The sequence below is a fragment of the Apus apus genome, chromosome 1, assembly GCF_020740795.1.
Source record: "Apus apus isolate bApuApu2 chromosome 1, bApuApu2.pri.cur, whole genome shotgun sequence".
NCBI lineage: Eukaryota > Metazoa > Chordata > Aves > Apodiformes > Apodidae > Apus > Apus apus.
This window is the reverse complement of record NC_067282.1, coordinates 166,921,966-167,066,144: the sequence shown is the minus strand read 5'-3', so window position 1 is coordinate 167,066,144 and position 144,179 is coordinate 166,921,966. Positions and strand designations below refer to the sequence as shown.

At 39.5% G+C, this 144,179-nt stretch overlaps 1 protein-coding gene across 5 annotated transcripts; it reads right to left on the bottom strand.

Annotated features, from left to right (window-relative positions):
* Nucleotides 1-33,898: 33,898 nt before the first annotated feature.
* On the bottom strand, nt 33,899-136,136 carry KCNC2 (potassium voltage-gated channel subfamily C member 2). 5 transcript variants are annotated; one of them, XM_051607976.1, is made up of 4 exons: nt 135,398-136,132; nt 43,473-44,403; nt 40,922-41,089; nt 33,899-35,022 (listed from the first exon to the last, which is right to left on the bottom strand). In XM_051607976.1, exons 1-4 carry the CDS (start codon nt 136,040-136,042, stop codon nt 34,913-34,915), a joined length of 1,854 nt encoding a protein of 617 aa, XP_051463936.1. In that variant the 5' UTR covers nt 136,043-136,132; the 3' UTR covers nt 33,899-34,912. The 5 variants fall into 5 exon arrangements, with proteins under 5 accessions (XP_051463936.1, XP_051463938.1, XP_051463937.1 ...); XM_051607977.1 differs by lacking the exon at nt 33,899-35,022 and adding an exon at nt 36,087-36,181 and having other exon boundaries at nt 135,398-136,134; XM_051607975.1 differs by lacking the exon at nt 33,899-35,022 and adding an exon at nt 36,139-37,030 and having other exon boundaries at nt 135,398-136,135.
* Nucleotides 136,137-144,179: the final 8,043 nt, after the last annotated feature.

The window sequence follows — 144,179 nt, the reverse complement described above, 5'->3', positions numbered from 1 at the left end:
TTTTCAGCGGTGCCCAGTGACACCAGAAGCAATGAGTCCAAACTAAAGCACAGGAGGTTCCATCTGAACATCAGAACTACTTTTGTACTGTGAGTGACTAAGCACTGGCACAAGTTGCCCAGAGAAGCTGTGGTGTCTCCATCCTTGGAGATATTCAAAAGTTGTCTGGAGATAATCCTAGGCAACCAGCTCTAGGTGGCCCTGCTTGAGCAGAGAGTTTGACCAGCTGCCTTTCAGATATCCCTTCCAAACTCAATCACTGATTACTTCATTTTGTAGAAGAGGAAAGTTTTCCATCCAGCACTGAAAATTAAATCTTGATTTTTTCTATCTGTACATCATCTCCACAGGACTGCAGCATGGCATAACTACTTCCTCCTTTCAGTTGCACAAGCACCTTCTGTTGAAAAAAAAAACATAAAGCAACACCTAACCCTGGAACAACAAACAACTGACAGCTAAAGAGCTTCACTCAAAACTCATATACTTCCTAATACTAGCAATTGCAATTTTAGGGAGAATGAAAAATATTCTTATGCAGAAAAAGATTGAATTGTCTAACTGAAAAGCTTCCACATTTCCATGGAAAGACACAGGGAATTAAAGAAAGCAAGTCTGGCCATCTATAGGAGTTAATCAATTTGGTGAGGGTATAAAACATTATGGGGAAATTTTGAAACACAAAGGAGGAGTGGGCCCCCAGTTTGCATGAGGGCTGCAGTTCAGCATGCCAGTCTGGGCACTGGTACACTGACTTCCTGGTGCTCCTACCTAAGCTCAAGTTCTCAAGGAAAAAAAGGCATACATGATTTTCCAAGTTCCTTGTAGAAGTACAGACACATCAAAAAGAATCTTCTAATCTGTTCTGATGTTTGCTACTCCTGGGAGAAAAAAAACACTTCATTTAGAGCTAGAAAATATTGGCTGGAACCAAGTGGCTTCCGTCTACAGTTCTCCAGAACAATTATTATTGCTGCTTGTTAGACAGTGACCTTAATGTCCAGGAAAAGGAACAACAGTGTACAAGATTCATGCAGCTCTGTAGTTCTCTGCCTTGCAAATTTAAATTTTCTTTCTCATAATTTCATTTACGTTGCCCATGTCTGCTGGTGCTTTCATTTCGTTAATGCTCCATTACAGTCCTGTCCCTCTTTCAGGAAAACTGACCTGACAGACTGGACTGAATCTATTCAGAGAAGATGGAAAAAAGTAATAAATTCTTCATAGCAGGCTTCTTCCCACACTTCTTATCTATTATACCACTGCAAATAATTAATGCATGCATCAGCTGAAGGATTTTTTATTATTATTATTATTGGATCTTAGTAAGAAACTTGCAATTCAAATAGATTAATGAGCATTTAGAAATATACATGAATCACATACAGAAATTTAACTACCTCTCCTTTGGCAGTCCAGCTTAGGTTTGCAAACTGGTACCAACAACCTGCTTCAAACACTTCAGCAGTACTTAATTGCCTCCTTCCTTTCAGTCAAAGCAATAAACCTAACGTTTTTAATAACAATAACTTCAGCTAGATAGCACATTGTTTTTAGTTTGCATTTTATCCTTCCTGAAATCACTTTAAATTAACCAACCAAAGATTTCTGGCAGTAGAATTTTAAACAGCAATATCAACTCAAGTACCATTAAACTTACAGGTTATTTTCTTTGGTTTTTAAATCTTGGTAAGGTGGCAAGTTAATTTAACAGCATTTCAAATCAAAGCACTTTATTTCAGTTTGAATTAATTACACTCAAGACAATGTATCTGAGATTATAAAGGGAAAAAGCCCAGACACAGCAATTAAACGATATTTCTTCATGAAATCAAAATAATTCCATTCTCTGTCAAAAGGAAATATTTTCCGTGTTTACTCTAGTGTGCTTTCATCTGGTATAGTTAAAGAAATAAAATGAGTTCGTATCTTGCTGCTACTACCTGAAGCAATGTAATACTTGATATGGTCTGCCTGGGAAGAGGCTATTTAATTTTGTGCAAGGTTCTCTTTTTCGAAAGAAAATAGATGTTTAACAGTGCTGCAAAGTATCACAAGACACATGCCCAATCTCTTTTAATGATACAGCTCCATATTGTCACTGACCAGGCTGTTGAAATTCAGTGCAAACTGTATCAGTGTTCTGATTGTAGTGCCTTATTCTGTCATGAGAAATGCTTTATTTTTTGAAGCATTTATCTTCACCATAGTTAGAGTCTGACAACACTGATGGTTACAGTAAGTATAACCCTCCACTGAGTAAAACACCTACTGTTCTGAAGCAGCAGTATGGAGTTAGGCAGGCTTTTCTTTGGTTAAAACTTTTCAGACAAGAGAATCATGCAGACCAATCTGAAGGATCTCCAGCCAACACCATGACCCCTCCACCAGCACCAGACCAGACATGCATTTGTGGGCTGGCTGAGCATGGATATCAGTCATTGCACAGCCAGAGGATTGTTGGTTTGAATAGGGCAAAAAGAACACAAATCAGAAAACAAAAACAAAACAAAGCATATAAACCAAACCCAAACAAAATTAAAAAAGAACAAAACAAAATCAAAACAAAACACAAAAAAACTAGAAATTACCTGTTCATTTTTACTGCTTGTTTAAATGACCAAGCATCCTGAGGGTCTGCTTTCTTGATCTGTGTAGGGTTTGGGAATTTCCAAGAATTTCTGTAGCGAACTTCAAAACTGAAACCAGGGACAAGACTGTCAACATTGTCCAGCATAAAAGTTTCGGTACCTCAAGAGGTTCAAGGTTCAAAAAGCTGTTCAGCAACACAAGTACTCAAGCAGTTGGATGACATTTCAAACCTGTTTACTGTCTCCTCCTACCATATCAGCTGTGTTGAATAATCATCAGTGTCTGCTACAGGGATTTTTTTTGGCCAATTTAACCATATTTGCAGGTAGCAGAAATCAGTAACCTCCTGGAAGGAAGCTATCTGGCTCTGGGAATTGGTGGGAAGGTTTGACAACAACCTACTCTAACAATTTGATTGATTAGGTGAATGAAATAAACTCACTGTAGATTATAAAATTCCATAAATTTTGGTACAGAGAAAAGTCACAGAGTAAATAAAATACACTTTTTTTTTATTATTATTATTATTATTATTATTATTATTATTATTATTATTATTATTATTATTATTATTATTATTATTATTATTATTATTATTTCTGACTTGGGCATTGCCATTCAACCTGACATTAAAATTCACTCTGCATAAACTCTTCCATGGAAGTCATATTTTAATTACTGCAAAGCATTTGATACCCATAGAGGTAACCATATAATTGTGTTTTATTAGCTGACATGCAACAGTAAATTCCACAGCAGAATCAATTCTGTATAAGAATAGGGCACAATGACAAAATATGCAAGGTCTGACAAATCTCGTGCCTATAGCAATGTGTTCCTTATGCTACACTGCAGCAAGTGATTTCTTAATTAATGTACAGAAATGCTACATCTGCTACAGATCATCTTTATTATCCTTCAGTTTCTACAAATGATGCCCTATGGAGATTGCAGAATCAACCACTCCTATATCTATACTATTAAGAATAATAATTGTTATTATTATCGCTAAAACATTCTACATGTCTTTCAGGTCATTTTAATTTCCTTTTACACAGGAACAGAAATATCACAAGAGCTGACAACAGTGAAAAACAATAAAACAAAGGGCATTTTCTCAATGTTTTCCCTTTAATTTTACTGCTAAAATATGAAGTCGTAATCAAGAACTCTCAAGCCATCAGGCATAAGAATGCCACTTGTTTGGTAGCATTGAGAAGACACTTTCTTTTTAGCTTTGAAAACACAGGCACTTGCATCTGAACACTAGATCTCAGTAGAAAGCCGATTATTTCCTGACACTGTCTTGTTCTTTTGCTTGCAAAGTCTTTATTTCTTTTAATTTACTCTGTCTTTTTGATTTAATTTATTTTGAAGGAATTGTCTTTTCATCTTCAAGACCACTGTTCTCCATGTGTCTCTGGGAAAACCCATCTACTCTCATCAAAATCCACAAGAACTTTACCACACTCCTATATAACTCTGAGTTTTCCTTGTTGCTTTATTCTCCTTTTGTTTTTGTCTTACATTATTTCTTTTCCTCTCCCCATGGCTTGTTTACTCTGCAGGAAAGTCTTCCCGACAGCTTGTCATTCTGTAGCAAAAGCTACATTGATGCACTTTATTTTTGACATTACTGATTCTCTAGGTTTTGTTTCCCCCCTGCAGTTGTGGATAATTGTGAAGGAGACATCTGTAAAAAGGGCTCTCTCTGATCCACTTTCTGAGATGATAACTATACCACTCTTGTGCAGCTTAGGGTTTGCTCTTGAGAAAGAGACCTGAAAATACAGTATCATCAAGGGAATTAAGTTGCTGTTCTGGTTTGGTTTGGTGGGTTTTTTGGTAGCAGGGGAAGGGCCACAGAAGTGTCTCCGGTAAGAAGCTGAGAAGCTCCCCCTGCTCCAAACCCAGCCAAGGAGCCATTAGAGGGACAGTAGATGCACCTCTGTGATTAACAGATGAAAGAACTGAGATAACACCTGAGCAGAGAATTACCTGGGGGAGAAGAGTTGTGCTGGAGAGGAGAATGTGCTGGTGTTTGGTGAGGAAGAAGGGGAAGAAGGTGCCCAAGCAGAAGTTTCCCTGCAACCCATAGCGAAATGGCAGCTGTCCCCCTGCACTCATGCAGGAATGTGGTGGAACATACTCTGAAAGCACCAGAAGGGGTGAACTTGACCAGTCGACTTGGATTATGTGGCCAGTGGATTTGCTGGCAGTGGAGTCTGATTGCGCAGCTTTGGAAGACCCTGGAGCCAGGGGAGTTTGCTCCCGAAGCAGCCCGTGACTCTGTGGGAAGCCCAGGCTGGAGCAGCTCCAGACCTCGTGGGAAGGACTCATGAAGGAGAGGTTATTGGAGGACTGTCTCCCATGGGAGGGACCCCGTGGGGAAGCAGGGAAGGACTGTAAGGAATCCTTCCTGAGGAAGATGGCAGGGCAAGAACCATCAGCCTGTGAACTGACTCTAAACCCCAACCCCTGTCCCCCTGTGCTGCTGGGGGGAAGGAGGGAGAGAAACTGGGAACAAAGTGATTTGGGCCCGGGAAGAAGGAAAGGGTGGGGTAACATATGCAAGCCCTGCTGTGTGTGTTGTCTGTGTCCTGTGTGTGTTTGATTAGTGTGAAAGTATTATTTTTTCCCCAAGTTGAGTCTGTTTTGCCCGGGACCTTAATCGGTGAAGAACTCTCCTTGTCCTTTGTCTCAACCCATGAGCTTTGTCCTCCTCATCCCAGAGTGTGTGTGTGGGGAGGGGAGTTGAGTGAGCGGCCATGGGGCTGTTCCTTTGTTGTCATGTTGGGTCCAACAACGACAGTTGCTCCTTTCTCAGTTAGACTGATCTAGGATCCAAAATAAGCATTTGCATTTAGAAACCCTACAGTTTGTGGCTATACTTTAACCAAATAAGAACTGCTCCAGTCATATTTTCCACACTAGAAGGTGCTTTACTCCTGAAAAATAAGCAGGGGTATTAATCTGGGCCATTCTGCAAGGGTGGCCTGCAGTCACTTTCCATTCATAGGTTAACACAAGTTCTGCCATTCACTGGGGAATGCACATTTCCAGCCTGTCAAACAAATTAGCCAAAGGTGAAAAGAAAATAGTAGAAAAATTATAGTGCCATAACAGAAAATGATGATGCATGACCCAAAGAGATCAAAAAGTATAGACTAAAATTGAAAAATCCTTTCAAATAGTTGCAATTAACTGAACATAATTGCCGCATGTGAACGCCAGTATTAGTAATAATGGCTTTCAGTTAATATCAGGAAGGGCATTTTAGCCGATTATTTTCATCACGTGGATGACTGGTGCAGATTAACCCTTTACATTTTGTTTTATGATATTAATTTTAGTATTAAAATAACATCTGTGTTAGCTTTTTATGTTATCGGTCCCTCTGCTTGAATACTGCTAAAACTGGAGCATTATGTGAATTCAAGGTTCTTCAGAATGAAGGGAAAACCACCCCTTTTGTTCTCAGTTTCACCAGTCCTTATTTCACTCAGGAAAAACAAAAAATATTTAAATACCTCGGGCTAGCCCCAGTTTTAAAAACTGTGTGCCTGAAGTCTGAGTTTTCTACACCACTCCTAAGATCTACACTATCAAGATGCCAAACAATCCAATGGCAATCTTCTTTCATGTGGTGGTACTTCCAGCACAGAAGTGTTTTGATTTAAAGGAGTAAGAAAGGAATTGGTATTTATGAGAAAGAGGCTTTGATTATGAACACAGGAAAAAATAGTAACTTAAATATCATGGATCGACACTTAATGAATATGTATGCTAGAGCTAAAAACAGATTCAATGATGGCTTTTAGAGCTGTTCCTCTAGAGACTGCTGCTGTGGTTGTCACTCATCTTGTTTCTGACAGAGAAGGCATACCAGAGACCTCTTGAATTGTTGGAAATCATTTTGATGATGGCAGTGAAGACAGCTAGGTTGGTGAAGTGCACTCTGGTAGGCTGCTTTTCTTCCAGAAGAGAGAAAGAAGATGGAAGCTGAACTCTAGGGTCATGACACTCTTGAACCTTGGACAAATACATGAGACAAACTGTTCAAATAACATTTAGAGAAAGATGGACTTACCTAGAAATGTTCTTCCACTATCTCAAGATTTTAGATACCCTTAAAGAAAAGAGAAATTTCACCAAAGCATTTCAGAAGTATCTTCAATAAAAGACCAGGCAACCATTAGTTAAATATTTGCAGATCATCTTGGAATTTCATGAACTTCCGGAATACTACACACATCCCTGCTGAGTTTTCCTGATTGGCATATAAAAGGTGAGAGAAAATGACAAATTTCAGGAATCCAAATTTAAAATACTATCTTGTAAGAAAACACACTTCAGCTCACAATATTAAAAAAATCTAGTATGTCATTAATTACTATTCATTAACATAAACATATAGGTAAATATACAGATTGTCTGTCTTTGTTGCAGTATAATATTGCTTCTTAATATTTCGGATGTGTTCTGGTAACTCCTGCTTCTGAAATAATGCAAATAACCACAATAGCCATATTATCACCTAGCCTTCCTAGTTGTAAAAAAACCTCGGAAAATCCAGAAGTGCTTAAATTAGAAATTACTGTATTTATTATTTTAAGTCCTTATTTTTAAGACGTCCTTAAAATTGTTAGGAATCTGATCAATGAATTCTGAATGTCTGGCTTAGACATACCTTCACATAGCAATACACAACAATGATTTAAGATGTTATTGCTCCTCTCTGCAAATATTTTATTCCAGTAGGACAGTAGACAGTAGAAAAGATATCACTCCTTAAGTGAAGTCAAAGCCTTCAGAGGACAGCTCAGGCCACCAATTTGCACAGAAATGATAGACAAGTGCTCAGATTGCCACAGAATGTGTTGCAGGCGCAATAAGCATCATCAGAGGGAGAGGAACAAGCAGCTGCAGGGTACAAGTGTCAGAAAGCACCTCTTCCCTTTGCTGTGTTGGTGCGGTCATAAGCCCAAAGAGAAGCATGAAAGCAGGCACAAAAATAAAAGCAGGCTACCAGAATTGCAGGAGGTTTGTTTATCCTGGTGCTGACCTGCTCATCATTAGCTTGCTTAAGGGTATAGAAAACAATACTCAGAAGGTGGTTCATTTCTGCAAATAATGTGGTTTTACATGTTCCTCCAGCTAATGAGATTCCTGTTTAATGTTAGGTACTGCACCAATATAGCTGTGTGATGGTAAACAAGTCTGCATCTCTGAATGCTGAGAAAGGAAGCAGTGGAAATTTTAGCATCTGAACCTGTGCTGAGCAATTTCACTGCTTCATCCTGCATTTCAGTGTTGGACAGCAAAGCTGCTTCTACTCCCACAAAGACATCTCTCTCTTTTTGTTCTGAAAAACCATTTACTGCATGATTTGAAAAAGTGTATTAGAAAACGCTCAATACCTTCTTAGCTATTTGCTTGGTCATTTTCAGTCAGCTTGGCAAGACCGATTTCCCAGTGCAGCAGGACAAGACACATTTTCCTCCAATAAGTTCTCTGTAGGAACTGAGAACAAGACACTGAAAAGTGTGAAGCACTCATCAGTACAGACAGGTTGACATCCATGAGAGGATCAAACACTTGCCTATCATAGCTATGGAAAACTCTTTACCAATATCTGTATGTCTTCAGCATCAGTGCTGGAAGCAGTCACTGTCTGACTGTTTTGAAAGGTTTCCCACTAATGTAACGAACTGTAATGATGGCTGATAAGGTTGGACACCTAACTGACACTGCCTAAAAGCCAGGAATCTGGTCAAAGGTACACATTTCTGCTCTCTAAATTCAATAAAATGACATCTGAAAGCAGGTCATCCTATTTAGCTTAGATTCTTAGTGATGGCATGAACTGCCCACAGGAAGGGCATATCCCCCTCCATTTAGTCTAAGGAAAGTCTTGATAAGTGGGCTAGACATTACACTTTCTCATTCATCTTTTCTTATTCAAAATATTTTAGGGATTGGTTTTGCATACTTGTTTTTAAAAGTTCAAGCTTGGGTTGTTTTTTGTTTTGTTTTGTGCTTTTTTAAAAAAGAACACATTAATGGTGGCCTTTAGAAATTCACAATTATGTTTTTCTGAAATTTGATGTAATGGTGCCTTTAAATACTGGGAAACACTTTCTCTAATAGATAGCAATGAAATGTACCTTAAGTGGCTGCTGAAAATACAGGGACTGAAAAATAGCTGCAATTAGTTGAACTTCATTGCTGTGTGAACACTATTATTATCCATGTATTATTATTATTTGATTGTAGATCAAGGTTGAATAAAAATTACTAAGGGAATGAGGAAGCAGGTGAAAGGAATGCTTAACTATAACAACCAGCTTAACAGTGAGATGAAAAGTAATGCAAAAAATAGGGTTAGAAAGTCCAAAATAAGAACTGCAAACTCACAAATTCTGTCCTACAGAACTGTTCCGCGCCACTACCACGTTTCAAGAACCACAAATCAGCCACGAGAAACCTTCCCAATTCTGACAGGTTTAAAATGCAGGGGCATTATTTTACAGCATGACTTGAAATCTGGTAAACTGCAGAATCAATTTTTCATCTTCCTTCTTGTCATAGAAATTTTTCTGGGAGTTCATAAGGATGATGAATAATTGAAGAGTAATGACAGGGAAGATTTAATTTGCAGACACTCCAATTTAGACTTGACTTAGTACGTTCTCAAAACCAGTGTATTTTCAGTAGGTTGCAAGTATAAGATATACAACTTATACTTCCCTCAACTCCCTCTCCACTTTCTCTTCAGCTCTCACAAATGCTTCTTTTCACCCTAGCAAACTTGTGACTTCCTCTCCCAGACAAATTGCTACAGCTTATATATGTGTTTAGTAAAGTTGTCAAAAAAAGTCAGCAGCTGGATAACAGCCTGGCATCAATCTATGATATGCAGAAGGGGCTATGCAGAAGGGAGTGCAAGTACAGAAGCATAAATGGATATTTTTGTCTGTTCCCTCTCTACAATAAGAATGAGGCTGTGAGACAGGGGCCCTGCAGATCCCAAGAGGAGAGTAGCCTTCTGGCCAGGACATTTGGCCAGCACAGTGACCAGCACAGTGACAACAGATCTGCTTGCCCACACATAATAGGTGCTCCATCCTACAAACCTTAGCCCAGACAGGCTGTGGATAATGCTACCTAGCTGAAAACTAGGCCCACAGGTGGAGTTTATTGCAACAGAATACATTCTCCCTATTGCAATTTCACTTGACAGATAAGTTTGATGGAAAAATAACCTCCTGAAATGCAAATGTATGAATTACATCTCCCTGTTCCCTAAATAGTGTAACTGAAATGTATAGAAATCAGCTATGACTCTTCATATGGTTTGTGACCTCTCCAACAACATTGTCAAATGTGTGCGTGGAAGCCAATAGTTGTTGTCAGCTATAAAATAAAATTTGTTGAGTTTTTCAGAAGTTATATGTAATCAGTTTTAATAAGCCTAGTTTTACCTTTTTTGTTTTATTGTTATGATTCCATCTTGAAAGATATAACCTTTGAAAAGTTCAGCTACTTTGTTTTCAGCCAGATACCATATTTTTTCTTCTGAAACCCCATGGCTTGATGTGACTTGCCAGTGAAATAATGTGTGATATTCCTTTTTCACAACATAAAATTTTAACATGGACTGTTTCTCATTACAGTCTGTCTTCTGCCTAATGGCACCCAGATGAGTGAGGTTTCCCCATCTAGATGTGAAAAAAAATATTTTTTCTGTGACTTTGCTTCTTTAAGTGGTCTCAATAGTCTTGCTGTGAAATTAGAAACTATAGATCTAGTAAGACGCTCAATTTTAAGTCCAACTTCTTTCACTTGTAAAGAAAATCAAATAACATTTAGTTTATGGTTTCCTAAATCAAATGGCTGCAGAAGTTATGCCATTATCTCAGGTGTCCTCATGCTGATATCTGGTAGGGAGTGAAGCTGAGGCAGTTCTCTTACAAGGTAGTAGTTCTTTGCTCACCATTTTGGTTTATTTGTGTGTAAGTTTGAATTTGACCTAGAACTGTTTATTTTTTCCTGAATTTTACATACAAGTTTTCCTCATGACACCTTAAAGGTGACATAAAGGAGACCAGGATTAGTATCTCTAGAGATGTGGAAAATTAGGGCATAAATTACCTGGGCTGTCTAATCGAGCAGCCCAGCTGAGCAGATTTCCTGAGCATTTGAGACCTAGTTAGCCAAACCTGAAAATCAGAGTGACCAATCTTACTAATCCTCTTAGCTGGAAATCCACACCTCTCATCTGAGGCCCTGTATCTTCCCATACCTTTTCTGCAGCCTGTTGTCATGCCTGATGAAGTAGCTTAACCAGCTGGCACTGAGGGTGGCTGGGGCTGGGAGAGTCATAACTTCCAGCTGAGGAGGCAGCAGCTTGATAAAAAGCAATAACTCCATGACCTGAGGCTTCTTGGTCTTCCCATAACCCAGATGCCCCATGGCTTCAGCATGCACACATAGTACCACCTGCCCAAATGCTCTGTCCCCAGTTCTGCCCTAGCATGAACAGCACAACACTCCTCCTGGCATTTTTCTTCCACTAACACTGCCATTTCTGGTGCCTATTTTAAGTTGTAGGTGGCCTCCTGGTTAAGGACCAAGCCTGTCCCTTTCCTAGCCAGGCTTTTCTGGCAAGATTCAGCTCCAGGCACATAAATGCAGTTGTCTACATGTAAGCTCCCAATCTAGCCAGTGAAAAAGAGACAATCAGAGGACCTAGGCTGCAGGTCACCTTTTCAGATAGATTTATCTGCTTTAAGTCAGCCTTCTGGTGCCATCTGATATGCTTGCCTCCAGCAGTCACTGCAGGAGATTCAAGGTCCCCTGTAGATCCTGTGACACATCTGATAGCTTCATGGAGATGTCTAAGTGCCCCATAGGCATTGCAAATGACATCTGAATCATGCCCTGGGTTTCCTTTGGAGTAAGAACTGAATCACTCTCTAGGCTCCACTAATTGCTGATGATCTCTCAAACAACCAGAGTGGGAGTCCCAGCACCCCACTCATATGCAAATGCCATGCAAAGCCCAGCTTTCTTCTGCCTTGTCTGACTCTCACTGCTCTTTTATCTTTACTTCACTACTCTTTATCTTTACTATCTTGGACTTTAATTTATTCTCCTACTCTGCTCGTTAACAGTCAAATATGGCTGCTTTATCTTGAAAGAAATTTCCAGCTCCTTGCAAATACTTCTTGCAAAGGTTAATAGGACCGTTAGAAGCTATTAGATGCTGTGCTAATAGCTTGCTAAGACTTTGCTTACAAAGTCTCTATATTTTCTTCTCAGATAAAGGCTCTCTCTCCTGGTCTGTTGGTTCAAGAGCCTACATCTTCTGCTGACCTATAGAAGTCTGCTTTCTAAAGCTAATGCTTTTAACTCCCACATTTTCTTTTTCAAATGAAAAGGTAAAAAACTTCATACTGTCTGTAGGAGGTTGGGTGTTTTTCTGTTCCACATTCAGTAAGTTTATGTAGCTCTTTTCCATTTCTTGTTCCTGGGTTAGGACACTACTGACTACACAGTGCCCAAATCTTTGTTTGAAGTACTGAAGGAAATGTCACATGGGACTCATATCACTATTTTTGTCCATCCTGGCATGAAGGCTTAGCACCATGGCAGAGTATTGAACACAAGAACTGAGTCTGTTTCACTGCAGTTGGACAACCAGAGCTGAGGCAGAGCCAAGACATGTTGATGTTGATGGCCTCTCCCATCTCTTTCTTCCCCTTCATATCCTGGGCTGCATCAAAATAAGTGTGACCAGCAGGTCGAGGCAGATGGTTCTCTTTCTCTACTCAGCTCTTGTGAGACCCTACCTGTGTTCAGTTCTGGAGCCTCCAACACAAGAAAGACACTGAGCTCTTGGAGCAAGTCCAGAGGAGAGCCACAGAGATGATCAGAGGACTAGAGCACCTCTCCTATGCAGAAAGACTGATAGAGTTGGGGCTGTTCAGCCTGGAGAAGAGAAGAGTCCAAGGAGACCTTATGGTGTCCTTCCAGTACATGAAGGGGCCCTACAGGAAAGTCGGGGAGGGATTTTTTACAAGAGTGTGTAGTGATAGGATGAGGGGTAATGGTTTGAAGCTGGAAGAGGGTAGATTGTTAGACTGTCCTAACTGTCTGTTAGCAGTAGAAAACCTGGAAATGGATGACCATGGAAGCAAGATGTGCTACTTGCATGGTGTTGTGTTCCAGACCTCCTAAGAATTTATGCGCCTAAGCACATCTGAGAATCCAGGACTTATGCTCAACCCTTGATCTTTGATTCTGAATCCTGAGACTACATTAGGAACACAGCTTTCATTTTTAAAAACCTGTAAGTAAATACACCAAAAGTCTTTCATTCATCTCAGGTTCAAGGGAAAGAATTTAGACATGTAATCCCCATATAATCAGTGCAGGAATTCAAGCGAGGGCAAAGGCAGGTCAAATCTCCAGCTAGAGAGAGCACCAAAAGGAGAGGAGGAGGCATCATCCTGCCTCTCCTCCTGCGTCCGGCTCATGCATATGGGGAGCATTTCTGAAAACAAAAAATGACCCTTATAATTGGGAAAGCATTCTCCCTTCTCCACCTTTCCAGCTCCAAAGTGAAAGCCCCAGACTGGAGACAGCCAGCAACATGTAGGCAGGGTTGAAGTGTCCAAGAAAGAGGCAGCAAAATTATTATTGTTGCAAGAGCAGCAGCTGAGGCAAACCCATCGTGGAATGAGGATGACTTGCTAGAGGTTCGTGATGCTCCCCATGCTTGGTACCTCAAGTATGAGGTACCTCTGAATGATGGGGGAACTGCCCTTCTTCCCTTGGCTTTTGCTCCTGTCTTGTCTAAATTTAGGGAAGCAGAAAGGCACTGAACTGTGGGCAGGCATCCCAGTAACTTCTAAAGGCTGAAATCTACCAACATGGTCCAGGCAGGAAGCGCAAACAGGATGTTCTAGTGGCATGAAGTATTCACACATGGCAGGCAGGATGTTCAAGGTCAAATGCAATCATTGGGGGCCGCCAAGCACTCTCTCAACATAAGATTCTGTGTGTGGAAAGAAAAGGACCAGAGTTTGGGTTCAGTACTAAAAGGCACTGCAAAGCTGCTCTTGTCTCTCTGTGGAGATCCACCCGTACTACAATTTTCACAGGGGAAACTGGCACCTTTATCACCAGAAGAAGCAACTCTGCTAACCAGACCCCCTAGGGCCACTTGATTTATGAAGGCACAGTTAGGAGGATCAGCTGGAGGAGCTGGAGTTGCTTAGTCTAGAGAAAAGGAGGTTGAGGGGAGGGAGACCTTATTGCTCTCTACAACTACCTGAAAGGAGGCTGAAGGAAGTTTTGGTTGGCCTCTTCTCCCAAGTTAGGAGTGATAGGACAAGAGGAAATGGCCTGAAGTTGTGTCAGGGGATATTTAGATCGGACATCAGAAAAAATTTCTCCATTGAAAGGGTTGTCAGGCACTGGAACAGGCTGCCCAGGGAAGTGGTGTAGTCACCATCCCTGGGGGTATTTAAAAGATGTGTAGATGTAGCGTTTAGAGACATGATTTAGGGGTGAACTTGGCAGTGTGCTAGATTAACGGATGGGCTTGATGATCTTAAAGGTCTTTTCCACCCAAAACAATTCTATGATTCTATGACATGCTTCTGAGCTCAATTACAAGGTCTGGGGAGGAGCAATGAGATTTTTCACTTAGGAAAAGATTCCAAAGTTAGCAGAGCAGCTTGCTGTGCTTGCCCTCCAGCATAAGCAAATCTCCCCTTTCCCTCTTGAGTACCAGATATCCCCTGCTACCAAGTCTGCTATTTCCAGCAGACAGTCTGTCACTATGTAACAGGAAAAGGGTTGTATGGAGGGTTTTGGACAGAAGGAGATCTGAAGGGTCAGAGGGCATTAGGGCACATGCTGTTGTGTCTATGCTCCTGGTGTGCCTCTCCCTACCTCTTCATGAAGGAGGGAGGGATTTTGAGAAATTCCCCTGAGTACGACTTGCAATCCATCATCTTTAAGCTCATAAATGACTATTCAGAAAGCTTCCACTATTTCATGTATTTTTAATATGGTGAGTGGGTTGGGTTTCTGGGAACAATGTGACTTCAGTTAGAGATCTTTAATTCCAGTATGAACAGATTTTACTTTAAAATGAGGGACATATTCCTTGTGATTTTTGGACCTGTAACCTGCAGTGTATTTTTTATTCTTCCCTCACCAAAGAGATTGGTAAGATCTGACTTTGTGGCCAGAGGTTGGAATGCAGAGCCTAACAGTAGGCTGAGTTTCCTTTGATATATCCTGTGTGAGCCCTGTCATTGTTCATAATTATTGCTCAACACAATTTACAAGAGAAATGACAGTAATCTACATTTCCTCTAAAACTATTATATTTCTGCTATGGCACTAAAATTCAGCTGCCCTCAAGAAATGTTTCAATAGGAATCTCCATATATAATACATGTGTTCAATTTATTATTAATGCACTTCAATATGAATCACAAATTCAACATGATGTCTGAATTTTTTTCATACTCATTCTATTCTGTGTCAGCTCTTATCACATGTTAATCACCATAGCATCTGAGGAACAGACCCATAGTGCTTTAAGCAAGACTTAAAACTTAGCCACACACTTTTTAGCTTCTCAGCTTTGCCCCAGAGGTAGAAGTCTGGACCACGTGGAACATTCAGTTTTGACAGGGATTTTATTTAGTTTGGTCTGATGCAGGTTTTCTTTTAACATATTTGTATTTCAGGCAGCCAAAGCAACGACTCTTACCTTCAGGGTATGTGATGGCAATGGTAAAGATGGTCCTCGGTTTCTGTACAAGTAATTTCACATTTCGGTTCAGCCATTAAGAAAGGTCCTTGCCCACAACAGACAAGACTCACCTCTGTGATACAGAAAGTTCCTATAGTCACTTGGCAGTTATCACTCTGGTTTTGATCCCAACAGGCTAGGATGTCCTGGGCCCAGGTTCAAAATAAAGGTTAAAGTCTAGCAGTTAGCTACAAGTCCTATGACCTCTCTTCATCTGCATGTTATGCTCTGGCAGTGGTACCCTGTGCCTGGCTGCAGTGCCAGGACTGACAGAGCATCGAGTCAACCATGTGTTGCTCACACAGTAGCATTTAGCCTTAGGTTACCCAACAGTCATGACATACTGGGGCAATTCCACAGGTTAGGAATCCTGCAGTGATGAAACAGTGTCCCAAATCTGATCACTCCATACACAGCCCCAGAAGAGATGCAGGGCATTGTTAGCACCTTGCCTGCATCTCTCTTTCAGACACCAGAGCACAATCTCACGAGGGCAGAGCAACTGCCAGACTACACCAGGTTAACACCAGTCCTCAAGAGACTTTCATCTGATGAGCCAGCATTGGACAGTTTTGGATGGAAAGTTAAGCTTTCTCGCTAGGCAAAACTGTTTCTAAATCTCCTTTGTTCCCTTCCCAGCACTATCAATCTTCTCCTTTGTTCCCTTCCCGGCGCTATCAATCTTCATCCATGAAGAGAAGTTTTAATAACCCCATAGCCACCTGCTGAGGGTAACGGCTGTGCCACTGGGCATGCAGAGCCAGTGGGACCATTAAATTCAGATCCACATGCTCATCACTGGGATTTAAAAAAGCCTCTGAAAAACTGAGAAATGGGAATATGAAGGCAGAAGCAACTCAGATGCCACACACTCTCATTTTCCTTTGCAGAAATCTAAACAAGAGAAACAGGGAAGAGCAGATTTTAGAAGCAGTTGGCTCTTTCCAGGAGTACAGGGTATTTTGCTGTTGATATAAATATTACATTTATGACTGTCATCTTGTCATCCAGTTCCTGTATGTTCTTCAAAAGGCACCCCTCAGTATACTTCCTCAGGCAGTCAAATCCCACAAGCTAAGCTATGATTTGTTACAACAGCACAGACACTGTGTGTTATACATCAGCTGGAAGAAGTCCATAAGTACATCAAAGCATCCCTTTTGAAGTTCTTTGAGAATATGAATGGCAAGTTAGTAATGCAATGATACTTCTGAACAGTTTTGCATCCAACCATGGCAAGTGTAAGATTGCTTTACTTTGAAAGAAACAGTCTTGCCAAATTATCTTTCAAACCTCTGAGAAGAAAAAAACTTTCATGTGAGTAAGCATTTCAGAAGAATATGGCTGAGCCAAAAACTAATCACACTGACATTCATAAAACTCACTTTAACAAAGACCTCAGTGCATACTGCAATATTAATGCAGCTATAATAACTGGGGAACAGGCTGAGCCAAACCTCTCCCAGCAAGTCAGAAGCAAACCTGGGAAGACAATGGAAGTACTCCGATTTGCAGGCTTCCTATGTTTTAAGCCACATCTCCCCTTCTAAAGACCTGCTTTGCCATCTCCACAGTGTATCCCTGGGTGTCACAAAGCATGCTGCAAGCCTTGGAAGAGAGAGGAGAGGACAGCAGTGTATCACTTTCTGTGTAGGCAAGCCCACTGAGGGGCAGCCAGCTCGTATCTGCCTGCAGGACAGGAACTTCAGAACCTAGTCCCCATCCATCCATGTATACTGAGCCAAGATCTCACTTGAGGCAAGGCATCATGAACAGAGAAGCTGAGAAGGGAGGAAAGGAGAAATCCTATCAGTAAGATGATATTTACTGCAGTGGAATGAGAAGGGCTAAACAGGAAAGTAGGTCTAGGTCAACAGATATTTGATAAATGGTGGAAAAAGAGTGAATTCCATGAACAGGATTAAATTCAAAAGGGCTCTCTGTATAAGGTGGAGAGAGCACAGCAGAAGCTCTTAGCTGCTGTAAATATGAAGTTTATGAGGAAAGACATGGATCAGTGATCACAGCAGTAAGCCTGAGACCCTATGAGTTTCCCTTATGCCTGTCTGCAAGATACATGTTTTCTATGCCTGTGAATCCCTTGTGCCAGCCAGCCAGACATTCCCTAAAATAGGCCGGCCTGCTGATCACGTCTTTTCTCTGAGCTGAATTTCTGTTCATGAGAGCCAGCTGTCACTCAGGTATTCCTATTAAATTTGTAGCTCAGAGTAGTCTGAGTGTTTTAAAAATTTACCAATGCTCCATTTGTGTGAAATAGCTCTATGATATTCTAAGGAATTATTTTGTAGTTTATATATATTTTATTAATGTGGTTGCTAAAATACTACCTTATCAGCTTTTCTCTATGCTGCACCCATATTGAGGGTTTAAGATCAAAGTATATGGAGGTTGCAAGGCCCTGCTTTAGAGAGCATGATGTGGGGACAAAGAAGACCAGGGAAATCTGAAGTGATGGATGCTCAAGGACATGAGTGATCCACTTCCACATGCACAAAAACATTGTCCTCAAGATTTGGCAACTATACTTCCATCTCCAAATCGGTGTGCATGAAGCCATCATTGCAAAACTGGGGAAGGGCTGCAACCTCCCAGGTGCTGATCCATGCAAGACAAGGAAAGCAGCCGGCATGCCTGAGGCAGCTGTGCCGGCTGCTGTCAGGATTTCCTCCTGGTGCTGGAAAATTAGGCCCCTTGGGATTAGGCACCACTAAGCAGTGTCTTGGAAGCTCTTGGTGTTGGATGTAAACACTAACGGTGGAGGGGGAAAGTTAGGTGAATGCCTGAGTCCTTTAGCACACTGAACTAAAGGTGAGAACAGGAAGGGACATGGAACACCCCAGAACAGTGGGCTGCATAATCCACAGATAAAGGTATGAGATTTCCCAAGGAAAAAAATTGTTGGACAGAACAGTACATACAATTATGTTACTGAGTAATCCAAAGATGTGCAGTCTCCAGTGCCATTAAACATTTAATGGTGCTATTTCCAGAATAATTTTTTCTTGTCATTCCCTCCCCTTCCCCCCCTCGACTCTGATTATTATTAAGCAGAAGAGAGAGTACCCTCAATAAAAGGTATTCAGTTTGAAGCTGACAGAATTTTCCTGAACCAATTAAACATTTCCAACAGATTTTAATGAATGATCAGAAGGAGCTAAGTCAACTTACTGAAGAATTAGAAAAGGAGGCAATCTTTAAGCCGTATTGCACAGGAATACCTTACAAGATCTTTATCTGCTCAAAGGGCATCAATCTGCAGTCTGGATTTTGATCATGATGGTGATTCACTAAAACACATAAAGACATGTTTTAAGTGCATCTAAAGTCAATGGGTCTTGCATAAGTGCATGCATTCAAGGGTATCTAGCTACTCTGCTGGAAAGGGATAATTTCTCAGAATGAAAATTTTAGGTATTAGCCCTGACATTTATCTGGGAGGGGGCTGCAATCATGACCAAGCATTTCTGGCAGAAACTTGCACTGTGTAATGGACTTACACACTCAATATCAGAAACAGTTTTCCTCATGTCAGAGCTAGTTAAATGATGGTCATGCTGAAATTTTAAGTTAAAGGATGAAGCAGAAACTCCAGAGGCTTTGACAGTCAGTAACCGATAGACAACATAGGGTTAGCAGTGCTGTGGACAAAGACAAAATCCTCAGTAGAACCATTAGAGGTTAAAATTGCCCTAAAAGATTTAAATCTCTGGTGCCTTCACTAGAGTGGCTGTTGCCCAGGTGATAAAGGATGTCAAAGACTCTAAAAAGACAGCTGAGTGTTTTGTAGCTGATCTTCTTGCCCTGATCACCAGCATAAAAGCAATTACTAGACAGAGGCTTTCGGTGGACTTGGGATGAAAATCCAAGCAAGAGCTACAGACACTGAAGGAGTTCTCAAGTTCTGTGACAGCAAAAGATAATGTTGATGGCAGAAGAAGAGAAATGTAACCTCATTATGCCAGTTCCCTGAACAAGCTAATCAACCCAAACTGATTGATTTTACTAGATCTTGTGAGTGCCAGATAGACCCTTTACCACCAACACGTGCTTTGTAAATAGCTCTAAGCTCTCTATGAGGAGCCGGACAACATTCACAACAGTAAAACTAGAGACCAGCATCCTCCTGGGTACTTAAACATACAGATAATGAAGGCCTTTGCTCATCCTATTAAAAATGCTGAGGCACTTTCTGGGAGACCAGGGGGTCAGACAAAAAGTTATTGGAACTGAGGATGGGGCCTGGTAGAAGAAAATTAAAGCAATTAGAACACCCACGAAGTACTACCCTGGTTACGGTCTCAGACCTTTGCATCAGTCAGAGCTCACGCTAGTGAATTTTTTAGAATTTTTTTTTTTTAGAAACAGAATAGTGCATCATTCCTAAATGCTTACAGAAAAATGCATTTAAAAAGGCTACATGAAGGTCATTCAGAGATTGAAAAATTTCAGAGGGGAACAGGAACCAAAGACATTTTCTGTTGACCTCAGATAAACTGCGGCATTATGGAAAGTCTAAAGGTTTGTCACATGCCAAAATACAAGAAAAGTCAAGTGAAACAGCACATGTTGGTGGCAGCGAAAAGGGGAAAATCTTGCTGCCTGAAGCAAAGTAGGCATCAGTCTGTTTAAACTGGTGAAAAAAAAAAAATTCTTGTTTAGATATATTTTTTAAAAACTAGTAGAATCTCCTTTTTGGATCAGCCATTTACATGAGTCATCACTTCATTTTTAATGTATTTATTCGAGTTACAGCCATAGGAGTTTTTTGGTTTTGCTTTGAACAAATACTTCTGTGATTGAATCTTACGGGCACCTCAGTTTGAATGTAATCCACCTTTGAGCAGACTATGACATTAATTCAATGCATTATTTCAGTCATCACAATTAGAACAAGTTTTAGGATAGTAATATTTACTGCATGTGTCTTTGAAGCCAAATGTCCAGTTGTGGATGCATGTGGCTGTAGAAAAAAGAAATTTTAATTGACACATAGTAATGTTTATTCCAGAAATGCTAGTCCACTGAGGGTTTGGTTCAATAAAAAGAAAAATACCTTAGAATGTGATTGTTGAAGTTAATCACAGATAACCCCAGACAGCTGAAACATGGATCACTGATAGATTGCATGGACTCCACACTCAAAATAAGCCACATTCTGATCTGTTTTCTTATGTTAGGTAGTATTCCCAGGTGATATAAATATGCGCATTTTTGGACCAGGAGCAACCCTGCAAGAATAAGAATTGGCTTCAGTATATATGCCTAAGATTTCATCCATAGACTTTAAATACATGAAAAAATACATATCTATAATTTTTATCCCCCAGATCCATCCCAGGAAATAATTTTCTATATCAGTTTATATCCCCAAAAGTAGTAAGAAAGGCTAAACTTACAAGTTGCATTTTTAGTCCTGATTTATTAGCTTTTCATTTACTACTTTGCTGTTCTTCATTTTTCAGAGCTGGGCAGGTAATCTAGATTTTCTTTCATAGTTTCATTTCTAGAACATTGATCTTTCCAGGGGCAGACTTTGGATGGGTCATAGTAAAACTCTGAGACTCAGCATGTTATTTTTCTTTGGCATCTTTGTTGTTGTTTTTTTTCCCACTCTGCGCAAAGACACATTCATACTTCAAAGATGCCTTCTCTTGGCACACTGTATTAACTGATGGCTTCTGATGTCTGCACATGACAGCATTCACTAATGTTTTTTCATGCAATTGTATTTTTCTTAATTTTCAGCTCCCATCTTCTATTATAAGTAATAGATATTTACTTCATCCTGTATTAGTTCTCTCCATGTCTTTTCACCTTCAAAAAAATTTTCATTGGGCTACTCTGGTTCGAAAAGGAGAAAGCAGATGTCATTTTGATGTTGTTTTGAGAAAAATAACAAAAATTTGCTTGAGGACAGCCTGCAAGCCAGTGTACACTTCCATGTGAGTTTTCTGGAAAAGTCAGTTTAGTTAGGTTTCTAAACCTACCTTGCTGCTGGTGAGGAATATGTGAAGCAAGGGCAGGAATTCAAGGGCTGTGTATAGATTAATAGACAGCACTTGCAGCCCCTCAATCTGACTGATTCTCTCAAAGCCATTTACACCGTTCTTCTAGTGGCCAAGAAAGCTGTAGTTGTATAAGGTGTCCATGGCAAGAGGCAGAGTGAGACATAAAAACAAATAAACCGATGATGGGCTGTTGTCCTTTTACTTACAACCCTAAGAACAATTACAGGTCGGGAGGAGAATGAATTGAGAACAGCCCTGAGGAGAAGGACTTGGAGATGTTTGTTAATCAAAAACTCAAAAGAAGTCGGCAATATGTGCTTCCAGCCGAGAAAGCCAACCATGTCCTAGGCTTCATCAAAAGAAGCGTGGCCAGCAGGTCAAGGGAGGTGAGTCTCCCTCCATCCTCCACTCTCATGAGACCTCACGTGAAGTGCTCTGTCCAGTTCTGGAGCCCACAACACAAGAAGGAGATGGAGCTCTTGAAGTGAGTCCAGAGGAGGGCCACAAAGACAATCAGAATGCTAGAGCACCTCTCCTATGAAGACAGGCTGAGTTGGAGCTATTCAGCCTGGGCAAGAGAAGGCTCCAGGGAGACCATATAGCAGCCTTCCAGTACCAGAAGGAGGGCTACAGGAAAGCTGGAGAGGGACTTATTAGAAGAGCATGTAGTGACAGGACAAGGGATAACGGCTTTAAACTGAAAGAGGGGAGATTTAGGTTAGACATTAGGAGGAAATTCTTTAGTGTGAGGGTGGTGAGACACTGGCAAAGGTTGCCCAGGGAAGTTGTGGATGCTCCCTCCCTGGAAGTGTTCAAGGCCAGGTTGGATGGGCCTTTGAGCAACCCGGTCCAGTGCGAGGTATCCCTGCACATGCAAGGGTGTTGGAACATGATGATCTTTAAGCTCCCTTTCAGCTATGATTTTATTATTCCCTTCCTTTTTTCCCAGTTGCCCCTCCTGCAATTGAACTTTGCTCTGACCATGGCATCAATAATCTGGATCTTTCTGCATCAGCAGTTAAAGGCCAAAGAGGGAAGTGAACCATGGCCATTCCATGTCAAAGGCGGGAAAACAGTCTGAGTGGACCTTGATCTTACATATGTTACACTAGTCCCCAAGTTTCCTAGTCAATATACCAGTATCAGCCCTCCACACTGACCACGAGCCACCAGGTTTTCTTTTCATCAAACTGTAAACAAACCTTTGTAAACAGAAAATATGCATGGAGTATTGTTCATAAAGTTCTGAGAAGAAGCTGCATAGAGGTTTGGGTAAGGAAAAACAAAGTTTTCTCATCTTTTTCATAGGTGGAGGGCTGGGGGATATTTTTTTTACTTTTATTTTTTATTTTTCACAGTGTACATAGGCAAGTTTGTTGACATTGCTCCATAGTGTCCTGACTGGGGACCTGCCCCACATACAGCTGATATGGGCTTTTTGTCCTGTATTGCGAAGTGCCCCCCTTTAATGAGTGAGCAGTGAGCAAACACCATGTTGTCTCATAGTGCTCATTCCACTTTCATCAGTACATTTCAATTTATTTTGAAACTGTACTCCTATTCCTACACAGCAGGAAGGAATGTGTTCCCTAAAACAAAAAGGATTGGCTATAATGTGAATACAAGAGCATATGAGACATTCCACATTTGTGTCAAGTAGAAGTGCTTGAACAGTGTTTATATCAGTTAGGATTGTTTGAATATTTTAATGACTACTGGAGGTTTTTTTGTGAAAATGTTTTGTGTGCGTCACACATTTGCAGCAGAAGAGCTCATTTCTGCAGCACTCATTGTCTGCTCAGATTCAGCCTGTGCAGAGAGGTGGTGTGACAAGCAGGAGCTTGTTCACCTGTTAAAATAGGTTAAAGTAGGACCAATGTATGGGGCACTGTGCTGCTTCTCTTCAGACGGTGCGTGTGTCCCAACCGGGGGGTCAAAGCTGTCATGTCAGACACAGCTGATCCAGAAGCTAAAGCAGATTCAGCGACTGTTCAGTGATACTCATGAGAGCTGAATGCAATCTCAATGGAAAGCACTAATACATGTGGCATCTGAAAACAACTTTGTGGAAATGGAAGTTCAATGCAGGCTTTTTGTGCAACATACTACTTTCAGCTTGCCATCGCAGCTTGTTAAAAATAGTTCATATTAATACTGCCTTAAAATGGCTTTCACTAAGTGTTTAGTACACAAGGGAGGAAAGCAGAAAGGCTGAGAACCCTTAACTCTGGACACCACCCACACAACACAGTTGCTGCTGTAGCCTCTTTCAGTATTGCCTGGTCATACATTATGTTATCACTTCCTCACGTGCTAGCAGTTAAGAATTAGTATAGGGGAAATCTGTTTCTCTCCAGTCTATAACAATCTCTGGATTCCACAAGAGAAAGACATGCATTTTGATAGTGTCAAATATTAAAAGAAAGTACAGCAAAATATTTTTATTGTTTTTGTTTAGATAGGAAAAACAACGCAGCGCAATCAAAATGACAAAAACCATCACTTCAGACATTTGAGATGATTATTTTGAAATGGGTTAGTTTTGTTATTATTGTAGTTTGGTTATTTATAAAATGTAAATAAGAATCCTCTTGATGAAAGTCTCAGGAGATGAAAACTAAGGAAAAGCACTAATGGATATTCATTAGATTGCATTAATTTTGCTTCCTTAAGGTTTCTTTTCTGGAATCAACCTAATTTTTGGACAACCAGTATATTAAACACTGTTCCAAAGGTGCACAATACTGATTTGCAAGTATAGCTTTTCTTCATCCTTCTTTTCTCTCCAGGAAAAGTGATGGTAAGCTCATTTCGTAACCCAGGTCCACAGAGAGGAGCTTGCACAGGTGGAATGAGTTTGTAAAAATTAAAGCTTGGTGGCAGGTTGTGAAGTGCCCATATGCTGTGGGAATGGATTCTGTGGGGAGGCTGCCCAAGACCCAGTGTGTTGAGAGGCCAAGTACTGATCTACAGACTCCTTTCCCCAGAGGGAGAAGATGTCCCCTGACAAGGCTTTACTGGCTTGGGGTACTGAGCAGCCTAAACTGGTGGTGCCAGCTGCCAGGTAAGGTTGTGACTTCCCTGTGCTTTCCAAGCAGCTGTGTGCAATGTGATTAAAACCTCTGGCACAACACACTAGGCCAGAGAGCTCTAAAGATGCAGTGCTAAGCTCTGCAGTGTGCAGTTCATCTGCACATACACTGCCCACAGCATTTGCGCTTACAAGCACTGTTGCATTGTCTGATGTGATGGACAAAACTTCCATTTTGGGGAGACAAAGTTCTATTTGTTGCATGCTTGTGCAGCGTGGCTGAGGAATTAGCAGTCCTGGAAGCCCTGGTAGTGCCTCAGTGCTCACAGCCGCACTGCAGCCTTTGCATCTGCAGCTGGGTGTGTGGCAGCATCAGAGAGGTTATCAGGTTATCAGCCACCCTCTTGAGCAAGCTGTGACCAAAGAGACTAGCAGCTTTTTCACAGCAGTTTTGTTTGATGTGTGTACAAGGAAAGACTTCTTGCAACTATTTCTTATCCTCTTTTACCCCCAAGGCTGATAGTACCATTTACTCCAGTCCCAGCTTCCCCCTGTAGAGTACCATATATATAAAGCACCTTCTGGAAGTGAATGAGTAATTTTCCCATTTGTTTGGGTAGGGTTTTTGTTTGATTTTGAGGGGTTTTGTGTTTTTTTTTTACTTTTGATTAGTTTAGATTGTATTTAAGAAGGAAACAGACACCCAGTCACTCAGAATTTAAGACAATGCAGAGCTCTGGTTCCCACATCTGGAGCAGATCCATTCAATCTGTCAGGCACAGAAGCATTTAGAAGCCTATATCCCATTGATATCAGTGAATCTCAGGGTCCTAAATGCTAGCGTCTTGGCTTTTATCCATCGGTCCCCGCTGTTTTTTTTTCCCTGGAGAAAGAACAAAACAGCCTGATGTCTTCACCTGACTGAGTTTGTGTGGACCACCAGCAGGGCACAAGCTTGTAGGACCGGAGCACCCACACTCAAAACCCCCAGTATAGCCAGGAAGTACCTTACTCTGGGGAGTGACAACTTCTGAGGAAGAAGAAACATGAAGTCAAACACTGGTAGGAGGGAGAGCTCCTTGGGATCCTTCCTTGCATGTTTGACAATAAGTCAGCTGTCCATAAAACCCACTACTGGAGATCTGCAGAGCTAATGAAAGGAGAGATTTTCTCTCTTGCTTATTTTTTGTTTGAATCCTTTGAGGGGGGAGGTGGTCACCTGTATTATTTTAGTATGCTTTTTAACATAAATTCATTTGAAGCTATTTAAAATTAATTCAGAAACACTGCTGGCCTTGTAATCCTGATGAGGCTAAAGACCACATACAGTTGTGAAACTGTGAGCTAGCACTCATGTTTCAATGACAGCTGCAGTGCTTTTGGTGTCTCCTTGAAACTGCCTCAGGTTGGTCTTGAAAGAGAATATAGTGTTGGAAAAAAAAGGAAAAGAAGGAATCTCCTATGTAAAAGATGAATTGGATATTTAAGCCTGACTAATTGGAGATAAAAACATCCAAGCAAACAAACAAGCCCTGTTATCACCTTAAACACAACCAAAAGCAAGTTTCTGGGAGAATATGTAAAAGCAGAAAAACTCACGGTTTTAGATAAAGACAGTTTAGTAAGTAAAATTAAAACCAAAGCCAAAACAAAACAACAAACAGAACAAAACAAAAAACCCAGCAACAAAACCAAACAAAAAAACCCAGACATCCAACCAAACAAACAAAAAGAAACAACAAAGCCAAGGAAACAAAACGACAACCAAGGAAAACAAGTGGTGCAAAAAAAACCCAAGAAAGTTCTCACCAGCAGCTAAATGATGCCCGGCTGGTCCCCAAGCAACTGCATCCTTGGCAAGCCTCCCCTGCCCCTGCAAGCTTCACTGCTGAGTATTACATCATGTAAGGCCTAGGACATGCCTTTGGTCAGTTGGTGTCAGCTGTCCCAGCTGTGTCCCCTTACAACTTCTTGTGCACCCCCAGCCTGCTTTCTGGTGAGGTAGGGCCAGAAGCAGAAAAGGCCTTGACCCTGTAGCATAACAATAGCTAAAACATGGGTGCATTATCAATATTGTTTTGTTCACAAATAAAAAAATATCCCATTTGAGCTGCTATGAAGAAAACTCTATCCCAGACAAACCCAGTACAATAACTTGTGCAGAATTCATAATGACAGCATCTCTAGGGGTAAGAGTCCACACCTACCCCATGGAACCCTTTAACAAACCTTGCCTTATGCTTGACCACATTGGTTTTGGTTGGGTTGTGGTGAGAAACATACTTGGTGTCACCTTCATGGTAACACTGCCTTACACAGAGCACCAGGGAAGAAACAATCTCATAAGGACCAGAAATGCACAGTGGTTTCTTGTTGTCCAGACACTGGGGATGAACAGGGGGCAAGACAGGGCATGAAGGAGAGCTGCTGGTGGTTGCAGTGATGGCCTGGGAGAGGAGTATCTCCCCATACCCAGACCACCAAAGGAGCAAAGGTTTCTCAGTGCCCCCATCCTGGGGGAAGCTGTGTTTTCTCTTGACCTGTAGAAGTCAAATCAAACCCTAGTAAACACACGGACTGCAGATGAACAAGGCACAACTTTGTGGCAAAAGGCCCATGGTCTCTGGTTATGGGCAGGAGGGGACACGCAGTGGGCAGTGATGTTGCACGTCAGTGGACTGCCCCATACCTGTGCCTAGGCCATGGCAGCAGCTCTCCCTGCTGACCTGCAGTCCCTGGAGCTGCCTACCTCCTTGTGCAGTGCCGCTCACACACCTCCTGCCCAATCCCACAGCCCCATCAGAGGAGGACCAGCAGAATTTGGCCACTGAGACTGGTTTGGGATATACTGTTTCTAGCTCTCACAGCATGGATGACATCCAACAGATCCCTTGGATCATAGGGCAGGCAGGCCACTGCATGGACATGTGCATATTTATCCCCCTCTCAACCCCACCCAGACCTGCCACAATCCTTCAAATCTGTCTACCTACCCAAAGAGCAAAAACATAAACTTTTTATGTCTTGGAAAAAAAGCCCAAACACTTACAGCTGATCTCCCAAAGGTATGTTTGAAGTCCCCTGCCTCCCATTGCCTTGTGCCATGCAGTACAATTTACAGTTTATACTGTTCACACGATATTGTAAAACACCAGGATGTGGCATTATTCGAACACTGTGTGATGATCAGACTATTCTGTAAAGCTGTGGAGGCGAAGGGGAGGAGGCCTCTGTGACTTGTTCAGCCCTCACTTCCCGGCTCCCCATCCCTACCCACAGCTCAGTGACTGAAGCCCCCTGTAGAGGAGGAAACACCCTCTGAAAATCCTCAGGACAAGAGGACTCAGCCCCGTGCTGCAGCAGCATTGTACTGTCATGTAACACTGTTTCTCGGGCAGACAGCACGTTCCAGCTGACTCACTAGTACTTCTGCGAGGGATGGCACAATCCAGCATTTAAGGTCTGAGTGCTGTTATACTTAGGCCCCACACCACCGCTGGGTCCCAAACACAGCTGGCTGCTGCAGGGGTGAAATCAGATCCAGGCTCCAAAAGGGTGTTGGCAATGCTGTTGGCAGTGCAGGTGTAACACCAGAGCCCTGCACACAGTGCTCATGGGCCGACATGGGTTTTTTGGGGAGACAGGAAACTAAATCCCAGTGCCAGCCATAGAAAGATGCTGGCCTCTCAGCTCTGTGTGCTGAAGCCTTCATGGGGAGTCAGACAGCTGCAGTCCCAGCCCCTTCCTCTAGCTTAGACATGGTAGTAACAGCCCCACTGAGGCAAAGCCAGCCCCACAAATCACCCCAAGGACCTGCTGTGAGCTACAGGCCATTAATCTGGAACATCTGTTGCCAAGCACATGTTTGCCTGCCCTGTCAGTCCTTACAAAACATCTAATTTGAAAACATGAAGAAGCATATAGCACAGTTGGTTTAGCATTTTTAATAGACACAGGCAATGCAGGAATGACTGAATAGTTACCAGTTACTGCCGAAAGATTCAAGCTGTTAATAGGGACAGTAGAAGTCTAAAATTATGCTCTATTTGAAGAGGACTGAGGACTATGAAAAAACTTTGTGAACAGCTTCTCTCTAGGACTAGAATATAAAAACCTTTCGTATAGTAAATTCTTATAGTTACCTTTAAGGAGTGTTTGTTCCCCGACATTAATTTAGCTAATGCACCTACTTTAATTGTATTTATCTTTGGGTCTGAAGGAAATTCAGTATTACAGTAAGCCTTAAAAAAAAGGCAGAAAGGATCATGTCAGTATTTGTCATTATTTTTGATAAATTATTACATATTCAGCACTCCAATCTTTCTGCTCAGTACTATTCTATTGATTGGTAAATCAATAATCCAGTGAATGTGTGGTTGGAAAATCTAATTTCTGAATTTGGTTTCTAAGCAATCATCTTTCCTGCCATCTTAACATGTCCCTCTGCGGTGTCGCAGGCACTGGCCATATTCCAGTTGCAAACTGCTCTTCATTGACAGCTGTGCTGGTTTTAGACAGTACTTTGTAGTTACAAAATTTCATGTTCCCAACTGTTGCAGAGTTGCAGAGAATTCCAAATTCATTCCAAGTTGGGCTGGACCCAACTGCACAAGGCAACATCTCCAACAAATTTCAGTCAGATTCACGAGGTGACTCAGTCCTGTACTTCTCTACCCTTGTGACTAAGGTCCACCTTCTTCCTTCCCAGCAGCTGTCATGTAGGCTATGGCTTCACTGTAATAGTCAGGCAAAGGAGGTAAGTGGGTAAGTCCTAAATACAGGAATAACGAAAGAGGTATCTAAGATATGGGTAAAATCACTTTCTGGACATGCTTGATCCACCTTTACCTCTAGAGAAACCCAAGCAGTTTGCCTGGACTAGGCACCAGGCATGCATGGGTCAGTGGTGGTGTCATCCTGTGGGTGAGTTGAGTGTGGAGGTGACAACCTCCTTCTTCTCCTCACCCCTCCACGAGGAGGGGAGGTTGGACCTTCCAGCTGCAGCATGAAGCAGCTGCAGCACCTGGTAGAGGATGGAGAAAAGGGGAGTGAGGCACAGGTAAAAACTGCAGTTGCATATTGTTACAGCTACTTGTACTCAAACCAGAATCAGTGAGCACTGCAAAAAATCCCATTATTACTATTACTAGTACTTATTATTTAAACTGAAATTTGTTTGGATACTAAGACATAAGTGATAAATGTCCTGAAAATTATATAAACCAGTTGCTTCCCAAAATCAAGTCTCTCTTAAGTAACCCAAGGATAGCTTTGCCCTTCATTTCAGTGTGGCCATTTCATGCTGGAAACCTCTTCAGAGAATATCCTGTACTCAGAAAACCCGTCAGTAATTACAGATGAACCTATCCAGTTTGTGCTTAAGTTCTTCTTTGAACCCAGTCCTAGTGCTGTTAAGGTCTAAAACTGCTCCATGATTCACGGATTTAAAGCAAACTTATCAAGGGTTAAGTAGAGGTTATACACAGCAGTAACTAAACAAATTTTGTTGCTGTGATTTCCAACCAAAGCCAGGAGGAGGAATTTCAGAACTTGAGAAGCTACAGTGTCAAGACACTGATATAAGGAATGCTGCATAATTTTGTTTCTGTGCAGTCATAGTAACATGCAGCAGATTCCACAGGAGTTCAAGAAAACCATGTCCTTCATATAACCCATTTTGAGTGTTCCAATTCAGAAGAAACCTGATTTTTCATGCTGGCAATATACAAAAAGTGCTACTAAACAATGGCATCCTTTTAAAACTTTCAGAGTGCAGAACACTGTATCGTACCAACAACATTCATCATCATGAAGAAAATAAGATTTTCATAAACCCCTGATGCTGAATGTAGTCACAAAGCAAGGAAACCCCTGTAAGAAACTGAAAATCCATCCTATATTTAGCATCAGGCTAATAGGATAATGTGGCTACCGTTTAGTGTTCTTCAGGTTGATGGAGTTTTGCATTGTTTCACTGCAAAGGCCAAGCTTCTTAAATAAGTCTGATCTTGCTGCTTTTGCAAATAAGCTGTCTTAAGGTCAAGGGGAAAAAAAACTTCCACTTTCTTCTTTTGGTAGTTCATTATCTTATGCAAGTCTAACACTACTCTGAGGAGGCCAATATGAAATTGTCTGCTTTCTGCATTTTAAAGAAAGGGTGCCTGTGCCATTCTGCAAGTAAAGACTGATTACAGACACCTCTTACAGTCTCAGTATTTCCTAAGCAAAATATTTTTTTCTTATTACAATCCATGTTTATAGTTCTACAGGAGTCGCAATGCTGTTAATGTTAATGTTTCTCTATAGAGAAAACATTTAGCTTAAAATAGTACTCTCTCACTTGCCTTAGCATCTGATCTCCAAATCACATTTGGGGAGAAAACTGAAAGCTTCATGTGATAGCAAAATGCAGTGATGCTGTAACCAAAAGGAGAATATAAAATGAACACATCCTGAAAGTTTCAGTATAGCCTAGCTGCGACCCTGGTTTTAAACTGATCTCCAGTCTTCCATCTGCAAATAACACAGTAGATGTTAGAAGAAATGAACAACATTTTGGTGCCCAATTTTCAAAAACTGTCCACCTCCAATTTTTTGTATTTTTATTATTATTTTTTTTTAATATGCTAGAGTATTGCCACCTGTACATGTGAAGCTGTGAAAGTATGAATCTGAAACCTGTCAGCTGTTCATCAACATGCTCAGGAGGAAAAAATGCAAGCAACAGAAGGCTGGGTTTTGGGAAGGAGGTTGCAGAGGGCTGGGGGAAGCACACGTACTTTACCAGAAAGCAAGGAGAAGCTGCACATAGGCTGGGGCTTGGGGTGCTTCCAGAGGCTGTGTCCCATAGCTGGGAGCTCTGTGCCTCTCACACCTGGCTAGAGCACAGCCCAGTGTTCCCACAGAGCCAGAATGTGACACATCTGCATCTCTGGGGCCAGGAATCAGACACCTCTGCTTTTTCAACATGTCTCAGAGAGATTCCATTAAGCAGGAGGGCAATACTGGTAATGGCACACCAACAAGGTATCCAACATCTAACACTAACATCTCAGTATTTACTCATGAGCCAACTCTTGATTTAAAAAACGATCATATTTTAAAATATATTAAAAAAAATATCAAGTATTTCTAAAGGGAAAATACCACATTATAAAAATATTAATATTTTTGATAACTCTGACCTGATATAAACCGTTGTCTTTTTTTTTTTTTTTTTTTTTTAGTAATTTTTTCTCACTCAGTTAGTATTCAAAGGTTCTCTTACGGAATTGTTCGAGTCACTGCTTGTAATACAGCATATCAATATATTAATTTCTCTTTCTAGTAGCAGTTTCCTTTATTAAATTCTGGATTTTTTATTCTGATGATAAAATGCCCTCTTTCATATAGTTGAATTAATTCATGACTTTTAAAATTCCTATCTTTGCATTAAATACGTTAGCAAGTTTGTTCATGTCAGATTGATCCCTTCCCCCTCTAGTTTTGAGTAACCCATCTGAACAGTCTTCCAAGTAAACATTTCCTTCTCTTTTAACAGTCTTCATTTAATCCAGACCTTTAGTAAGAGAACTTTTAGAACAAGTAATTGTCACTGACATGAAAAAGCCCCTGGCACACAGCATGATATCAATTATCATTAGTTGCATGCTTCTTAGCAATACTGGCAACAGTTTACAGTACACACACTTGTAACACTCGTAGTACAATGTCTCAACATTTGCTGGAACAGCAACATTTTCTCAGTGCTGAGTGAGGCCCAACAACAACAAAAACTGCATTCATTTTTGACATTTTGACTTCACCGTTTTAATAGGCAAACAAGCAACAGCCTTTGTTAAATTGTCTTAATGGATGCATTGCTTCTAAACCCATTGCTTGTTTAACTCTAATTTTGACTTCTAACCCTCAAGTCTTACTTATTCAAGGATTAAATAAGTTTTTTGACTCTTAAAGCAGGCCTAGGAATTCCCACAAGTGCCACTTGGTGAGTATTTGATCCACGGGATACCCATTCTCACACAGCATCTGCCAGCTTGACATAAAACTCTTTTCCTCCAGGAAGAGTTTTGCTTGTGCAGGGCTGAAGGCTTCTCGGGGCTTAGATAGAACTGCTCTGCATAAGTGCATCGCACTGTGGGGACTCCCTCTACAAAAGATCATTGTACCTACTTCTTGAAGGATGGTCAAAAGAGGAAGTGACTGTCAAAGTGTTGCCCATCCTCTATACAGTATCTGAGATATAAGAACTGCATTACCATTAAGAGTGAAGTTTAGATTCAAAGCTTTCCTCAGTCTGAGAAAGTTGAACCCTGGTGACCTGCCTCCCATGAAAAGGCACTTTCACCCCTTCTTGGGCCAATAAGCAGGGGAAGAACAGGAGGGTTTTAGTCTTTGAGGGCTGCTGGTTAAATGAACTCTTCCTCTTAGAACAATCAGATTTGAGTTGTAGTCCCAAGACAAACAGACTCACCATCAGCTTGTCCTCCAGATGGCTTTGAAAAGAAAGCATTTAAACATAAGCTTGGTTCTCTAAGGGAAAACTAAGTAGCTGCAATCAGGATATTCTGGACTCAAGGTCCTGTGTCAGTGGAGGTCCACCCAGGTTTGAGCTTCTTACCATCCAGAGAGGCAGTAGATGTCAGACACCATCTGGCCATCAGTGTTTAGTGTTTTCTACAATCTTGCCCAACACAATGCACCACCTTGTCTGCATCCCATCTGGGGCTCCTCACCATCTCCATGTAGCACTAAGGAAAGCCGGAGTCCCCCTCTCGGTGCTTGGAGGAAGACACCAGACCTGCATGACTGGAGCTGTCTGTGAGCCTTGTCCTGGCTAACCATTATACGTCCTCTTTGTGTGGGTACTGCTCACAGGTCCGGTCAGCTGTTAACCTTTGGGGAAATACAGCACATTGAACTTTCATGGTATGTAACACAGTTTCCCAAACTTGAACACCTCTTGATCCTGTATTCTGGAATCTCTCTTACATTCCAGCACTTTTTCCAAAATACTATGGTAACAGCCTCTCAGGTCATGTGCACAGCTCCACTAGTCCTCTTATCCCTCTCAGAGACTCCACTCCTGTATTTGGGGATTTTGCTGGTTGCTCAAAATTCAATATTGGATTAGGAGTTTAAGAACCATTTATCACCACCTTTTTAGGTTAACTTCACACCAGGATGCAATAAAACTACCTTGAGTCTCATAATATATGGCCCAATTTCTGCATGAGGCATGGGGTCATTAACAAGAAGGAAGATTTTAAATTGTTTTAGAAGACAGCTCATGCTAGTCTTTGAATTAGCTCCTCATGCACCCCAGGAAACTGGTCTGAGAACTGGGATGCCCAGTGGCAGGCAGGGGACCGATACAGCTAAAGAAAGCGCATGAGCCACTTGAGAATATATGTTCCAAGTTCCTCCCCAGGTCTTTTGCCTTTTATTCTCCAATTCAGGTATTACATTTCCACTGGTTTCCACCAGGGTTGTGCATGCACCTTGACATGTTCACAGAAGTTCCACAATACAGAGTTTCACAACTGGGACAGGTCCCTACAATAGGGACACCAGGGTGACAAAACAGATTCTGGAGAATTTCCCACTGAATAGGATGGAGAGAACATAATTACCACATCGTAGCACCACAATGCCTCATAAACATAGAATAGACTAGATCCATTTACCACAAAAATCACAGAAAGTAACTGATCAAAGAATATCTCTTTTATGTAAAATATACATTTGTAGGATATAATTTTAATACAACTTTTATATTTATTGATGTTGGGTTTGCAACACTGAATTTAAAAAAAAAATAAACAAAATAGTCTTGCTGCCAGAATTTTATTTCTCTTAATACTTATAATTTGAGGTAACAATGAAAGAAGACTCTGTGCTGTGAATAAAGTTAGTGATGTTTGTTTGCAGTTACATTTCTGTTATCAAAGTGAAAAGTAAACTTAAGACTTGGCATGTACAGTAGAATTCATACAAATAGAGGTCATGGCAAACTGAGAAAGCAAGGACTTATGCAAACCTACTCTGTTCATATTTGTGACCTTTGCAAAATATATAATTATTATAACAGAAGTCAAGACAGATGTCATTTACATCACTATCGTTATTAAGTGTGTGTCTTTGTATGATCCACAGCACAATTTACTGCAGGAACCAGGAATAATACACACAGGGGTGTGGATCTTTGCATGGAGTCTTAGCAATGATGACTTAAATTCAGCTTTCCTTGATATAGATAAAAACTGATATTCCATGCACACATTTTATTTACAGCTGACTCATAAACAGTGACTAGTCACCCCTTCCTCTGGCAGCAGTAATTACAAGCAGTTGTTAATCTTCTTTAACAAGCTCTACTTCCCATGTAAATCTCAGCGACCTCCTCAAGGCATGAGTTGTTTATCAGGGCCCATTCAGCAGCAGTAGTCTCTTTCCAGTACAGTCCTTGGTATGGCTAAATTCCATTGTCCCTTTTTCAGCAGTCAAAAATCCATGATAAATTCTGTACAACACTGTAGTTAATATAACAGCAGCACCAGATATTATATTAATTCCTTTGCTAAAAGCTGTTTGCAATTATCTGTCTATTGACAATATTTTACCAAAACTAAATCAATGTACAACTCTAAATATCAGAAATGTATACTTTGAGAAATACATTATTGTACAAGAATTCTGACATGCAGGTCATGCTGTTGGGCTAGGGTATATACAGAAGAACATGTTACATGGTCAACAAGAAGTTATATTTCTTTTCCTAACAAAAAATAAAACATTACAATAGGGGATTATTAACAATGTCAAGGATCTCTTTAAGATTTGTGTTGTTATGGTCTTGCCCATGAAGTTCTAAAACTCTACAGCTAAGGGTAATTTTTCCTCACCAGCCCATGACATCAAATCTGCCATTGCATTTGTCCTGTTGCACAAAAAGAGGTTAATATTGAATGAAGAAGCCACTAGAGGAGTTACAGTTTCAAAACTGTAATGAATGCTGGTTGCCAGGAAAGAGACTGATGCAACAAGCAACCAGTCCATACCATAAAGCCACTACTAAATCCCACTTGAAAAATCTTCAGTGCTCATATGAGTTAGTCTAGACAATACTAACTTGCACTTGAAAAAGATGTATATATATGTATCTATACATGTAAGTGCAGCCCATATGAAAAAAAAAAGAAAAAGAAAAAGAAAAAAAAAAAGGAGAAAAATGTCCTTATTTAACCTTAAAAGAGGGGGCATTTTAACAGTATTTCTGTGCTTTATGGAGACAGATGGAGAATACAGTAGACAGGTTGCAAAACAGACAGACAAACAACATATAGGACAAAGCACCTCAAAAAACATTGACTGAATGTAATTTTTGAAGCTTATGAGTCAGAGGTATAAGGCTGGTCGAAAACCCAACTTGAGAATTACTACTCTCTTACAGTGATACAAAAAAGCCCCCAGTAATCTTCTCAATTTTACTTGGTACTCAGCCTCTGAAAATGTTGAAGAACCCTAGAGTAGAGAAATTACTACAGTACCAAGCAGCACTTGCTAGCTTAGAATTGCAAGTCTGGATGGCATTTACCTTTCTTGCATGTTTTGTGCCTTCCCCAAGCCATTAAGAAAGAGATCTGGCTTCTGCTTGCGTGTAACCAGTAATGACAACCTCTTTGCAGTTATCTGTGTGCAAACAACCGGAGACATTCAGAACTCTGATACAGCAATCCAGTACCGAAGTAAGTTATCACAAAATAAAGCCATTTATAAACAAGTAGATCATTAAAAAAAAAAATAAAGGAAAAAAGGTTAAACAAAGAAAAACAATCCCACATGCAGACCAGTTTATCAGTGCTTTCATTTCAGCAGGATGGTACAACGTGAGAACACACATCCAGAGCCCTCTGTGGTCCCCACGATTGGCAACACTGCTTGTCAGGTGATGGAGACAGGATGGTCCATGCAAATGAGCAGACTCAAGTCACATTGTGTGCAACCAAGACACGATTCCAGACATCTTCAGAATGGATTAGAGTCACGAGAAATGAAGGTTCAATGGAGTGACTGATAACTAGTTGGAAGCACAGTATTTTAAGTAAATCTCCCTGAAAATATGCTTATTTATTGAATATACTGGCCAACGGCATCCACTAACTGTCTTTTTATTGCCACAGGGAAGTAGGACAATATAGTAGATGAAAGGAGAAGCGCTACCTTAGGTAATCTTTCGAAGCCAAGATAAAAATCTTCAGCTACCCAAATGGCATTTCTTGCTACTGGCAGATCATGCAGTTTTACCATATTTGTGGAGCCTATGGTTAATGCTACATTTATTTCCAGTATGTGGTAAACAGTATTTGAATTAATACTATGTAGCCGATTGATGCCATCTGGTTTACAAGATGGAAGGGATGGGAGACCGAGAGCGCCTTAGAGGACAAGGTGAGCTGTAGGGTGATGTTACTGGAGACAGTCGCAGAGCATTGCCTGTCAAGCCAGCTATGTTGTTTAAGCTTCGAGATTTTTCATAGCCTTGTATGAGAAAATGCACAGACATCAGTTGAATTCAGCCAAAAAATAGACAAAGACAAACAATACAATGTAATGTAATCCAAGGAGCTATCTGGGACTCAGAGGGAATCTGCCTGTGAAAGAACTCAATGCTGAGACACTGCTAGCAAAAGATATAAATAAATAAAATTATTTACAAATTAATGCAGTTAGTCTTCACCATAAAATTAAACAGACACAGAGGTCTGAACTGCTCTTCCATGTCCCATCCTGCACTCAATGCCTCTCTTCAGCAGGGTTGCATTGAGTGCAAGATAAAAGATCCCAACAGGGTTACTGGGTGAGCTATCTGGCCAAGCGTAATCAAAAAACAATTAAGACAGACTATAGAAACTGTTAGAAATATATAATCTCTGCTAAACTCAGCTCCTAATAAAGGATTATTTTTCTGTAAATAAATAAAAAGAAAACCAGATAAATTGCATACAGTATGGTTAAATCACTTCTGCAGAGGACTGAATTATAATATGGGAAAGAAGCTCCATCTTCAGAAACATTAACCCTAAGACTTTGTGTCTAATATTAAAGTATAATAAGACAGCAGACTTTGCCATATTTGCAAATGCTTCCTGATTGGAAAATTTAAAACACCACATTTGTGCTCCTTCTCCAGCTGACTCAAATAAAATAAATTGTATTAATCCACATTAGCAAGTAGTAAATAATGAATTATTAAATGAGGCAACCACATAATGCTTCACAATTTGGAGGGAACATTGCACTTGCAGACATCTCTGTTCACATTCCCTGTGAGCTCCAGCTACATGCTTTTTGCTACATACAGATTGTTTTCAGATTACAACTCCTCTGTAAAATGACAGAAAAGCACTGCTATTCACTGTATCCCTGTCTTCAAACTCAAGTATTTTTAACGGCACCTGAATAAGCCCACTTATGAAGACAAGGATCAGCCCATCAGTCTGGAGAGAGATATCAGAAAGGTAATATAATGAAGATGAAGCTGGACAGGATCTTGCTCCTGATGTACACAGACACATGCCTCACTGCAAGCATGGGAAGTCCTATTGATTTCAGTGGCATTATCTATTTCCTTGAAGACAAGTTTGTGCCTAAGAATCTGTCGGGCTAAGACATTCAGGTATAAATTGCTTAGAGGGAAATACTAAGATTTTCCCCAAAGAAACTGTAAAACGTCAACGACAATACAGCTAAACATTACACAGGATGTCACCAGACATTTTTTTTCTTATAGAAACAGTTACTGGGTTAAATTCCAGATTTCCAGATAACAGCTGACAGTTGTTAGCATCATCGTAAAAAAATCGTATCTTAGGTTGTTCCCTAACAACAATTAAGATCTTTCTTACCTATTGAGAATTGCATACGGTAAAACTACACTTAAAACAAATTCAGAAGTTCATGTCTGCTAAAACTTTGTACAATGTTACCTCCAGATTGCAGGGGCAGACTAGACTGTGATGCTTCTGATACATTTTAAAAACAGCCTCCAGTTTCTGAATTTCTACCAGTATTTGCACAGATTAGAAAGAACCTTGTTTGAAAGGGGAATAAAAAGGAAGCACAATGCTAGTGTATGTATTTAACCTCCCCTGTAAACGTAAACCTTAGGAAAAAAAATATCAAAATAATCAAGTAGCTTTTTTTTATTTACACAGAAACAAGTAAACTCTTCTAAAAATACTTTTCCTGCTACTTTTCCAATGATGACAACAAAGAACTGATAGAGAAAGATGGTAAAGGTGATAAAGAAAACAGAGACTCCTAAAAAATTAAAACCAGAGATACAAGATTAATGGAGAGACATGATCCAAAACTGGTGCTTTCCAGGTATTTCAGTGGAGCTTGGATCAGCTCTAAATGAATATCATCTTAGAGATGGAGATAAGGTGCTACTGCAAAAAAGCTCAGAATAAATGATCATTGAACACAACCAAGAACCAACCAAGGAATGAACCAAACAAGAAGGATGTACCAAAAGAAAGAAAGGGAAAAAATAAAATTATATAGTAATAGACATGGTGTATGAATTAAATTCAAATATTCAAACTTGAAGATGTTTTTTGCTTGTGAGCTAACTTCGCTACTCTTTAGAAAATAAACTTTAAAGTCAGTGGCTAAAACATTTTAGCCTAGACTACAGCTTCCATCAGAGCCATGTGAAAGAACACATTTCTCATTGAGAAACTGACAGTTCTGAATCCAAGTCTCATTTTTCTACCAAAAACTATGGAGCAATTTTCTCTTGAATCTAGATTTTAAAATGAAAATGTTCACATAGTCTCAGAATAAATTGTTTTATTGTTTATGAACATGTCTGTAGTGGTTAATGGATAACTTATTTTGTTCTTTCTGATCTTTTCTAACTACGGTTACTGACAAGTGAACAGCACTCAAATGTTTATGCTAACATTTCTAAAAGAAGTGATGCCATGGCGATCTGCCTTATTTAGGTGTTCCTGACATCCTCAAAATATTGGATCCTTAGCATTAGAAATATTGTAAATAATCCTACTTGCTGAGAATATAGTGAGAAATACACACTTGGTGGAAAGCACCCTAAATCTGTGCAAAAACATGTTTGCAATGAAGTCCCATTTAATCTAAACATTATATATAGGAGAACATAAAACATGAGAGCATAGAAATAATCATACTCTTTAGAAAGACCATACACGTGGAACTCTGGTTGCATATCTGCTTTCACAGGTTCAACTTACTGAGCTCATGTTTTTGAAATGTAAAAACCATTTGCAGAAAATCACAAGAGAAGTCCTTTAGTGTCTACAGCTGGCTGGGACAGCCATGTTTGCTGTACACAAAGCAAGTTAAAAAAAGAAAAAAAAAAAAAAAGAAAAAAAAAAAAGAAGAAGAAAAAACCAAACCAAACCAAAAAGGAGCAGAAAAATCTCATCCAAAAATGTTTGTCCATTGCCACACGTCTACTGCAGATGAACTCTGAGGTGAACATCAGCACTCAGGAACGTGAAAACTTGGAATGATACACTTTACCCAGAAACCAAAGCAATTCTTATATACATAAATGGCAAGACTACCACTGGCATTGCTGGTTGTAGGTCTATGCACTGAGCTTAGGTTTCCAGCCACAGCCAGCTGTCGCCTGATGGGACAGCCCTACCATCAGTCGCCTGGGTGACAGATCTAACAACAGAAGCTTTTTGCAAACTCTGCCTGAGGAACCCAGTCCTATTGAGCAGTGAGTAATCAGATTTGAAGAGGCTGAATAACTAGAAAGGCATTTTTAGCACTTTGCAAGATCAAACTACCAACTGTAGCCAAATTCTGATTGGGGTAGACAGTCACCTTTTAGCATTAGAGATGTGCTACAAAGAGGAAGCATTTTGTGGCATTATAAAATCACACTTTTATTTGAAAGAAAACTAATCAGCATCTTGTATGATATGTTTTGTTGTGTTCAGAAAAAAATATGTTGCTTACTTCTGACTTTTCAACCTTTTAAGTGTAATTTATTCAGCTATAATTTCTACTAAGCTATTAAGTGCAGACCAAAGTTATTAAATAATTAATTTGTGTTTTAGAATGACAAATGGTATTGAGTCATGGGTGGTTGGATGACCGTGGTCTTAACTGCAGGCTTTTCCATTAAAGGTAACAAACAAATGAAGATACAAGTGAAATGAGGGTCCAACATCAAGCACATTTTGTGAAGACTAAAGGAGATGAGTGTTTCTAAAAGTAAAACAAGAAAAGAATGTCTAGGAATAAAGAAAAAAGATACATTGTGAGTAGTCTTTCCTTTAAGAGCATTGTGCACAACATTTTACTCTAAGCTTGCATTTCACAAGCACATTGCTGAGTAACTTTTTATGATCTAATGAAAGAAGTCCATACCTTTCCTGATCCCTCCATCAGTAGCACACGTGTAATCACCTGTTGTCAGTAGGAAACATGTTCCCCCTCTTCTGTTTTTGTCTCTGGTACTAGAGCGTCTGATGGGAGGGAGCCTTTCACCAGGTGAGAGTGGCTGCTCACTTCCTGCACTGTCTTCACCTGATAACACTGGTTAAAGCACCATGGCCATTTACAGACAATTATGAATGAGGAAATGAGACATCACAAAGAGCTTATGCTGAATGTTGGATATTCCCATCACTCAAAAATACTTACAAGGTAAATCATTAGAAGAAAACAAAATTGCAATTCACCATTAATCAGTGCAAAATGGTAAAATTTTTTTTTTTTCATTCATGAACAAATGATCTTTTGACTTTACTGTTCTTTTAAATCTCATAAAGTTCTACTAAACTAACATGAAATAAGAAGTGATCAATCAAGTCTCAGCTGTCTATTATGGACTTTAACTTTTCATACAGCAGTCAGCCTTGATTCTTTCAAACAAGTTTTTACTATTTTGGCTATCCATTTTGCTAAAAAAATACCAGGTAATGTTAGTAATTTTTTCTTAGAATAAATTGTTTAGCATATTTTATAGAAAAACCTTCCCCCAGAAAGGTTAAATTTTCAATATTTGGTGCTAAAACCTGATTAATAATGTACTTAGTTCTCATTTCTATACCTATCACACTTGCACTGCTGGTTATCGTACGAGCCCAACAGTAAATGTTGCCTTTGGTCTGTGTAGTTTATTTTGTCAAACAGCAAAACTCTTACCTCTCCTGATTTGGCAGTCTCAAAAGACTCTCTTGTAAAACTGTCTACTAGTTCAGATTCAAGCCATGCTTCAAGAAAAAAAATCTCTGCTCAGTACAGCACATAACAGGCAATGGCATGTTGTTGACTTCAGCTTTACCTTTGCATTTAAACCTGAGCATGTGTTTTTCTGTTCTGGTAATGCAAAGGGCTGTATTAAGCCTTGAAGTTTTGCACAGAATTCCTAGTGACTCTAATAGCATTCTCTACCAGAAATAAAGCTACATTGCATGATGTGAGCGGTGGCACAACTGGAAGTTAACACTTCAAGAGTTAACACTTTATCTTTAAGTTCAAGGATTATAATACCTTATAAATAAAGCTGCAGACACAGATAAGTGTCTCTTTGCTCTGATCAGACTGAACCTCCTCCATTCTGGAATACCTTTAGTAGGACTTGGTGGCATGAAAAAGCTGTTTTTAGTAACACTCTAAAGATGTTCAAAAGTGGGCATCAGTCAAAGCACTGTAAAACTAACTATATTCCACCCTCCATGTGAGTCCTTTCATGGGTTTCTATCCTCTGAAATATATTTAGGATGTTAAAAAAGCTGTGATAACTTTATCTGTGAACATTCACTCGGAGGCTGGAACCAAGCTTCTTTGAACATAAATACTATTCAGTAACAGAGCAACAGACCAAAGATGGACTTTGTTCAGAGACAGATTTTCCAGACTCTTCTTTTTAAAAACTAAATTTCAATTACTGAATGACACCAGTTATGGGTGTTTTTTTTCTTACTGTTATTTAGCAGCTTTCCAACCAGTCTAATAACTGGTATATGAGCTTTGTAATCAGACTGTGCTTGGCTTAAGAATAAATACAATCAAGAAACAAACAAAAAAATCCTTGCTGCTAAAAAAGTTGTTTTAATGATACTGAGAGATAAAATTTACTCTTTAATTTGAAGAGATGGAATTTGGGCAGTGGCTTGGAGGGGCAGAAGCCATTTGATATGCATTTTCACAGCAATCAGTACAAAATACTCCTTCTCCATAATTTGGAATTCTAATAAATAAAGTAATATAAATAATAAAAATCAATACTAATAACACTGATGTTACTAGGGGCTGTCATTTGCATTTTTCTTGACAAACTTTACATCAGCTATGCTATTATCATTCAATTAATAGTAAATATCATGCAATGTCTCATCTAACACAGACAAAGGAGGATCTTCTAGCCAAGGAAGCAGAATGCCAAATGGAAAGAAAGCTAGAAAGATAATTTCTTCTTATTTCCTTTGAGTGCTGGGCTTTTGATGTAAAGCACCTGCTCCTTTTAAATGACTGCTTCTTTGTAGGATTTTGCTTAACAGGCCACGATGTGGCACAGGCAAAGCTGACACAAGAGACAGACACTGAGGCAAAACACCATGGAATCCAACAGGGTGGGACACGGTGGCTGCTCAAATAGTCACAGTCATGCAGAAAAACAAGAAACATCCATACGACGCCACAAAACAACAGGCAAAAGAAAAGGTTGATATCATCAGCAGGAAAGCATTCTCAACAAAGCAAGCAAAACTGTATAGACCAGCTACATAGAGGTTTGGGAACATCGCTATACCTATGTTGTCCTCTATGAGACTGACACACGCAAACACTGGAGGGGAGAAGGGTGGGAGCTATGTCTTCTCCTGGCAGAAAGACTGGCTGCTTTCTGACCCCTACCAAGCATACTGGTCTATAAAGTGTTTTCAGAGGACATGCATTTCCAGTGGGGTCCTACCTGATGATCTGTTGTGCTCCATCAGCTGGTTGTCCTTGCCCAGGCAGATGTCCCCCTGTGTGCTATTGCAGCCCATGTTCAAGTCTGTCTTGCAGAAGGTAGGTGAGCTGGCTTGAGGAGCAGGGGGGATGTGCTTCTTCCGCTTCCTTGGCAGTTTCTGCTTTGCCATAGCCAGGGAATAGTACATCCCAAAATTGTTGACAATCACAGGCACAGGCATGGCTATGGTGAGCACCCCCGCCAGAGCACACAGGGCTCCCACTAGCATGCCTGACCAAGTCCGTGGATACATATCCCCATATCCCAGGGTGGTCATGGTGACTACAGCCCACCAGAAGCCAATAGGGATATTTTTGAACTGTGTGTGCTCACTTGCTGATGGGTCATTCGGCTGGGCTCCCACCCGCTCTGCGTAGTAGATCATGGTGGCAAATATCAAAACACCAAGTGCCAGGAATATTATCAGCAGCAAAAATTCATTGGTGCTGGCTCGCAGAGTGTGACCCAGCACCCTGAGTCCCACGAAGTGCCGGGTGAGCTTGAAGATTCGCAGGATCCTCACAAACCTTACCACCCTGAGGAAACCAAGCACATCTTTAGCAGCTTTGGAGGATAGCCCGCTCAGGCCCACTTCTAGGTAAAAGGGCAGTATGGCCACAAAGTCAATTATATTCAAGAGGTTTTTGATGAATTCAAGTTTGTTGGGGGAAAAAATAACACGTACTAAAAATTCAAATGTAAACCACACCACGCAGACCCCTTCCACATATGTCAGGGCAGGATCTGTCTCAATTTCATACTGTAGCACAGTTTCTGTCCCATTCACAACTTGCTCAGTTTTGTTTATAATAGTATTGAAAGCCTCATGTGTTTCCAGGCAAAAGGTTGTGATTGAAACTAGGATGAAGAACAAAGAGGCAAAGGCGATGAACTGAAACAAAAAGAGGGAAAACAGACATCAGAACCACACAGCTCTTCACATTAACACTAATGATGTCAGTGTTCATTATAAATCTTTTCCTAATTCATCCCCAAATGATTCACAAAGCCATATGCATAAAACTTTGTACCTAGGCCAAAGGACAGCAGCAAAGAGCTCTCACACACAGACCAGGAGTCTTGGTGATGGACACCGTGACAGGCTGCAACTCATTCAGAAAGTGGCAACAAGCTCTCTGATCTGTGCTAAATCATCTGAAACCCACTCATTTGTCAAGGTACCTTTGAAACAGTCCCCATATACACACCAACCACAGCAATTTTTAAGGTTGTCCACCTCTCACATACTGGAAAACTGTGTTGACCCTAATGGTCTTGAGATTATGGTTCAGGAATTCACACCTAGCCTGAAGGGCATCTTAGAGGGTCCTGGGAACGGGTCCAAACACCATGTTTCCTTTGGATTTTCATTTCTTTCCAAACACAGGATATTTACTGATAGAAAATGCCTTCCATATTATAGGTAGAGTTGGTTGCAGAGCTTGTTTAGTTTGCAGTCATCCATCACTTATATTCTTAGTCAGGATCAAGAGTAAACCTAGCAGAACTTCTCTCACTGTGGTGGCAGAGCTTTGCCAATGTGTTAGGATACAAAATCCTGCTATCAAAGTTAAAATTGAGGACAAGTGAACAAATAAGAATATATAAATTCAGTTCTAATAGAGGCATATGAAGAGATATAATACAGCTAAATAACATGGAGACAGCCCTCACAGAGGATCATTTTAAAACACATTTACTGCCTGTATCTTCAGTTTAGTTATCACAGTCAAGCACTGAAGAAAAGAGAATGTCCAGGACAGGATTTTAAAAATATAAAACTGAGCCAAAGAGCTGAGAGGGGACATAAAATTTTTTACACCCAGTAAAACACAGCAAATGAAAATGTTTTGACAGCAGATATTCCTTTGCTACAATGGTTAACTTCTTTCAAGTAGCAGTACATTACCACCACATTAGTGATCCAACAGCTGTGTCTGGTACAGGAATAGGCAGTTATCTTTAAATGCCACCCTGAGTCAGGGTTTATAATATGTTATCTATGTTTTTGTTATTCTGGATTTTCAGCTTCATAAAAATGTTATAGCCAGTAGTACCCTGGCAAAAACTTTCTGAAGACTTGACAATTTTCAAAGGTGTTCTCTACAACTAGCCTACTAGAAAAGGCAGCATTGAGTCTAGGTCCTAGCAGTACAGGCAAGAGAAAACATGGCAGCAAGATGCTGGTATGTTACCACACCAAAATCTTCAATCTCATAGTAAAAATCTAGTTATGAAGGAGACAGAAGAGTAGCCATAAGCAAGAATGCCTCCGTTCTGTCATTTTAACCCAGGCTGCAACATTGCTGCAAAACTGATTTTGTGTACTTTGGGTATCAATCACCAGATGTAATATTAGCACACCAATTTATTATTATATGCCACAGCAGTCAATTTCAACTGGTACAAAACTGAATGGCTGCATTTTTCCAACGTGGAATATCAGATAGACAGTAAAATGTTGTCTCTTCAACTGGTAGAGAGAATTGTATTTATTCTGAGAAACAAGTTTAAATTTGCAACTCAGGCCTGGCAAATGTATTATATTCAGACTCCAAAGATATATCTGTCTATCAAAAAAACCCATATCAGAGATTTGCAGCTTGTTTATGGCTTCCTTTCCTCAATCAGTGAAACAAAGTTATTAAACCAAGCCCCTCAATTATAAAAGCTCTAAATCTCTTCTCTTTCAGAAAGCACTGACTCAGGGACTGAACTGAACACTTATCATCCAGTCTGAACTCTAAGTCATGAGCTAAGCAAAACAATCTCACACTGTCTGGATGACTTTTACCAGTGTTTTCTGCCTTGCATTAATCACAAAATTGTTGCATGTTCATAGCTCATTTATTGCTGGCATCTGACACCAACATACACAAAATAACCTCAGTCTTTTATGAGACAATAGAGTCAGCAAATAAAACCAGATTTATATTACCTAAGTGAGTTAACCTCAGCAGACCTTTGCAAAACCTTTCAATAACATGGATAGAGAATTTATCAGACCCTAAAGCCACTAGTGGGCTAGAAATGACCGTCAAAATGCTCCTAGAGCATCCTGCAGCATGTTTCTACACAGTGGAGGATGGAAAAAATAATAATTAAAAAAAATCTGTGGAGATTGAGGATAACTGAAGCTAATTCAGCCCTGAAGTTTTCAATCTGGGTGGGAAATTTTAGGAGATAAAATATTGGGTAACCTCTCTGACAGTGATACTTTGGTGATCTCAGGCAACTGTGAACATTTTTTTGTCTGAAAAGAACAGAAAATTACACTCAACCTAGCCAAACTAAAATTTGCCAACAACTCAAATACAATGAGGATTAAATGTGCATTCAACAGTGCACTGAATCTAATAGTATGTAAATAATTATCTGCTGTTTCTGTGCTATATTTCAGAAAGACAGTCCGTTCTGGTTCAGATCTTTTTTTTTTTTTTTTTTTAAAAAAAAAAATAGCCTCATGCCAAGTGACTACCTACAGGTAGAACTGCCTGACAAGCTATTTATTACTGTTTTGCTCAACATTGACACTGTGGAAGGCCACAGTGCACTTGGTACTCGCCACTTGGCAAAGCAGCTTGAAACTTTTAACTGTGTACCTACATTCAATGGCACTTTATAATCCTTAAAGGAAAACAACACTAAGTCTTTTCCAAAATCCTCTGAATATCCTACTCTGTTATCCTAAAGGCAATCATCTTTGAGGTCAGAACACGCATGACAAGAAGAAAACTATTAAACTGGTGATAGATATTTTTATAAGAACACTGGTAAAGAAGGACACATGGGAGTCACTTCTGAGGGGCAAAGGGGTCCAGGAAGGCTGGATGCTCTTCCAGAAAGAAGTTTTAAAAGTGCAGGAGCAGGCTGTCCCCATGTGCCGTAAAACAACCTGTCGGGGAAGAAGACCAGCCTGCTTGAACAGGGAGCTTTTGCTGGGACTCAGGGAGAAAAAGAGAGTTTACCACCTCTGGAAGGAAGGGCGGGCAACCCAAGGAGAATCTCCATTCCTTGTTGGATGAGAGGGGGAACATGGCAACCAAGGATGAAGAAAAGGCTGAAATACTTAATGCCTTCTTCGCCTCCATCTTTATTAGTCAGTCCAGCTGCCCTCAGTGTTCAACCTCCTGAGAAGGAACATAAGACTGGAGAGCAGGGTCTCTAGGGTTAAGGGTTTAGGGTAAGGGTCTACCGTTATAGGTCTATGGTTAAGTTTCAAAGGTAAATGAACCAGCTGATGTGGTGGTGTTAGGTCATAGGCTGGACTTGATGATCTCAAAGGTCTTTTCCAGCCTTGGTGATTCTGTGATTCTGTGATAATCCCTCAATTTTCATTCATAGCAATGTAAAACAATCAGGCATAACATTTGCCACACACACAATAGCATATGATTCACTAATTTAGGGCAAAGACACACATTCCTTTTATCTCTTGTTGTATTTTGTTTTAAACTGTCAACTTCTTGGATCAGGGCATTCTGGACAGAGTTTGCACAGCACCTGGCACAAGGAAAACTTACACATAAGATGTTATTGCAACAGGTAGAGAGTTCAGAGAACACGCAAGAAGAAAATGCAATGGCCAATGCAAGAAGGGACATTTTGTCAAAAATGATAGAAATACAATTAAATCATATGCTGTCCCTCTGCTTCATCATAATTCCATCTTCTCTCATTTGAAGTCAATGACCTTCTAAAAACACATTCATTTTTGTTTATGTGCGCAAGGACCACATTTCAGACAAAATCAGTGCAGATCCAAACTCCCAGATTCTCTCATGGATGGGACAAACCAAGTTCTCTTCCTCAGTCCTGCTTATTTCCCCAATAATTGGGGTACCATGCATGCAAATCCAAAAGGAGACAGCCTGATCATTGTTTCAGAAATCTCACAGAAAAAGACAATTTTTTGTTTGAATCAACAGCAGCCTCTTACTGTGAGAAGTTCTGAAAACTTTTGACTGGTTGCAAGACAAATCCAGCCTTGGTGTGCAGTAGAAAACCTTCATCAACCCTCTTTTCTAAACCGAATATTGCGGTTCAAGCATATGACTTGAAACATTTTGGGAAAAAAGTTGGAGAAAAATTTTCAAATATGATCCAAATAATCAGGATCCTTTTCTCATGTCTTGAAGTTATGTGGGTTTTTTAAAAGTAGTTGTTTCTTGTTTGTTTCATTTCAATGCATGAGATAAAAATAATCTTTCTTTACTACAGTTTTCTTTTTTCCCCTTGAGAGTCAACACTTTTCTAAGTGAGAGGATGGTTGTACAGACACTGCAGGGCCACCAAACCAGCCTTTTTCAAAATTGAAGTGAATAAAAATTGAATTAATAAAAAGTTCAGTTCATCTTTCCCAGAAAAAAGCAGTTAAAATTTATGAAAATATTTAATATGTAATCTATAGCATGCAGAACATTCCTCATTAAGTAGTTAAAGCTCTCAGTAGACTACTGATTTCCTCTGCTCATGTTTTGAAGGCAGTGCCCCATTTTGTTAGTGTGTCAGCATCACATTTCAGACAATGTTGGTACAGATTCCAGCTTCCACCTTCTCTAGTTGATGGGATCACCAGCCAAGCTGTGTTGCTGAGTCATACTAATGTTCACAGTAAGTGAATTAATCATCTACAATTTGATTTTTGATGAAGCACATAAATCTAAAGTGAGCATCAGGTACCTGCAGATACCTTGTTGGAAGCAGAAAACTTTATGATTCCTGTTTTTAATTCAGTGCCCCATGTGGAACTGAGTTGCTATGGGGTTGCTCAGGCTTTAAAGCCATTTCAAAAATGTCAGCCCATTCCAGGACTGTGGATTATCAGAACTTTTGTGCATCCACTGTCGTGCTTTACCTTGCATATAGCTCCTAAAGTGCCTTGAAGAAAGTAAGATCACATTAAAAATCATGGCAACAAATGACCTGACTTGTAGGCCTTGTCTGGATGGCCCATGGTCTTGTAGGCCATGTCTGGATTTCACAGAAGGAAAAGGCACCTGGCCAGAAGATGTTGCAGCTCACATCTAGCCTGCCTGCTTGAGTTTCCTTTCCAACACGAACCCACACATGGGAGGCTGCACAACCTGACATTGTCCTGTGATGGAGCCTGACCTCAGTCATTCTAAGGTTTATCAGCTTTGACACGGATCAAACAAAACAGCTACAGAGCTAGAAATTTACCCTAACACTTAGGGTTGTTATTAATAGTAATAAAATCAGACTCATTTAACTCTTTATTCAAGATATGCTTTGTCTGTCCATCTCACACCTCTAAGAAAGGCTCTTTCTACACATTATTTAGTATTCTAAAATGGACAGATCATAGTCAGTGAATAGGTCAATGCACAGTTAATTGTTGGTAGTCACAGTCACTCTTATTTTGTGTTTCATAGTTAAGTTTTGAATAAAATCTCTCACAGCATTCCAGTATTTTCCCACAAAGAGTCTGTATCCTGTCTGGATACAATGTGTTCAGGGGTTGGATCTCAATACCTCCTCCTTCAACATCCCCCACCGTGTATCATATATTTTCTAACATGAGTATTCAATAGCAGATGTTAAGGTTTGGTTAGTTTATTTGAGTTTCATTTTGGGACTTAGAAGGCTTGCCCTTGACACACTTGACTACAGAAAAAGAAAACTACTGAATATTTAATAAGCCCTTGGAAATACAACATTTAATATTCTTTAGTGCAGGTACAAAATTGCCTTTAAAGAAAAAAGATGACAATTAAAAAAAAATTAATATATTCACAGGCACATTATGAAACTTGATATGTGCATGTTGCTGGAATTTTCAGCAATTTAAAAAAAAAACTACAATCTCTCCCATCACACTTAGACTAAAAATGCAACTATAGGGAGATGGGCACTGAAAATAGATTGTGTTTTATTTGTTAAACCAGCTTTGAAGGCTTGCCTGCTATTGAAACCAAAAGTCTGCTTTCATTATAAAAGAGTTTACTGAACAGCTGTTAATTTCTCCCGATAAGAACAAAAGTGGAGGAGTTTTCAGAGTCATGAGTTCTTTGTTTCAGCATTCATGTGAAACAGAACCCTCAAAACAGAGTCACTTTTCTGGTGGATAACAAAATCCTTCAGAGGGAATAAGGCTTGTTTGTTTTGGTTCTTTTCTTAATATCATACTCATTTTGAAAAAGCAAAAAAATTTCCATACTTTGGAGATTTAAAAATTATTTCCATTGTCACATGTGCACATCTGTTAGTGTAAAGCTCTTCTTTTCATAGTTCAGAAAACTATAGAAAGTATTTGAAAAAATACCTGGTTGAGTTTCTTTCCCCTACTCACCATCTGACCACATAAGTAAGCTAATCTATGCATTAAATGCATGCAATCTCACTGACTGCAAAAGTTTAGTCAGATACATTGATTACAAAACCGTATTTTACCATTTTTCTTTATAACTATTCTAAGACTCATTGATTAACACTATTTCTTAGAACAAGACAGTTATAAACGGTTATACTAAAATTAACTATTCTCAGCATAAACATTAAATCCTGATATTGACTCTTTTTTCTCTCAAGGTTCAGGAAAGAAAAATCTTTGTTCCTGTAAATCTTCCATATATATGTACCGTAATAGTCTCCGGAAGCTTTTTTTATTCTTCCAAGCATTCAAGCCCTCAGTTCCTTTATGAAACCCTCTAGTTCTGTAGGAATGAAACTCCAGTCAAACAAGGAACAAAGACAACATCAAGTACTGTTTCCAGTCAGTCACAACTACCTTGTGATGCTAATTTAATTTATTTTTATAGCTGCTTAGTTATATAAAAACAAAATCTTAAAAACAAACAAATAAATAAATCCAATAAAATGTATGGATTTGGGTGTTCAGTCAAACTATGATGACTATGGATGTTACTCAAACTGAAAAAGAAACTGTATTTGAAAAGTACATGGCATGCTTCACACTAACATTTATCAACATTGGAATTAAATCACAGAATTAGATTCCAATTCCAGCTTTAAAGAGAGTTGTCACTGGATTTAGATTTGACAGATTGTCCTCATTTCTGGTTTTAATACAATAGATTTTTTCCCTCTCTTTAATTCCATCTGGCTATCAGGAGACTACTAAAATCACAATGTGATTTCAGAGTGAGCTCTTGTGATGACCTTACCTCTCTGTATTGTTTTATGTTCTGTGGGGTGAAATGTAAATACTAACGTTCATTTTTCACGAACCCAAATATCTCACCAAACAGATCATCAGTCTCTTTGTTACTCTATTCCTCAATGTTGGTATTCTACCTTAGCTATAAGTTCCCCTTAGAAAAGTACCATTTCATGGGAAAAAAAACAACAACAACAACCAAAAACACAAACAAGCAAACAAACCAACAAAGAGCAAGTAAAGAAACAAAAAAAAACTCAAAACAAAACAAAACAAACCCTGGAAAAGGCACATACATTTTTATGGTGTGATGCATTTTCAGTGCATTCCATCTAGGTATACTGAATAAGAAATCAAATACCATCAGTAGATACTAACCAAACTACTGACATTTGAGATCCAAATTCAAGGCTAATATACTACCAGTTTGCTTCAACACTCAAAAATCCTAACATCTCACATTATCACTCTCTAAAGATTAAGGAATCGTTAAAGACACAGCACTTCAAATAAATCTTCAAAAGAGAAGCAAAATATGATACACGAAGTATCAGACACTAAAAAAAAAGAGACCAATATCATGTCTAGAATTCTGTAACTCACCCTCTTTTGGGGGGGTAAGGCAGAGTAAGTCAGTATTAAGCTGTTTTTAAATGCATACATAAAGATTTATCATTCCAACCTTAACATCTCAGTTGAGAAACTGTAGCCCTTATAATTTCTCAAACATAAATCCACAGTTTGTAGAGTTCTGGCCAATATTTCAGTTTTCATTCTGTGAAAGACAAGTCTTCTATTTTCAAATCACACGTACAGTTCCTCCTCATTTGTACTCTCTCCTGCTATCATTATTTCACATTCAGCTTAACCATTAACATTCTGCTGCTATGGTTCTATGCATAGTCATATTTGAATTAAAAAGCCATACATCAGTACACTGTTATTGATATACTGTTTAAGAACACCCTATAAGTAATGTGCTACGCATAGATTTACAGTACAGGAGAATTTACAGCTCAGACTGGCTACCATCTGTATGTAGTAGTGGGAATACAAATGTTCTCTTGCTTGCTCATTCTTTTCCCATTTGTCATAGTTTTACAAAGCAATTGTCTCTCATTACCAGCTGGAGCACAAATACAAAGGCCATGAATGCCACTTTTCAGAAATCCAGGTTCACAGTTAAGTCACTCTAACCCAGCTCTCAGGTACATCAGCAGTCTGACACTAGTTTAACTCAGATACACAGCTGACTTAACAAATCTTTGGCACATCTACAGTTTAAAGCAGATCATAAAGAAATCCAGAGTCACAAATTATGCTGTATTTTAATTGTATTTAAGTGACATTTATCTTCCCAATGATTCACAAACCTGTTCTAAGGTGGACACATTCTCCTGCTCAGCATAGAAAACCTTGCCTCTGCTGAGCAACTGGAAATATCATAGAATCATTGAATCATTTAGGTTAGAAAATACCTCTGATATCATCAAGTCACATAATTAACCAAGCATTGCCAAGTCCACCACTAAACCATGTCCCTAAGCCCAACATCTGCAGGTTTTCTTAATGCCTCCAGGGATGGCAACTCCACCACAGGGCATCCTGTTCCAGTGCCTGACAACCTTTTGGTGAATAATTTTTTCCTAATATCCAGTCTAAACCTCCCCTGGCTCAACCTGAGACGATTTCCTCTTGTCCTATTACTTGTTACTTGAGACCAACCCCCACCTCCTACAACCTCCTTTCAGGTAGTTGTAGAGAGCCATTAGGTCTCCCCTCAGCCTCCCTTTCTCCAGGCTAAACAACACCAGTTCCCTCAGACACTCCTCATAAGACTTGTGTTCCAGACCTTCACCAGCTTCATTGCCCTTCTTTGGACACACTCCAGCACCTCAATGTCCTTCTTGTAGTGAGTATAATTCTATTATACTGTAGTTTGCCTACTACATAAACTAAACACGGTACTCGAGGTGCGGCCTCACCAGCACTGAGAACAGGAGGATGATCACCTCCCTAGTCCTGCTGGCCAAACTATTTCTGACACGAGCCAGATGTGACGATGTTTAATTGGTGGAGTCACAATTCATGCAGTGAGGATCCCTGGGACAGGGCTGATTTGCTGCCCAAAACATTCTGTTGTAGTCCACCCGTGGCTGCCTTATGTCCAAGAAAATGATGCACCAGTGAGATTTCCAAATAGGGAAATCAAAATCTTCTGACTTTGTTGTCCCATTGAGTGACTAAGTCAGACGTATCACATTGACACACAACATTCATCCCACCGCCTGTTTTTCACTCCTGAAGACTCAGCAGAACTGCCTGAAAAGCAATTTTCCTGCCTCCAGAAGCTTCCTTTTCCCATCCACTTGAATCTATCAAGCTTGTTTTACTTGTGATCTTTCAGAGCTGTAACTATCCCAGCAATGTTTTAGGTTTTACAGCCAGCTGTGCTGAATTTTTTAATCAGACTTGGCATTTATATTCTAGGAATTATTTTTTAAAAAGGCACCAGCAAGGCTCACTTTGATCTTGTGTTATTGAAAAGAGCTGCACAGTTACACAGCCTGATAAGCAAACCACTACCACTCATTCATTAAACATTGCTATAAATCTATACGCTGAAACAGGAAAAATGTTTCTGTTGGCTGCAAAAATGTAATGGATGTTCTTCTCGGAGTCAAAGCAAAGATGAGAAAATGAGGAATTTTCAGTCCATATTCTGGGTCTGATATCAAACATTTAGAGGCTTCTTTTTACTAAGAGGGTACCTTCCAAAAATATTAAATTCCCTGGAGGGTTGAAGAAGGCAGATTTTGAAGGATCCATTTAAGTCAATCCCAAATTTACATGCTGAGACAAATTAGTCTCTCTATGTTTTGTTTCCCTTCCCTAGGCTACCTGCTGTTCACACCATTACAGCAGAGATGAGGCTCTGGGACCTGGCAACTTGAAATACGACACAGGCAGTATCTTTTCTTCTGCACTTGATTTATCATGAAAAAGTTTCATTTGGTTCAATGGTTCAAAACTCGAAAAAAAAATATTCACTATAATACTATTTATTATTAATAGACTTTCACACTTCTGCAGACAAATGGAGAAAAAAGAGAACTTTTTAAGAAGACAAATTCATGAAAATTCTATTATACTGTAGTTTGCCTAGTACATAAATCTCATGTCCATTAAAATTAAAGAAACACTTTCAGCCTTATAATCTCTGTCTCACTTAAGCACTCAGACTCATTTATGTCTATTTTTTCTCTCACTCAAAACAAGTCTGATGGCCTAACTTAAAATTACACTTGGGTGAATTTAGAAAACGTTAAGATTTTGAGGTTTGACATCCATAAAGATTTGTAATACAGCCTATCTTAGCTTTCACCAGAGAAGCTTTATAACCAAACCATATAAACTTTTTTTGCCATCTCAAATCTGTTCAAAACATCCGGGAATAATTTACAAGTTTTCCAGGCCTGTGTCTCTCCTGTACAACATAGTAAGACTTCTATTGCAAGTGCTGGAATAGAAATTACCAAATGACTTCTTAAAAATTAAAGGGATGGAGCCATCTCCAAGATATTCAAAAGTGCACGTAGAGGCTTCAAACAGCTGACTACCAGGTCTCTTTTTTTATTGGAGGCTCCTTCTTCCTTATGCTAATTAAGCAACATTGGTTTAATGCTCCATATCTATGCCACAGTCATACAGTAAAGTTGACCCTGTTGAATGCCTCAGGGTCAAAATCACAGAGGTTATCTCCAAGGGCAGACCTTACCGTAGGCATATGTTACTGACCCCAAATGATGTCAGCTCACCTGACATCAATCAATTTCCAGGAATGTGTAGAAGACTGCTTCCTCACACAAATGTTGGATGTGCCAGGAATGAGGCACAGCTGGACTTACTACTCACTAACCAAGAAAACCTGCTCTGTAATATCTCAGTTAGTGACAGACTTGGCTGTAGTGACTGTGATATTGTGGACTTTGGGATACTGCTGAGCACAATGAAGGTTAATTCCAGGGCAAAGATTTTAGATTTTAGAAGAGCAAACTTCGGCTTGCTCTTGGGCTCAGTTAGAAGGGATCCCATCGCCTCTTCCCTCTTCTCAACCCCAGCTCTACTCCCCAGGTTTTCAGCTGGATCCTAGACTTTCCTCCTCTCTCTTTCTGAGCAACTTGTTCTTGCCTGATTTGTATACCTATGTCCTGTATCTCCAATCACTCTTTATTTTCACACACAGCTCTCTCAACAGAGCTGATGCACCTCCCCTCTTACAGGGTCCTGCTCCAGCCCCAGCCTTCACTTCACAGGCTGCCCCTGGCTCTTTGCCCCAGGCTGATTGCTCAGCGAACCATGTTTTCCTCCAAGTCTCAATCTCTGCATCTTTCTACCTTCCTCTACATTTCTGGAGGATCTTCAAGTCTTTCTTCTCTAATATAAACCACATCCACCTCCTTTTTTATAATCTCCAAAAGCAACTTTATCTTCCTTCTGCTTGCTAATACTATGCCATGATCTCCTGCTTCAGCCATTCCGAGCTCTCTTTTCTGCTTCCACTCAAAAACTCACCAGGATTGCCCAGAAAGGTTGTGGATTGCCTCTTCAAGGAAGTATTCAAGGCCACAATGGATGGGGCTTTGAGCAGTCTGGTCTAATGGAAAGTGTCCCTGCCCAAGCAGGTACGTTGGAACTAAATTATCACTAAGGTTCTTCTAAGCCAAACCATTCTATGATTCTATTATTTTTATGTCAGTACACTTTCTCTTTGAGGTTTCTCTGACTCTTATATTTGAATTTGAAGGCCACATGTGCCTCATCTGCTTTTTCCAACTGAATGACTGGTCTAATGAAAGATATTATTTCTTCCTCCAAACATGGCTTCATTTTGAGGCTGAAGGCTTCCTCCCCCGCATCAGTAAGACGCCAGGAAAGCAAAAGGGAGCACAGGATAAATGCTGACCTTAATTAAACAAATTTAACATCTAATAAAATTAAAACTCTTCCTCTTCAGAGGAAGATTTACGCCTTTCTATAGTCAAATCACTGGATAGTCCATAAAATGAAAACAGTATTTCAGCTTTAACCTTTTCCTAGGCCAGGCAAGACGCTGTCCTTGGAATTCCTCCAAGACTTCACAGGAGTGCCTGTGAAGTCTTTCAAGCTTTTAAAAAAATCTTTGGGATACCTAAATTGATGAACTGTGCACCCTAACACTCTGGTGCAGCTGAAAGAGTGATGCACTTGGAGAACAGTTTGAGGTCAGAAGGGCATTTTTATGAGAGGGGAAAGGGTAAGGTTGTTAAATCTCCTGTGCATGTTGTATGTGAGTAAGTTTCAAGCTCACAACACAATCACATAGATCAAAGCTAAATTTAGAGACAGTGAATTATTCATTGCAACAGTAGTCAGCTAGGCTTATCCAGGCTCTCAGGAACAGAGCACATCACCCCAGACAACACTAGTTCATACATACACATTTTTTCAGATCTGTATTTTGACTCTATGGTGCAAAAAAAATTGCATTGGTCAAGTAGTTTACCAGAATCTTGTTGAAGTCTTTTCTAAAGTTAGGTAAAAAAAAAAGCACGCAGCTTACTTACAGCTTTTAATACATTATAATTCCACTTACCCATGTCTTTGGGGATGTAGAAGTGACAGTTCAATTGAACTGAGAAAGGGAATGTAAGAAAGAGAAAAGCCAACAGCACAATTATGAAACTCAGACAACTGTGATGTTTGGATTTCATTCCCGTCCTGTTCAAAGCAGACACTTGAACTGAGATATATGATAGTTAAGGTCCCTGCTCTAGATCCTGAGAAACGTGTTTAAGCATATGAAAAAGATTACACAAGTTTATATGACGGATTGTATGACACTGGGCCTGTGATAACAGAGAATTGGACTGAAAGACCCAGGAGGTTTCTCCAGCCCTCTTTACCTCTGAATATTTCCAAATCCAATTTACATATTTATTTAATACATAGATTATGTTTTAAACTATCACCATTGCAAGCATTAGCATTGAAGCTGCGTATAAAGTAATTTCAACTGTATTCCTAATATTTAAAAGCATCTGCACTGACAACATTATTTAGCTTAAACATTTTCTTAGAGGTTTATCATCAGTTTGCCCTGGGGACTGACACTAATCCTTGTACTCAGGGTTGGACTAATTAACACAACGACAAATATCAGCCATGTTGTGCACAGACCATTATCCTGCTGAAGGTATCTTCATCCAAGAGCTTGTTACTGAAGAGAGTGAGCTTGTGAGCAGCAGAGGGAAACCACATGGGACTTGCCTTGGGACCTCGGGAGAACTGAGGAATGAATTCCTGTGTCAAGTCTATTAATCCACCACAGAGCACGTGTCTTCAGAACTGGGTGCTGAGATGGAAAAGAGCGTTCACCTCAGTCTAGCAAGCTTCAGAACCAGCCTTCCCAACTTGCCAGGGAAAGGTACTGTCCAACATCTGTACTTTTGCTTTGTGGAACAACTACACCTCTTTCAGAGGTATAACAGTTATTAAAGAAATTAGTATCTTTATCCTTTTCCTTTTTGTTTCAAATCTCATTTTTATTTTTAACTTCCATTAATAGCTTACTTATAAAAAACCAATAATAGAATATACACAGTGGAACCGTTCCAGAATCTTTTCGATTAAATTCTCCACATAAAGGGGCATGGGAAGAAATATAAACTCAATATAAACATTTGGATGTCTTGGATGGTTAAAATTCATCTGCAGCAATACCAATACTTACCACTTTTGTGTCAGAGTCAGCATGCCATTGAACTGGCTGGGGCAGTTCTTGCTCCATGCAACTAGGAAGGATTTCATGCTATCTGAAGGAAAACTACTGTGGTGTCTTTACAACAATCCTCACAGAAAGGAAAGGCAATGTTTGCAACACGCAGGGGAAACTTGCATTAAGGGAATGCAATTCTTTCAAGAGAGGTGAAGACCAGATTTGGGAAATCACACAGTAAAGGGATTCTTTGACATGACTTGAGACTTAGCTGGTGATTATGCACAGTGTGGGAACTCCGGGGGAACAAACTGCCACTGCTGCCACTACCAGGCAGACTACGCTCATCAGGGACTGTGAATGTAATCTGCGAAAGGGTGGCACGCAATGCTGCAGGGAGGCACTTTTGGCAGCTTCCATTTTCAGTTCAAGGTCTGCATGAGATATTTACTGCTGGCACATTCCTTTCAAGACTGGTTACATCTGTCTGTATACTTCTCTTAAATAAGGAGTGTGTTGCTTGTACATGGATTTATAAGTGTCATTGCTGAAATATACATGTGACATACGAGCAGAGGTGGGTCACTGGTGGTGTTTATGAACTAGCAAAATGGGTTTTTTATTTAGGGCTTGCCAGTACTGATTTGAAGGGCAATAAATTCTCTTTGCTTGTATATCAGTGACAGTCATACAACATCTTGAAAAAATGATGCATGCCAAGAAAAACAACTTTATTTAACACCATTCAAGCAGAGAAATCTAGTGACAGACTCAGCCTTCATTTTCACCTTGTTTCTTCATCACTTTTTCACCCATTCACCAACTTACTCTTCTTCTGCTGTTCTGCAGTTCGAGATGTAGAACATTAAGATAAATCATTTCATCATGAATTTTCCAGATGGTTTCATTCTTCAGGATTTGAATGAAAGCCCACTTCCCTGATGTCTAATGAAACTTGCCCTGATAACTCTTGGGGAAACTGAAACCAAAACCAAAAACTTAGCAGGATGCTCATGGCAACTGTGTTCAACACAGCCTCCTAATTCCTAACAAAAGTACTGTTACTCACAAACAATTCTCAACCATTAGGCCTCTCTGTTCCCTAAACTTTTCAGAATTATAACTGCATTAAAATATCAGCCTTTATTCAAATAGGGGTTGGTGGGTTTTCTGGGGGGTGTTGGATTGACACTACTATGAGAGAGGATGCTCACTAGTCTAATATAAAGTTATCACTTGCAGTGTGCATGATTACTTTGCCAAGCAAGAGCAGAGACTTTTTAAGAGACTTGACAAACCTGGAAGACTGGGGGAAACAGATGCAAACTTAAATGCACCAGAGAGCTCTTGCTGGTTTGCAGCATGTGGCAGAGAGGTGTCTTCATTCTGCTCCATTTTAGGAACAAATGGCTGCTTCTTCCTTTAGTAAAGGATATGCTATGATGAAAATGTTATCCCAGACAGACAGGCATCTCCCCAGCCTTCAATACATGAAAAGCTAAAAAAAAAAAATTAAAAAAAAAAAAAATCATTCATAAGCAGGCTTTACCATGTATGCCATGTTTTCCATATGTGCTGTGGTTATAATATATGCTATTTCCAGTTCAAATACAGATTGCTTATACATAATTGTGTTTGACCTGCAGTCTTCTAGTAGGCACCTTTGGGGGAATTTTGGATCCCAGGTGCCTCCAGTGGTTCCTGATGCTGAATTAAATTCCATACCACTATGGCAAGGGCAGGCAGCTCCCAGGCCACAACACTGCTCCACAGCCAAAAAAAGGACTTTTTTCTAGCTTCCTCGTATACAACGGAGATGAAAATCATTGAAGTTCAAGTAGAAATAACCAGTCTCACACATGTCTCAGGGAGGCTGGTTGCTTCCCAGATCTTCAGACCTCTCAGCTCTCTGTCATTGCTAGATGAAATTAAAAATTTCTAGACAGTGAATAGCATTCAGTTGTAAGTTAAGGTGTCTGGGTAATTCCATTGTGCTTTGATTTGTTTTAATCTCTTGGTCCAAATATGCCCACTTGCAACTGCTTCATTAATGTGAAGTTGAACCCTTGATGTCAGGCCATGCTTTCTGCTCTGGTACCACATACAGGTACACAAAGCTCTCCTCTCAAGCCATATGACAGGTGCCCTCCAAGCCTACACACTTGCATATGAATAACACATTTCTAATAATATCTTTCTTTATGCTGAATGTGGACATTGATATGTTACCCTGTTATCCAAGCTAGTCTTAATACAAGAGCATGGCACATCTTTTAAAACTATTTATAGCAGTGGATCTTCCAAGAACATTGAAAACTGTCAAACTTCTTAATCCCATAAGTCTCAATATATTTTTTGGGTGGGAGGACATAAAGAGGTGTTATACAACCTCTGGAAATGTTCCAGTGTGAAAAACCATCATGTCTGGTCAAGTCATTAGTTCTAGCACATCATTTGCATGCTGCTAATTTATTTTCTAAAATAATGCAATCAAAGAAGTGAAAAGCTGCAGTTATTCATAGAAAAAACTGTGAAATTTTCATTAGGAATTCCAGTCTCTCCAAGGAGAGAATGTCATTTCTGCTTTACTCTGTCTCCCTCTCATAAAAGAGGTTTCCCACCAAAGTAGTCAGTAGCTGGGGGTTAGAATGCTCACAGGTGAGGTGAAAGACCATGTAAAAGTCTCTAAAGAGTCAAACTACAGCCTTGGACTGATGCGGAGTCCATCCTTCCTTGCCTTCCAAAGGGCTATGTGACAGACATCAAAACCCGAAAATTTAATTAAATACAATTTTTGGTTTTCAGTCAGCCATAACCCAGTTCCTAGCAGGTAAGATTTTCTAATTCTAACACCCCAAACATACTTTCTCTCTCTCTTTTCCTCTCCATCTCTTCTTTCTGCATCAAGCACCATCTGAAGTGACAGACAGGCAGACAATGCACCAGCCTTTCCATACCCTACAGGGAAACACACTTGAAAGCAAAGTATCAAAACCATCCAAAATCCCATACAAAATAAATGGCATGCAATTAATTAACCTGTCGAGAGAAGCAGACATTATTGTTCTGATGAGCTTCTTAAATTGTGGGTTGCTTCCTCTTGCCAGGTGCAGCTGCAGTGATAGCAGGGGGGAAGCTTGCAAAAATACTACACTGCCAACCCAGAACAAAAACTGGCCTTCAGACAAATGGCCTGGGCACACACTCATTGAATGCAAGAGTTTCTCGCCAGAAGAAATCAGACACAGAGTGAGACAAAGCAAGGGTGGGTTGTTGGGTGTTTTTCCATTTTGCACAGCTGGCACCAATACTATTTCTATTTATTTATTTTTTATATATATAATAAATAAATAAGAGAGTGGCTGAAGTTCAACTACGGCCAAATATATGGAGTTTTTCAGGCTCAATCCTGTGAAATACTAAGCACCTCCTCCAGTAGGAACTGAGGATACTTGATAGAGGGAAAGATAAGCAGAACAAAGGACTAGCCCAATGAGGTCTGTTTGCCCAGGCTCCCTGTGGGAAACATAAATATGGGAATCTGACAAAGCTCTTTATAGAAAATAAAAACAGTAGAAATTTCAGTTTCTGCACTCTGTTTCATCTGACACTCTTGGGCTTTTATTTCCATTTCTGTGTAGGATTTATAGCAAACTTTCTGTTAGTGCTTCTAGAGCTTATGCTTTGCTGTCATAGCCTTCTGGAAAATTTTGCACTTTGTTTATGTTTCATCTACTGTTTCTTTGATTATATAATGTCCTAGTACATCTCTGACAGTTACCCAGACTGCCAGTTACAGCTTTCTGTAAATTCTCTGTGTCACATGGGATTAAATCACTATCAAAATTAAGAGGACTTGTTGTACAGTTGCCATTATGCATGTCTCCTTACTCTGAGGCCTTTCTTGTTTGTAAGTTCACTGTAGTCTATTTGCAAGGTAAATGAGTACAAACCAGATAATCCTTCAGGTACAGATATTGCAGTGCCAGGGTGTGAGGTTCTCTGACATAAAAAAATGGCTGAATCTCAACAGGCATCCTGGGATACACATTATAGCCTGGGAGCACATTCTAAAAGCTAGCTTCTGAACTTACGGGTAACAAGAAGTTAGGAAGCAAGAAATACTGTTTCTTTTAAAATAATCCAAACATGGAACAGGTTTTGAGACTACTTTTGTAAAAAGCAAGGTTATGGACACTTATGTCTGCAACCGAAGTAGGTGTCAGGCCAGCTGAGATGGGAGTTTTGCTCTCTGGTACATGTCTATGTTTAAAAGATGAAGCAAGTTTTATTACCTAGGTCGCTTGTAGGGATTTCATTACACATTTTGACTACCAGCATGCTATCAAGTGATTTAATGTTTCAGATATGAAGTAATGAGTAACAGTGTGAAAATCTAAGTTTCACAGCTTCATATTCATTAACAGTTTGCTTCATATGTATGAAAAATTATGTTGGATATGACCAGAAAAGGTACTCAAATGTCTATTATTAAATCCCTTTTTATCTACCACTGGTTAATGATCCAAATCCTCAAATGTTAGAAACTGAGGATGAAGAAAGCTGGGAAAGTTTTGAGCATTTGTAGATAGACCTTTGCCCACCCTAGAAGAACTGACTGCTGGTATATTACTTTACTCATTGCCAACAATTCATGACTGCATCAGGTAACCAGTACAGGAAAACAGAAAACCACTACCTGTACTGGTTGTGTTAAAGTATTCTTCACGCTTTATTTTACTTATTTGATGATAGATAAACCTGAAAACAGGACTACATTTGTTTTCTGCAGTTCTGTGTTATTGAAATATGCACACTGTTAGAGGCTAAAAAGGTCACAATGTGACATTGCCATAACTAGTTTGACACAAGAGGTTCTCGCACATAGGATATAGGATATAGGATAGGTGGAAAATTTCCCCATGAAAGGAAAATGAGCCAAAATTCTGTGTAAATACAGCCAAATATTAAAACATTTGGGGTTTTTTTCTGCTGCAGAAATGACAATGCATAAAATTGGCTCAAGCAAGAGATGATCGTGTAAAATTTTCACATATCAATTGATGTACATTGAGAAGCCACCCACCTGAAAAACTGAGGCCCAGGAAAAATAGTAGAAGGCAATGTGGCAAGCCACATACAAGAGCAAAAGTAGTACATTTATCAGTTGCATGGGCATTTACAGGGTGGTCTAGGGAGGCAACAGGCCATTAGATATGTCTTAGTGTGGTACACGTGAACTTATCTGTGTGCTAGAGCAGTAGCAGCCTGCGCAGGCAAAGACATCTTTCCCTCATTTCATTCAGACCCAGGCTGCCTGCAGTGCTAGCTAATATCAGCAAGACTCTTTCAAAAATAAAGGCTGATTCAGGCTTGCACTCCTTCAGTAGCTGATCATCACCATACAAGACCTGACTATGAATGCAGCTACACAGAATAACTAAGTACAAGCAATGGAGTTTCATGATGTTAGAACTGAGACCAGAAACAAACCCAAATGGGGAAATGTGAGACTAAGCCAAAAAAAAAGTAACCTAGCCTGGCAGTGTCAGACCACCTAAAATGGTGACTGTGCAATACTTTTGAAGTCAATGTGACGACACAGAGGTTTCAGTGGGGCACATGCTTAAGCATTTTGCTGACCCAGGAATAAACACATCAATTTTGGCAATGTGATACTGACTCTGTGTCCCCTACATATGTGAAGCTCACCCAATGTGCACAGACTGCTGCTGTAATGTTCCACAGCTACCAGATGCAGTAAATATACAGAGAAGCAATAAAATCCTGAAAACCACTGTTGCATGGTCAAAGATTTGGGTCATGACAGGGACTTTAATATCTTTCTTTTATTCAAAGTAAATCTGTAAAGGCATGGTAATTTAGAAGTGTCCAACAAATGTATTCAGTGCAGACTTATGAGATATGCAGACATGCAGCGAAATGATGGCCTGTGAATCATTTATTAATATTCTCTTACATACTTAGCTCAGAAGTAAGCTTGAAATGAAGTTCAAAATGGTCACAGTATATGTAAGAAACTTCCACTTCTCCCATGCCCCTGCTAAATTTCTCCATGAAGCTATTGGTATGACAAAGTGTTTATTAAACACAATCTGGATGACATATATGCATCAAGTCTTTGGAAACTCTTCATTTATTAAACCAGCCAAACTGAAATTACTCAGTTGTCACTGTAAACCAAGCACATGTGGACAGGTCAGGGTAGCAGAGAAGGTCAGTAAAATAAAGCTTAGCCAGTTTTCCCCAAGGCACTTCTAAGACCGTGACACTGCTGTTTTTAAGATTACCAGCTGGAATGACTTATAGGAAACTGCAAACAATTGTTGCTGTTTCCAAATTTTAGTTTCGTAAAAGGACTCCTAATTTGTAAGAACAGCACTCATAATTATACAAATATGCAGCTTAGTACCAAAAGAAAAAGTAAACACAGCCCTATTCAACCTCTGGTAATATTCTTATCTTAGATGCAACCCAAGTCATTGAAATGTCAGCAGAAATGTTTTGATTAATGGCATTCATCTGATTAGAAGCCTCATTTTGATCTTCAGCATGAATTTGCTCTAAACCTCAGGCTAGATTTGAGAGCTGCGCATTGTATGTGTGCTAACTAGCTCACAGAGGAGACATGAGGAATTCCCAGGTTAGGAAGGAGGAAGGAAAGGAAGGCTCACATACTTGATGCAGAAAAATAAAACATTTTTTCAATTTAGTGTCCCATTATTTTTTTCTAAATAAGTTACCTGCAAATAGGGCAGTTTTATTTACTTCAGAAGCTTGCTGCCACCATGCAGTACTGAAGGAGAAGTTCTTCAGAATTTTCTGTTTCTCTGGTATATTTAATTTGGGCAATTGGTCTAAGTAGCAGATAAAAAACCATGAGGCACAGGTTTAAATTTTCTGGAGTTCTTCCCATCCTGGGTGTGTCAGTGTTTTGTGTGTGGTTTTTTGCATATTCTGTGCAGTCTTCCATTTTTCACATTTTCAGGCCACATTGTTAATAAGGAGAAAACTCAGGCAAAATATAATAACCTATTCCATGTTTTGACTGCTGTAACAGAGATTACTTAAAATCACTGAAAGAGGAAATAAACCCCCGGCTTCAAGACTTTATTTTCCTCAACTTGGTAGACTGAGAAAGAAGAAGAAGGAAGAACCCATCAGGACCTGCAAAAGGAACACGAGATATTTGGAAAGAAACAGAAAAATAGGATTCAGTCTATCTAAGGAAACATATCTACAAGTGGGAGCTGCAGTGCACCTTTAAATGAGCTGTTCTCAGCACAGCAGTGTAGAAACACACCGCAAATCCATTTCCTTAGAGCTGACCTGCAGTCAGGCGGTTATTTACAGGGCTTCCCCTGGGAGAAGAAGGCAGCCTGGTTGGGAAAAAAATGGGGCATGAGCAGAATATTTGCTCTGAGCATCAGTACCTATTCAAAAAATAGCCATTCACACAAGTTTTGACAGTCACTCATGCCACAGTTAAAAACAAGTTTTCCATAATCATCTACCGCCTCCCACAGATAGACTGAGATGGGACATGTAGTTTAGACTCAGCCCACCAACTGCACACACATCAGATCAGAGACTTTAACCGTTGCAGAGTCATGTCCACAGGTGGTGAGTTAATACGGACAATCCGTGAGGAAAGGAGCTTATCACCATTGCCATAGCTGGAAAACATGAAATTAAACAAGCGCTTCCTTCTGTCAGTGCAACAGCTCTGGGAATTGCTCTTGTACACTCGGCAACAAAGGATGGAGAGAAAGAGCTGCTGTTTAGAATATAGGATCCTCCCTGGGAAATATACATAGCTGAAAATATGCCATGGCTACTGACTCCTCTGCAACTTGCACACCATGTTAGTTCCTCTATTTAGCATATTTTAAGAATACATCTAAAGAGAGACCATATTTTCACTAGGAACAATAAAAAAATACATCATCTTAGCATTCACCTGACTGTGCCATAGGCAATTAATTTGTTTGCTTTCCTAACAAAAAGGTAAATAAAATGACATAAATATTTAATCTGCGATCTTTCCCTCTTGCCAATATGTGGCTGGTTTCTCATAGCAACAACAGCCGTACCATTGTCAACAACAGGCCACTTGAGCTCCTATGAGCCTGGACTAATGCCACTGAATGTAACAGTCCTACATCTGTCCTTCATTGTAATTGTAGTTGTTCCCCTGGTGCCAGCTGGAAAGACCTGCTCATGTGGTTCTGCGAGCCAAGGGTCAGCAAACAGCCCTAGTGACAATCCTCCTCACCTCCCCTGGCTCATCTCCTTTGGATGCTTCTGCTGCAAGGATGCAGGAACAAGTGGTGATAAACCGAGAGAGCTTTGTGCTACAGCAATAGAAATAGCTCTGCAACAGTGAAAAACAGGGGGAACATAAACCCAAGCTGGTTCAGCAGTTGCAGAAGTTATTCCAGGTTCAAAGTGGTGTGTCAGGAGCAGCATCTGTCCCACCATCATCTCACTGTGGTGATATTAAATCTTTTAACTTGTAGACCCTACTGCATCCTTCCCTTTGGTAATCAGTCATGCAAAGTCCCTGATTTCATTCCACAGATGGTCATGCCATTTATCACTGAATCAATTTTCTGCACGTGATCATGTCCTTAATATCTATTTGGCCTTGGTCAAACTCCCAATTTAAGACTCTTCTTTCATCAGTAAACAGTTTATATATCACTTTTTTAGCACAACAGCAGATCAGTTAAGACACCAGCATTCACTAAAAGCAGGTTTCACACCCAGTACTAGGTAGCTGTTTGTTTCTCAAACTGCCTATAAATTACCAACTAATAATGTGTGGGAGCAGCTAAATGTGAGGAAAATTGTAACAAACTAAACTATAATAGCTTTTTATTGCAATTTATGTTGCCAGAGTCTGGAATCCTGGAAATATTACTGATCAAATCATTATTATTGCAAATAATTGCACATAACAGTGAATTATTCTCTCTTAATATTTGACTGCAAAAGAAACTGTCTATATAAATTATCTGGAGTGTTCCAGAAGACAAGGATTTAATCAGAAATCAATCCATATATATGCATTTTGAATTTAGTAATAAGAAACTACCAGCAGAGGTAGAAAATTTTCCAACTTAGATTTCACCACAGCTAATAGCCTGTTAGAGTAATATGAAATATTATCTTTAAAATCCCTGTGACCAATTGACTACATGTGTCAACTTGCCTTGAAAGATTAACTTAATTATGTAGAAAGGAGGAAACAGAGCTGGTAGGATTGGTAGGATTTAAAACTCTTTGATGTATATTTCTTAAGTGCTGAGACAGGGCAGTTGAAACCACATATAATACTATGAAAATGTGCTGTTTAATGTGAATGTCATACACACATCATCTTTGAATGGGAAGCGTTATGAAAGCCTTGACCAGGCTGGAAGCTATCTCAAAGAGGTCTTATTAAAAGATGTTTTCTTACATCTTCTTATTGTAGGACTAAAATTCTCATCAAAGTTGGTGGAAAATAAGCTTTTGGTGAAAACCTAGCACTTGCACATTTTTGTGAATTGTCACCTACATGTTTTCTACTTTTTCTTATCTAATAAACTCCACTTTTCTTGGGTTACCAGGGTAAGGTACCAGGTGAGGCCAAATTCAGAGGTCTTAGACACCATCTGTGACTTAAAGTCCCCAAACATAACAAAACTGGTTTAATAGAGCCTCCTCATCTGTCACCAAAGCTTGGAGGTGCCCAAAATTGCCAGCTGACTCCCTAGTGTGTGTTCATAATTTTCTGGCCATCAGGAGATGTGCATATCCTCCCTACCCATAGTCAATGGAGGGAGTCAGGCAATTTTGACCAGTAAAGATGTCTCTTTCACAACTGAACCACAGGACACAAAAGTGGCCATTTGCCTCAGCCGATTATGAAAGGAGATCAGCATCACAGAAATTCTGTGTGGACACCAACATTTGAGCAAATGCCTCTCATCTTCATATCTAATGCACTCAAGATACTAGAAACTACTTGTAGATACTTTACACACTGAAAGATTTCTTAAGGCAGTAGATTTGATAGTGATGGCAATACTGGTTAAATCTTTCAGGCTTAATTTACCCTAATTTTGAGGAGAGGAAAAGTATAGATATAAAGTTCATATCACGTGAAGGAAGACCAAAATGTTGAATATGAGATTTTACATAGGAGAGAAAATTCAGAATTTTAAAATATTTACAGCATTCTAAAATGTCACTTCCATTATGGCTAGACTAGTCACATTTTTAAGATGTCTTTCAATGCCCATTAATTTTTTTTTTTTTTTTTACTTTGAAATCAAAATGTTTGTCTCAAACCCTGAAGCACAACAGGATAATTTCTGGTCGTTGAGTCTCAGGCAATTTGTAGCTGTAAAATTATGTCAAAAGAAATAATTTTACTAAGTCAGGCATTTAAGGGAACTATAATATAAGGGCAGGATTTAAAATATTTTTCCAACATATTCTTGAATCCAGATCAGAAGATATTCTTGAAGCCAGACCAGAAGATGTATTTATCAAAAGAATAAAATTTCATTTTTATCAGGTCATCAAACAGATCTGCAGTCTTAATTTGACCTTCAGATACACTCTATTTGGTTGAATGACTGGCTGCTTACTCCCTTCTATTTAAAACACAGATATACAATCTGAGGTAGAAAAACAGTCAGTAGAAGGCCTACAGATGAACTTCTATACTAGAGTGACAAAGAACCGTAATGAACAAACCCTCTTACTTTAAATAAAGGTAAGAAATATTTTGCTGCAGAGAAGCAGTGCAAAGGAGACTTTTTCTCTTAAACACCTTTTATATAGTTTGATTTTAAAAGCGTCTAAACCCCAGGGCCAAGTGTTATTTCCTGTAACACTAGCACAATTCTATTTAACAGAAGCAAATTTGGATTTGCTGGCTACTGTTCAAACTAGATGCCATGATTCAGAGAACATGAGTTTTTAAGGCCTCCCCAGAGAATTAGCAACAAGACTGACTTTTCAGGCAACAATCCCTTCATCGGAAACTCAGAAGGTGTCTTAATGCACACACTCACATGTGGAGGCTTTCAGAAGACTTCAGGGTTGAGAGCAGGATCTTCAGAGGGACAACAAAGGGTAACTGCAACACAACAAACCTTCTTTCTTGGGGCACAGTGCATTTTTTACAAACATTAGCAAATCATCACAGCATACTTCTTCACCTTTGCATGTTTTAAAAATTAAGAAACTGACACAATGCAGTCAAATTAGTTTACTGAAAGGAAGATGTGGTGATAGATTCCCTCACATCCTATGCCATGGCTCCACATCTACATGGTGTGTCCTCGCTAGTAATTTAAATAACTTAATAATACTGACATCATGTTTTCTGGTTTACCCAAACCCAGTTTAATCTGGTATTGGGCTATTAACAAAGCCTAATCCTACCATTAGTTCTCCAGGCAAAATGTCACCGAATTCAAAGATAAGAAAAGGAACTACAGAACATACAATTACTTTTATGAGGGAAAAAATATCCGAAAACCACTCTCTTCTTAAAACAGCATCATGTTTTCTCCATCACATCAATGCTTTGAAAATATATGTTACATAGCTGCTATTACAATTACTGTATGTAAAACCAAAGTATTGAGGTTATCACAGAAAAACTTCAGAACATAAAGCACAACATACTAGTCCTATAAAAAACACATTCTTGGTTGGCTTTATGAACTTGTTTCCCAAAATACATACACATACCTGTGATACACAGAGGCTAACTAAGGCAGAACATTAATATTGCCCTCCATAATATTTGATAAGTGAGTCAATAATAATATTCACAATCAACCTACTATTCCCTAGATGTGCTACCATAGCTACATTTTTCTAAGCTAGACATATTTTACTTTGATGTATTTTGCATTCCTTGTTTCAGTGAAGTAGATCTATGCAGATCTAACAATGGCAAAACCAAACAGGTGCATGGAAATATGCCATCTCTTCAATATAGCCCAAATGGACAGATGATTATTGTGCTGCTTGGTGAACTCTTCCTATGTGAGAAATAGCAGACCAGTATAAACTAACATGAGCAGATTTATAACATTTGGGTGTAGGCATTAGGTGAAATATTGTCCCTGTGGAATGGAAAAATTATTTTTTCAAATTTCTGACCTTCAGAATTGCTGATAATTGCATCTATTTATAAGTCAGGGTTTACAGCATATGAAAGACAACTTCAACTTGTTGCCTGGCCTGGATTTTTGCCTATTATATACAAAGACAATAGTTAGCTTCATTCTCTAAGATTTATATATGTTTTTCATATAAATAAAAAGGATCTGTGATAAATTCTCTTTTAGGTTTACATCCCCAGTCTACACATACCGTGTCTTCCTGTGGAGTTATCAATGCAAGACAACGCAAAGCAAAGCAAAACAAAAATACAATAAATTCTGCTTGTCTTAAAAGAGGAAAATCAAAGCAAAATTCAGTCCATGATTAACTCTTTTCCAGTTGCTTCATAAGTAAGAGTACATAATGGAAGAAAGCACTCTGTTTTTTCATTTAATTCAGTCAGTTACCATCCCAAGGGGAAAGGATATCTGACATATGAACTAATGCCTTGGGACTTCTCAGAATTCTTTAAGTATTTAGTTGCTCTACTCTCTTTGTCCTTCATACCTGAATGACATGTAATCAGGTTAAAAAAAACAGCCTGAGTCTTGACAGGCAGGTTTATGTGTGAATGAAACTGCTCTGGCTTTCACTTCTCACTTTTCACATGGAAAACGGGGATTAATTATCTACATCTTTAATGGTGATAAAACGTGCTTAGTAATAGTATCTGAAAAAATCAGGCTGAAGATAACAAGAATGCTTCTGTTCTGTGCTTTTTACAATGTATAAAGGATTGCTGTAGAGACCTATAAACTACTTCATTTTGGGAGCATGTTCTTATTGTGGGGTGGTGCAACATTGATATGAGTTTTAAATTTGCTTTCAGATATTGAAAATTTCTTCAATTCAGTGGCATTAATTTTCATATTAACTGTAAAGTAAAAATCCCATACATTTATTGACATTTCTTGCTCTTTCTAGGGAGGCTTTTCTTTATTTCCCTTGTATAAATTGTCTCTATCTCCTTAAAAATATGTTCCCTCCTTTCTTCAAAAGAGAAAATATGCAAAACATGTTCTTGCCCTTTGAGACACTATACAGCAAGAAGGCTTTTTGAGCATGCTAAATGAACTAAGATCAGAAATGTTCAGCTCAAATTTCCCATGAAGATCTACTACATTTGCAACACCCTTCATTACTCTACTCTCACTTCTCTTAAGGTTTGTGGAAATTAAGGTGTCATTTCTGACTGACCACTGAAACCTGCAGAGAGTCAATGGAAAGGGAGGAATCCATTAAACCTCTTATACTCATCATATAATGCTAAAAAAGCATTCCTTCCCTTGTTCTGTCTGCCACAAATGAGAGGGCTGAGGAGTCTCTGTACTTCACTATTCAAAGCTAAGAAGATGATAAAGAGAAAGCCCTCCCTGAAGCTTTTCAGTCCTTTTCACCTCTAAAAGGCAAAAAGGGCATATTCATTTATTTATTTATGTTGACAGGCTATATCTCCCTACCTTCAGGCACCTCCTTCTTAAAATATGGGGGTAAAAATAAAACCAAACAAAAAATGGAAGAAGTAACTGTTCACCTCAAATTCAACAAATCCCTATTTTTTACACATTCCTCTCAAGAACGATGCTTTTCTTGCAGGTTGTCTTAATGAAACAGGACAGTTGGTAGGTCAAGGAGCTGGAAAGAGTAGGTCAGAGAAGGCAGAAACAAAGAATGTTGCAGCAAAATGTGTACTGTCACAGAACAGCAGGGTCTAAATAACAGTACAAGCCATCTAAGAGTTACCGTCATTTAGTAAGCTGAAGCAATGAGCAGTTCAGAGGCATGAGGACTGAAAAGAAAGTCCCAGGAAACAAGTACACAGGATAAAGGGCACACTTCAGCTCATAAAATGCCTACACAAATGCCCATGACATGCTACCATCTGGCCCTCAGAGTACTTTTACTAGAGATGAATAAGACAATTCAGCAGTGAGGTTTATACTCCACAGCAGGTGCTTCACAGCATGGACATGACATGGGTGCGATACTATGACAGCAACAGGAATCCCTTACACAGGAGACCATGGAGGTAGCTAGATCACCATTCTGGGAACACAGGTTTCATTATGGGGCTGAAACTTAAGAAGTTAGATGGACAACATAAATGAAAAAAATATATATATATTAAAGAAGGCTGGGAAATTTTTCTGCCATTGACTATGAAGGACATAGAAGATATCATTTAGAGAGAGCTTCAAATGATAACAGATGGTGTTTACACGATTTCAACTCCACTTGACTCTTTTACAGATATATCACTTATCTATTGCTCCATTTGCTATATAAACAAGAAATAAAGGAAGAAGTTTAAATACTTGCTTTGATTGCGCATTTTCTTTTTGGTATTGCAATGGTTGCTTTTCATAATTTCATACTTCAGTTGACTCACTATGATACTCATTATGAAATAATAAAGCTATGAAATAATGAGTTACACAAAACATACATTTCTGTAAGGTCCCTTAACACACATGCTTGAGGCTAGACATAAAATAAAGCACCTTTCTGTTAAGATGATTTGAGCAGAATTATATTTCAGTTGAATTTTTTCTTCTAAATTGTTTGTTAATGCATTGATACACACAAAAACACAACAGTTAAAACAGGAATACAGCATACCACTGTGAACATTTGAAGTACTACGTCTCTACTCCTTCCCTATATCCCCTCTACAGAAAATTCTCTAACACTTATTTGAAGTGACAGCATGTGCACCATCATATGCTAAATAATTTCAAATTACCATATGTATGCATACATGCATATTTCACACTTCCAAAAAAACCTGTTATAAGTGTTCTGTTATAATAGTATTTGTAATCCTAAACCAGCTGCCTTTTCTTTGTTCTCTGACCTTACTATACTAGGGCAAATCCCATGGTAAAGAGAAAGCAAAGACTGGAGAAGAAATGCTACTGGCTGGCTCGAAGTTGCTGATGAACTTGGATGGACTCACCATTTCACCTACTAGGGAGATCCTATGTACCCTTCACAATGTATACAGTCAAAAGTAGTCTTCCCTCCTAGAAACTGATGTCTTAACACATCAGAGTCTGATAACTGATTAGGGTGAGGAAGAGAGACAGGAAACAGCAGAACTTTCTTCACTTCATTCCAAGAACATGGGAAGTGCTGAATCTGCGGGCTCTCTACTGTGATTCCAGCAGGGAAGCGCAGTCGCCACCCCCTCACCTTGGACAGTGGCTCAACGCCACAGTTTATTTTTAAACACATTTTAATAATAGAAGACTGAAATAACCTTCTGAGGTCTGAGTGGGTCAGATCTAGTGTGATAACAGCATAATGAACAACATGGCCTGCACAGCTACTTACAGTCAGGGATACTTTGAAGTAAACTTGATTGAATTACACCAGCCAAGTGCTACGTGCATTTTGAAGGCAACCCCTCAGCCTGCAGCTTCTCACTCCTCCACTGCCCAGAACTCTGGCTCAGTGAGCAGGATCTGAAGCTACTGCAGCTCAAGCACAGTGACTATTAATTGTGGATGGAAAAAGCCATTACAAGTGCCAGGTGAAGAGGAAAATCTCCAAAGCCTCAGACCTGGGGAACTGCTAAAGGAGGAACGCAAAGTAGCTTTAAGCCACATTAGTTCTTCACATAAAGCACAAAGAGAACAGGCAGACGTGAATGTAAAATGGGTAACTGCAAGAAAAAAAATCCAGTTTGCACTCACACCATTGATAACAACTTGGTTTGCACAACATGTATGACCCTACATATTCCAAGAGCATTGGAAGGCTTGTTAAAACAAAATCCATATTTAAATCCACAAAGGAGATCAATTCAGAGTTAGGGTTCATCCAAAAGTGTCATTTTTATAAGGCACTTTCACACCAGTCAATTTCCAACCAGTTCCCTCTAGTGACAGGAGCACTATCAAGGAACCACTCTCTCTCTCCACTTACTACACAAAGTTCCTCAGAAGACTATCCTTGGAACTTGCTCATGAGAAACACCTCCATTCTGACTTCAAAAGTACGTGAACTGGGAAAATTTAAGTCATCCACTTCCAAGTCCAATTCACAGCAGAGCTGCACAAAGCTTTATGGCAAATGAGCAAAGGGAGCAATGCAGGAGGGGAAATAAGGGGCTGGTGACAAAGCATGACTACTACAGGCCAATACTGCACATACGGCTTTGTCTGATAAAATCTTGGCTGTGGTTGGTTAATGAAATGCCCAAATTTGGGTGATGAAATCACCTCCCTTCTCCCACCCCACACCTTACTGGTTAGGGGAGGTAAATAACAAAGCAAGCCTCAGGGCAACCAGGACTCACTGCATTAGGCATTTGCCCCTTTCTCAGTGCAGCCAAACTGTACAATCCCTGTGGCCTTCCACAAAAACACACATCCTGCACCAGTCAGTGAACAACAAAAAACTGAATAGTCGTATTTCAGTAAATTTACTGAAATAATCAATCTGACACAGAATTATTAGCACCCCCTCTGCAAAAAAATTGAGCATCCCTGACAGGGATGGTAAATACTGTGGTTGCTCCTACAACAAGCCCATACCTTACATAGAGTTAAGCCCCCTCTGCTTCTCACATCACCCCACCAGCAAGCAGGCTTGGGGGGCACAACAAGTTGGGGGGGGCACAACTGGGACAGCTGACCCCAGCTGACCAAAGGAATATTCCATATCATATTACATTATGCTGAGGTTATAAAGCTGGAGGAAGAAGGAGGAAGAAGAATGAAGGGGTGGACATTCAGAGTGATGGCATTTGTCTTCCCAAGTAACCGTTAACATGATGGAGCCCTGCTGTGCTGGAGATGGCTAAACACCTGCCTGCCAATGAGGAGTACTGAAAAAATTCCTTGCTTTGCTTTGCTTGTGCATGTGGCTTTTACGTTATCTATTGAACCCATGAGTTTTCTCACTTTTACCCTGATGGTTCTCTTCCCCCATCTCAACCAGAAGGAGTCAGTGAATGGCTGTGTGGGGCATAGCTACCAGCGGGGCTTCAAACACAACATACAGACAGTGAGAAAGAAAAATTGTCAAATGGATAGGATGCAGGAGGTAGCAGGAACAAAGAAAAAACATTATCAGATTTTTCTTCCCTCCAGGATAACTACATATGACTGAGATTGGGAGTCACAGAGGTCTTAGTACAGTAAAAGCAGCATTATCATGCTGCCAGGCCCTAAGCAGAAGAAATGGAAGGTCAGAAAGCCATAAACAAAATCTCTTTGAAAATCACACAGGGCATCACATGCCAATTTATAAAAAACAATTATCTTTCTCACTGCTTCATGAAAGGCATCTTTCCTTAGGTCTGGATGTGGGGACATAATGAACACACAATTCCTTTGGGTTTCAGTGCTAGCTGCCAACACTCAGCACATTCAAACTGGGGGCTTTCAAGTTGAAAATGGATAACTAAAGCTGCACCTTTTTCACTTCACACCACTTCCAGTATTGAAGGTATCACCTTAACAGTTGTTGACTTCCCTTAGCTGTACAACTGGACTTTGAACAGTCAAATGAAATTTGCTAATCAAATTCAGTACGGCCTCAATTCACATCAAAACAACTTTTCATTGATTAGTAAAAAGGGAAGATTTAAACATAGAAACAATCTATCTGAAACAGCTTATTCCAGCAATGGAAAGTGACAGCATATGCACACATATAATCACACAGGAAATAATAACAGTACGTCCCACTGCACTGCATAGCATAAGAAAGCCAGTGGCCCAAGGGATATGTCAAGAATGATTTATTTGTATACAGGGCTCCCTTTCCATGTGTCACTGCCTGATTTCTTCAATGGCATTACCAAAAACTCAGTGGAAGAACAGCTATAGCTTCTTTGCCTTACCTTATCTCTTGCCATTTGAAAATAACTTAAATATTCATTTAAAATAAATATAGGGTCTTTCTCAGTAGCTAAAATATTGGAGGAAGCTGCTTAAAAATACTTCTAACTCACATTCACACACACATAAGCACATAAAATGTTTAGATTCTACATAAAATATCAGTATTTTGATCTGAAAAGCACATTCAGAAACTGACTGATGGCTTTTCTTGTTTCTTCACATAGATGTTCTCATATAGCTTCTGTCTCAATATTGTCCAGCTTTTGCAATGCATTTTTTTTCTCTATATTATTTTATTCTTTCATTATATTATTTCAATCTGGTTAGATGTATAGATAACGTAACCAAAGACAGCAGTTCCAAAGCTACTATCTTTTTCTCCTCACAAGACCATGCTCGTCTCCTTTAACTCTTCGTTTCCCACATCCTGCATTGCCACCTTCCCTGAAAAGTTTAAAGGAATCAGTATCTACTGCTTAAGGAACTGAAAGACAAATATAAATTACTAGCAGTATCATTGTCCTTCCTCTGTAAGGATTACTTCTGGAAGAGGACAGTTAGTCAGAATGTTGCCAAAGATTTTGCAATGCTATCTGCAGTATGAGCTTTATCCAGTGCACAGGAGCAAGCTGAGTATGAAACAATGCTGCCTCACACAGTGGCCTGACAAATGAATGGATATCGTGTTTTCAAATCTCCAGTAGTATTAACACTTAAGAAATCAGAATACCTCCAAAGACAAAGGCAGTGCCCCTGAAAAGAATCCTAACTGGTCCCAGTAATGTGGGACTTCAATGGTTAGTTCATCCTCCCCTTCATCTCCCTGTGTTCTACCTCTCACCAAAGCACTTAATGACACTATCATGTTTCTCATGTTATTTCTAGACTTACTGTAAATCTGAAAAAGTGCAAGTTCTTAAAAGATTCCTAGGCGACTTTTGAAGTTCAGTGAGCTTCAACTATGGTCTGGCGAGGTTTTGGAAAAACTAACAGAAACATCATGAAGCAAGAACACTCATTACATAAAAATGTCAAGAAGGTACACCATTATGGTGAAACAGAACAGTTTGCAAGAAGGCAAAGTAGATCCAACCACACTCAATTAAATAGGTATGTATGAAACATCTGTCAGTAGCATTGAACAGCGTAGATGACAACTGCATTAAACAGCTTTGGTTTTTTGTCAAGGGCAATGAGGACAGAAATTATACATAGACTCATAAAATTGACCACATTTTGACCTAGTCATTAATCTGGATTAATAGAGAAGTTCAATACCTGATATAACAGCATTTTGAAACATGATGCATTTGGTATTCCTGTTGATGATCTGCCTACATCATGCTACTGCCTGCTTGACAGCATCAATAATCATAATCAAAGGCGACCTTGGTCAACAGGCAACAGAAAACCTGGGGAGAGAAGCTGCACATTAAGCACATGCCTGACTAAAAGGGAAGGAGTAATAGTGGCCCTCTGTTCAGCAAGGGAGAAGGTGGGATGTACCAGAAAATATAAAGGCAGAAGAAACCAAGCAAACAGAAGATTACACTGTCACCGCATTATTCAAAGAGGCAGAGCAGAGACAGAGCTCCTTGGATGTGAAACACACTGAAAGGTACAGTTGGGAATTTCTACATAAGAACCCACATCCAAAGTAGTTCTAACATTACTTTAACAATTTATTTGACATGGGATGATTAGGTAGTGATAGAGTTATTTCAGCAGTAACAATTACTGGCATTCTCAATGCTAAGGCACTGAAAAGAACCAAAGATTTCACTCAGGCTCACTGATGAGCTAGAGTTATACTGGGAAGAGGATTTCATGTCTTGTATGTTTTTAGTTTGTCTACAGAAAAAATACTGCATTCTTTTATCATCAGCCAATTTGCATAAAGGAGAACAAAAGCATAAACAATCATTAAGCATTTTTATCTTCAAATTGTTGCAGCCACAAGCCTCTCTTGCAAATTCCATAACCTAAGTTATTTTCCACCCATATTAGATAAGCAAGACAGGGATGATTATGCATTATACAAATTGCATTAGACAAACCTCTAGAACGAACTATATGTTCTGAGCTAATGCCTTTTAATCACAGGCCTGCATCAGCAGCTAGGAAAAGTCAGCCAGCTGGAGATAATGAGGGTAAGTGTCAGGAGAGTCAGTCCCCAGAAGTCACCTTGCCTCCTGGACTGCAGAGGCTGAACTGAAGAGGGTGGGAAAACCTTTCCTGAACTCCTTAAAACTATGTGAGCTGCTAAAGCCAGCAGTAATTAGTTTCTGCAAGGTTCCTGATGCTCTGCAGCCCCACAACAAGCAGTCTGGAGTCAATTTTGCTTCCCCCTCTATATCCCCATATAAACTCAAAAGGTTACCTGAAAGCCTGAAAATTAAATAAATGCACACAGCTCTCCAAAACGTGCATCCACCACAGAGATTATGCCAAGGGCTAGCACTAAAAATGTACCACAGTCACAATAATAAGCAGGAACGATGCACCACAGAATGATACAAGCTTTATTCGTAACAAGAACCACATCATCTCACCATGAAAATACGAATCGATGCTGAAGAGAGAGGCAGTGTGCAGTGTTAGTTATGCTTAATAAATCATTTCCCTCTCTTCTTGAGCTCTTTTTATGAAGCTTAGGAGAGACATCTGTTCATTTTTGTTATTTGCTGGCTGCTAAGCAGACAATAAGGACTTTTAAATACTCATAAATATTGCAGTTATCAGCTCCTCTAAATACAGTTACAAACTGCCACCAATTCAGTACAGAAAACTGCAGAACCTACTATTCAACTACCTAAACATCGAATTCTTTCTCTCCATAAATACCTGAATTCATTCAAATACAAAGACATATAAACCTAGATCACTACCTAAATGATTTCTAGGCTTGAATTCATTTTGTTTGGTTCGTTTTTTAACATATACTGTCCTAGCATTTGAAAGGGCTTTTTATTTCCCTGATAAATAAGTGTTTCACATAAGGAAGAAAAAGAAGTCTGTATGAAAGTGACCTTTTTTTCAGAAAAAAAGGAAATATATGAGTTTTACAACCCCTTCTATTACACGGGAAGATGCAAATCAACATGTCACATTAGTGCAGTACATTTGGAAGTAAAAAGGGGAAACAGTCAATTTTTAAAAAGGTGCTGATAACATTTCTCATATTCAGAAGAAACTAAGTAGAACCCTCCATAAATTATTTCATGTACATCCTAAAGTTATGGTACTAAACAATTTCTGTCTTCTGCTATTAACTCACTTGTGGTAGTACCAAAACCATCAATTGCAATGAGATCAGAATTTTGCCAATAATGAAGTGACAAGTCCCTGCCCCAGAGTTTCTAACATAATTTGAATCCATGAAATCAATAATGGCTCAATTGCTTCCACTTTTTAGATGAACAATACAACTTACTATTTGATGAAAGCACAGAAGAAATTTCTGGATAAGCTTAGTGAAAATGCTAATCAATTAATTCATTGTAACAATATAGCTTTTTGTATTGTTATTTCTACTTGCATCAACTTGGATAGCCAATGAGTCTTAATTAGCTGCAATTTTGACAGAACTTGATCTTCAGGGTCAGTGGAATAATTTTACATTACAGCAATTAATCTGTAAAGCCCTGTAGCTGTACACTTAAAAGGTACATAATTTTTATTATTCAAGCAGAATGAAAGTAAATTGCATGGATTTTGTGAAAACGAAAGTTATAGAGTAGTTGATTCTTTCTCTCTCCCTAAACTAGATACATACATTAAAACTGCATCTCTAAGTACACATATATATTATAACTTACAGGTTCTAAATGTAAATATATGTATTATATAGAACTCCAGCTAGATTAAAGTCAGCTTTCTCTGCAGTAAGGTAAAGCATGACTTTGCATAGCTCTCTATCACAGCATTTAACTAACAGGTCCTGCCAACCACTTGCTTCCTTTTCACCCTTAGACCTCACCAATCAAATTATACTAGAATAGTAAATTTGGAAAAATTACTCTCTCTTTTATTCATATGATTCCTCAGTCCTTCCAAATCACTGGGCTATTCTATATGGAATCTAAAAAGAGGACAACCAGCATATGCAGCATTATGCAGATATTAATGATCAAATCTAGACGCCTATAGTGTAGAAAGGTTCCCTTAATAGACAGTGGAGAGAAATAAGCAGTCTGAAGAGGCATAGCATCTCAGCCCAAAGTAAAGACTTTCTAATGTCATTGCAGCCCCAGATGGGCATGAGATAATGGTTCTTGAACACGTAAACTGTTTGACGTACTCAGTTCTACAGAGAAAAGCTGGGGAAAGTGGGAAGCTTCACTGGCAATGTACTCTTCTGAGTGTGAAAGGTACATAAAGGTAAGTGCAAAAAGAAGCGGACATGAGGGAACAAACTGAAATATCTCCAGGGTAAAAATGCACAGATAAACTCACAGCCACAGAAACACTGGAAAGGGCAAAGCATGATTTAGGTCCATGGTGTTTAACTTCATTGACTGCAGAGGTTCTTCTCTGTCTCCTCAATGGAAAATTCAATACAAATATATAGTAGTAACCACCAGGCAACGTACCTGCTAGAAGGAACTGAGGATTATGTAGATGATGATAAAGAAACTGGACACATTAGCATTTCCTTTAATTTTCTAGTAGATGGACCTTCTGGGGCTTGCTGCATTCCAGACAGGACCAGATGAGCACAACAAGGAGGGTAATTCCACAATTCTCACGCCACCAAGTAATAAAGACAGGAAATATTTTGTCTTTTAATTCACCTTTGGGACTGCTCTACACAGCCATGACATCCGGATGATAGGCACTTTGGGTGATGATATTAGCAGTAACTCTCTTATTTTTATGGACTGTGTTGCTAAAAGACGCTCATGTGCAGCTTCTCCTCTAAGGTTACAACTTTCTCCTTTAACTTTTTTGCTCATTTTACTGCGAGTTCTCACTTGCCATGGGACCCATGCCACAAACTTCAGCGCTGATCCTAAACTTCCCCAAAGCTCTACTTCACGTGACTTTAAAGCAAAAAATAAATCAATAGACATTTTAATAAAGCACTACCTTTTTTTAATTTACTGAAACTTTTAACTCTATTAATTTAGCGTGACTAATGCAGATGAGAACATACACAGACATTGTGCATTATGATTCAGGGCGAAATGCTTAAAATCAATAGGCAAGCATGGAATGGTTTCCACTTTCATTTATTGGTCTGCAAACAAATGAAGGTCAGTTATTCTTTTCTTATGCTATACTGAAGTGGGGAAGTACACACTGGAGTTCAGAGACCCAATTTAGTTTCTTGCTTGATATACTGCATGGGTTTTTCAAAAAACAACAGAAAATACTTGTGGCTAACACATGGAAGTGCTCACAGTCCTGACTTTCCACTGGGCATGTTTTACACTGTGGCCAGGGGAGGAAATTACTTGCTAATTCCCACAGAATTTTTCCTAGGGAGTAGAAAAAATCATCACTAAACTCAACTAAGTTTACACAGACCTCGTGTTTTTTCTTAGTGATTTTTCTCCCTGGCCAATGAATAGTTGGACCCAGGGAAACCTCATGTTGCTAAGCCATCCTATCAGGAACACAGCACAACCAAAGTAGAGATTTTCATGGGCTGTGAGTACAATTATAATTGAATTTTTTTTTCAAATTGATTGTAGTTATTTCTGCGGTGTCAGTTCCTACATCTTCTCAGGTCATCTGACTGGTACTTGATTTTGCACCAACACTCCAAAACGCCAAATATTTTTCAAAAAGCCTGAAGATGAATGAGCCTGCAGACAGAAGGACATAGATGCTAATAAATCCTCACTGAAATAATTCCTATAAATTTGTCTTTAAAGTATTTTCTTAGGAACAAAACCAGCTGCAATCCAAATTATAAAGCCTGTATTCATACATTTTTAGCAGGTTTTCTCAATTCAGTATCAATGTTTAGATATTTTGACCAAAAAATCTTGTGTTGTGGATGCAGTCTATAGGTGTATCTGAGGGTGAACTAAATATTTGGCATGGTAGTCAGCCTCAGAAACATCGAAATGGTTATTCACACATAACATTCACAGCTCAATAAAATAAAATCTACTGAAGAGAGTAAAAGTCACAGCTTCCATGTATAGCTCAAGCTCAAGCCTTGAAGCAGAATTCCTGCTAAAAGTAGCACTATCCTGCCAGTCCTTGTTTTCTTATTTAAAAGATTTTCTAGCTAGCAGAAACCCCCAGCCTTCATGTGTTTTTGCTTTAAGCTCAGTTTTTCACAGGCAACCTCTCACTTTGAGTCTAACTTTAGCCAAGGGTTACCTTCCTTGTGCTGTAGCCAATCTTAGGTTTTTTACAAGGGTCACAGGCAGCACCTCCCCTCCAGCACTTACTGTCCTTATCAAGTGTAGACAATTAACATTTGCTTAAGGGACTCAAAGAGAACACTCAGTTGCCCACTCTCTCAGTATGCAGTTCAGCTAAATATCAGCCCTCAGAAAAGTTTCATCAAAGTAAATCTTAAACTTTTTCCAGGAGAAAAAAAAAAACAAAACAAGTTAGTATCTTTTATAGGCTTAATAGTTTAAAGATTTTTTTTTTTCTCCATTTGATTAAAAGGCTCCTGCACATAGAAGCTCTGGCTGAACTTGGAGCTGGGAGCTCATGGGTCCAGGAATTTGCTTTGACTTTTCCTGAAATGGTGCTGCGGTCAAGACCCAGATTCCCTTTCCCCCTCCATAAGGTCTTCCCAAGAAGGAAAGCCAGGCAAAGAAAGCTGGGAGTCCTGGAAGGACCAGGCAGATCCATGATCTCCACTGGCAGAAATCTTTCAGCCTCGACACAGAAGCACCCACCCAGCTCACCAGAAGAATTATTTAAATCTTCCCCACAGCTGTAATTATCGTATTCCCAGAATGCAAAACCCCCTTTTCTGCAGCAGTAATTTCAGCTTCTCCAGAATCCTAATGGTCATATATTTTAAAAGAGTTTCTTGTTCTCATCAAGAAAAAAGAAGATAAACATGCTGAAAAGCTCTTGATACAAGAAAAGGCACTTAAAAAAATAAAAAGAAAATTAAGTACTTTGGTAGTTTTTTTGCAGTACTCAGAAGTGCAGTAGCATTACAGCTACCTTAGGAGCACCCATGATCTGTAAAATGTTTGTCATGTTGCAGCTTACATGAGGTACAAGAGGAGACCAGACAGCAAATAAATAGTGTTAAAGATGAAGGGAAATGCCTGAAGAGGGAGTCAGCAGAGGTCAGAATGACCAGCAGATAAATAAGGATCTAGCAGATAACTAGTGGGGATAACAGGCAGCTGAGAAGCAACTGGAAAAAGCATACCTGCTCAGATAAGCTTAACTTAAAAATAATAGAGTCTACTCCTCAGATGGAAAACATGTTGAGTTCTTCTAGCAGACACACCAGGGTGACTGACCTTCTGGCCTGCCGTTCTAGGATAGTTCTGCAGGTATGGGTATGCTGGGGGACAGGTTGGATTTTGTTCAAAGAGCCTGAAGTACCAAAACAACTGAACTCAAATCAGAACAAAAGTAGGAAAACAGATACAAAGATTTATGTCTTTTCACAGTATAAATCCAGGTAGGGCTAATATAACCCCTTGGCTGTTTGAATATAGATCTGGTTGCACATAATACAGGGAAAAAATCAAGAAGCTGAGACAAACAGAACTATGTTTGCCAAACATCATTCTTAATGAGGTATGCCTTCAGAAAAGCAATGTGCTGAATGAGGAGTAGAATTGCTCTTTTGTAGTCTATGGAAAGCGATCAGTATCTCAGCAGAGTGATCCATCTTATCCTGTGGTAACTCTTTTCACTCATTACAGTAAGAGTGCAGACAATAGGTAAATGCAGACAATATTTAGATGGATTAGGCCAAGCAAAAAGAATGGTATACTTATTGACCATTTTCACCACCAGTTATCTGTACTGTCACTCACATGTTGCTGGCTGGGATCAGCATTTCAGCACTTTAAGTACACGAAGAGCAACACAGATCAGTGACCTGCACGCAAAATGTTTGGTAATTTATACCACCTCCAGGAAGCTATCTGGCATGGTCCCCAGCCACAAGCCATGTAAAAGGAGAAATTAGGAGTTAAAAACCTCAGGAGAAATCTCAGCATTTCTTAATTTTGTTTCTAATCTGTGTATGTGTATCATCAGAACACAATACCTCTACCATGAGGAGATTTACAAGAGGTTTATGCATGTGATATTCCACTGAACATACCTGCCTCTGCCAAGTAAGTGGAGAGCCTCAAGGACAGCTCCTGCAGGTTGCAATGAGGGTAGAACATGGATTATCAGAAGGTTTTCAGGACAAATGTTAGCTTATTTTGTTTTCTGGGAAGTATAATTAAAATCAGTAAGGTTCTTCAGACTTTCATCTACCTTGATTTCATCCACTCAAATACAGACTCTAATAATAAGCCTGTTCATACCTGGCCTACTGGTTAAGCACAACTAAATCAGGTCCTGTATGGGACTCCACTGGGACCCTACTCATTGTGAGCAGAAGATTTTTCAGGGAAGTTCTTTCTGAAAAATTTCATGGGTGTCAGAGGTACCATAAACAATTCAATATATATTTCAGTTTATTTCCTAAGATGAATCTTCACCCTGGAGAATCCAGGAGAGCCAGTAACTCCTGATAGAAGCCAGGTTGCTGGAACTTTAAAAAGCCAGACAAATCCTGGCTCCCCCTGAAGTTAGTAGAAACATGGTGAAATCACAGGTTCTTCAGTACAGGCAATTAACCTATTTATTGAGCTAGGGTCATGGTGTTGTTCAATCCATTAAGAACAAAAAGGAAGAAAGATAATTGAAAGTCCACTTGTCTTTCAAGCTCAGTGTGAATCTGTTAATAGTTCTGGATGATTAGGTGAAAGATGTTTTACAAGCTTGATATAAATTGCTAAGAAAATCCCACTGCCATTCATTAAAAAAAAATATTAAAAAATAGTATCTTGCATTCTATTTCCAACAGCTGTCACCCAAATACCTTCCTCTCTAAATTTTTGTGTTTAAACGGGGTGGGGGGGAGATACCTTAATGGTAAGGCTGAAAATCTTCCTCTGATGGATTTCTTCTGAATTTTCCTAGAGATACATCAAAAAATATGGCTATGGGCAACTGCCCAGTAATTTAGATTATCATTCAGCTAACTTTCTGTGCTTATTCATAGTAGTTGGTACATATGGTGTTTCAAATCTTTCTGCCTGGATAGTCTCCTAGTTTCATGCAGCACAATATAAAATCAGTGTGGTTTCTCCTACATTGCAGAAATACCATTTTTAAGGACAAGGTCTCCACAAAGCAGTTTAACTTGCACAATTTTACCCTTAAGTCATTGTTTTTGAAAGAAATTTGGTATAAGAAAGCATGTGTTACTAGCTAACAGAAACTGTTCCAGTCAAAGACCTTTATGTTCAAAAAATACTTGTTTTTTTCAAGAAATGCAGCTTCTCAAATTCCAATTTTGAAAACCCAACTTAAATTTTACTGGTTTTGATTCTTCTCCAAATTAAATATCCATTATTTTCAAGTCACTACTTACAAAACAGGACATTTTTTAAACTAGGATTTAGATAATTAAAATTCTTCTAGTATACATTTTTAAGACGCTTCCCTCTTTTGCACAGTTAGATTTTAAAATGTAAGAAGAAAGTGAATCGTTTACTTCAATCTTTTTTTTGCATAAATGAAACACGTCCACAATTCTTAAAGTTCAAGGAACAGAAATAATTACTGCACATTTATTAAGCCAAAAATACACAAATCATCATCTTTACACTTACACTATGAATTTTTATTTGATACCATCTTAGTTGCATTGAGCAACTTAGGTCTGATCAGACTGATTTTTGCATCTGTTATGCAGTTGTTATATCTGGCCAGTACACTGAAATAGCTTGTGAGGTTGCAATGTAAAAAACTGTAAAAACCAACAAGCAAAGCATGTAATAAAGCAAGTGGCTAGGGAACAGCCTAAGAGACACTTGATCTTTTTTTCCTTTAAGAGCAGAAAATGTTGAGACATAGTGAACTACACACGTGTATTAATACCTTGTGAAAGACTGAGACTACTGGCTCAAAACCCTGCACATATTCTTTTCTCATAGAAATATAGAAATAAGAAGACTGGCACAATTCACCCTATCTACCATCACGAGGCTGTGCCAATTCACTGTGCTAATTCATTCCTATTTTAAACTTTGTAAGGGGTGTGGATCATATAGCCTAAAACTCATTGCAAATTACTGTCAGGGATGAGGGAGGCTTCCTTTTTCATATAAAGGCAGATTTTCAAAAGGTGGAGCCAATTTGGTTACTACCTCCTCCTGAAATCTACACCAGGATTTTGTGTTCAAAAGGCCTGCACTTTGAAAGGTTGCCCATTCCTCTGTTGTACTACCTTGCTATCAAGAGTTTGGGTTCTTGCAGACTTGAAGATAAACATTAATAAAGCTTCCTTATGAATCTCAAATAACTTCCTCCCTTCACCTGTTATACTTACCTGTATTTCTGAGCACAGCAAAACCTAAACCTATAATAAATCGTATGTCAGGGATAAAATTTTAAGATATACAGTATTTGCCTAATGTGATAAAAACTTGTAATTTAATTAGAAGAAGGTTAATTTTAATACTTTCCGTATTTTTTCCTAGATGAATAACCAACTTGGCTTCAGATTTTTCTCCTTTGTATTTGTTTCCTGGGGGGTTATTAATGAGGTTATTAATGGCAAAGATAGTATCTTCCTACTGGCTGATTTTCCACGAAGAAAATATACACAGTATTTCATTTTCTTTTCACTATCCCTTAGAGACACTTTAGTACGTAACATGCATCTCATTAATCCATTATTCACTTATTTTTAACTGTTTGCTTCATTTGTGTGGACTGGCTCTTAAATATTTCACCATTGGACAATAAATGTTATAATCTGGAGTAAATAAAAAACAATAGTGTGCTCAGTTGTAATGGGATGGATATTTTAAACCATGAATTTGCTGTTTTCAATGGAAAAATGACTTAACTGAAGACAATTCTATTGAAGAATATTTACTTTTCAACTCACCCTCTAAAGTGAAATTAAACCAGATTCAAGTTTCAAATGCAAACACTTTATTTCAAGCATCTCAACCAAAATACCTCCAAAGAATTTCAGCTCTCTACTCCTACAAACAGCAGAACCTCTGGAGAACTCTAAAAGCTTTTCCAAAACCAAATGGGTAGGATGGCCACGAACAGACAGACTAGCCATCAAAAATCTGTGTAAGTTAGTTGAACTCAGGGGTTTTGCAATAAGCTTTTTGAGTTCAAATAATCAGGATGTCCAGATTTTGCTTTATTTGAAAATCTATAATAATCTCTATTATTTAGATAATGCCTCAGAATTATTGTTGCATATTCCTGTAAGAAGTTAAAATTATTTCAGAGTTGGAATAAACTAAATAGACTATCAAAGTAGTCTCTGTTGTATGACACGACAATGAAATTCTTTCTAGCTTTTCCACCATTTCTTGTAAGGTATTACTCTGATACACATGAGCTACTGAATAGTGTTCTTTATGCTCTAGATAAAAAATAATCAGCATGGTAATCAAGTTAATTTAAATCATGTAAGTTCTCTTATGGAAATAAGTTGCAGTTGTTTCCATCTGACACATCCACACATCTCTAAACACTTTGCAGCCTTGAATCAGCTCTCCTGTACACCTTTATCATGCCATTTTACAAACAAGGAAACAAAGACAGGCAAAAAAGATAAAAAAAACCCATCTAACAAAAAAGTTATATTTCCTTAAGCTTCTGCCAGGGCTGGAAATTAAGATGACACCTGAGTCTTATTTCTTTACTGTAATTATGAGCCATTTACTTTGTACTCTAAAATACTTTTCATAAATACCAGCATTTTTCAAATGTTCTGCTTTATGTCTCATTCACTCTTAATATTGCAGTTCACCATTAGCTTCAGCATTTCTCTGTTTTGGGAGACAGGAATAAACCAACACAAGTATTATTAAAAAAAAAATAAAGCCTGAAAGTACAGTAGTCTTGTGAATAAATGCCAATCGAGTGATGATGGCATTGGAAGTAACTTGGCTTATGGTGCAAAGGAAGAGTTCATTAACATAAACTCAAGTATTTTAATATAGCTTGTATTTTCAGTTTTGATATTACTGTATGTCTTTACTGACTCGTTAGTCAGCAATATCTAGTGCTGTAGCCAATTAGCACATGTCAAAAACTTCCAAATTTCACCTGCCACTTATGCCTAAAATCTATTCAGTTATAAATTTGCTTAGACTATCTCACCGTATCATAAAAATCCTTCACAATAATATTTATAACCAGTTTACTGCCTTTCACTTTACATAAGGTACTCTGCAAGAAATGTAAATGTCTAAAAGCATCTATTTGAAGCCATTACATTGAAACTACCTCACTTTGTATGGATAAAGACCATGTAGTACATTCCCTCTTTTTGAGGTCACATTTAATAATAGACTAAGTTTATTTTGGTAGAGAAAAGAGACCCCAGCCTTCAAACTGAGAACCCTTCTACACATAGATTGACATCACTGAAACCAAAGGCAAAGGTTGGTCTGTGTATCAAATGAGGCTGAATGTTCTCATTGGAAACACAGAAACAAGATTATTTAATAATAACAACAACAACAACAGTAACAACAATAGCAATAATAACAGGAATGATAATACAAAAGCTTAATTGCAGCCTTGCTAGAGTCTAATTTAGACAACGTAAAGGGCATATTCCAGCAGCAATTGCAGGACATAGCTGCTCTAAGCACCTCAGCCTCCATAACACAATGCAGAATTTGATTTGAGAACTTAAACCTATGATAGTCCTTATTAGCATATTTCCACCTCGCCTCATATGCTCCAAAGAGGGCTTAAGTCCTGCCAGGTTTAAGCGCATTTGTGTCTGGATCAGGCCAGAGTAATTTTGTTGGAATGGAGGACCATGACAAGTGGAGTTAAGACTCCATCCCCACAACTTACCTCAATGTCTTTAAAGCAGTATGTTTTTCTTCTGTAAGTAAGAACAATCTTGTCAATAGATTATATTTAAATATTGGGAGATGGTGTACTGCTCACATGTAATTTTTCCTTCAGCTACCACAGCATGGAGAAATGCCACCCATAGACCACCACTGGTAAATTATGTACCATATAGGTATTTGAGAACTGAGGTTTTCTTTGACAAACAAGAGAGATCTTTAATAGAAAAGTTCATGGTCAAAAAAGACATAGATTGTAAAGGCAAAGCACCAGCAATAAAACAAAAGCCTGCACTTCTATTTGGTGAAAAAGCTCAATACCAATAAACATGATTTAAGAATTTAATTCATACTTACATCATCAAATCTCTTAACTGCTAAAGGGAATGCCCTGAAGAAATGAAACTGATTGAGCAATTATATGCACTGTAATGAACAAGCAGAAGGGGGTAACGACATATTTGTTTGAGCTGCTTGAACTTCCACATGTCCTGACTTTTGAAGTGTGCAAGCCTCATGACTTTCTCCGGCAATCACACACAGCACTAAGTCTGAGAATCCCCTAGGCTTTGTGCATCTATTTGAAGCATCACAGGCCTTCTTTGTGCATGGCGTTATGAATAGTTATCTCTGAAAGGTCTTAGAAACCTCCGTGCAACTCCAACAATGAAAACTGAAAACAAGTTATCTGCTGCTATGCATACGCTTTTTGACAACAACCTGTTGAGCTCCAACAAATTTCATCATGCAGGTCAAGAGGATGACATGAGCTCACCCTTTCAATAATCTGAGCTTAAGAGGTGATTATCAGGTACATGGCGAGCCCTCCTCTACAGCTCAGCACCTGTACTGGGGAAGCTCTCCTTGAAAAGCATCTGAGAAAATATTCTTTTAGAGGGGATTCAAGCTGTAGCAGAGAGTAGATTTGTTAGGAAAGTGTTTCTCACAGTTGGTACCTTTCTTTTGACATTTTTTGGTAGTCATTTTGCCATTTTTTCTGCTGCTAAAAAAAATACATTTAAAAGAAGATAAAAATTTACCACGGGGGGGGGGGGGGGGGGGGGGGGGGGAATAAAAAAAATAAAAGAGGTTTCCCTATTTTCCCTGTTCTTCTTGACAATATACCACAAATTTTCACAGTCAAAAGCTCAGTTGAATTCTCTGTACAAATTAAGGAGATGGGGCAGTAAGTCACCTTTCTCACCTGGAAGGATTTTAGTTCAGCCTGCATGGATTGTATTCAAACATAATGTGAGATATCCCTTAGCTCGTTAGGCAGCTTTTACAAGCCACTTTGAAAAGGGTTACGTGCTTTTCATAGTTGGGAACCCTGACCACATACCAACAAAAGACACTAAAAAACGTATTTGTTACTTTTCCTGTCTAAAAATAACAACCTCTCACTTTATTGTGAATTCACACATCCTAGCAAAAGCTAGACTCTTCAAAGAGTTGCATCTTTGCAGCTATTGTCTGGTTTTTGTGTGTCTACATGAAATATGTTATACTTCCTGCATCAAACTTGCTTCTCATTTAAGCATAAACCTTTTAAAACACAGTTCCTCTTTGCTAGAGAAAGGGATCTGCTTGATAAACTTCTCTTTCTGTGCACTGTAAATTAGTTTAGTACATACTGATATGGACTGATTTTGACAAAAGTATAAGCAACTGGAAAAAGGGAGTTGTAATGAAAAACTGCAGGCAATATTAGCAATAATAGCAGTTAACAGCTATTGATTTCTTTGATTATCACTGTGTTCAGAGAAACTGAACTGATTGTCTGTGTTCAGAGACTATAATTTTTTGCTAGTAAATTAAAAGAAGGCATTAAAAAAGGCCACAATAAAAAAGACTGAAAAAAATCAAGGCATTGCTGCCCAGAATAAGGGGAAGAATTAATTATGGAACATGACTGAGTCAGTTTTCAGATCTTCTATTCTGTATTCTGTCTGTCTATTCTATATCTTTTTTAAATGTATGTATTTTTTATTTTTTTCAATTCAAACAATACTCGTTTTAAGACAGTGATGGAGAAGCTGTGAGAATGAGAATTGACATGTAATTGACTTAATGGGAACTGAACTGCAAAGGAAATAAAAAAACAGCAACTCTTCTTACCAAGTATTCCCATGCTGGAAAACTAAAAAAAAAAGTCTAAACTAAACAAAAATGTCTAATCTCATTATTTTTCCAGCTCAATAGTACATATCATGACCAAGATGGGAGCAGATCCCAGAAGATCCTAGGTGACTGGAGGCTGGCTAATGTGACACCCATCTACAAGAAGGGCCAGAAGGAGGATCTTGGGAACTGTAGGCCTGTCAGCCTGACCTCAGTTCTGGGAAAGATAACGGAGAGGCTCATCTTAAGTGTGCTCTCATGGCAAGTGCAGGGCAGTCAAGGGATCAGGACCAGCCAGCCTGGGTTTATGAAATGGAGGTCTTGCATGACCAACCTGGTATCTTTCTATGACCATGTGACCTGCCTATTGGAAGAGGCAAAGGCTGTGGACGTTGTCTACCTGGACTTTGGTAAAGCCTTTGATACGATGTCTCACAGCATTCTCCTCAAGAAGCTGGCAAATCATGGCACAGACAAAGGTACTCTTCACTGGGTAGAAAACTGGCTGGTTGGTCGTACCCAGAGAGTTGTGGTAAACTGAGTCAAATTGAGTTGGCAGCTGGTCACCAGTGGTGTCCCTCAGGGCTCAGTTTTGCTCAATGTCTTTATCAATGATCTGGATGAGGAGACTGAGTGCACATTCAGTAAGTTTGCAGATGACACCAAGCTGGGTGGGAGTGTTGATCTGCTCAAGGGAAGGAAGGCACTGCAAAGGGACCTGGACAGGCTGGATTGATGAGCCAAGACCAACTGTGTGAGATTCAATAAGGCCAAGTGTCAGGTCCTGCATTTCAGTCACAACAACCCCAGGCAATGCTACAGGCTTGGGGAGAAGTGGCTGGAAATCTGCACAGCAGAAAAGGACCTGAGGGTGCTGGATGACAGCCAGATAAACATGAGCCAGAAGTGTGCCCAGATGGCCAAGAAGGCCAATAGCATCCTGGCCTGCATCAGGAAGAGTGTGACCAGCAGGAGCAGGGAAGTGATTGTGCCCCTGTACTCAGCACTGGTGAGGCCACACCTCGAGTATGTGTGCAGAGGAAAGCTACCAAGCTGGTGAAGTGTCTCAAGAACAAGTCATATGAAGAGTTGCTGAAGGAACTGGGGTTATTTAGTCTGAAGAGCAGGGGGCTGAGGGGAAACCTCATCGACCTGTACAAATTCCTGAAAGAAGGTTGTAGCAAGGTTGGTGTTGGCCTCTTCTCCCAAGGAAATAACGACAGGACCAGAGGAAATAATCTGAAGCTGTGGCAGGTGAGGTTTAGATTGGATACTAAAATTAATTTCTATACTGAAAGAGTCGTCAGGCACTGGAACAGCCTGCCCAGAGAGGTGGCTGAATCACCATCCTTGGAGGTATTCAAGAAATGTGTAGATGTGGCACTTCAGGGTACGCCCTGGTGGCTGAGGTTGTGGAGGTTTGTTGTGTTTTGTTTTGTGTTGACTGTTGGACTTGGTGATCTTAGACGTCCTTTCCAGCCATGATGATTCAGTGATTCTGTGAGATGAGAGCAAATACACTCAAATTTACTCATATTGTTTGATTTTTTTCCCTTTTTTTTTTCTCTCCCTCCAAAATCCCAAAGTCTTCAGATGGTAGAGTTGCAGGCGCAATGCAAGAACTAGAAACATAGCCATTTGCATCCATTTGGGCTTTTTCTTACTGCTTGTTCTCTTTCCAGTTCTACTCTTGCAAAAATAGATCATTGATTATTACAGAACATTGTATGTATTACTGTCAAAATCCAAACTCCAATTCTCTGGCTCTTGAGAGGAAAAAACAGAATTCCACTGCATAGAAAAATCCATGGAAATAGTGTACATGGATTTTGACACAAAACAGAAGTTTAAAGCCAGCTTCCAAGTTACTTAGTGCAAAAGTTCACATAACTCTGACTATATGAAACAGAAATACTTTATTTTCTCTCTCAGTATTAAGTACAAATTCTCTCCACAAACTGTCCATTAAACTGTTTAAATATGATAAATCATTGCAACATTATTTTCAACATGCAATGCACAGCTGAAGAGATGAATAAAATGTCTATCTCAGCTTGAATTAGTGTAATTTCCTCAAAGCTGTAATAAGGTGCATTTCCGCAAAGCATTTTTCCTTTTTCGCCTTGCTTATTTTATCTCAGCAGCAAATGCACAATTAAAAATTCCTTAGGATCAGACCAAACATGCCAAAGTTACAGAAAGATTTAACAAATCCTACGAATCAGTTCACAGGTGAAAATTAGGAAGGAAAATAATAATAAGAAAAACATAAACTCAGCACAAGAGAGTAAGTTGCTCTGCTGAAAGCTTTGGAACAGGATAAACACGATTGGTTCATTTAAAATACTGGAATAGTACTGAAAATAGTTTTTTCCAACTATAAATGTGACAAAATCCCTTGGAGTGAAGGTACCTTCATACTCAGCACACAAGGACAGCTAACTACATTAGCAGATCACAGATGTCTCACACATCTATTTCAGCGGTTTCTTCTACATTTTTATCTGAAATCTACTGTGAAGAGCAAGTGAAAAATATTTTGAACAGGCTAGAAATACTCTGGACACTATGAAGGTCTTACAAGGTCTGAATTATTGTGCTCATGTTTTGGTTGAAGGTTCTCCATGAAGCAGAGAAGCACAGTGCCAACCAGGGAAAACCACTCAGAGTTTGGTTTGCCTCTTTTCTCATGTCAAGAAGACTACTTCCCTTGAAACACACCAAAAAAGCAAGACAATATAGAATTTGAGGCTGAGCACAAAATTAAGCCCCAAGGTAGCGCGACAAAAAAGACTGCAAAACATAAGCACTACAGTCATAGACTACTTAAAAATGCATCGCATCACATCTCATATGATGGTGTAGACCAGTTAGTGTCAGAGTAAAGTCAACAACAGAAAAAAATACAGGCGGCCTTTATGCCTGAAGCTGATTTCTTGAGTTTGGAAAGGAGTAAAAGAGGTTTGAACAAAGTATAGCAAAAGAAAACATAGCTGAATTCTAGACTTCTGCCTCTAGCATAGGCCAAAGGTGGGACAAGTAGATTGTCTAAGTGGGTTAAGAAGAACCAGAGGAAAGGCTTGGCAGAAAAACATACATAATGCAGGAGTGAACAAGGAAGACTTTGTGTCACTGCTAAAAACAGAGATAAGTTTAAGGAACCCAGGCTTGGGGAAAAAGCTGTAGCTGTTTGATGGTGTGTTATGCAGAACTGGCAGGAGTATACAGACTGGTAGTGCTGTGTGTTGATACTGGGAACGACCTGGCTGTGTGCACCATAACAAAACATTTGTTCAGTTCTGCTCCAGAGGGCTAACTCTAGAGGCCCCAGACTGCTGTCTCTGTACTTCCAAACTCCTTAACACAAAATCTGCAACCTCAGGTAACCGAGACCAAGCATAAACTGCGATGAAAATCATTTTTCATTTTGAGATGTTGACTATTTGATGAAGCAAGGCTAAAAACACATCAAAAATTAAAATTACTGTTTCCTGCACCCATCATCTGGGGTATCTGAATACAAATAAAAACTCTACTGCTTCATAAAATTGAAAAGAGTTACTTTTTTTCTAAAGTACAGTGTGGCACAGTAGCTAATAAACATTACAAAACTGCATGAAACCTCTTACTGGCTAATTTATTTCTCCAGGGGAAAAAACACACACAAGTATTTTTATATGGATGGTTATTTCTATTTATATTTAAGTTTTGACTAAATGCACTAATCACATTTTAAATGGCCTGTGATCAAGAGCAGGATGTATCATAATGCATCACTATCAACACGGAGAGGTAAACCACCAGAGTAAACAACATTTACCCCTTGCTTGTGTCCTGCCATGTTCATGCATGGTGCTGCAGCACCACTGAGGTGGGCATCATCGTTCTGTGATGACTCCCTGATTTACAGGACTTGAGGAAATTTTTTTAAAACCAAGGTTTCAGGAATTGCTTTTTGGTTTTGGTTGTGTGGTTGTTTTTTTTTTTAATCAAGACTCACGGTCTATCAATAGTTCTGACTGAAAATTTTGAAAATTACAGCAACAAAAAGCCTGTGAACAAAACAGATCCCTTTTGGTGTAGGAGCTGTCTCAGCTGGAGACCATTACAGTATTTGTGTATACTGGCCAATATGGACTATTACCCTGCTGGGTTTAGACTAGTGCTAACTCAACTGCAACATAAAAATGAGATAAACTGGCAAAAAAGCACCTGAACAGCAAGAGGTTGCAGGGCAATTTGTAACTATCATTAGTTTTTCTAATATATGTAACTGGAACTTTCTCAAACATAATTTCTTAGTAATTAAACAAAAATCCTGTATCTTCAGAAAAATGTTTCCAAACATTGCTACATTACAAAGCAGAGAACAGTTCTGTCATCCTGTTTCAGACTGGTCATTACTCTGTTCCTTCTATTTTGGCCACAGTGGTCTTTAGTACTTACTTCCAAGCCTGTCGGTTGCAGAATTTTAGAGCTGTATAGTTGGAAAAGCAGTAACAGAGTAGTCTGGCTTTCCTCCCAAATACAGCACTGCTGTTCACGCTGAACGTGATACAAAAGCCACCACGGTCAGTGGCAACGTTTGAAACCATTTGCATCATTTGCTTAGTCCTTTGCTGCTGAACATTACTCGGGAGCACAGTACCAGAAGCAAGGCACACACGTCACCCAGCCCAGGCACACCAATTTCCTCTAAAAGCCAATGGCTCCAACAAATGCAAAAGGAAGAAGTTGAGTCTACAACCAACCTTCCCAGCCCCACTGTAGCTCAGCCCAGCTCAGCAGTTGATATCCAGCAGAGCTCTTCTGCTTTTTATTCAGACAGTGCCTATTTCTGACAGACGGTAGTTTACATAACGATGACAAATGTGAAGGAGCAGCTGTCATCAGTGCTCATCATTCATGCATCATGCAGTATTGGCAGTCAAACACTCCCCTTGCAAAGGAGGAAAAAAAAACCAAAAATGTTATCAAACCACCAAAACCAACATCTAAAATCACTCTCCCTGGCATAAAAATAGCAAGAGGAAACAGTAATCACCGCAAAGTAGTGACTGGAGAGTTAGGGAAGAGATATCCTTGACTATTTTGGAAGCTTCCAGAGCGGCTCACTGTTACCACTCCTCACCAAGCTTCTTGTTACTTGTCCTCTCCTACAGCTTACCAGTCCCACAGGAAAAAAAATGTGTAAGCCTCCTTATTTCATTTCAAAGCAAAGCTTTTCATCTTAGCTCTAAATACATTCCTAAAGCATTTAGGAAAACCTGAAAGACAAATGGATAAATAGTTCTTCCTTGCAGCTAGTATCCTTTGGTCATAATAAACTCCATCCTGCTTATAACACACAGGTAGCTGTAACCTCATCTCTGATGTCTGCAGGAAAGGGGATGTGCATTTGCCTTTATCAGAGAAGGATACTGTTTGACATTCAGGCTCTCTCTTAACAGCCACATTTCAGCATTTGTTACAGCTCTTCAATCACACTGAGGTCAATGCACTAGAACTAGTGTATAAAAAGGCATACTTTGGCCCGTCTTTTTAGTTTTTGACTCTCCCACACCAAGAAGTAGAGGAGTTATAAAATTCATTAACTGCTAAATATCAATTTGATAATGTATACTACTCCTAATTCTCTTTACGTATGGGTACTTTTTAGTAAGTCACTTACATGGCTACAAACTCTTCGTGCTTTCAAGAAAACTGAAAGTAATTTAAAAGATTAATTCTCCCACCTTCTTCATTGCCTTTTTCTACACCATCATATACACCATGATAGTTTCTTGTGCTTTTGGACTAGTATGGTGAAAATGAGTTGGCACAGTGTCTTTCAAAACCAAAATGGAACTTCATTTTTTTTAAAGAATTTACTGTCAAACTTTGTCCAGCTATGTGAGAAGCCCATCCTGTCTGTGAATAATGTAAATAAAGTTAGGTAATGGCCAAATAACACACCTATCATCTTCTGCTTCCTATCTTTTCCAGGTCATTCCCTTTACATCAGAAAAAGAGTCACTGGAACTTTATATTCTGTCTCTCAGAACATAACTAACGGAATTTCCAGCAGCCATTTCAAGCCAAATCATGTTCTGATTAAATGCAATCTGCAAAATTTAAAGTTCTGCAAATACACTTCACATACTTCCCTCATTTTCAGCTTTCAACATCCATTAGTATGCAATATAAAAGTCTTTACTTTCTAATTATCCTTATATTTCTCAACAAATAGTTGTGTCTGTTCTCAATTTCCATTAAAAAGTGCATTCTTTTGGTTGAGAAAAATGTGTTTTGATCTGAATTTATAGCCATTCATTTATTTTTTGTTCAAAACTTGATCTCATTCCAGATGGCAGATTTTCCAGCTGAAAACCACAATGGAGAACAGGTGTACTTGAAAGCATAGTTAGCAAATTGAAGCAATTGTGGTCCATCTACACAGCCACACACTGCGTAGTACCCAGCCCGCCCACACAGCCATTAGCTCATTTGCCCATTAAAATGTAGGAACTTAATAAACTATAATTTTGCATAATTCATAAGCAAACAAATTCCATCTGTTTTACCTTCAGAGTCAGTGTTGATTACAGGGCATGAATGTAATGAAGTAACACTCAGCGGACTCTACCGCTACAGATATATGCTGAGGAGTCTAAAGGTTTCAAAGATTTGCAATGGTTTTAAGTTTATGAACAAAAAGAAAAGTGATCAGGGCTTGAAAAACTGAAGAAGGACTCAGAGAATTCCAGCACATCTTTCAGTGCTATGCCACAGCATTTAATCCTCACGAACACCTTTGCAAGAAAGGTACACACACAAAATTGCAAAAAAGGAGGAGTGCAAATGGGAATATGCAGTAACTTTACATCTTCGTGAGTGCGATGCTCACCTTTGTTGGCAGATCTTTGATGCATAAGCCCCTTCAAGGGAGGAAAGCCCAGACTCATTTAAAGAACTTTCTTTTTAGACTACCTGGGAGAAAGGAAGAAGGCTTAATGTGTTTTCTAGTCCCAAAAGTTCAACAATATATTACCTCTTCAACAGGCTGTGACAAAATCTTTCTCTTCTCTCCTCCAACTACTGTATAAACATACACATTTTTCCACACACGTCAGAAACTATCCTGAATTTTTCTTAATTATACAATAAATAGTGTTTTGAATCCTTAGTTTCAAATGAAGAGCTATGGATACTGTGCATGTTTTCTATGTCTTTTGGCTTATATTTTCTTCTGATCTACAGGGATAACACACATCGAATACAACTGCACATTTTAGGATTTACCGAAATAAAAAACAGACTTATGACCAATACTCAGCTAGAGTAAACTGTCTGTTCTCCATTGGTTTCTGCCCACTTCCACCAGCCATGAATTGCTTAGGTGCTCTTGGCTGTCCTACTGCAGCTGTGTTCCATTTTTGGGATTTGGTTACTAGTATTTCCATTTTTAAAAAAAGACAGCTGTTCAGCTGCTGGCCCTTTACAGATCTCCTGACCACCTCAGAACTACAGCTGCAGAATGATTGTCTGGTTTCAGGATCTGTACTAAATAAATGTTGGCAGCTGCTGAAGGCTTTCCTTTCCGCTGCCTCCAACTACAATGCATACAAATAATTTCTTTACCTCTGTTCTAGATACCATGCATGTGGTATGACATCTGGAGAACTTGTACTGGCATGTTCAGTTAACTTTCCTGACATCTTGCTACAGAAAAGAGAATTCTCCAATTAGCCATGGAAAATGAGAGTGAGATGTAAGCTAAGGAAGGGAGAAAAAAAACTTTTAAAACAAAAAAATTAGGGCAAAGGAAGCTCTCAAGAGTCCTTGAGGGGAAAAAAGCCATAAAACACTATTTGAAAACTACATTAAAATAACTTGAACAGATGCCTGTCATCAAGTTAAAAGAGGTTCCAGCATGGTGACAAAATAATTGCCCAGACAAAAATGATCATGCATTTCCCCTAATATACCTGTGGACTTGAAGGAAAATACCTATGTCAGCATTTTTACCAGCCTCAGGCTTTCTTCCTCCAGACCAAACAATGTGATCCATCACAACAGCACCACAGGTAGGAAGAACCCTCTTCTCCAAGATGTCTAGATAATCAACATAATTAAACTCACAGCAATTGTCTTCAACTTGTACTATGTTTTTTCCTGTTTCTCATCTGAACAAGGGCTTACGTAGCCAAAGCCTTGCCTATTTCTTCCATCTATACCTTCTGATCTGAGAAAAAATATTATTCCTACCTGTAAATCCTATTTCTTTTCCACCTTTACTCTAGCAGAACTACAACTGCCTGGGTATCAGAACTAGGACAAACATCTCACAGAGGATGGCTGGCTTCTCTTCAACTAGTTGCTCTGTCAAAAAGCCCAATTGCCAATATCCCAGGATTCTGCTTCAGTCCTCAGTTCAGAAGGTTACAGAACATTACTGTTCCCAGCATCAGAAATGGTTCAAACTAAATTTTCATGTTAACAGTGAGCATTAGCACTTCAAAACTCCCTTTTTTTTTTTTTTCCTCCCCACTCTCTGTCTTGCCCCAGGACTAAAGAATCAGTCATGATCAGCCACTTAGCTCAGTTCTTCACTAAGGGAACCACCAGCTGATGAGTTCTGCCCTCAGTAGTGAGTACTACTAAATTGATGGGAATAGTCTTAGATGGTTTGCGGGAGATGAAAAGCTGATTCACCCATATGAAAGCAAAACCCAAAAAGAGCAATAAACACAAAATGTAGGTCTTGTATGTCTGCTACATGGTTACTTTTCATCTCATAGAATAAAATATTCATGAACTTTCCAACATGAGCGGCCTACTGCTCAGGAGAATACTGTTAAATATGTAGTAGGATGATATGCTCTGTGAGCTTTATACACTTAGACATTCAATATTTTATATGATGCTTTTAGGATTTTCCTGTATTTCACAGTTTTATGCACCCAAGTTCCTTGCCAATGCCTCTCACAAAAGGCATTATATCACATGGCAAACAGGCAAAGAAGGTTGGAGAATTTTCTTTTTTTTTTTTCAATTCAGGCAGAAACACTGCTAAAAATGCAGAATTTGTGTCAGACAGCAGAGTAAAGTGCAACGACAGAAAGCATCTATTTAAATAAGAATAAATATTGTAAAGTTAAAAAAAAAAAAAAGGAAATTTAAGCTAAGAAGAAAAGTTTAGCAACCCTTTGGATTGCAAAATGTGCAGAATTATTTCTCTTAATCTTACTTTTGGTGAGAATTTCAATTGTATAAAGAATACAGGAGAAAACTGTACTTCTCACTTTACCATCTATATCTACTCATACATAATATATTAATGTATGGTAAGTAATTCAATAAACTGGTCATCCTGTCCATGTCCAGACTGATCTCTGCCCCAAGGGAGGACCAGCCTTGAGACCTTTCCCAAGACATTTGCATGTACAGCACATGCGAATTCAGGTCAGATCACAGCAGGTTTTTTCTCAGCCCAAGATCTTGACATCTTTCACACTGCCTCCTGTATTTCTGACACTGTGAAAGACCAGATTACAGGAGTTTTACAGTTGCAAGTTAAGCAGTATGCTGGGTAATGGGATAATACTCCAAACTTTCTGAAGGCAGCAGTTTTATTTCCATTGAAAAGAACACAGCCTAGATCAGTGCTCCATTCAGAAGATTTGGAAGCAGTTTTCCACATCTTTTGAAGAGAGAAAATGTGATAAATGCTCCTATAGCTCACAGACAGTTCATAGAATTACACAACCATTTTGGTTCCAACCATTAACAAAACACTGCCAAGTCCCCCAGCTGGTAAATGCCATTTGGGCATACAATTCCTTTGCTGATGTACATGAAAAGGGAATCATTAGTTAACTCTTCATAACAGCTTTAGCTTATGTAGTGGCAACTGAAATTAAAAATCTCTCATTAAACACAGGAATTTGTTAATATGTTTCACTAAAGGACCTATTGAATGAGTAGGTGCAATATTTGTGCACAGCCTTGGCACAAAGTAAATTTGCAGATGTTTAAAAAGGACTATTAAACCAATTTAATTTACAGAGATTTATCTTTTTTAAGAGCGATTCACCTCAGGATTAAAAACGTTTTATTGAGTATATTTCATGAGTGACTGGAACACAGCTAATGAAACAACTGTTGAAGCAGATGCCTGTTGCTTTCATATTTTGTTTAAATGTGAGACCTAAGGTAAATACTTCTTCTTTCCAAAATTATTACTGCCTGGTAAAATAATTAATATAAAAAGATAAAACTGGAAGTGGAAAAATACAAATATTCCACACTGATGGAAAAAATACCTTTTGCATCATCTATGTAGATATTTTCTACAAGTGAGAGATGCTTTTTTTTTAATAACTTAAAATAATATTTTCTAGGGTTTTTTTTAATTACATAAAGCAATATTCAGTTTTACATACTCCACTCATAAGGAAGTACATTAAAAATGTTAATTAAATCATAAAAATAAAAACTCAGAAGCTGGAAATGCCAGGCTTACTGCCTCCATTCACAGGAACAGAACAGATTACCAATGTCATCAAGCCTAACCCCTCATAGGGCATGTAGGCATCAGATTTTTATTTCATTTTTTTAAGTGACCCCACATTGCTGCTAACAAACACAACTCCCTACTTAAAACAACACATCTCCTCCAAATAAAAAACCTTACATTTCTGCCATAGAAGAGACCTAAAGCTCCAAAGAAGTGATCCAGACCCTATTATTTAATGTAATTAAAATTATAATCAAACAATCCACATTAAAAACTCCTGAGAAGACAAGATATACAACAGCAGAACAGGGGACAAACCCAGTAAGCTGTGGGCTGCGATTCATACAAAAATGGTACAAATGGATGCTGTCAATGCCCACCACATCTCCTTTGGGGATACAACCAAGCTGGACACCTATGGATTCATACTAGTTAGTTCCATTTCTAACCAGTTCCCTCCATAAATTTACCAAGCTCTACCTTAAATGAGCTTTTCATCTTTGCTGTTGGGTAGCTCCTAACTCCAGCAAAACCTGCCTAGATCAGCACTGATTTGCCATTAGAACCCATGAAAAATCTGAAATGCCTAAAAAGTGGTCAAACAAAGCAAGACAATAATATACATTTTCTCCTTGCACACATACTTCCTGAGGATTACACACTCTTGAGCACTTCCACCCATGCCTGTCCTCTTCATGAAAAATCCCCAACTGCTCACAGATGAGTAGATATTCAAGAAGGTCCTAGTTTTGTTTACATTTCTTTGTAAACAGAAAATTTCCACTCTCCCTTCAGCACATACACACAGGCATATACAGTCCTGACAGGCCACAGGGGAGCATATCCTGAAGTCTAAGGACAGCTTTCGATCTGCTTCTGGTGCCTCTGTCCTTAGGAGCCAAGTGCTGTAGTCGCAAAACCTGACAGAGAGGCATAATTGAACACCAGGCAGTTTAAAGAAGCAGATTTTCAGGCTCAGCAATCAGACTGGTTATAATTGAAGGCCGTGCTACATGACACTGAATCATATATTTTACGGCTGCTGAAGAAAGGGGATTTTTCTTTCCCAAAAGAACTGTAATTATCCTCCACAGGCAAAGTCTACAGACTTCTTGCAGAACAACAACTGCAGTAGCTCATGTCCTATTGCCTTAACTCTTGGACAGTCTGAGTGTATGTGTTCTTCTCAAGAAGTAATCACCTCAAGGCACCTGTGTTCCATTAAAGCAGCAAAAAATTATTTATGCAAGGCACCATACACCTACACAAATCTACGGGCTTAAAATGAGCAGACTATGATACTGGAAACTGAACTACCTGCTCTTGCTTTTTCCTCTTCAAGTAATAACCAAACCATGATTCTACTTACTAAAAAAAAAAAAAAAGTACAGGATTTTTACTCAAATTCTGTTGGAGCAACAGAAGAGCCATTTCATGTAAAAATATTTTCCTTTTAGCAGAGGACATGAACTGGTCTAATCAGCAAATGTTGTGTTAAAATGTCTTAATAACAGAACTTTTTATTTTCCACAAAACTGGATTAAAATTTGACATTTACTACAGATAAAACTAAGGATGTTGCTTAAAAGCCTTCATCACAGCCTTTTATCCTTACCCCATAAAACAAAGCCTTCCAGGAGAGACAATGCTGGGAAGACCAGGGTGAGGCAACACAGCAACCCATGGGAAGCACACAGGCTTTGTACCCAAGCCAAAGCCAATCCCTCACAGTCTCAAGAGCCTTCCATTAAACCAAATTAATTAAAATCAAATCTTGTTGCTAACATACCTTGCCAATCATACTTCAGAGGAGAAAGAACATATTTAGTGCAGTTAAATCCTGAAAACCGTGAGTTAAAATGGAAGCGCTCACACATCCAGAATTGTTGGAGACCACCAGTAGCACTGTGATAGTCAAGTGTACTTCCACACACTGTTTCAGCTGTTTCAGAACAATAGTGAAAAACAGTGGTAGAGCTGATAAAACACACAGCAAAAAGCTGTCTGGACAATATGATTTTCCAAAGGTCACAGAGGACACCAAAATCAAGATGTCAAGAGACAGGAGCCTTGGCAGCTTCCAGTTGCGGTCCCATAGTCCAGTCTGCCTCAAATGTTTGTTAAAATGGGGAAATGTCTCGGCACTGAAGAAACTATAAACACAAACACTTTTTATTAATGCAAGTCAGGTTTTTATTGCTAGTGTGCTGTGTTAATAGTTAACAGAGATTTACTGAAATGTTTGCTGCCGTGAAACGAGGTTTCACACGCGTTGCTCAGAGAGTAGGTAATTATGAACTCATAAAGACTACACAAATTTTAACAGAGAAAAATGGTCTCACCTTTTGGCACAACAGGTGAGGTAATAAGATTCTTTCTCGTGTTGTGAAATAAGCACCTGGACTTTTCTGTATTGTAGCTCTTCCTTGATGAAAAGTAAAATACCCTACTCTCCCACTGGCTGAAAACTAAAACCAGCTGCTTGTCCTGTGCATTTAGACCCTCCGTTATTAAGTGCCCATTCTGTGCTATCAGTATTTTCTCCCAACAGAAGTGACACCGCAGAAGTACCTTGCTTTATATTTTTTACAATATAAACATTATTCACTGAGCTAAAGGCTTCTAACAAACTGCAAAAGAGAAACACAGAATCATAGACTGGTTTGAGTTGGAAGGGACCTTAAAGATCATCTAGTTCCAACATCGCTGCATGGGTAGGGACATCTCCCACTAGATCAAGTTGCTCCCATCCAACCTGGCCTTGAATACTTTCAGGGATGGGGCTTCCACAATTTCCCTGGGCAACCTGTTCCAGTGTCTCTCCACCCTCACAGGAATAATTTCCACAAGCAGAAAACTAAGAATGTGAATATTTCTTAAAAGTAAAGCTATGGAACACTCACATATAAAACTGAGGCATTTTTCCTACTTAATAAAGGGTAGTGATACTGATAAAAAAATAATCCTGAAATAAATCAATAAATAGTAATAATAAATTTCCAATGCATAAAGAAAAAAAAAAAAGTGAGCTTCTGTTGTAGCATAAATGAGAGTTGCTTCACTGAACTACACCAGTATTCATTAAACTGAGTTTACAGCAATTTACAAGATGGGTGATATATGTGACTACCGACATTTGTCAGCCAGGATTCACAAAGCAATTTAATGAGTTGAAACATTACTGGCATGCAATACCATTTGGCAGATAGTTTTTCTCCTTTGAAAACCACAGCTCCGAGCCATGGAGAACTTCAGCAACAAGAAGCCAAAGTATCATTTAATTCTTCTTTTGGAATAGAGGAAGCCTTACGTGACAGCAGTTTTATTCATTGCATATAGGATAAAGACAATCAGTTGTTATTTCTCTTAACTCCAGAGCTGTGAATGCAGCAGATCTACAATTTCACTCCTCAAATGTTTCCTTCTCAAACATTTCCGTGTCAAAAAAGGCAAATTTGTCCTCACTACATACATCTGATCCAGAGCTAAAAAATACAACTACTACAAATCAGCAAATCATGCTGCATTCAGAACACAAGCAAATAAAACACGCTAACCATAATGTAAGCCCTGCAATTTCACTGGGGGTAGTATTCTTTTGGTATGTTTCACAGGCCTAAGACTAATTTTAAAACACATATATCAAGAAGACCAGACCATTCACCTCTACATCAATAAGAGGTATTCAGAACTCCTGTGTTTGGACCTAACTGCACTATTTGCCTACTAATGGAAACTTAACAGGGTTCTGGGCTTGATGACAGTGATTAACATCACAAATTAACAAAAAGGGTTTCTCCTACTCTTTTATGTATTCTGATACTACCATTGTCTTAAACACATCAGATGTTCTTACTTTGCCCCATCAACCTCTGTGGCATCACATCTAACCAGTGACACATTCAAATGATGCAGCTTTAATTTTCAGTTACAGCATGAGACACTTGGTACTCTGCATTTAACATTTCCACAAGGAAAAAAAGGCTCCCTGTGATTGACCGAATATATCATGCTGCAGCAACTTGCATTTCTATCTCACTCTGTTCCAGTGGCACTTCATCTGCTCTTTAAGAAACCAAAATAATTTGGAATCCCCCAAATGCCTGATCTGTTATTGTAGAAGTTTAATTAGACCTAAAAAGTAATTTGAAACTGTCAGCAATATTTTTTCTGAAGAGCTTTTAGGTATACTCCATTTAATAATAACGTGACATGAAGTAAGTAATTAAATTACTATCGTAGGAGTGAAAATTGTTTTAAAAGAAAGACTATTATTCATACCAAATACCACATTTTAACTAATTGGCATTACATTAATAAATATAGTAGTTATCACTCTCCATTGAAGAGAAAATGTATTCAGATTACTAGTATTATAATATAACAAAAAGAAGACAGAATTAACAAATGTTATTGTCAAGCTGCGGTAGTCATTTGCCAAATTTCTTTCCCATTATTAGTAGCCAATTTGTTTTGAAGTCACTGAAAATCTGGGTAAGAAAACTGTTATTCATACAAACATACTTTCTTGACAGACAGCCAAATAGATATAAGCACAGAGTGAATTTTAAAAAATGCATTTTTGCATCTCTTTTTTTTTCTTCACCTTATTCTCTCTGTCCCAAACATAACAGATGTTAAGAAAAACTAAAAGCTAATAAGCTTTTTAGTTTCCATTGTTTTAGAGTTTCTATGTAGGAGAGATCACAGAATTATTGAGGCTGAAAAAGACCTCTGAGATCATCAAGTCCAGCCTATGACCTAACACCACCACGTTGGCTTGACTGTGAAACGAAGTGCCACATCCAGCCTTTTCTTAAACACCTCCAGGGATGGTGACTCCACCACTTCCCTGAGCAGTCCATTCCAATGTCTGATCACCTTTTCTGTGAGAAATTGCTTCCTAATATCCAATCTAAACTTTCCTTGGTGCAGCTTCAGGCCTCTTGTCCTGTCACTAGTTGCCTGGAAGCCCAAGCCCCACTGGACTACAACCTCCCTTCAGGTAGTTGAAGAGAGTGATAAGGTCCCCCCTGAGCCTTCTCTTCTCCAGGCTAAACAACCCCAGTTCCCTCAGCCTCTCCTCAGAAGACTTTCCCTCTAGTCCTTTCACCAGCCTTGTTGCTCTCCTCGGGACCTGCTCCAGCACCTCAATATCCTTCTTGAAGTGAGGGGCCCAGAACTGCACACAGTACTTGAGATGAGGCCTCAAGAGTGCCAAGTACTAAAAACACTGTTTCAAGTTCTCTCTTCCATCACAAATAGATCAGCTAGAAGTGCCTAGCAGACTTTTTCAAATAACCATTCCCCATGATGATCACACTCATTTCCCTGGGATTGGAAGATCTCTCTAGTGCTTCTCACACTTGCCCAATAGACTGCTTGGTATTTCATAAATAATTGTAATGCCAATAGGTCACAATCAAAAGAACAGCTGCCTTGGACACATGCTGAAATTGCACATAGAGCAAAACATCACCTCTACTACCAAAAAAAAATAATATTAAAAATAAATCAAATCTCTACTTCTTAAAAGCTCTTGGTTGCACCCATAGCAGTTACTCACTGATGTACAGCCAGAGTCTTCCAAAAAAGAGAGGTAGTTCATCATCATACTAGAAATACTGTCTAGCAGATTCAGTCTATCCCTCCAAATAAACCTGTCTGGAACTGCTTGTTACTCCTGGGACAGGCAGAAGGGAGTGCAGAGGTGCCCTGTTTTGCCCTTTCAACTACACATACACATTTTCTAACTACTTTTCGTGCCTCTTTCCTCACCCCAGGTACTATAGACCTCCTTCCACTGAAGAAATAAGCCTCCTCAACATAGAACAAGACTGTGAGGTTCATTTTGCCTTAAAAAGCCCCTAATGATGCATATTCTGGAGAGTCAGTTCAATAGGTCCTTGCCTGGGTCACTCTGCACCTTCTTCAATACAGTACATTCACATGAATCCAGTCTCCAGATCTACCTGGCCTATTATCAATGTCTAAGGCAGAGGAATCAATGAAAAAAAAAACAACAAAAAACGAGGACATAAGGACCATGTTCCAAAGCCCCAGGCAGAAGACCATGAGCTGAATGTTGACACTGAAGGCAAGGTATCCATTTCAGAATAGCTGCCAAAATAATTCCAGCACTGCTCAAACTCTTGCCTGATTTGAGAAACAATCATATCCAGTCACACAGCTCCCAGGGCAGTTTTGGTATTTTCAAGGGTTTTTCTTCTCCTTTTTTTTTACTAAATTATTTGCTGCTTTGATCATTCAAAAAACTTTAACTTCAAATGTTCAAGACACATCCTTTCATTATTTTAGCATTTCTTTCTCCCTTTAACAGCATTGCTCAGAAAGGAAACTGTCCTATAATATTGTGAGTGACAGAGAAACACACGGCTGCATCTCTCGGATGAAAATCTTCCAGCAGCATCAGGAATTTAGCACTCCTGGTAAAACATCTGCTGGAGACAGTTAACCTTGACAGTCCTGCAGGTAAAAATGCAAAACTAGCCTACGCTGTGGGCATATGTGTCTGCTGATGTTCCTGTACAAAGGCCTTCATTTCGGACTCTGTCCATCTTCATTACCACGTCAAACAGATTGTTGAACAGAGCTAACTCCTTTTTCAACTCATACTACAGTGACTGGGAAACAGCATTGAGCACAGTGCACTTGAAGTCTGCAAAAAAAAATCTCTTAATACTGGTACAATAATACACCATTTGTATGTGTATCTTTTATGTTGAACTTTAATAGTTAGATAGTAAGACAGAAGTTACTAGTCTTATACAGCATGACTGTTCCTTTAATGAAACTAAGGATTTTGGTGGCTATTTTTCACACTACATGCCCTTTGTGTCATAATTATGCAAAAGGGCTCCTTGTCCATCTGCAGGGAATTGACACAGCAGAAGTATACTCTTTTGGTATAAGGCTCCCAGGAAGCTGCACAAACTCTTTTTCTCCTCAAAAATTTATTTTCCTGCTACCAGTAACTATTATTTTTGCAAAGACCAGTTCTGGTCTAAAATTCTCACTAGTTAACAACTTTTTCACCTAGGGGATCAATTACTAGTTAATTCAAATAGCATTTATCATGCCTTGAGTCTTCAAAGTGAAACAGTCATTTGAACCTCACAAATGGGATTGGGACTGACTAGCTTCAACAATAGAGCCAAGTCAAGTGAGTTCAGTTTTGCACTGACTGCAATACAAAATACTTTGTATTACATGCAGAGATAGAGCACATAGGATGTAGTTCCCAATTCTCCCATGTACTGGAGAGAATTGTATTGGAAACATACGTATTGGAAAGTCCTTCTCTACACACTAGTAGGTCTACAATGTTCTACAGAAGAGAAGAAAAACTCATACAGGTCTGCAAGCTGACATCACAACAGCCAGGTGGGACCCAACAGTGGAGTCTCACACCACCAGCAGTACATAACTCAGCCCCAGCAGGACAGCTGACATTCACAGGGCCAGGGACAAGCCTACACACTTGTACAGCTCAGCATCACCTGGGCAACATTTACATGCACTTCTTACAGTGTCAAGAAGATGCATCACAGCACTAATTAGAGGAGTATATAAGAAGAAATTTTGAGTAGGCATTCCAAATAGCAGAGCAAAAACCAAGAACTGATTTCCATTGCGGAGACACCTTTTAAAGTATTTTGGGTCATGTTTTAACCAGTGGTGCTTCTAACGATGACACTTTTCTCTTCCTATATGAGAACAGTCCTTCCCCAGCCTGCATGCAGTCACACTCCATTAGTTTAGAACAGCTGCTGTTACAGCAAAGTTAACTGTTGTGATTTCTCACATTGAAACTTGTATCATTCTTCTCCATTTACTTTTTTGTTTACATAAAATGTAAAAGCAATCTAAATTAAGAGTATTTATTTATACCTTGCCTACAAAAAAAATCTGATTCATTTCTGCTAATAGTTGAGCCATTTTTGAGTAAGCAGAACAAAGCTCACTCAAGTTATGCACATTATTAACAGCCATGTCACCTTCTTATGAGTCAATTAAGTCTAATGTCCAAACTTTTAAATGAGCAGAAGAGCCATATTTCTGCATAATGAACTCTGTTAAACAGTCAACAAACGTTCATAAAAACTCATAACTCTGTCTACACAGGCTTTTAATAGAAGATACTAATGTTTATATAAGAAATCTCATCTACTACATTTTTCTACTATCTGCCTCTACTTGAGCCTGCGATTTAACAAACTCATCAAGACCACCAAGCATAACAGTAGTTGGCTTCTTTTTTTAACTCCTTGCACATCTCTTTCTTCTGATGAAAACCTGAGCCATGACTCCTAGTTTTCCTCCTGCAGAATAACCATTATTCTGAAAATAATTAATCTCCTCCAGAGCATACATGGGTTGTGTGTACCAGTACTTGTCTTGGGCAGCCTGAGCACACACCACTGTCTTCTCCAACCTGAGCAGCCTGTCAGTTTTGCTTTGGGTGCTTGACACCCAGGGTGTTTCACCCATTAATGCTGCCACTGTGAGACTCCTTCAGAGAGTTCTAAATTCTGCCTGTTTTGTTCTCACTTCCCCAGGAAGCCTTAAACGTCTAAACAGCCACTTAAGAAGTAAAAAATATTTAACTTCTCAGTTAAAAAAATATGCTGCAATACTAAATGTCAATATAGATCAGTGTATAATGGACAATTTTTGTTTTTCAAAATTTTTTTCTCTGACATTGAAATATTTAAGCCTATATTATCCTTTTTTTTTCTAATTTTTAATGAGATTTCTACTGGAAGTGGAGTTTCATAACAAACAGTTAGTTTAAAAAAACATTCAGTGCCTTAAACAGGTTGCCCTTTCCTATTATTTCTCCTTCCCCATATCTAAATTATCCAAAACCTACAACAATAACATTTATTAATAGTTTCTATCTCCTCTAAGATGCAGTTTGGAAAAGTTATTACTGACCAAGCAATAAATACTGCCTAGGATTTCAGCTGCTTTTCATGCATTTGAATGGACTTGCATGTAAGTAACACACACTACAGAAAAATATTACAGCCCTGACTCAGAAAAGCATGTAAGTGCATTAAACAGGCATTTATCTGCATAAGCACCAAGAAAAGGCACAACATCAGAAGGCATGACAAATTCAGAAGAAACACTTGAATGAGGGAGCTGGGGTTGTTTAGCCTGGAGGAGACTCAGGGGGGGGCCTTATCACTCTCTTGAACTACCTGGAGGGAGGTTGTAGTCAGGTGGAGACTGGGCTCTTCTCCCAGGCAACTAGCAACAGGACAAAAGGACATGACCTCAAGCTGCTCCAGGGGAGGTTTAGGTTGGATATTAGGAAGTACTTCCTCACAGAGGGGGTGATTAGACATTGAAATGGACTTCCCAGGGAAGTGGTGGAGGCACTGTCCTTGGATGTGTTCAAGGAAAGGCTGGATGTGGCACTTAGTGCCATGGTCTGGCTGATGTGGTGGTTTTGGTCATAGGCTGGACTTGATGATCTTAAAGGTCTTTTCCAGCCTTGGCAATTCTGTGATTCTGTGGTTCTGTGATTCTGTGAGTATAAAATATAAGGAAGAAAAAATCTGATTGAGTTCAATGTTTTGGAGGGTATTCCAGAAGTTTGATATTATTATTTTCAAGTTTTTCAAAACCTATTTTCAGATCTTTTTTGAGGTAAAAATCTTGCTACTATTCTCCATGAGAAGAAGACAGGTCTCTTAATAAAGATGAAGTATTTTTCACATAAGCACACACACTATAAATGTTTCTATTTCCCCTGCACTTATTTAGATACTTCACTGAATTATTTATAAACTAGTATAAATCTTTCACATGGAGTGTAGACACAAGGGCTCAAATTGGCAGGCATCTCCTTTTATGTAGAAGAGGCTTGTAAACCTTGGTATGTGTGACAGCAAACATAAATGATAACTGCATTCGATGTGACCCCAACAATAGGATCTGGCACCTTCTTAATCACCTTTCAGAGTCTACTTCTTTAAAAAAAAACAAACAACAAAACCAAGCAAACAAAAAATTAACCAAAAACAGACAAACAAACAAACAAAAATAAAAAAAATCCCCACCAACAACACACCAGCTAAAGCTTACTTCATGACTAGAAGCTGTGCAGCAGAAATTCATGACTGCAAATAGATGTTGTACAGAAAAAAAAGGTTCAGCTTCCCAGCCAACTCTTCCTGGTGGACTACCAGTCTGTTATCATCACTGGTGTTACATAGTGATTTAAATATGAACGCAAATTAGCTTCAGTCTACATTGCCTGACTTCACAATTCTCTTACCTCCCAACACATAGGGAATTACTTTTGTCACTTGGTACTTTTGGCAGGTACACACAATGATAATACAGAGTAAGAATGCCTGCAAAAAAAAACCCCAAAAAACAGGACTACACAAAACCATAACCCATAATCTGAGATCACCCTCTTGCTCTACAAGCCTATGTTCACAATCCACCGGCAAATATACATTTCCAAAATTTCTGTGACTAAAAATATATAATGTCCTAAATATTTAAAAGTATTAGAAATTTTTAAAACTCTTACATAGTATAGCAATTAGGAACAAAACCTAAAATAAGCATAGATGGGAATTAAGTATCCAAGGAAATTGCTTGTTAATCTGCAACTCGCCAGCTACAGGAGAGCTACTTTAAATCCTAAAGACTGCAGTTCCATAGAATTTGGAAAGATGCAAGGAGACAGGAGCAAAGTAAAACTTGATGTTCCATGCTTATGGCTTCAGCTCAGTCTCCTCAGAGTCTCTTCTGGCCAAACTGAAGCACTGACATGAACTACAACTACACTAAATCTAAATGAAATCTTGCAACCTCCAATTTAATCCTATTGCATTTTGGTCTCTTTGGTAAGGACACTGGAAAAGCTTACTCTTTTCTTTGCAGCAGCCTATTTGAAGACCCCAATGTCTTTCCACATTACTGTGTTCCCTAACACAATTAACCTTATGTACTTTTTTTTTTCCCATTGGCCATCATTTCTAAATTGATTTCTGACTGCTTTGGTGATCAGGACCGTCTCCACTAGTCCACATCTTTCTATGTTTGTTCCATGATAATAATAAATTCAGAGGTTTGTTCTTGTTACAAGAACAAAGGTTACAAGGAAAAAGCTTGCAGATCTGCATGTCCTAAGAGGTCAAAATCATGAAACATTAATTTCTCTGCTAAGTCAGATCCTACAGTGGTTACATACATTTGAAAATTTATTAAATCCTACTACACTTAGGAACAAACTTAAAGAAATCCACCAGTATGAGGTAACACACCACATAAGAATCCACCAGTCAGTAAACTGGCGTAACTTCTGGTTCTCACAACCTCTCTCATTGGCCAGAAACAATAATACAAGCATGAAGCAAAACAGATTGAAGTGATACCCAGCAGCCACACACTGCATGACCAGGTTAGAGACCCACTGACAAGACCTGTTGCATTGAAATTGAAAGCAAGAGGGGTATTTATTTTTTCATAATTTAGGACATTTCCAGTGATATTTGGTCAAACCATCAGTCTTTGTAGTCCACTACAGGACAGTTTCCTCTGAAAGGACATGAAGTCATTAATTGCAGTTGAGCAAATGAAGTTGGCTTCTGGAAAAACAAAAAAGCAAGGACATCTGTCCTTCAGAAGCAGTTTTTTGTGTATTGTTTTGCTTATGCTGACAATATTTGGGGGATAGTTCTTGGCATCTGATAGTGGTCAGTATTTGTTCTCTAGCCTTTTTGCCACTGCTGGACACTACCACTGCAGTAAACTGTCCATTCAGATCAGTAAATACATTAATCATCCCGAATAAAAAGTAAGCTTGGTTGGATACAAACCACAGTGATGCCCACAGCACTGTTGAGAAGGTAGCTTAGAAAGCAATGAGGAAGCCAAGGTAGTCTTGACACCATTGCCATGTTATTCTTCATTTAATCTCTGTATCTGTTTCTTTCAAATACTCCCTATGAAAATAACAACCTTCTCAATTATTTCCAAAGTTACAAGACTATTTTCACCTCCCACAGAGTTATCATAGATATAATCCAAAGAAAGGGAAACCCTCTTAGCACAAAAGATAACACAGTTGTCCCAAATGAAAGCAATTGTCCACACTGGGATACTTGCTTTTGATTACACCAGACTGCCTGATCATTACATACTGAATTAATTACAACATTTTTAAGGAAATATAAGGACAGGACAAAATAATAGCTACCTACCAGCATGTCTACACCATGAGATGGAGTTTGTTGAAAAAACTGTGGAGATAGCAACAGTCCTCATTAACTCAGTGAACAGTACAACCCAGCACTACTATCTTGCCTCTTAAATGTACACATGCTGTTACCACTAAATGCTGAATTTTAGCATTCCCTAATTCAGGGTGCTAACTGTAGACTTTCAATAGAATACACTTTGACTGTAATCTCTGCATTTAAAAGCTGTATGTCATGTATGAAAGTACTTATCATATGGAGAAAGCATGGGTCAGTTATCTACAATGACAAAAAGATCTTGCGCAGGTTTGGGGTTTCTGTTCCCCAGGCAGACACAGACTGAGTAAAACATACAAAAGCTGCAATTGTATAACCTCCTACCCCACACCACACAGAAGGCTGCATTCATATCCTCAAAATGAACAGGGGTGTATAGCAGCAGAAAGGAGACATTTAATGAAGAGGACAATAGGTAAAATTAAGTCCCAGAATTTCTTCTATCAAAAATTAAACCAGCAAAAACTGTAATTTATAGTTATGGAATTTGTCCAGATTCATCAAGTAAAAAGAAACTAAACAGAGTTACCATGATGCCTCATAGGCACACAGTGCTTTCCACGTGAATATCACTTCATATCTGCTAAGCAGGTGTGTGCCTACTGCAGCCTCATCTGAGGCTTCCTACTGAGCCCCTGCTTTACTTTCCCTTTCAACAGAGACTACTTTAAAAGTCTGTAAAATGAGAATGTGGCCTCTGTTTTGATTGTGATTGCTGTCTATTGTTTCATGTAGAATAACAGCTTTTAAGGTTACTGATGCTCTGGTATATCTCTTATTCTATCAACAAAAAAGGCCTGAAAGATAAGAAGAAGGCTGCACCTGCATAGACCTCTACAGGTCTATCCAGGCAGCCATCCATGCCAGCTTCTTCAGTACTGCTCTCACTGCCTCACATGGCTGAAGACAAACAAACCTCACCCCTTGATCCCTCTGAACGTGACCCACTGCAAAAACATAAGGCCACTATTTTCTGCAAGAATTTCTCTCCCGACTCCGAACACATCCTGGCCTCACGTCAATCCTCCCATGTGGCATAGCCATCCCAGCCTCTGCTCCCCAACTTGGAATGGCTGAAGCTAGAGGAAACAGAAATCACTAATGGTGAAGTAACAGATTTAGAGGTTGGCCTCCACAGGGTTCATGCAGCCACAAATGTCCTAAGAGTGTGCAATAGTTCTGTTGCATGTTTGAAGGGCAGGACAAGTAAGGAGGAAATTCAGCACAAACGTAAATAAAAGAAAAAAGAAATCACTTGGTGGTTATGTGACATTATACATTCCAATAAAGGTATGCTGGCAGCTATCACTATTCTTCCCCATTAACATTAACATTAATAAGACACGCTAGAATGGAATTAAGATTATTCTACTGACTTCTTAAAATAACACAGATATTCAACCTTTCTAAAATTATGCTTGACTCTGATGAGGTCACAAACTTGACAGCATGTTAGGCTGGGAACTCATGACTCTCTCTATTGCAGCAACAACTAGGGAAGCCCCTAACTGATACCAGGGCTCCTGCCACACAACCCAAAACATGCAAAAGTTCAGTATGTGTGAATATACTGTAACAGTCTCTACCTTCATGGAACTTACACCTGAAAGAGACCAAGGGAAAAAGTAGGAGCAGAAAAGTACTAAACACAGGCAGTGAATGGCTCAGAAGCAAGTAGATGAGCAGCTGAGTCTCAATTCAACCCAATTTCGCTCAAATGATTTAATTTCAAGAAAAGCATTGCATACTGACAGTGTATTTCAGATGTATCGAGCATCAGGAGCAAAGCTGGTAGCTCCAGGCATACAACAGTGGCTTCCGAGAGTATCTCATCAAAGCCTGAACACCTTAATACCACAAGTGGCCTACACAGAAATCACACTGAAATGGCACCAATTTAGTTAAATTCATTCATAAATGGACTTATTTACATCAGAGCTAGCCTCTGGTGCATTTTGTTAAGTTTAGGAAAATTGGTTTGGAAGCCAAACTAAGCAAAGAGTACTGGGCACTTTTAACCTGACTGAACCATGGTCATTCAAGCTTGCTACATCAATTTAGGTAAATCAGCTTTAGCAAACAATTTCATTAAATCAGTGCTAATTCTGTATTTAGGCTACAACTACAATTCACTCTTTTTCCACTTTTCACATTGCTTATTTCTCAGTAGTACAGCTCATGTGAAAACAAACGTACCACAATGAAACAGAGAGAGCACAAATGCCTATTTCAGTCACACATAGAGCAGAAGTATATTTAAAACACTTTAAAAGGGATTTACTCTGCCCAAATGTATACATCTCTCAGCTATTTTTAATCATCTAGGCCTATATCTCTAATATCTCTAAGAAGATGAGAAACTTGGATTCCTAAATTTAGGTGATCCAAATTGCACCTCCTGGCTGCCTAGCTGAAAAATCATATACCACAATATTTGAGAACTTTTCAAGTAGAAATTGTGTAGAGGATTCTATAACAGGGATATAATGGATCTGCATATAGGATAAAAAAGTGGAGGCAATTCTCCCTGCAGTTTTAAATTTGTAAATCTAGCCATGTTTGAAAAGAGAATAATATTGTTCATCATATTTAACAGTGCTGAGCTCTGAGTCTATAGAGATTTTTGGGTTTTTTACATTACCCGCTAAAAGAAGGGGGGGAGGTAGGGGTGGAAAGGTATCTGGACTTCGTCCACATATTCTGTTTTGCAGGATCAGATATCTCAGCTCATGAGATGCACCACTAGCTCTACAGATACAGACCCAGGCTTATGGAATGGTGCCTGGCAAATCAACCTTTCTACAGAGGAGCAATAGGTTATTTAAATTTAGAAAGACCTCAAGTGATAAGAAAACATAAAGGGAAAAAAAATAGAGAGGGAAGACAAATTAATCAGAAAAATAGGAAATAGCTAAAAGAAAATTAGTTCTCCCACAAATTAAAAAACTATAAGGATGATAACGATTCATAAACTATAATTTAAAAAAAAATAATTAAGAAAAATCTAAATATAGTGCAGAACTAGAACTGTTCCTGGCAGTGCACAGCTAGGAACAGTTTTCCTTTCTACACAATTATCAATATGACATTCCAAAGTGAACCTCTGATGAAAGGTGTCATAAAATCATTCACACATACTGATTTTCATGTTTGCTTTTCCATTTCTTCCTGTTTGTTCCAAAATAATTCCAGTTTTCACTGGTGTGATTGTGAACAGACATAGCAGTTTATCAGGACTGACACTTTAATTTTCCATCATTTCTAATTCACAGAAAAGGGTCTCATAAATCTCCAAGGTTAATTTTCAATTTCTACTGCTCTTTCCCTCCCTGAGTCTTCATCTTAATTGAATGGATACAAAATAAGCCTCCTAAACCCAGTACTAAAAATGTATTCTAGAGGTCAAGCAACACAGCATTTTATGTCATTTCAAGCAACTTTTTCTTCTGCTCATTTTTGTCTCTTCATATCAAACTGACATTAGCTAATAGCATTAGCGGTGCTATCTTTAAAGACAGAAAATTGATGACACAGTCAATGACTGATTCCACTTTTTAATGGTATTAACCCATAGAAGAAACAGTTCACTGTGAAATTCCCATTGAAAGTAACATAAGACTCCTACAGCCAAGCAAAGGATTTCCAGTTCTAGATTACTTACAAGTTCTTTAACCAGGCCAATGGCATCCTGGCTTGTATCAGGAATTGTGTGGCCATCAGGAGTAGGGATATAATTCTCCCCCTTTCCACAGCACTGGTGAGGCCTCACCTCGAGAACTGTGTACAGTTCTGGGCCCCTCACTTCAAGAAGAATATTGAGGTGCTGAAGCAGGTCCAGAGGAGAGCAGCAAGGCTGGTGAAAGGACTAGAAGGAAAGTCTTCTGAGGAGAGGCTGAGGGAACTGGGGTTGTTTAGCCTGGAGAAGAGGAGGCTCGGGGGGGGGTGGGGGGGTGGGGGGGGGGGGAGCCTTCTCACTCTCTTCAACTACCTGAAAGGAGGCTGTAGTCAGGTGGGGGCTGGGCTCTTTTTCCAGGCAACTAGCAACAGGACAAAAGGACATGACCTCAAGCTGCTCCAGGGGAGGTTTAGGTTGGATACTAGGAAGTACTTCCTCACAGAGGGGGTGATTAGACATTGGAATGGACTTCCCAGGGAAGTGGTGGAGGCACTGTCCCTGGATGTGTTCAAGGAAATGCTGGATGTGGCACTTAGTGCCATGGTCCGGCTGATGTGCTGGTGTTAGGTCATAGGCTGGACTTGATGATCTTAAAGGTCTTTTCCAGCCTTGGTGATTCAGTGATTCTGTAATACAGGGAGGCATGTTAAGTGAATGATGAAGCAAATCACCTTTTCTTCATTGCTGGGAGCATAAAATTACTTTATAAAATCATAAACACTACATATCATGTATTATGTATTGCCATAATATAAATTTACAACAACATTTAGTAAAAAAGGACTCTACTACAAAGCTTTGGATACCTTTCAAGACTAAAAATCAGGAATTAGCTCAAGCCAAGGACTCCAGAGGTCATTACATTCCTGTATTCTAGACAATGACTGCGAGAAAAATTTGTCTTTCCCATTCTACACAGAAAAACTTTAAGAGGGGTATGTTGAGCACTTTCTTCTAGACGTTTCTTTCTGACCAAAGCATGAGATAAGATCAAAGGCTTAGGCAACATGTTTATTTAAGTTGTAACTTCTTCATATTTTCCATTATTAAAAAAGGGAGAATCCCTGCACGAGGAAATGTAGAAATCAATTGACATAATCTTTCAAATTCCACCCCATCATTTATGGTTGTCTTCACCTTTTCTCTGCAGAGCAAGATGTTAACCATTCTTGATGCTGTATTTTGTTGTTCTCCCCCAAAAGAGCAGAAACCACTACTAGCTGATTCCATATAAATGTAACTTTTGCAGAAGAGTACCCGACAATGGAGTACTGCTCACCTATTTTACTTAGCCTCCAATAACTTTAAAATGTTCTTTTTGTTTAAAAAAGTAATCAACTGCTTTTTTATGTTCCTCAAAGCCTTATTAGGATACTTTCTTACTGCTGCAGTACCAGTGTTCTTCCAACAAAAGCCCTAAAGAAAGTTTTGAGATGGAGAAAAATACTTGAGTATGTCAGTTCAGAGCATATAGGATAGCCTCCCTTAGGATAATTTTATTCCAAGCTATTTTGTAAAGAGTAAGATAAAATTTAAAAATTCTCTATTCTACTTAGTGGTTTTACTGAATTTCAAATCTAAAACACTTACCTTAGTAGCCACTTCTCTTGAACAAATCCTATTTTTCACTTCCCTATGAACTAACAAAAAATAGACAGTGTTTAGTTTTCTTGAAAACCACTGTATTATAACATTCATCATATTTGTACATATGGGTACACACTGGACTCAAAGTATTTTGTCTACAGCAGTTACATCTCAATGCCATAAATGTCACATATTTCCAGGCATTCCACTTCAAAATCTCCTATCTAAAAAGCTCCAAATACTGCAGAACAAGCATCACTCCTAATAGAGAGGTTGTGCACAAGCACAGTGTCAAGAAAGTGAGCCACTGACTCTCTAGGAAAAAAAAATAAAAATCAAAAGTACATACAGGAACACATTCTGAAGCTTCCAGAGGTACACTGAATTTTTGGCATTCAGATCTAGCTTCAGAAGCATTCATGGTAAACTGAAAGATTTTACATATTGCTTTTCAAAATGAAAGAACCAAGTACCTAATTATGCTCAAGAATGTGTAGCTCTGTATGAATGGGTATTGAAGCTTCTCCCTGTCCTTCTTCCTTTTTCTTTCCTCCCACCAATATTTCATTCTATTCATCTGCAGAATTCCCAAGAACTGTGATAAACAGAAACATTTTGACCCTACAAAACTGTTAACATGTATTTTTTTCTTCCCTAGGCAGCAGAGTAAAAGAAATCCCGAAACCGCTATAACCAACACAACCTACGTTTCAGGGCAACACCCATTTCCTGGGCCTTACCTCGTGATCTTCAAACAAAAAGCTCCCCCCCACAACAGGCCTTTTCTCTCCCCAGCCTTTCTCTTCATTTAATTGCTATTTCAAAGGTATCATTTTTCTTCAGCATCTCCTGATTAGATTTTTCCTTTACCATCTTCTCTCGTCAACGTCTTAGTGTATTTTTTTTTCAGAATGGTTTCCTATTTATAGGAGCACTCAAATCCTCTAGCACACTTAGCTTATCAGTTTGACAATGCTCAGTTTGTCCAGGTTTCCCTGCATATTCTAGGAAATCCTTTCCTGATTCAGAGATTGCCAGACAAATGCACAAAGCACAATGTCCTTCTTTAAACACAAATACTCTCAATTCAGAAAAACAGTACCACAACCTCCAATCTTTACAAAAAGTAAGGTGAGTATACAGCTTGGTAAGACTTGAAAATATTTATTAGGATTTTCACGCTAATAAATATCACAGCAGTGAAGAAGGACCATCTTAACATCTAGTACCAAATTAAGTTTTAAAAGCACTGCAGTTTATTATCATGCTACCAGCTCATGGCTTTTTCAAGGCCAGACTAGTCACCCATGCCAACAATTTGAAATCACCACTATGAATACATGGAACTGTTTTTTCAAGTTACAATCCTGAAATGGAAGGTCTGTTTTTTAAAGTTACAGGGTGAATATGAAATATCATCTGTCCTGCACTCCTGGTTCAGAACCAGCTTTGCCAAATTCAGAACCTTACGCAACATCAGCATGATGCATGTGCAGAAGAGAAAGCATATGTGGCAGACTTATAAAGCTGTAATTTTATAAATTTTCTCTTGCTAAGTACTTTACAGCTGGTTTATTGCTTGGGAATGTGCATTCAATTCTAAAAAAATCTTGTATGTTGTTTGAAGATCAGACATTACTCAGTGTAAGCAATGATGCTGAAATCCAGCCCTGCCTTGTGCAGCTATTAATGACACACCAGGGAAAAATTTTTCAGTCCTCAAAAGTTTCAAAAGAAATCCCAAAAAGGCATCTTTCCTCTGTCAAGGCTATAGGCAATGCTCATTTTGGGTAGAAAAAGAGACTGAGCTCATGGATACATCGTGCATCTTATTCCAAAACAATTAACTGAATTGAGAAATTGCTTGCCTGTCCACAATCACAGCAGACTCAACACTTGTCAACTGGCATCTTCTGGAGTTAATTCAGCCAACATCATCACGTGCTTCAAGCACACCCTCAAATCTTACCCAGACACAGCTGGATTTTTTATTTATTTATTTTCCCAGCACAGAAACATTAGAGTTAAACTATTAATGAGTTGCCTGTAATAATTCAGTATAGCTTCTCTGATATGTACAATTAATGGAATGCTGAACTGGGATGGTGTGTTTGTAGGGGAAGAGGGAAAAAAAAAATAAATCAAACTAACATCTGTAAAGGCAGATCTTCAAAACACTTAAACAATTTTGATGGCAACACTCTTGCTCCCCAAGGCTTCCACTTTACAGAACAATTCAGATTTCTGAACAAGATAGCAAAATATTTGGCTTTGTTTCATAATAAACTGTTAAACAACATCTTACTCATGAAAATGCATTTATATATTTAAGAATTCACTCATCTTTATAGGGAGAACTCACAGCTAGAGTTGTACATGAGAAGCAGGACACAAAGATGGGTGTTATTTCAGAATTAAGGAACAGGTATTACCTATTCCTTTGGAAAAATCTTCTACCAAAATTTACAGTAACTCAGTTACAACTCTGCCATATGCTTAGCCAGTACTGATCATTTATAATTTTTTCCATATTGTTCAGGTGTGGGATATAGCCCTCCATCTCTTCATATGCTCTTTCTTCTCTGCTCCGCAAAACAAATTATCAATATGAGGATTTCCTCTCATACTTGTTATTGAGTATACCCAGATGACTACACAGTCCCAGTTCACTCCCACCATAGATCCACTGAATGATAAACAAAATTAAAAAAAACAGACAGGAAGAAAAAAGGACCATGAGATTATTGTGTATACTTAAATCTTCAGGCACAAAAACCAGCAAACAATTCTCAAGCTCCTTTAAAAAGTACCTAACTTCTTTGTGCTACATTTGACAGTCACCAACTAAAATGCAATTCCCCTTTTTTTCTGCATTATTTGAGCGCTCTGTAATTTCTTAAGTTATTTTTCTATTTTCTATGTTTAGAGAACAATTTCCCTTCCCAGTTTGCAGACAGGGTGAGCCAGAGTGGTGTGGTGAACCACAGAAGATGTCACAGTCTAGCAAAGACATAAACCTGGATCTTCAGAATTACCTGTTAGCACATCAGTCACTGAGCCCTCTTCACTCTCTGCATCCCTTCTCGCTTGACCAAATGAGTTAATCGGAACAGAATTCCTAAAGCATTCACAGCCTTCACTGTACTATGACTTTTTGAATCTTCTGCTTAGATGTTTTGCATTTTTGTGCTTCTCTTTCTTTGGTATTCCTCACAAGAAGCAGAGACATATGATCTTGGACTTGACCTTATCCTTTCTTCCTCCTAAAAGAATAACTAAATTTAAAAATACAGATAAATTAATAATAAAACAGGTTGCAACATTTCAAAGATGAAAATTCATTGTATGTGTTGTCAGTAGGACTTGATGAAAACTTTCGCCAAATCTCATTGTATTTAATAGATCCCTTTACCCACAGCTGAGGAAGGGAAAGCTGCATCCCTGGGAGACAGAAGAACTTGACTTGACAGGTTTGTGAGCCATTCTGTGTAACTCCATAAAAGCAATATAGTTATATAATTACCTGTATAAAAAAATTAAAATATAAAAGCAATATAAGTATTTGCATCAGAAGGTTTGAAATACAGTCGTAGAAAAAAAAAAAAAAGGCTCCTAGTTTATGTTTCATAGGTGCTTTTCATAAAATGGACACCATAAAATTTTGGCTTGCTTTGAAATAATTAAGGATTTTTAAGTGACATAATTTGTGCCATAATGCAGTAGAGACTGCAGTAAATGCTGTAAAACAATTTCCATCTCAATTTAGTATTTGTTGCACAAAAGGCATAGCTCTCAAATGTAGATGGGATTTCTTTACATCAGCCAAACTTTCTCCCAGTCACAACAGTCTTTCAGCCTCTGCTTGCTCTTATAACCCATTCCTGAGCTCCAATTGCTTCAGCAGAGTTACATTTCCTGATGTAACAAATGTAAATCTAAGTGCTTTCTTGAGAAAAGTTGTCTTAAGTTGTCAGGACTTCTAAATGACAAGCAACTTTACCTTGCTCTTGACTATCCTAATTACAGGTTAGGAACACCAATATGTTAATTTGCTTAGAAATGTAAATGTGTGTGTTCATACATATATATATACACACACAAAAATACCTGCATATATATTTTTATAGACGGATAAAAACTCCACCTGAAGTCTGAAAGCACTAGGATCACACATGTGATCCTCCCTTGTCTCAGACTTGCACTCCACCCCTGTTTCTGCAGTGCACAGAGTTGTCACACTGGGCTCGTCTGAACACTAGAATTGCAATGAAAAATTTAGGTCACGCATTTCCCTTTAGCCTCCCGTTACCAAGACTTTCCCACTCAGAGGGAAGGCTTGGGTGTCTGGAGGCAGCAGTTTACTCGCAATGGGATTAGGAAAGTATAACAATTACCTTGTTATTTTTAAATTGCACTGCCAGTAAACAAACAAAGTAAGATTTGCAACGATTGTTCATTATAATTACTAGTACACACCTCTTGATGTGTATTTTCAAGGAGTACACAAACAGTAACAGCATAAGACACAGGTTTAGTAATTTTACTCACACTGTTCTACAAAGTTAGCTATTGACATTTGAACAAAAGCAGGCATTATTTCAAAGAGGTTTGCCTTCATCTCACAAATCTGTCAGGATTGCAGTGCAAAGCACGTTACTCTAAAGAATACAAACCCAACATGCACAACATCTGCACTTCTCTAGAGAGTAATGGGTACGTTTCTGCTACCAAATACCATATTTAAGCATCTTTAAATGGTTGAGAGTACAAAATCATTGAAATTTTGCTGGGTTTTCATTTCAGCAAGTGAGGAAAAAGAAAAGCTGTTAACATGGCTACTAAAAGTAGTATTAACAGTAGAGAGGTATCTATAGCTATCATTGTACTTCCAACCACAGCAGAAGGATTAATTTTATTACAGAAGCATTGGAAAAGGCATTGATTCAGAAGTATTAGAATAGCCACTCATTGGCTCAGTGACAGTACAACATACTGAATGCAATGTGGTGGGGCTGAAGTATAAGGAAACAACTAAGAACCAACTCTGAGAGCCCCTAGAGAGTTTTGGGAGACAGCTGTCACAGCTCCTGCACTGAGGTGGAGACCGGCTGCAAGACTGTAACACTGTACCTTCCTTCCTACAGTAGCTGTTTCCAAAATGTGATAGTAATTAGGAAAGAAATTTTGAAAAGATCAAAGCTCCCATTTCACTTTAAAATTAAGGAAGTGGTAAGTGCAACAAGAGTAAGTAAATAAACCTGCAGTTTAAGCAAAACCCGCATCCTCCATCCTCTAAAACTAATGAACATCACCCACAAAAAAGTCACATGCAACACAAACTGCCTTTGCAAGATACAAGGTTTGGCTAGTTATACTGTGATAAACCAAAGTAATCACAGAATCCTAGAATGGTTTGGGTTGGAAGGGACCTTAAAGATTTAGCTCCAACCCCCCTGCCATGGGTAGGGACAACTCCCACAAAATGAGGTTGCTCAAAGCCCCATCCAACCTGGCCTTGAACACTTCCAGGGAGGAGGCATCCACAGTTTCCCTGGGCAACCTCTGCCAGTGTGTCAACACTCTCACAGGAAAGAATTTCTTCCTCATGTCTAGCCTGAATCTCCCCTCTTCCAGTTTTGATCCACTACCCCTCTTCCTATCTCTACAAGCCCTTGTAAAAAGTCCCTCCCCAGCTTTCTTGTAGGCTCCCTTCAGGTATGGAAGGCTGCTATAAGGTCTCCCCAGAGCCTTCTCTTCTTCAGGCTGAGTAACCCAAACTCTCTCAGCCCATCTCCATAGCAGAAGTGCTCCAGCCCTCCATCTTCATGGCCCTCCTCTGGACTCTCTCCAGGAACTCCATGTCATTCCTGTGTTGGGGGCTCCAGAACTGGATACAGTACTGTAGGTCAGATCTCACATGAGTGAAGTGGAGGGGAAGAATCCCCTCCCTTGACTTGCTGGCCACACTTCTTTTGATGAGGCCCAGGACACAGTTGGCTGTCTGAACTGTGAGTCCACATTGTCAGCTCATGTTGAGCTTCTCATCAATCAACTAACCCCAAGTCCTTCTCCTCAGGGCTGTCCTCAATCCCTTCTCCTCCCAATGAAAATACATACTTCCCTTCAGTCCATAATGTTTCATTTTTCACAAATAACTTTCCCTTTTATAAAATATTTTCTCCTTTTAATTACCCCAGCTCACTTGTTCTGCTATTGAGGCACCAACTTAAAACATGTGATGACTAACGAAGGAATGCGATGCATCAAACCAGTTCTGTTGGCCACTCACAGGTCAATGCAACATGAGCTTAACATGCCTGTTTTGGAGACAAATGACAAAGATAACCATTTCTTGCTTCCAGCTGCACAGGTGTATCACCTAGACAAGCAGAAAAATAACTCTGTCCTGCTGCCAAAAGTCTCACTCCTTGAATTCGAAACTGTATTCAAGCAGCCTCCAATATAGGCAGTAATAAAATCTACTGCCTAAAGGATGAAGATGCCTAAGGTGTTTAAATGAATACATCAAACAAAGTTTTAACAAATAATAAACAGATAGTGAGTTATACAGCAGAGCTAGTGTTCCATATCTGTGCCAAAATCCTACCCTGCTTGATTTTTACCCCTGAAAAGCTGTTGATGTCATTTATTATGTCATTTGCTATACTTTAATTTTTATACTTCAATTTTTTTTTAAATAAATTTATTACACTTTGTTTTTTAAAACATGAAAATACAATTATAATTATTAAATAAAAGGACTTAATTTTCCATTGTAAGGGAAGAAAAGGTTGAAAGACCAGAATGTATTTCTATAGAATAGGATAGGATAGGACTATTTCAGTCGAAAGGAACCTGCAACAATCATCTAGTCTGTCTGACCTATCTTAGGGCTGATAAAAAATTAAAGCGTGTTAAGGCAGGACCTTGTTCAAATGTCTGTTAAACACTGATAGGCTTGGGGCATCAACCACCTCTCTAGGAGGCCTGTTCCAGTGTTTGACCACCCTCTCAGGAAAGAAACATTTCCTAACATCCACTCTAAACCTCCCCTGGCACAGCTTTGAACTATTCCCATGCATTCTATCACCTCATGTCAGGGAGAAGAGGTCAGCATCTCCCATATCCCTCTGCATCTTCCCTCCTCAGGAAGCTGTAGAGAGCCAAAACTCAGTTCTCACTGAGTTTTTTTTTAATTTCTTGAAATAATTCTCCAGACTAATGCAACAATGTTCAAGATGAAATCCAGATGGGCTTGCACATCAATTGTATACTAAAATTCATACAGAAAACTGAAGGTAGGTATCAGACCAAGAACTGCAAATGAGAGAAAACTATTTTCCCAAATGTGATCAGAAACCAGGGGGGGAAAAAAAAAAAAAAAAAAAAAAAGGTATGGTTCCTCTCCAAACCATTTCTGAATTAAATTTAAAATACTGCAAAATTCTTGTCAGAGAAATAAAAAACAAACCTGCCTAACACTTAGAATGATAGAAAAAAAATATACCTTTCATCTATTTTTCAGCACCTAAGAGTCATTACTCTGTTAAAATACTCTTGAAACTAATTATTAAAAATAATTGCCATTCATAAGGATAGTGGATTACCAAGTGCCAACGAAGAAGATCAAATAGACAGTTCACTTGAAAAGTACAGAGAATTTTCAAATAGCTATGTAAAAATTAGAACTAATGAGGACATCTCCTTTGGTGTTGTCTAATAACTAATGAAATTTTATATGCACACATTCGTATACTTTAAAAACATCTTTTACATTGTCCTGTAATATTTTCACCACTACTTAAAAAAAAATAATAAAAAAATAAATTCTGTTATTGCACAGGTTTTATATAAAATACCTATTACTATATACTTGATTACCCTCAAATTTAAAGTAGGCAGCTTATAAAAGCCTAATATATTTTGTAACCATTTATGATCTGAGAAATTAAGTATGCCAGCAAATATGATCAGGAGACATGATTCTTTCCTCTACTTAAGAGCCCCTGCCTGCAGAATGCCACTGGGGATGGTCAAGCAGTCTCAGGCACCAACACAGTCCCCTTGCAAAATTATCAGGAACTCAGCCTGCATTCCTCATTACTGCAAAAATGAACGTGTATGTAGAATTTCACAGCATATTCCTGCAGCCCTCTTTTCCACTCTACTGAACTTCATCTTCTCCAATGCAATTCACTGAAAAATTATTTTCTCAGCTATTAGTGGAGTTTCAGCATTTAACTTCTGTTGCTCTAAAATCTCAAGTACTACCAGAGCATTGGAGTAGCTAGTCTTCTGCTTTTATCAATGCAAACAATTCAGTGTGGTGGGAGCCATTCCTAAAGAAAATTATTTATCTTAGAATAAGGATCAAAGCATTAAAAAGAAGATTACTGCTACAGAGCTATTACTCTACAAATTATCAAAACCAAACCACACAAACTTCAACCAACACTCTCCCTTTTTCAAAGACTAGGCACAGTAAAGAAAATATAATTCTGTATTCTATACACTAATGAAAATATAAACACTTTAAAACTGTATTTATTTCAGAAATAAGACTAGATGGTTTTGTGTGGTGCATTTAATCCATACTAATGAACTTTACCACATTATTAAGCATTGGGTAAGAGCATTTTGCATTACAGCATTTTGCAGGAGCTTATCAAAGACCCGATATCTAAGGAAACATTAAGAAACTATAAAAGGCTGACTGTAATAAGAAAGGATTAAATTATTACACCACTGTAATAATTAACACACTGGTAAGAAGACCAAAAACACAGCAACACCTCAGAATTTTCAACTTTAAGGTGGGGGGGTCAGGGAACAACACATGGTTAAAATACATAATTGGATATTTTTTCTTTTAAGGTTTAAGTCACCACTTGAGTCAAAAGTTCTGCAAAGGAAATCACTAATCACTAGAAATTGTAGTTCATGTGATTAGGAGGCATTCTATATTTAACACTACTGATTAACAGATGGAAGTGGAGTTTTTCCTTCAAAAGTGCTTTAGTCATCATAAAGTATCAACAAAATGTTAATTAAACACATTTGTAGCACTAAAAAGAACACCAACGTGTTAAGTTATGTTCATTCTCTACACCTATTTCTACAGTTTTCTGACAAAATTACCATACAGTTATATCAACACATACATGTGTTTGTCAGGATAGGGAAGAAAACCTACCAAGTCGTCACTACAACTTGAATTCTTTTTTAACATGTTGGTAAATATTGCCAATGCTATGTTTATATTAATATATCAATATATGTTTCCACAATTGTATATTGTGTTTATCAATTTATTTCTGATGTGGGGAAAATTACGTTTCTGCCCTTGAACCAGGATAAAAAGGCTCTTTAGAAAGAACAGCACAGGGAAGAGTGGACATAGCTTCCCTATTTGCTCTCCACATATAAATCTCAAATAGCCTTGCTTAGCATTGCTTTAAACACAAGTATTTACTCCTATGTAATTACTAATTTATACTTGAAAGGGTGTGTGCTTGTGAAATAGTGAGTGTGTGTAAAGGAACTGTATAAAAAATATGCTAAGCAGAATAACTAATAGATATTCCAAAGATTACCACAACAGTATTTTATTTACCTAACTACTTCACTCAAGTAAGAAACAAAACAAACATGCAGAGATCCCCACAACTTCCTGCACTGAATCACTAAGTTTAGCTGAATCATACTACCATAGATGAAGTCTAAAGAAGAGTTTAGTAAGGAGAATTAAAAGGGAACATATTATTAGCATGAGTTGTTAAATATATAAAACATAAACCCTTTCTTTCCAGTTGTGTCTGAAGGAAGCCGTGTTTCCCCAAGATGAACAAAGGGTCTGAGGCACAGGACAAGCAGGAGGAATCTCTGAAGAAATGAACAGCATTGAAACAGCACTTGATAATGAGAAGAACTTGCCTCTTCTGTCTTAAAACAACTGGTCAGCATTTCGTAAGAGATTATTAAAACATTAAAAATTTATACAAAGATGTCTTTCTTCTTCTTTGGTCTTTCTACCCAATTGCAAGTCAAATTCATAGCCAGAGAACAGTCACATTCTGTCAACAGTCACTGAGGGAGAAAATGACAAACTTCCCTTAAAATATCTTTAAGTCCCTACAGCAAAGGAAACAAGACCGGGATTTGGGATCTGTCTGAGTTCTGGACTTCTGTGATTATGACTAAACACCAGTTCACCAAACAAGCAAAAATGGGACATCCAAGATTCCAGGTTTTTTGTGTCACTTTTTTTGTATCCTGACCACATCATGTGACAATGGCATGATAATGCCATAGCTCAACTGACAGTAGTATTGAAACCTATACAATATTCACCAGAAGTTGTGAGCTATTTCTCCCACCACCATCTTAATCAGTTTGAAGATCAGTTCTCATCCCCAAAGTAAACCACTTGAGAATTTTACTACCACAAACAAACGTGACAGATAGTACCTCGTATATTAACTACATTAAGGAAAGGAACGTGGTCTGCCCAGTTTCTCAAAAAACCACACTTCTCACACTGTTATTATCTTGGACTGGGTGTGTTAAGCTAATTTCTACTTCCATTTACACCAAAGCAAATTCAGCCTAAATCCATTAACCAAATTATTTTAGAGTGGTTGGAAGACGATCCCAGCTGTATACACATGTGCGTATGCAACAGCATTTGCTTCTGCAATGACAAGACAGATCATCGGTGTGGCATTTATGTCAAAGCCATGACAAAATGCTTTTCCCAGATGAGTAAGTGACAGCGAGAAGGCTGTTTTGAATGGGAAGAGGAAGCCAAGAGCTGGCTTGTTTCCATGGAAACACTAGCAGCATCAGGCAGAACAGCTGTAGAGGAAAAGGCAGAAGTTCGGGAGGCAGAAATCTTGCTGATTTTACCTCACCAATATGTCAGTACCATCAGAGATCATCTACACTTGAGGTAGATCACGCCAGTTGATGTTGAATACATCATGTATTAAAGCTACAATTTCCAATTAGAACTTTTAAAAGCCAGCATGCTAGAAGTAAGTTAATAACAATTACTTACAATACAATTTACTCAGCCCATGTACACATGAATGTACAGAGCACATAAATATCTGTAACAGTGATGCATTATGATTTTTGTTAGTAGGAAAAAATCATGCTTTTTCTTTAAAAACAACAGCTCCCATAGGCTAAATGCTTCAAGCAGGACAAGTGGTTTCACCAATTTAAACTAATGGACTCTTTTCCCACTTAAAGTTAATTCATCACTTTGAATACCAACATGGCAAAAGGAATACTCTCTTTGCAGATCCCGAATCAGCCTTTACTACTTATTTTATATTATTTTCAGATAGAAGATGTCTGCATACCTCTAAAATTGTTAAATGACAAAATATAAGTATACTTTCTTTTCTTGCTGAATAAAAGACTGGAAGTAAAGATTTTCACTTCTAAATTAAAGGGCATTTCTATTTTTTAATCAAGCACAGAAACTTTGTTATTCACTATTAATTTACAAACATATATTCTGAGATTAACGTATCTATACAATAGTATTTTCTCCCTCTCCCATCTCACTCATTTCAGCTGATTCTCCCTACAAGCAACCCCATCAAATGTTCAAAGCTGGTGTAGATGTTACAGGACAGTGAAAGGAGACTCTGACAATGTACTTTCAGGTAAAGCAACAGATGGGAACTTCACATTTCCATCCAACAATCCCACTCACTGTTCAAGTCCTGCTCCTCATATCACAATGAAGCAGCATAAGATCAGTAGTTTTTAAAACACTTGCAAGGCGTAAGTATCTCGATGGCAAGATTGCACAGCTTTTGTGGTTTCACATGCATTTCAGTGAATACTTACAGCAATCTTTACAAATACTTGTTAATTTGGTTTTATCCTTCCCCTGTAAACCAATCTTTCCTATAGATAAAAGCCATACAGCAAAGAGTTTGAGTGACTCGCTTTTGGCTGCTGAGAAAAGGCACTGCAGGCAGGGCCTGCTCAAGTGCCCTGGGCCAGACTGACTCCTGCAGTGCTGAGCTCCCCAGCTTCAGAGGCACTGCCCCCTTATCCATGAACAGATTTGCAGTCTTCTCAGCAAGTGAACGATGTGAATCCCAGGGCCAATTGTTAGTTCCTGCACTAAGTACATGAGTAATCCATAATCCTTAGGAAGAATCAATGACAAATACTAATTACTTCTTTAAAAAGCATCATGTTTCAGCTATTATTCAAAAGTAAAAGGCTTTAAAAGCTTAATTAATTTGAAAAATTATATCTGAGACTAGCGCTGACATGCTAGGTCCTGCTGGACATCTGCAGACACTTTTAAAGTCAGAGCTCAATTATGCCTCTCATACTTTCTTACAAACTACTTACATGTATCTTGGCACTTTACTAAACCATGATGAGTTCTTTGCACTTACAGGCCATCGAAGGATACCAAACTCACTTACAGGTATTAACTAGAAAAACTCACCATACACGCCTCGAGTCAGGTAAGAATCAGGTGTCTTTTTCAGAGGTGCTTAAATCAACTCATAGAAAGATTTAGTTGCCCAACATTTCTCCTCCTATGACAGCTTCTTAAGCCAGTAGCTCTCTGTATCTACATAATAGCATTCTATCAAAAAGCAGTTTGTGAATGATTGCTCTATTAAGGCCAGAGTGAAAGGAGTACCGCTGTACTCTTTAACTTCATTTCACAGTCTATGAAGTCCAACACCATAAAATTAAAACAGAAATAACATTAGATGTAAATCCTAAAAATGTTGCAGGTTTCAAAGCAATTGTATGTACATGGATTACATTTTATATTTACAAAAGCCATGTTTAGCAGATGTCACTACCTGAAAATCATACTGCATACACCAGAAGTTCAAAATTTTTTTTAGAATCTTAAATGAAGTAAACCTTCTTCTCAACATACTAGTTTCACCATTTATGTAACATGACTGGATGGTCTTGTTAGAATAATCTTGTGCGTGCACTATCCCCCAATAGGTTACCATGGCAACTTATATTTGAATTTCTATAAATTTCTATTTTTAGAGATCACAGTTTAGGATTAAAAAAAAAAAAACAAAAAACAATGCAAATGTTAAGTACCATTTCATTAATATAAAATATCCCATTTTTATCATCACCATACTGCTGAAGTTAAATCAGGCAGTGATGCTAAAAAAAGAATTACCACAGTTATTAAGAAAGTTTACCACTAAACAAGCTCACCATAATCTTAGTGGTGTATGAGTCAGTAGCTAACACTGTGAGGCAAAGATTGTTGTTCATAGAGTTTTGTCTTGGTTTCAGTAAGACCAGGATTTCACCCAAATGTTTTTAGAGTTAGTCATCATTTCAGCTGACACAAAACAAAAGTGTATTTGTCAGAATACTCAAAATACAGTATCTTTGTTTCAGGTGTGGGAAAATGGTGACTTGACAGTAACTAAGTTCCAAACTAAGGTTACCATCTCCTTAAATTAGTTTTTAAGAGTGCTCACTAAGTGCATGCTAGTCCTTAAATACTAATTTACTTCATGCTTTAAAACCTTTTAGCAATTCTGAAAGTTGTCTCCCTACCCAGAAGATCAAGCTACATAGCAGCAGCCTTGAAGAAAATGAAAACACTGATTTAGACACTGCTGTTACATCTCTGACATTGCCTTACTCTGGCTGCCTGGGCTTGAAACCAGAACATAATATTTAATAGCAGTTTATAAGTTAAAAAAGATAAACCCCTTATCTTCTAAAGGATTAACATTGCCATGCTGCAATTTTCTATCATAATGTTAATTAAGGCATTCAGTTTGCAAACTTGAAGTATCTTTACCCGAGCCACTGATCTTTCAGGATGGTCTAGTACAGATAGAAAATTTGGAAAGCAAGTGCCTGCAGATTCTGTCAATGAGTGGACCAAAGTGGACTGAAAACCCAAGCAACAGCTACAATGCCAGGGTGCAATTGCATTCAGCATGCCTACCTTCTGATTTCTCCTAGTATCTTCCATTTAACATTTACTCTGTACTCCTCAGTTCTCCAGCAAAGTTCAGTGGAGAGATTCCCTACTGTAAAAGCTGTAGACTTTACACTGTCAGCAACTTTTCACAAAACAGTAGGTGAAAGACAACCTGCAGGGCAAACACCACGCGCACTACAGTTTTGCCAGGCAACGGACAGCTAAACTTTCTTTAGGATTCACACAGCTGAGATGAGAGCAATGTGGGTATGTCATTGATGAGCAAAGACAGACACCTTGGGTATTTTTTCTTCAGATCCAATCCTGTGTTAAAAATGTATTTTAAATATCAGCTGAAACCAGCTGTCAAGGGAAAACAAAGTGGTGGGCAACCTTCAAAAACAAAAACTGGCACTCAGCAAGTGACAGTAATAACTACGAGGAATTTTACTTTCTGTTTAACTTACCTCCCTACGCTCATAGGAGTTGCTAACTTTCATAAAGACTGCGTCAGGCCAGAGGGTACAACTCAGAAGTCACTTAACCACACGCTTATGGCCATATCTATGAGGTTGCCAGTGAAATCAGTAGGACTGAAGGTGAGATGATATGCACCATAACCGCAGTTTTGCAGGATGAGGTTTAGCTCTGAATGCTCCACTGGAAATCCTAGTAAATATGTTGCAAAACAGTTATCATAATTTTAAAATAATACATTTCCAATGACATGTTCTTCTTTTTCTTGTATCTCAGAGAGGATTTGCTGATGGTTGCTTTTCTCACTATTAAATTTGAGGCATCACTGTCTATTTCTCTCATAGGAATGACAACAATTTGCCCCACAGCCCTGGAGTTAGAAAGTGAACCCTCATCACCACTAACAACAGCACTGAAAGACAGAACTAAAATCCACATAATATTCAAAAGCAAAAAGCAGTCAGAGTCAAAATCCAAAAATCACTATCTAAATAAGAGAAACTGAGCAGGATCGTTTACTGCCTCATACTCATACCCTCAGCCAGAGAGACTGTGAGGGTCACCCTGAGAAATCAATGGAGGGAGAGCCAGGGTGACCCCCTGTCACACTTACTTTGTTGAACTCAGATCACCTCCCAGTGCAGACAGAGTGAAGCCGAGAAAGGGCTGGCTCGCTCTCCTGCACTGCTGTCACCGCTTCACCCCAAACCCAAGACCTCTAACAGCTGTGGGAGAAATTATGGCCTCCCAGTAGGGCCAGCTGCGCCAGCACCAGAGACACCTCCTTGTGAGTCCTCAAAAAGGACGAGGGCACCTTGGGGCTGTTCCTGCCCACACACACAAACGAGTCACCCAGCCAGCAGCACCTCCACACATCCCCAGGCCAGGGAGGCAAGCGTGGCTCCCTCACAGGCTGCTGCTCAGGGAACAGCTCCCACCTCACACCCTATGCGCTCCCGCGGTGGGACAGCGGCACAGCAGGACCCCCTCAACGCCTAACATTGACTGCAGATACAGAGGGGACTAGCACCACTGCCCAACGGGGGCAAATGTCACTCCCACACAACAGCCCACCAAAGCATCACCTCCTCACGCCCACACACTCACCCACCCCAAGCGGGGCGAGCTTCCCCTCGATGCCCCGCATGCCTGCCTCCCACACAGGGGACCACGACGTGCACACCCCAGCTGGCTCTGGGCCTCCCCAGCCGCTCAACCCGGGCGGGAGCGCCGTCCGACGGCGCTTACCCTGGCGGCCCGCGAGGAGTAGGGGTCCTCGAAGAGCGCCCAGACACGGGGCTGTAGCCGCCGCCAGCGCCCGCCCTTGCCCTCGGCGGCGGCCCCCACGTCCTCGATGCCGAGCCTCTTGGCAGCCAAGCCGTCGTCGTCGTCGCCGTCGGGGGGCGGCTCGCCCGTCAGCAGATCGGGCGCCTCGAAGATGTCGAGGGCCTCCTCGGCGTCGCGGTGCTGGCGGTAGGTCATCCAGCAGCAGGGCTCCACGTCGGTCTCGTCGATGCCCCAAAACGCCAGCTCCTCCTCGAAGAGCGGCCCGCACACGTCGGCGGGGCAGTGCAGCTTGCCGGTGCGGTAATAATTGAGCACATAGGCGAAGACCCCCGGGTGACGGTCGAAGAAAAACTCGCTGGCGGCAGCAGCGGCCCCGGTGCCCCGGGGGCTGCAACCGCTGCCGGGCTCCGGGCAGCCGCCCGCCGGCGGCGGCGGGTTGGAGGTCGGCGGCGGCGGTTCCTCGCCGCCCGGGGACTCGCTCTGGGACTCGCAGGCGAGCAGAGCCAGGCGGGTCCCCGGCAGGGTCTTCAGGGTGCTGCGGTAGGTCTCGTGCCGCGTGCCCCCCACGTTGAGGATCACCCTCTCGTTGTCCTCGAGCTTCCCCATCGCTCCGGGTCGGACATGACTGGGGAGGGCGCGGGAGGCGGCAGCGGCGATGGGCAGGGGGGGGCAGCCGGGCGCGGGCACGTCCGCGGGGAACGAGCTTCTGCCTTAAACGCAACAGAAAAGAAGTCGAGGAGAAGCTCGCCCAGGCGGCACGGGGGGCTCCGGGCGGGGGGCTATTCCCCGCCTTCCCCAGCCCTCTCCATTCTCCCGATCTCTACGCCCTGTACGGTCGGGAGAGCCCTCCCGATCCGCCCCGCCGCCGGTCCCCGGCCCCCCACCGCCGGGCTGCTCCTCCCGCGGAGGGCTCTCCCGCCTGCGCGCCCCGCGCTCTCTCCCCGCTTCCCCTGAAAGCAGGCTACCGGCTGCCGAAACGGCACTGCCGCTTCTCCCGGGTACGGATCCGCCACCGTCCCCACCCCCTTCTCCCTCGCGGGGCTGTGTGAACCCAGCTGATGGAATAGAAAGTGTGCGGTTAATTATTTAATAGACATCTAGCTTTTATTATCCTAACAGCTTAACGAGGAGGAAAACAAGAAAGATGAAAGGCGAAAGGCTCCCGCCCCTCGCCTCTATTTTGGGAGGGAGGAATTGCTTTTTGAGGAATTGCTTTTTGGGGAATTGCTTTTTGGGGGAAGAAGACCAAGCCCCTCCAGCAGCTCAGGCAGCAGGCACACCCTTGGAAAAGATGTCTGGAGCTGGAGCTCGGCTCGCGACTTTCTCAGATAAATCACGAAACGAGCGTGCATCTCAGGGAAGAGCCCGTGGAGCCAGCGCCGGGCTGCGGGGGGTTCTCCACGCTCCCTCCCTCCCGCCAGCCCCTCTTCCTCCCCGCCGCCCCTCCGCTACCTTTGCCGGAGGAGAGGAAGCAGCTCCGCTTCTCCGGCGGGCTCCGGTTGTACGTGGCGGCTCCCAGCCGCTCTGCCTGCTGAGAACTACTTGTTGTTGGGGTGATTTTTTTCCGCGTTCAGGTAGCTGTTTCATCTCCCTCCATGCTCAACTCCGAAAGGCGTAAAAGCGGCTGTCGCCGCCCGCTCGGAGACCCCGCTCCTTTCATCTCACCCGAGAGACGCCGCCTTTCCACACCGGGACTGGGAGCGAGCATCGCCGGAGAGCAGAGCCATGGGCAGTGGGTCCGGGCACCCCGGAGACCGGTGCTGCCGAAATCTCGGCGCCTCTTCAGGAAGACGAGTCCAAAGGTGAAAACGTATCTCATTTGGGGCCGAAGCTCCTCCCCGGGGCGGGAACAGGGGCAGGGGAGCCGTCTCTCTCTACCTCTCTAGCCCCCCACTCCCAGCCCTGTGGGGCGGAAGGAGGCGATAGGAAAAACAAATAACGCATCTCTCCGAAAAAGGTACCGCCACGTCCGCTCCTCTTACATGTAAATTTGGTTCACTTAAGGAAAAGATGCGGGAAGGGACCGGGGCTGAGAATAGCTGTTTTTCGTAGGAATACAGGAAAAGCAGCGCCCTAGCTACAGGTGACTATGGAGAGGAGCTGCTCATCCCCCCCAGGAGGGGGTCCTTCACCTGGCAGGGCAGTGCCCGCAGCACATGGGTCACACAGCACCCGCAGCCGAGAGGTGCGGGGTTGGGGATGCGCCTGGTGCTGGCTGGCCCCGACATTGAGCAGCCCCCTGGAGTCCCCAGAGCCAGCTCCCGCCCAGGCCAGCAGCGGGGGGAGCCCCGGGGTTTAGGGGGGAGAGGAGTGGCTGAAGGAGAGGGGATCTGACTTTTATGTCAAGTGGAAAACGCAGATTCAGTGCAGTGGGTACTATTTGTACTCGGTACACTTTGCACATATGAGGTTGGGGGCGGCAGGAAGGACGGAAGTCGAGAGTTCCCAATAATGTAGAAGAGAGCCCAATGCCTTTGACTGAGTCTGCCTCCAAGCAGCCTGTTTTAGTGCTGCCTGATTTCAGCTGGGTTGGTCATAGGGAAAGAAGCTTCTAGTCCCAGAGAGAAGGTGGGCGAAACAAGAGGTAATCCCTTTTGCCGCTTCATCAAAAGGAAAATCTTCTTCTCCACCCAAGGGTTTTCCCTGGCATGAAGTAGGGTCATGAGTGGAATAATGGTATCTGAAATGCCCTCCTTCTACATAAGAACCTTTAGTTGGGCATTCGCTGGCACTGGGAGGGCAAAGCTCCACTGGAAGTAATGCTCAGAGGACACTGTGCTTTGACCAGATTGCTTTAACCCAGATCTGTCTGTATGTGGTATCCATGATGTAAACACAAACTCCTGAAGCAACAGCAACCATAAGAACTGAGTTTCAAAAGCTTTCTCCAGACAAAGATTTTGAAGTTCCAAAAAAAAAAAAATAAAAAAAAAATCTAAATATATCCTGCCAAAGCAGATATAATCAGTGAAACTCCTAGAAGCCAAAATTAATATTCAGTTACATAGCTGTAAATCCAGTGGAAAGGACTCACTCATCCTGAACCAAAGCAACACTGCTCGTGCCATACCTGTTTTTCTTTGCAGAGGAGAGTTTTCTGAAAGGGGACATAGACAAAGGGGGAGTAAGACTGAAGTGAATATTCGTTGTCTTCTCTCTGACCTATGCAAGGTTTCTGGAGAAGTGAGACATATTAAAGCTCTGCAGCATTCATCAATTCTGGAAAACCATAGGGTGGCAGTAGCTGCCAAAACACTAGACAAACTGTTATCATCAGAGCACACCAGGACTTCCCTCTGAACTGTCACTGTCTGCTCAAGTCCCACCTCTCTGGTCAAGTTAAGACAAACACTCCCCTCCACAAAACAAACAAACAAACAACAAAACAAAACACCAAAACCAAACCAACCAGACAAAAAAACCTAAAACACCAAAACACACAAACCAAACCAACAACAACAAAACCAAACACAAAAGCCCCCAAAATCCACCCTCCAAAAAAACCTCCACAACCCACCCAACAACCAAAGAAACCTAAGACTAACAAGGGTGGCATCTCTTCAGCAAAAACGTTACAGTCATAGCCCATAATGCCAACACCATGAAAAAGGCATGCATTGCAAGAAATCTTTTTATGTTTCAGACTTCTTAAGCACATGGTTTTTTTTTTATTGCATGGGGAAGAATAAGCCACAGAAATAATTTTTTCCAATTGGTGAGAAAAAGAATGGCCTCTTCCAGACTATAATAGTCCTTCAGTCATGTCAAAATGTCCATATTCTAAATCATGTCTGTTACTAAATATAATGCTATTAATTTCTCTGTGTGTCAATCTTCCTTGCATTTTCAGCATGTGGCAGATTTCTCAATGAAGGATGAAATTGTACTAGACACTGACTTTCCAGAGCCAACATTTTCTTGAATGACAATGTTCTACATAGGGAACCGTAGTAACATTTCTTAATTCATTTCCCCTCTACAAGAAACTGACCTAAATTTTTGTACTCCTCAGTTTCCAATAAGAGCTGCAGCATGAGACATACATAACAGAGAGAAATGAGTCTCTTGAATGAGTCTTACCATGAAATACATCTGCAAATGGGAAAAAACCCAGAACTATTTACACAGACTCTCAAACATATTAATGTTAAAGTGGAAAGAATTCTGTAGCTCAGGATTTGGGACTTTCTTTGAAGAACTGAGTGACACTGAACAATACACAAGCAATTTTCCCTGCTGAATAGGCATTATGAAATAAAAAGTTTTATGTTACTGTTTTAACCAACAATGCTATAAATTTCGATATTAAGACTGCTATGAGAAACCAGACCCAAATGAGCGTTTTACTTACCAGCAGCAATCATTCTTCTTGCAAGCTTGAGTACTACAACATAAAATCATTGGGTTACCAGCTGTCTTAACAATAAAAGAGTAAATGGAAGAAAGGGCTTGTGGAAAAAAAAGATCTGAGGACAAATGCAGTGTACCCCTGTTACAGTCATGCTCTGATTCACCTTCTGGAGGTGTTCTGTCCCTGCTGACTAGGGTGTTTTCAGAAGGTTAACCTACCCAGCTATTGTCTGTTTTTCTGAGGAGGACATGAGAGGCAGAAGCCACCAAGATTTTCTAGCGCAGGTCACCATTTCATGTTTTTTCATATGATGTTGTAATTGGGAAACAAACAAAAAAAAACCCACATCAATTTTATAATGGAAAATTGAATTGCACTGAAGACAGTACAACACAGCCAAAATATGATACATTTCTATCAGTTTAGTTGATGATTAAGTAAATGAATTAATTATTTTAAATATATACTGTCATTAACATTTTCTAAAGCTTCTACTTTTTTCTTTCATGTATTTTTCTGTTCTCCCTCCTAATTTATCATCTCTACTGTTTACAACTGTGTACTAGTTCACTACAGACCTTGCAGAACATGACAGCCACATTATGTTGACGTACTTTGATGATAAGTCAGAACCACTACTCTAAACTTGCAAATAAATAAATAAATATTAATAGATTAAGTAAATGTCTGTGAAATACAACTCTAAGGAGCCATGGTATAGTTAAATTGGACAAGACTGGAAACAAAACCAGCAGAAAGTTGTTATTATTTTTAAATTCCAAAAAATATTGCATTTTTAGTTAATAAAACGAAAGTACAAGGTGCTGCACCTGAAACATGGCAATCCCAAGCACAGATACAGGCTGGGCAGAGAACACATTGAGATTGGCCCTGAGGAAAAGGACCTTTGGGTGTTGGCTGTTGAGAAGCCACACATGAGCCAGCAATGTGTGCTCACAGCCCAGAAAGCCAACAGTGTCCTGGGCTGCATCAAAAGAAGCATGGCCAGCAGCTTGAGGGAGGTGATTCTCTCCCTCTACTCAGCTCTCATGAGACGCCACCTTGAGTACTGTGTCCAGCTGTGGAGCCTCCAGTGGAAGAAGGGCATGGAGTTGTTGGAATAAGTCCAGGGGAGGGCCACAAAGACAATCAGAGGGCTGGAGTGCTTCTTTATGGAGACAGGTTGAAAGAGTTGGTGTTGTTCAGCCTGGAGAAGGCTCTTGGGAGACCTCATAGCAGGCTTCCAGTACCTGAAGGGGACTATAGAAAAGCTGGGGAGGGACTTTTTGCAAGGGCCTGTAGTGATAGAACAAGGGAGAACAGTTTTAAGCTGAAAAAAGGTAGAATTAGATTAGATATTAAGAAGAAATTCTCTCCTTCAAGGGTGGTGAGACACGGGTTGCCCAGGGAAGTTGTGGAGACATGATTGGAGATGCACTCTTAGGAGGAGACACTACATGCCAGAGGAGGTATCTCTGAAGGACTACAGCTACAGACAACCTATGTCAGGTCAGGGACATCCCTGAGAAACCACGGCGGTAGGTGACCCATGCCAGGGCAAGGATAACCCTGAGGAACTGCAGCCTGTGGAGGAACAACACTGGAGCAGTAACACAGAGCAGCTGAAAGGAGAAGAGAAGAACCCACTCAGAAGTGAAAAGCAACAGAGAAGCCCTTACAAACTTCTGTTTCCTCAGATGAGGAGCTTGGAGGGTCTGACTGTAAGGGGTGATGGAAACAAGGGAAGCCGAGGCTAGGGAAGGGAGAAGAAAGGTGTTCCCATATGTGTTGCAGTTTTTTATTGTTTAAGCTTTCTTTTTCTTAATACCCAAATACATGTTTAGAAGTTTGTGTTAACTCACAATAAGTGAAAATTCCCCGACTTAAGACTGTTTTGCCTGTAACTGTACAAGAAAACACCTATCATGAGCAGAGCCATTCCGTTCAATAAGCTCCTCTAAACAGCCTCATAAACTCCCAGACCTGGCTTACCTCTTTCAGGGGGCAATCCCTTACAAACCGTCACCCTTCACTTTTGATTCCAAAGTGGGCACTGTTCCTCTAAATCATGAGTGGATACCACATGCCCGTTGCCCAAATGTCCACCACTCCAGAATCTCACAGCCACTGCCTTTTTCATTCATTATTGGGTGCCCTTTGGCTCCCCCGATTTCTAATGCCAGAGGTATTAGTGATGCAAGATGGTGGAAAGCATGATTACTCACCTGCTTCTGCAGTAAGTAGCTTTGCCAGTGCTGATTCATATTTGTGGGATACACATTTTCTCAAAAGATAAAGGATATTACATTCTGCTTATAAAAGGAGGCATTGCCTCAGGCTCTGTCCACACTTCCTTTTTTTTTCTTTTTGTCTCCAATACTGAAATATTGGGAATTAATTTTTGATCTATCCTGAAAATTTGCTTCAATTCCAGTTAAAGGTCAGTGAGTGTCTTTTTCATACATAACTCGCCAGCCTGTAATGCCACTTCTGAGGCATGTCACCTGCCAGCAAGATAATGGCTCTGTAAAGAAAACTAGTTAAACAGTGAGAAGAGTACTGAGCTCCTCAACAGGTCTTCACTCTTTTGTTCAAGTAGAATGTAAATGGACTGAGCTTCTTCCAGGTGCTCTGTGTATTTGCAGAGACTGGGGAAAAAGAAAAAAAAACAAACCACAAAAACAACAGGTCTTAAAATGACCTAGTCAAACATAGACAGTCCTGAGGGACAGGGAAATGAATGCAGTACCTCCAAATGAGTTACAGCTCTTGGGTACAAGCTTCCATCATTAAAAAGGGGCAAATCTTTGCATTAGTGATCAGAAAGAACAGAGAGATGGAAAAAAATGTGGAAATGCCCAAGCCACGTATCTTACCTTAGAGCATGGGTATGTGAGCCAGCAGAGACAAGCTAGCCTCCAGTGAGCTTGCTTCTGCTTCCTGGCACAGGAACACAAGCCTCATGAAAATTTTGACAAATGTTATTCCCAACATTTACGAAGTTTTCTATTCTTTGTCCATCTCAATGGATACATCAATATGAAAACTTTGCATTGCCATAATGAGAGCCTCGTCTTAGGAGTCTTAAGCACTCCCATAATATAAATAAATAATTATGACCTGGAAGATACAGGACAAATAACTTTCTTCAGTTACAGAAGAGCTTGCCCTGAAAAAACTTTATCTGTCTAAACAGAAGAGGTGCCTTATTATCTATCTTTGCTGTTTCTTCAGAAAAATATAAACAAAAGCAAACCACAACAAAAAAACATAAAACAAAAACCTCCAGTTCTATAAAATAGTTCTCTCTGAAACATTTGTCATTTTCTTTTTGCTGGCAAAGACTACTAAGAATCAGACAATTTATAGGGGCCCTGTACAAGTACTAACAACCTTACAAAGAAACTGTTAGCAATTATTAGTTTCTAAGTCTCTGAAGTGATCCCATTGAGTTGGATATAATTTGACACCTAGGGGGGAGGTGGAAAAAATAAAAAAAAAGAAAAAAGAGACCTTTGCATTTTATGTTGGTAAATTTTATCATCTATCACCCAGCACATACACTATCTACTACCTCAGTCAGTATTTAAATTGGTCTGGAACAGCTAGTCTACATTTTTAAAAGAAAAGGCCCACTTACTAACATTTTCTGGGAGAAGTTTTATGTTTCATTTAACAATATCTTTTACTGATCTTCTCCTAAAATCACTTCAAATCTGATATATAACCCATATACAATGGTGATTTATCTGAGGAAGTCAGCAAACTCTTCTGTCACATGCCACCTAAATCAATGAAAACACACTAAAAGGACCACAAGGGTTTCCATACAATTCTGGCACTGTTCCACCTAGTTTCTGTGCCCACTGCAGTTTAACTGGAAACCTACCTCATCTATAATTTTCTTCCGCTCTGTGACTAACAAACTCCATTATTTTCATTATTTTTTACTAAGATACAATAATAAATCTACCTCAAGAAGGCAAGAGATCTGTTTCAAGAGGTTATCTTCTGAAGATGCTTGCGTTGGTGATCTTCTGAGCATTCCTCAAAGACATTTAATTTATCCCTCTATCATTTTGCAGAAGAGATTTTACAATACTAGTTTATTCTCTAATATTGATTCAAAGTTTAATTATTATATTTTGTAATTTTTTTTCTTCCCACTGTGAGTAGTTATAGTTTACCTGTCAGACTCAAAACCCCTAGAGTGCAAGTGGCAGAAGTCTCATGCAGAGTCTCGTTGACTGAGGCAGGCAGATTTTAAATCAGATGCCTTAGCTAGGTGGGAAGCAGAGCGGTTTCTTCATAGTGTCTGCAGCCTCCTATAGCAGACCCAATCTCAGTGTATGCAAGCTTGATTAATTTTGACTACCTCAATTCAGCTGCAGT

Coding starts and splice junctions, on each gene's coding strand:
- KCNC2 (XM_051607975.1), bottom strand. CDS start 136,042: ATGGGGAAGCTCGAGGACAACGAGAGGGTGATCCTCAACGTGGGGGGC. Junction 44,404..135,397: donor ACTCCTCGCGGGCCGCCAGG/GTAAGCGCCGTC, acceptor TTTTTGTTTCAG/TTCATCGCCTTTGCCTCTTT. Junction 37,031..40,921: donor TGATGGAGGGATCAGGAAAG/GTATGGACTTCT, acceptor TTCTCATACAAG/GCTATGAAAAATCTCGAAGC.